Genomic DNA, 144,179 nt, shown 5'->3' on the forward strand with positions numbered 1-144,179 from the left:
GGGTCCACCTCACAGCCGTGAGGCTGTGAGGTGGACCCAACTGCTCCCAGCAAAGGTGACAACCGTGGCAACAACCACTGACCAAGCCAGCAAGCCCTGGCAGAAAGGACCCCCACAAAAAACACTGGGGCTAAAACAATGATAAAATGATAAAATTAAAGGCATAAGATGATATGAAAACTTTAAACTGAGAATAGGATTACATGCATAAAATAGAATTAAATGGATATAATAATATGTATTAAAACTGATACATGGATAGGATTAACTAAAAGTGAAATTAAAATGGTGGGTCTTGAGCTTTTTCTTAAACCTCTAGAACAGGGGTCACCAACCTTTTTAAGACAGAGGGCTATTTCATGGGTACTAAGTGGTATGAAAGGCGCCACTAAAAATCTTCTAGCCCCCCCCCATAAATAGACAAAAAAAAAAAAAAAAATTGGAGGACATCCTTTTGTGTGCCCTGTTTTTATTTGCTCACTTTACACAAAAACATCAATGTATTTTCTAGACTCGTATTACAGGGGGGTCAAACCCAGTTGCAGAGGGGGCCTAAATCCAAAACAAACTTTAGGTTGCAGCCGAACAAGATAAACATTTATTGAACACACTAAAGCTAAACTTTTAAACCTTTAAAACTGTAACTTAATTTTAACTTTTTAAACATAAATGTAAATAAAAACAGACAGGAATATTAATGCAGAATAATAAATATATTCTGTGAAATGATGCAAATATGAACAAACACAGCCAGGAAATATTAATAATTAGAAACAATAAATCAAATTATTTTGTTTTCTTTGCTCTTTTGTCATTTTTTTAGAGCTCAAGAGCCCTGTGTGTGTGTCTTTGGTCCTGTGTGTGTGTGTCTCTGGTCCTGTGTGTGTGTCTTTGGTCCAGTGTGTGTGTCTCTGGTCCTGTGTTTGTGTCTTTGGTCCTGTGTGTGTGTCTTTGGTCCTGTGTGTGTTTCTCTGGGTTGTGTGTGTGTCTCCGGTCCTGTGTGTGTCTTTGTGAAACGTATCAGAGGGATTTGATTATTCAAAAACCTGTTATTGTGAAAATCATGTTTAGGTCTCATAAAACATTAAAAACTAAATCACAGAACTCATCACTGGGATTACTCCTAAAATATTTTGCATTTTTCTAATTTGTGCAACACCAACAGTAAAAATCCTCCAAAATCCACAATACTTTCATAAACAAATGATGTATTGTTTGTTTATGGTCTGAAAAAGGCAGCTGTTTTCCAGCCTGCATTACCTGCTGTCTTTATTTATACGTTACTATCACCAACTAAACAACCGTGAAAAATTAATGTATATGGAAAAAATACAGACAAGTATTAAAAAAGTCTGCAATAGTTAGTGAAGAATGACATTATTAGAATGAGCTGAGTCATTTAAGCCACCCGATGATCCAGGTGTTGCGCAATGGTCTCCATGCGATGTTTCACCTCTTAACCTGCGGCCATTACCCCTCCCTTTCTCCTCCTCACACACACGCGCCTCTTTCTCACCTTAGGGACAACTTAAATTTCAGCACCAGATGACCTCAGGATCTGGCAGGGCTAATACTTTTCATGTTTATGGATGGTGGGAGGAAGCCGGAGTCCCTGGAGCAAACCCACGCACACATGGGGAGAACATGCAAACTCCACACAGAAAGCTCCCCCATTGGGTTCAAATTAAGCAAATTAACTTTAGAACCAACCAAAATTAAAATTAAAATAGAAAAAAAAAATCATCTTTACAGATATATAAGACAACAAAGGCTTGCAAAATGGTCATATCCTGCTTCATCCATGTCAATCTTGCTTTAACAAAAGTGTAGCAAAAAATTTCCTCGCAAAAGTACATTTGTCTTGTTTTTTGTTTCAGGAGAAAAAATGCCAAAAAAGATGATTTTCATGAGATAAACTTGAGCTGAACTTATTTGTAACAGCTTGTTTCAGTCAACATCTGTATGTGGGTGTGTGGCAATGGGTGTTTTGTTGGCTCTAAAGGTCCCGAATGTAATTTATACTTCAATCAAATGAGCTGATTAAAAGTAAAACCCATTTATCTGTACTATTTTTTGTTTCAGATCATTTGTGAAAGAAAAATTAGTTGATTTATTCCTCATTTGACTAACAGCTTTGTTTATTTGTCCAAATGGGAAAGGTTACAGAAATGAAAAAACACTGTAAAATAACTCAATTGGAACCATAAATACTACAACTAGATTTCTTTTAACGCCTTCTCTGTTCTATTGTTTGCAGCGTATATCCAAAGATAATCAATGCATTAAGGACAGATTTTTCTGCAGATTCATGCCCTTTTTCAGCACACACAGTATCACAAGAACATGCAGATGGCTGGATCCAAATGCAGCAGGTTTTTGAGCTAAGCTAAGTCCAAAAAGCTAAAACAGGGTCAGGCAGGCGAGGGTCAGTAGCAGGCATGAGATAATCAGGGGAGAGATGGGGTGATCAAGATCCAGGGAAGAGTCGGGGCAGAGGGCAGGCAAACAGAGTCAAAAACAGGGTCTGGAAACAAAAGCTCAGGCCCAAATATGAGTCAGGTGTGCGGCATCCAGGAAGTGTGTGCTGGGGGTTGCTTCGAGTTGTAGTATGACTTCTGGCGACGACTCTCCATAATAAAAACAACTGTGAAATGAAAACACGCAGACTCATATTTTTTTATGGCCCAGATAAAAAATGTTCTTTGTTCCTCACAGCACTAAACTCACAGAACTTAAAAAATAAGCACTTAAGGTGGAGGCTTTTTGTTATCTTTAGATGACTTGAAGAAATAATTTGAAAAAATAAATCAAACAGAAAAATAATAGACTTTGAATGTTTTATTGAAGGAAATCCTGTTTACCTTACATTTTCTATTGTTTAAAAAAAACATTACAGATAGAAAAGTCATTGAATACCAACACTTCTATTGACATTTTTGGTTTTCCAATAAATTTTTATACTGAAATCTTTCATTGACTCTGGTATCTGCACTTACCGAATTAGTTTTATTATAAGATTAAAAGGGAAAACACAGGTTTTTATTTTTTATTTTGTGTAAAAGCAGCAATGCTGGGTGCAGATTAATGATGATGGAAGCTCAGTAGATCTGAATGCTCCTGATGCTAGCATCACCATCAAAGCAGAAGTAGGAGTATTCATCTGAACAGAAGCGGTTGGGGAAAGTAAATTGAAAGCCATTGGGTAAGGTAATCAAAAATCCTCCACAGGTCAGTTTAATGATGATCTGAAACAGTCAGAAATGACATTTTTATAAAGTTAATCACATGACAATGAGGAAGCTGAGAAATCATATCACAAGAGGAATACAAATGTTTATGCAGACCTTGAAGTTCTGTCCTCTCAAGAAACAAAATCCCCCAGGCCGAACCTCCTGCTCCCACATGCCATGTTTCTTAGAGTTACAGACGATCGTGTCTTTGTCTCCACTGGCATCAAAACGGGGATTCAGGTGCAAGGCAAGTGTCTCATCATTGTGGCCAATATTCACGGAGAAACTAGAAAAGTTAAAAAAGAAAGTTTTTCAGTATTGATGGTAACTGAGAAGGATCCTAAAGGTGAGCATATCATAGAGTTTCTAAGAACTAGGTCTTCCAATAGGTTAGTAGTAATTTATTTACAACAAAAAATGTTTTGTTTTTGCATAAAAAATGCCAAATCAGTTGAAAAGTTAAACCTTTAGAGCAATAGATTAATACGTATCAGTATTACAGCAGCTTTTGCAGATAAAATATTTTTATGGGTCCTATATCAGGAGGAAAAGTTAATGACACCTAGTGATGTAAATATGCATCAAACCACTTCAGATTCAAAATTACATACATTTAGCAAAGACAAAAACACGCATGATTTTTTTGTTTTGTTTTTTCTTTACTGGAAAAAAGGTCAGGCTTCAAGGGGTTAAAGAATTCTAGACATAGAGTTCAAAATAGTAAGAAATACATTTTTAATACTTTGACACACTTACCTGGCTGCATCGGGTGTGTTATAACCCGCAATAGCAACGGTCTGTCCAACTTTAAAGGGCATGTTCTTAATCACCATATTCTGCACAAACAGAAAGAGAAGCAGCTGAAATAAAATGTATTTGAGATGAAGAGACCCAGAGTTTAAATTGTAAACCCGTTTTGGTCCTTTTTGGGATCCCGGGGCTGCCTGAGCCTATCCTGGCCCCCTGTGGGCAATTGCAGGGCCACAAATCACACACACCTAGTGTGGATTTAGAGGAATCAATTAACCTAGGAAGCATGATTTTTGGACAGTGGGAGGAAACGAGTACCCGGAGAAAACCCATGTATGCACGGGGAGAACATGCAAACTCAACACGGAAGGGTCCCCCATTGATGTTCTGGTTCAAGTCCCCCAGCTGGGATTTGGCCTTCTCGCTGTGAGGCAAGAGCGCTAACCACTGCGCTACCGTGCCGCCATTAAGATGAATAAATCAACATAAAAGATTAATAAAGTTTTACTCAGAACATACATTTGTAAACCTATTTGTATTTTTTATCATATACAAATGCAACAGAGTACATTAAATTTGCACTGAAACTTCATATGATTGACTTCCGTTTCATAGAATAGTTTGCTCCACCTCAGTGGAAAACCTCAAACTGCATGTTGTTCAGTGCTGCAGCTAAAACAACATTTAAAATTGACGTCTTTCATTAAAAATAAAACACAAAATAATAGTAATCAGCTGGACAGTTTAAAGATCAAGATTAAATTCTGTTTATCTGAATTCATCTTCAAGACCTTTGTGCTTCTGAGCTTGAAACTTTAAACAGTTTGTCTTAAAAACTTGTATTGAAGTATAAGTAAGAATTTAAAAAGAAACTTGTACTCACAGGGGCCATCTTTACAGGGAGATGTTGCTGGTCGAGTGAAAAAGACAGGAATGAAGCTCTGCAATGCTCTCACAGAGGGATGTTCTCTTTTTATCAGGAAGCTTTTCCCCCTCCTTTTTTCCAAAGAATTTGAATATTGTTTCTAAAGTATGTTGCGTGTGGTGTCTATTTTTTTCACAGCACATTGTGTTCTGCATTCTGATTGGTTGTAGGTTTTGTCTCATGTAATTTAGATTGTATCATTTGTAGAATCTGTGCAGTTTACGCCTGTAGATCTTTGTTTTCATGCTATATTCCTGGACATATTTTTCTAAGAAGCTTTGAGAGTTTCAACAAGAAAGAAAAGTGTCAAAATGTTAGTGTTTGTCTGAGAAAAAAATGTAAAGTGTTTAGTCAGATGTTCAACTGCCTTAAACCATTTTTATAAATAAAATATATTTCTCCTATGAGGGTCATTTTTAGTACCGTTGCCAAAATTACGGACTACACTATTTGTGTTGTCAGAACTTTTTCCATTGGGCTTAATTTTTATCGACAAAAAAACTTTTTTTTAATTTTAGTTTTGTGCTAAGAGCTCCTTCAGTATAAAAGCCCGATTCACATCTAAAACTTGATCAAACTTTTGCTTGTGTTGGCAGAAGTCTGCTCCTTCTCTGGATGTCTCTGTTTCCTCTTTTCAACCATTTTGTTGATTTAATAGTTTTAAGTTCACATATTTACAAAACTAATGGATACCTGTGTGACCTCCTTTTTCCCACAACAGTTAATTTCTGTTTTTAAAATCACATCACTGTCTGATTCAAATAGACAGAGCCACCAAATTGACACATTCATTCTCAAGGACTTTATGTTGTGATCCTTCAGTGCCTGAACCACACCTGCTCCTCACCTGCTCATCATCAGCCGCTCTACTTACTCTTCAGATTGACCTCCGGCCGATGCCAGACTATTTTTCACTTGTGGTAACAATATTGGCAGTTTTATCCCAGCCAAAAGTTATTTATCATGTGTCCTAATCCTCCCTGCCAAGATCCTGCCTTCCTGCCTGCTACACTGCCAGCCCGCCATCCTCACTCTCTGTTCAAAATAAAACTTGTAACCCGGAAAACCGTGTCCGCATATGGATTCCACCTTCCAACAACCTGCCATAAGACTTTGTTTCTTTGATCAGAAAGGACATTGTCCAAACTCTTTGGTCCGTCATCAAAAGTTTCATTATGAGTTTCTATGAGAAACTGATACTTGACAAAGGTTCCTATATATATATATATATATATATATATATATATATATAGAAAGCAGGGCTTTAAAATAACACCTGCCAAATGTGGGTAAAACTTGAATTTGGCAGGTATAAAACAAATTCACTAGCCATTTATATTATTGATTATCATCTCAGACAGGGGGCCCAAACTCACAACCAAGACTTTTCATTGTCTGCCCCACACACACACACATACACACACACACACACACACAGACTTACAGTCCAATCTTGTGTTAACTACTTCAAAGACTTGTAACCTGATCATTGACTTTAGCCAAAGCACAAAAAAACTGCTGTCATCTATGATCCATGAGTATAAATTGTTGAAAAATGTACATTTCTGGGTGTGGCCCTCTCCGACTGTAAAGAATTAGTGAGGACAACCAAAAACCGTCCGAACACCGGAGGAAGTGAGAAAGGATCTTTTCATAACAAATAAACAAGGATTTCCAAAGAAAAAAACTGTTTTCATCTATGATCCATCAGGATAAATTATTGAGAAATTTACATTTTTGTTTGATTTCCACAGTCCCAAGTAAACTGCTGTCACCACCTTTACGTTGAGCAAGTTTGAGTTGATGATGGGAAAATAATTGAGCAAGAAAATGAGTCCAGGCTTGCAGTATGAGATAAATGTTGGTTTAAGGTTTGTCCCCTGGGGGAAGAGGGAACAGCATCCCCAGTGGGATGAGCCCCCTAAGAGGAAATGTTCCACACAGAAAGGTCCTCTTCCATACATTAGGACATGAGCAGTCCAAATAATCCAGAATTCCAAAATCTAAACAAGAAACAAAAATTCTCCTTTTCAGAATCATCCCTTTATAGCCTTTTGTATAATTGGTTTTATCAAGTACAGTACTTTGTATTTACTTATTTATCCTTTTGATCTGTGTTATTTTGTTTCAGCAGGAAAGCCGTTGGGCCCTGGGCTTTGCTATTAGGCATAAGTAACAGAGCTTTATGAAGTTTAGATAATGAGAGAGGTGAGTCGTAATTTGTAATTCTAATGGATTGATCTGTGATGTGTATACATTTTTTATAAAAGTCTTTCAACGCGTTATTAATTTTGATCGGGTGACATTTGACATTTGATCGGGTGACACATGAGTGACATTTCCTCTTTGGTCCATAATATTGATTGTTGATTTTTTCTTTATTATTTTTAAGATGACTAGCTAGAAATTTGCCAGATTCATTTGAGTTTTCAAATCATTCAAGTCATAGTCTTTGTATTTATGTATGTATTCATGGATGTAACCCTAACCCTTTATCAAGAATTCTGGGAGCAGCTGGCACCAACGTTTTAGACTTGCTCAACGTAAAAGTAGTGGCAGCAGTTTACTTGGGACTGTGGAAATCGAACAGAAATGTAAATTTCTCAAGAATTTATCTTCATGTATTACAGATGAAAACAGTTTTTTTCTTTGGAAATCCTTGTTTATTTGTTATGAAAAGATCCTTTCTCACTTCCTCCGGTGTTCGGACGGTTTTTGGTTGTCCTCACTAATTCTTTATAGTCGGAGAGGGCCACACCCTCTAAAATTATCATTTCAAGTAAAATATTTTCAATTGATGATTATATATTTTATGTTATATATAGTTTATAATGTTGAACTGTAACACTTGAGGGTCACTTTACTTTGCTTAACGTCACTTTGCTTCTCCTGCAGACAACAGAATTTCCCCATCGTGTGATAAATAAAGTTTTATCTCATCTTTTCTTTCAAATGAAGAGCTCGAATAATGACTTTGTCTTCAACATGGCTGACTGTGTGTCGGGTGGGACACACTTTTAGCAAGAAATATGTCTGCCAGGAGCATGCACAAACTCTCTCCACATCCTGTGTACAGTAGTGCAGACTAAAAGCTCCACTCTGGGCATAATGAACTGTTCCATGTTCTGACTATCTGACTTATGTTCTTATTATGATTTTATGTTTCACACAAAAACATTAAAAAAAGGAAAAATAAAGAAAAAAACCTCTAAGTCTGCCACTGCCACTCTGTCCCAAGCCCGGATAACAAATGAGGGGGGTAAGTGAGACTTTATAGTGGCTAACCACAAAAATCTCACAAAAAGGAAATAAAAATAGGTAAATATGTATGTTCATAAAAGAAAAGGGGGTCACTAGCATCTGCCAATTGGCTTTATTTTGTGAGTCATGAATGTGTACCCCAAATTAGAAAAAATTTGAAGGAAAAATTTTCAAGATCCACTAACTAAAAGTGAATGTTTAACCTGATGGTGTTACGGCGGGGGGTTAAGGAAAGCACCCAGGCGCAGAGAAGGAGAGGAGGCAGGAGGTTGCAGGGGAACGGGGGCTTTAATAAACAAAACTACAAAACCAAAAACCATTGCTTAAGCAGACTAGAATACTCAAAACTCTGAAAAAACACTAAACTCGAAACCAGGGAACAACACAATATGGACCAGCACAGGAGGAAGGGAATGACAAGACTTAAATACATGCAGAGCAACAAGACACAGGTGGAAACACTCAGGACTGATGGGGACTCAGAGCAAAACTCACTAAAACAACAAAACAGGAAATACTACAAAATAAAACAGGAAATCAAGGAACCAAACACAAAGAGACTGAAACCGTTACAGATGGTAGTGCTACAGCAGAGGTCATATCATCACCAAAACCAATAGGGTTCAAACTCTTGTGGTTATTAATGTTGTCAGTAAATCTAAGATTTATAGGAAATCTTTTCAAGATGCATTAATTCTCAATTAGAAGTTTGACCTGATGGTGGCGCTAGAGAACAGGTCAACCCACTCATCTGTTTGATTATCAAGGTGTTATTTATTTATTCAACCAATAAACAATGTGCCTGACAAAAACGTGGTTAACAATTTTATGCAAATCATTTTCAGATGGCAAATATCCCTCGGGTTCATTTTCACCGTTAAACGGATAACAGTAGGTTTCTGTCTGATCACCTTACAAACAGAATGTTTAACTTAAAAAGTCACGTATGTACGATAGTCAATGTGTAACTAAACTTAACCTTTGTTTTATTGTAAGTCAAAGTTTTAAGAATAAAGGTTTTTCTATTTGTTATTTTCTTGGAATAATTGTAATCGTGTTAGCAAAGTTTGAACAGACCATAGACCTTTTATAAAGGATGTCTAGACATGTCCCTGTCAGAATTTTGTTCCCCCAAAACCAAATGCACATCTTTTGATTAATCAATCAATCAATCAATCAATCAATCAATCAATCAATCAATCAATCAATCAATCAATCAATCAATCAATCAATCAATGACGGGGTGGCCAAGGAAGAAACCCGGGAGCAGGAAGGACATGGCAAAAATCCACAATTTAGCAAGGTTTAATTCCACGAAGAACAGAACCAAAAACACTAGGAAAGTTTGAAGACGCCCAGGCACAGAACACAGAAAAGCAGCTCCATATAAAGGAGCCTAATTAGCAATGGATTGCAGCTGTGGCTCTCACAGAAGACAGGCTACAACACTAAAAAGCAAAATAAGCTTTTCTTGACACAATCAGCCATTTGTAATAGTTTAATCACATTAGAACAACAACTGCAGGGCTCCCCACACAGAAAAAAAAAGACACAGATTAAGAGCATGAATAAGTACATACGAAGTACTTGATAAAACCAATTATACAAAAGGCTTTAAAAGGATGATTTGGAAAAAGAGAATTTTTGTTTCTTGTTTAAATTTTGGAATTCTGGATTATTTGGACTGCTCATGTCCTAATGTATGGAAGAGGACCTTTCCGTGTGGAACATTTCCTCTTAGGGGGCTCATCCCACTGGGGATGCGGTTCCCTCTTCCCCCAGGGGACAAACCTTAAACCAACATTTATCTCATACTGCAAGCCTGGACTCATTTTCTTGCTCAATTATTTTCCCATCATCAACTCAAACTCGCTCAACGTAAAGGTGGTGACAGCAGTTTACTTGGGACTGTGGAAATCAAACAGAAATGTAAATTTCTTAAGAATTTATCCTGATGGATCATAGATGAAAACAGTTTTTTTCTTTGGAAATTCTTGTTTTTTTGTTATGAAAAGATCCTTTCTCACTTCCTCCGGTGTTCGGACGCTGGTTGTCCTCACTAACTTATTTCGTTATAGTCGGAGAGGGCCACACCCAGAAATGTACATTTTTCAACAATTTATACTCATGGATCATAGATGACAGCAGTTTTTTTCTGCTTTGGCTAAAGTCAATGATCAGTTTACAAGTCTTTGAAGTAGTTAACACAAGATTGGACTGTAAGTGTGTGTGTGGGGCAGACAATGAAAAGTCTTGGTTGTGAGTTTGGGCCCCCTGTCTGAGATGATAATCAATAATATAAATGGCTAGTGAATTTGTTTTTTACCTGCCAAATTCAAGTTTTACCCACGTTTGGCAAATTGGCAGGTGTTATTTTAAAGCCCTACTTTCAATATATACATAGGAACCTTTTTCAAGCATCAGTTTCTCATAGAAACTCATAATGAAACTTTTGATGACGGACCAAAGAGTTTGGACAATGTCCTTTCTGATCAAAGAAACAAAGTCTTATGGCAGGTTGTTGGAAGGTGGAATCCATATGCGGACACGGTTTTCCGGGTTACAAGTTTTATTTTGAACAGAGAGTGAGGATGGCGGGCTGGCAGTGTAGCAGGCAGGAAGGCAGGATCTTGGCAGGGAGGATTAGGACACATGATAAATAACTTTTGGCTGGGATAAAACTGCCAATATTGTTACCACAAGTGAAAAATAGTCTGGCATCGGCCGGAGGTCAATCTGAAGAGTAAGTAGAGCGGCTGATGATGAGCAGGTGAGGAGCAGGTGTGGTTCAGGCACTGAAGGATCACAACATAAAGTCATTGAGAATGAATGTGTCAATTTGGTGGCTCTGTCTATTTGAATCAGACAGTGATGTGATTTTAAAAACAGAAATTAACTGTTGTGGGAAAAAGGAGGTCACACAGGTATCCATTAGTTTTGTAAATATGTGAACTTAAAACTATTAAATCAACAAAATGGTTGAAAAGAGGAAACAGAGACATCCAGAGAAGGAGCAGACTTCTGCCAACACAAGCAAAAGTTTGATCAAGTTTTAGATGTGAATCGGGCTTTTATACTGAAGGAGCTCTTAGCACAAACCTAAAATTAAAAAAAAGTATTTTTTTCGATAAAATTTAAGCCCAATGGAAAAAGTTCTGACAACACAAAAAAAAAGTAAATAGTCCGTAATTTTGGCAACGGTACTAAAAATGACCCTCATAGGAGAAATATATTTTATTTATAAAAATGCTTTAAGGCAGTTGAAACACTAACATTTTGACACTTTTCTTTCTTGTTGAAACTCTCAAAGCTTCTTAGAAAAATATGTCCAGGAATATAGCATGAAAACAAAGATCTACAGGCGTAAACTGCACAGATTCTACAAATGATACAATCTAAATTACATGAGACAAAACCTACAACCAATCAGAATGCAGGACACAATGTGCTGTGAAACAAAATAGACACCACACACAAAATACTTTAGAAACAATATTCAAATTCTTTGGAAAAAAGGAGGGGGAAAAGCTTCCTGATAAAAAGAGAACATCCCTCTGTGAGAGCATTGCAGAGCTTCATTCCTGTCTTTTTCACTCGACCAGCAACATCTCCCTGTAAAGATGGCCCCTGTGAGTACAAGTTTCTTTTTAAATTTTTACTTATACTTCAATACAAGTTTTTAAGACAAACTGTTTAAAGTTTCAAGCTCAGAAGCACAAAGGTCTTGAAGATGAATTCAGATAAACAGAATTTAATCTTGATCTTTAAAGTGTCCAGCTGATTACTATTATTTTGTGTTTTATTTTTAATGAAAGACGTCAATTTTAAATGTTGTTTTAGCTGCAGCACTGAACAACATGCAGTTTGAGGTTTTCCACTGAGGTGGAGCAAACTATTCTATGAAACGGAAGTCAATCATATGAAGTTTCAGTGCAAATTTAATGTACTCTGTTGCATTTGTATATGATAAAAAATACAAATAGGTTTACAAATGTATGCTATGAGTAAAACTTTATTAATCTTTTATGTTGATTTATTCATCTTAATGGCGGCACGGTAGCGCAGTGGTTAGCGCTCTTGCCTCACAGCGAGAAGGCCAAATCCCAGCTGGGGGACTTGAACCAGAACATCAATGGGGGACCCTTCCGTGTTGAGTTTGCATGTTCTCCCCGTGCATACATGGGTTTTCTCCGGGTACTCGTTTCCTCCCACTGTCCAAAAATCATGCTTCCTAGGTTAATTGATTCCTCTAAATCCACACTAGGTGTGTGTGATTTGTGGCCCTGCAATTGCCCACAGGGGGCCAGGATAGGCTCAGGCAGCCCCGGGATCCCAAAAAGGACCCAAACGGGTTTACAATTTAAACTCTGGGTCTCTTCATCTCAAATACATTTTATTTCAGCTGCTTCTCTTTCTGTTTGTGCAGAATATGGTGATTAAGAACATGCCCTTTAAAGTTGGATAGACCGTTGCTATTGCGGGAACTAACACACCTGATGCAGCCAGGTAAGTGTGTCAAAGTATTAAAAATGTATTTCTTACTATTTTGAACTCTATGTCTAGAATTCTTTAACCCCTTGAAGCCTGACCTTTTTTCCAGCAAAGAAAAAACAAAACAAAAAAATCATGGGTGTTTTTGTCTTTGCTAAATGTATGTAATTTTGAATCTGAAGTGGTTTGATGCATATTTACATCACTAGGTGTCATTAACTTTTCCTCCTGATATAGGACCCATAAAAATATTTTATCTGCAAAAGCTGCTGTAATACTGATACATATTAATCTATTGCTCTAAAGGTTTAACTTTTCAACTGATTTGGCATTTGTTATGCAAAACCAAAACATTTTTCGTTGTAAATAAATTACTACTAACCTATTGGAAGACCTAGTTCTTAGAAACTCTATGATATGCTCACCTTTAGGATCCTTCTCAGTTACCATCAATACTGAAAAACTTTCTTTTTTATCTTTTCTAGTTTCTCCGTGAATATTGGCCACAATGATGAGACACTTGCCTTGCACCTGAATCCCCGTTTTGATGCCAGTGGAGACAAATACACGATCGTCTGTAATTCTAAGAAACATGGCATGTGGGAGCAGGAGGTTCGGCCTGGGGGCTTTTGTTTCTTCAGAGGACAGAACTTCAAGGTCTGCATAAACATTTGTATTCCTCTTGTGATATGATTTCTCAGCTTCCTCATTGTCATGTGGTTAACTTTATAAAAATGTCATTTCTGACTGTTTCAGATCATCATTAAACTGACCTGTGGAGCATTTTTGATTACCTTACCCAATGGCTTTCAATTTACTTTCCCCAACCGCTTCTGTTCAGATGAATACTCCTACTTCTGCTTTGATGGTGATGCTAGCATCAGGAGCATTCAGATCTACTGAGCTTCCATCATCATTAATCTGCACCCAGCATTGCTGCTTTTACACAAAATAAAAAATAAAAACCTGTGTTTTCTCTTTAATCTTATAATAAAACTAATTCGGTAAGTGCAGATACCAGAGTCAATGAAAGATTTCCGTATAAAAACTTATTAGAAAACCAAAAATGTCAATAGAAGTGTTGGTATTCAATGACTTTTCTATCTGTAATGTTTTTTAAACAATAGAAAATGTAATGTAAACAGGATTTCCTTCAATAAAACATTCAAAGTCTATTATTTTTCTGTTTGATTTATTTTTTTAAATTATTTCTTCAAGTCATCTAAAGAAAAGAAAAAAGCCTCCACCTTAAGTGCTTATTTTTTTAAGTTCTGTGAGTTTAGTGCTGTGAGGAACAAAGAACATTTTTTATCTGGGCCATAAAAAAATATGAGTCTGCATGTTTTCATTTCACAGTTGTTTTTATTATGGAGAGCCGTCGCCAGAAGTTATACTACAACTCCCAGCAACCCCCAGCACACTGACTCATATTAATTCATCAACCACAGCATATTTGAGCTCTGCACTAAGTGAAGCTCAGTGTCACTATATGCCTCACTGAGCATTATATCTGGACCTGGGGGGGTATTCCCGGAAGCATGTTTAAATTACCCTGACCTTTACCCTGAACTCTGGCTGAAATCTGCCTCAACTTGCTTCCTCGGGGTATGTCGGTTCCAAAAGACCAGATATGAGTTAGTTTAATTACGCTCGACTTGGTAACCCTGGGTTAATGAACGTGCACGTCAAGTACATAAAGATGTTCTCAATGGATCGCCGATTTCTGGAGTCACCATGGCAACGCGTGGTGAAAAAAAGAGAGCGCTACACTTCAGTGAGACGGAGTTGGAGATTAATGACGGCATATGACGATTAGAAGACCATCAAAAAAGTAATACGGCTGCATCAGCAAAAGAAAGAGTTTCTGCTTGTAGTAGAAGAACAGGCAAAGTAAACGCACGAGTTTATTTGGGCCCCTGCCCTGCCCTGCTTGCGTGTTCTCCGTTCCTCCTACTCCTCGGCCGGGGTGCTGATGGGTCCTGACCTCCGTCTCCGTTTCTGTGGTGGGAGTCCGGTGAACAGGAGCATTGTTGCTCCTGGATCTTTGTCTGACAGCGAGGCTCTTGGATGCCTGTATTGGCCGGGTTGCTGCGCTGTCTGTCCCCAGCTTTGGGGTGTGGGGTGCCGGGCCCCCTGCCTTTGCTGGAGCATTCAGTGTGATCAGGGTACGCTCTTAGAGGCACACATTTATTCAACCCACCCGCTTATTCACCTTTGCACAAATACGGGCATGGGTATTGTTTTTTTTTATTTAATTTTTCTACACCCCCTGTATGAATATCGGTAACGCGAATATTGTGTGTAACTGTGTCGTAATCTTGGGAGACAAATCTTTGATCATTAATCCGTGATTATACTTTTAACCCATAAAAAGTTGTGTGCAGACTATTTCTTTATTTTTAAAAAAAATGTTTTTATTGCTGTGTGAACTATGTTATGTAATTTAATTACGAAACTTTTATGTTTTAACTTTGTGATATCGACTACCCCCACCCCTTATCACCCATCTCTGACATCCCACTCTGTTTCTTTCTCTCCTATTTTGTTTCCTTTTTTCTGTCTGGAAATGCATACAAATATAATTTTCATGAATAAAGTTTTGCCTCAAATACAATAGGGGTTTATCCAAATATATACCCAGTCTGCCTTAAGATCCACAAACCCCGACTGTAACAATAAAATCTGTCCAATACAAGAGGCACTCAGCTTTGATCTGCTTGGTCAGTTTTTGGACAGGACAAGTTAAAAAAAAATGACAAAGAAAAAAACTAAATATGAGCTCAACACACATTTCCCTCTGTTACATAAGATAAGGTTATTCTTATCCTCAATAGTCCCACTAACCACATGCAGAACAACGCTGGCTGGTTTTATTTTTCCCTTTTTTCCTGACTGCCTTCTTGGTCCTGCACAAAGAGTGCAAGCTGTCCAGCTATTGAGCAGCAGAAATGCACATTGACATGTTCTTTGGGGTTGTGCTTCTTCAGGGACCTGAGGATAAAATCTAATTCAGTCTTTTTACTTTTAAAAGATGACTTTAGTTAAAAACAAAAACGTTACTTACACTCCCAGCTGATTCTTTTGGAAAATAGTTGTAGATTATTCATGCACAGAAGAGAAGCAAAAACTTGGTTTGACTCAGACCAGTCAAAAACATAGAAAAAGAAGCATATGCTACCCTCAAGTGGACAATAGGGTACATTACCGCTATAAGATGGAGAAAATTGTGTGAATAAATAAAATACATTTGATAATTGCAATACTTCAATAATTCATCAGAAACAAATGAGACTTTAACTTGATAAAAAAAATTGCTTTAATGAGTAACGGTTCAAGAAATCAAATATTACAGAGATGGAATGTCAAAGAAAAGACGAAAAATGTAAAGAGATTTGGAAGGCACCTCATCAAATCTGAAGACTATGTTATCCTGCCAAAGGTAACACTGAAACACCTTGATGTTTAACATGTTATTATGTCAATTAACTTGTTAAGTTTTTGGACAGGCTGTAAATGCAAGCAGTACAGACACTAAATTCTAAATCTGTAATTTCTGAATTTGTTAGTACCACAAATACAGCACAATATAACATGCAGTCATTTGGGACCAACTCTGGAAGTTGCAGAAAAAATTTTGAATCCAGAAGAAGTTGCAGATTTATTTGATCTCAATGCTCGTGATGCGAGCTTCGTCTTCAAAGCTGAGGAATGTGTCATGATTTGAAGGCGATACAGACCCAGACGCTGGAACCCGGAAGGAAAACACAGATAAGTAGTATGGTGAGTAAAATGATTTATTTTGATCCGGCGTGGTTAGGAGTCGTGGCGTGACTGGAGGTCTTGATGTTTTTTCAGGATTCGTGGCGTGACTGGAAGTCTTGACGTGGTTTGGTTTTAGTTTCAGGAATGTAGCGGCTGCTTTTGGAGACATCTGACTCAGGAGACACTTGTGGTTTGAAGTCCTGAGGCAGGAGAACAAGGTTAGTGAGGAGCCAAAACATTGGAGCTAGACATGACTCTAAAGATCAGACTAAGCATCATCAGGGGGCAACGAACTGGTGAAAAATGCTGGAGCTGGGTCTCCTTAGGAAGAGCTGGGGTTTGATGAGGTGAGTGGTCACAGCTGGTAGAGTCAGGACAGAGCAGAGAGGGGAGGGGGAGGAGAGCTTATCTTAGCAGTATTGCACAGGTGAAAATAATGCTGTGATATGTGAGCCTTAAATGATAAATCCTGGTCAAATAAAACCTCAAGGTTTCTAACTGTGGAATTGGAAGCTTAACTTACACCGTCCAGTGAGACTAGCTGATCATCTTTACTTAAATTATCAGAAAAGACAGAAAGAAAAAACTTCCTATAGCAGCTGTCTGTTCTATATTTAAAGCCTGCAGTGAAGCTGACCTTGTCAATCAGCAAGTGTAGACAGTAAAAAGTAACTGAAGTACTATCAGTAATACTTACGTTCATTATCTTTACAGATTGTTCCTTCTTGTGCTGCTGAGAAGTGGTTGTGTTGCAGGCCCTCTTCTTTCTGAAGTTTTGATGGTGTATCATGTTTTAATAATGACAAATGCTTTTGTATTTGGCAACTAATTAATAGTCATTTCCCGTTTGTGTTCCCGAATAATGCACCTTTTATGTGTTTTTATGGATTATTTATTATTATTATTATTATTTATTATTAAAGGGTTTTACCATGGGTTGTTTTAATGTATGCCATAATGTATCTATAATATTTAAGGTTAGGAAACAAAAGAAATAGTATGAAGTTTAAAATTTTACATTTTATTAACATATTTTATTAAATGTATATGCCTAAAATGAGTTGATTGTTTTAGCCTTCCGTTAAATGTCTCTACCAGTGGATGGCAGAACTGCACCACAGCTGTAATGTTTCCAAAACACACAAAATTCCTAAAAATGCTAGAGTCTTTCATTCACAAACTTCCACTTTCGTTCATAAAACTTCCACTAGGTGAAAGGGAAGTGCAGAAACCTAAATCTCCTTCTTTATCAATTTATACTTGCTAGATAAAATTTCACCAACTTTTGTCATTTTTTGACATAATTGGACAAACAACAGAGAAAAAGCAGCAATGCTTCAATTCTTTCAATTCATTCAAATTTTACCAAATTCTTGTTTAGATCTATCTAACACTATTGACACGCAGTTTGTTTCAATCGTATTCCTTTTTAGGTCTTCTTATACTTGGAAATCAATCATGTATGGGATTTATAGCAAAGCTAATTCAGTGGAATTGAGAAAAATGTCACCATCAGTCATCAAATCAAACTTTATTTACAAAACAGCGCTTCTCACACATTGCACAACTTGGAGTGCTTTAACATAAAACAAACACACACACACACACACACACACCTACACACACACAGACACACACACACTATTACATTAAAAAAACCAACCCACCATTCATCCTTCCCGCTCCCTTCCATTAACACATATGACCGATGTCCCCACACACAATGAATACTGATAAAAGTAGCTTCTAAAAGAAACTTAATTCCAACTTTAATTCTAAAATTTAATTCTAAATTCATTCCAGGAGCCAGCTTGGCTGAACATCACCACAGTGCCCACCCACACCAGGACAGCAAAGGGGTCCACCTCACAGCCGTGAGGCTGTGAGGTGGACCCAACTGCTCCCAGCAAAGGTGACAACCGTGGCAACAACCACTGACCAAGCCAGCAAGCCCTGGCAGAAAGGACCCCCACAAAAAACACTGGGGCTAAAACAATGATAAAATGATAAAATTAAAGGCATAAGATGATATGAAAACTTTAAACTGAGAATAGGATTACATGCATAAAATAGAATTAAATGGATATAATAATATGTATTAAAACTGATACATGGATAGGATTAACTAAAAGTGAAATTAAAATGGTGGGTCTTGAGCTTTTTCTTAAACCTCTAGAACAGGGGTCACCAACCTTTTTAAGACAGAGGGCTATTTCATGGGTACTAAGTGGTATGAAAGGCGCCACTAAAAATCTTCTAGCCCCCCCCCATAAATAGACAAAAAAAAAAAAAAAAATTGGAGGACATCCTTTTGTGTGCCCTGTTTTTATTTGCTCACTTTACACAAAAACATCAATGTATTTTCTAGACTCGTATTACAGGGGGGTCAAACCCAGTTGCAGAGGGGGCCTAAATCCAAAACAAACTTTAGGTTGCAGCCGAACAAGATAAACATTTATTGAACACACTAAAGCTAAACTTTTAAACCTTTAAAACTGTAACTTAATTTTAACTTTTTAAACATAAATGTAAATAAAAACAGACAGGAATATTAATGCAGAATAATAAATATATTCTGTGAAATGATGCAAATATGAACAAACACAGCCAGGAAATATTAATAATTAGAAACAATAAATCAAATTATTTTGTTTTCTTTGCTCTTTTGTCATTTTTTTAGAGCTCAAGAGCCCTGTGTGTGTGTCTTTGGTCCTGTGTGTGTGTGTCTCTGGTCCTGTGTGTGTGTCTTTGGTCCAGTGTGTGTGTCTCTGGTCCTGTGTTTGTGTCTTTGGTCCTGTGTGTGTGTCTTTGGTCCTGTGTGTGTTTCTCTGGGTTGTGTGTGTGTCTCCGGTCCTGTGTGTGTCTTTGTGAAACGTATCAGAGGGATTTGATTATTCAAAAACCTGTTATTGTGAAAATCATGTTTAGGTCTCATAAAACATTAAAAACTAAATCACAGAACTCATCACTGGGATTACTCCTAAAATATTTTGCATTTTTCTAATTTGTGCAACACCAACAGTAAAAATCCTCCAAAATCCACAATACTTTCATAAACAAATGATGTATTGTTTGTTTATGGTCTGAAAAAGGCAGCTGTTTTCCAGCCTGCATTACCTGCTGTCTTTATTTATACGTTACTATCACCAACTAAACAACCGTGAAAAATTAATGTATATGGAAAAAATACAGACAAGTATTAAAAAAGTCTGCAATAGTTAGTGAAGAATGACATTATTAGAATGAGCTGAGTCATTTAAGCCACCCGATGATCCAGGTGTTGCGCAATGGTCTCCATGCGATGTTTCACCTCTTAACCTGCGGCCATTACCCCTCCCTTTCTCCTCCTCACACACACGCGCCTCTTTCTCACCTTAGGGACAACTTAAATTTCAGCACCAGATGACCTCAGGATCTGGCAGGGCTAATACTTTTCATGTTTATGGATGGTGGGAGGAAGCCGGAGTCCCTGGAGCAAACCCACGCACACATGGGGAGAACATGCAAACTCCACACAGAAAGCTCCCCCATTGGGTTCAAATTAAGCAAATTAACTTTAGAACCAACCAAAATTAAAATTAAAATAGAAAAAAAAAATCATCTTTACAGATATATAAGACAACAAAGGCTTGCAAAATGGTCATATCCTGCTTCATCCATGTCAATCTTGCTTTAACAAAAGTGTAGCAAAAAATTTCCTCGCAAAAGTACATTTGTCTTGTTTTTTGTTTCAGGAGAAAAAATGCCAAAAAAGATGATTTTCATGAGATAAACTTGAGCTGAACTTATTTGTAACAGCTTGTTTCAGTCAACATCTGTATGTGGGTGTGTGGCAATGGGTGTTTTGTTGGCTCTAAAGGTCCCGAATGTAATTTATACTTCAATCAAATGAGCTGATTAAAAGTAAAACCCATTTATCTGTACTATTTTTTGTTTCAGATCATTTGTGAAAGAAAAATTAGTTGATTTATTCCTCATTTGACTAACAGCTTTGTTTATTTGTCCAAATGGGAAAGGTTACAGAAATGAAAAAACACTGTAAAATAACTCAATTGGAACCATTAATGAATTCTCTTCTATATCAGACTATTCCATTAATTGGAATAAATCTGTTTTATTACCACTGAACAGTAATGCGGAGCAAGGACTCACAATACCAGTTAAATCAGGCAATATAAAATATCTAGGTATTTATTTTTCCCCCAAAATATCAGAACTGGTGCTGCTAAACTACACCCCATTACTGAAAAACATACAGGACGACCTAACACGCTGGACCAACCTGCCTTTGTCCCTTATGGGCAAGGTAGCCACGGTTAAAATGAAAATCTTACCCAAAGTTAATTATCTCTTCTCAATGATTCCCACACAACCGCCATTAAAATGGTTCAAAACATTAGACTCATCCATATCAAGCTTTCTATGGAACAATAAACCTGCAAGAATTAGTCTAAAAACTTTAAAATCTGCAAAAAGCTGTGGAGGATTAGAATTACCTAACTTCCACAATTACTTTCTTGCAAATAGATTACAATACATCTTAAAATGGTTAAAAAATAATCCAGAAACCAACTCATGGTTAGACTTGGAACAGGCGTTATGTGGAAAGATCAACCTGTCAGATCTTCCATTTATTAGTCAAATAGTTAAAAAACAGGATTGTTTCAAAAGTATTAATATAAATGCCACTTTAACAGCCTGGTGGGAATTTCTCAAAATATCAAAATCATCAATTCAACCGTGCAAAATGACACCCATCTGGAACAACCCAGACATCCTCATAAACAAAAAAATTATCCACTTCCCAGCTTGGCAAGCAGGGGGCATAAAACAACTAGAGCACATAATTATTGATAGAAGATTCATAACTCCCCAGGAACTTCAAGACAAACATGGAATATATAACTTCTTGGAATATCAGCAACTTAAATCAATTATTACTAAAAAGTTTAAATACAGAGACAACGATTTAAAGCTACCAGATGTAGTTACCACTCTGATCAATTTCTCAATGAATAAAACTCTCTCCAAAATATACAAACTTTTATGTAATTTAGATAACAATATTTCACTTCCGACAACAAAATGGGATGCGGATTTGAGCTTCAGCACAGATGAAAGTTTTTGGTCAGAACTTTGTCTAAACACCTTTAAAATGACAAAAAATCCAAATCTGCAGCTAATCCATTTCAAAACTCTTCACAGAATTTACTACACTGGACAGAGGATGTTCAAGATGGGTCTCAGTAACTCAGACATTTGTCAGCACTGTGACAGTAATCTACCCGACAATTACATGCATGCACTATGGTTCTGCACGCCTGTCCAGGCTCTCTGGCAGCAGGTATGTGCCGATCTATCAGTCTGGCTTAAGGTTTCAATCACAGCTTCACCGTCACTTTGTGTGCTTGGTGACATGAGTGCCATCGATGTAGAAGGAGGATTAGGCTCTATCATTTTCATAACTCTTTGCATTGCTAAAAAAACTATTTTAATAAATTGGAAAAGCAAAAAAAATATAAATATAAGTCAACACAGAAATCTGCTGCTTGATCATATCAGCTTGGAAAAAATGTCAGCCCAAAGTTCAAGTAACTTTGAAAGAATTCGGTCTCTCTGGTCTCCCATAGCTAACTCCGTGACTTAGGGGGTGGGGGGGGCATGGTCGTCGCTGCTCCTTGCCCTTCTGCCGTGGGCCGGGGTGGGGGCTCCGTTGGTCGGGGGGTCGGGTCCGGCGCCTGGGTGGGGCGGCCTGGGGCGCTGCGTGGTCCTCTGGGCTTGGGTGTGGGGGTGCGTGGTGGGGGGGGTGGGGTGGTGGTCTGGCTTGGCTTGGGGGGGTGGTCCCTTTGCCTGTGCTGGGGGGGGTTGGCGGGGGGCGCTGCTCGGGGGGGGGGCCCAGCGGCGCTGGATGGGCTTCCCGTCTACACCTGGGGCTGGGATCGGCCCTTCCCTGGCTCTGGGGCGGGACGGGACAACCCTCTTGGGGCCCCCGGTCGCTCTGGGTGTCATCCGCTTCGGCTGCGGGGTCTGGGGGTGGGGTGGGGTGGGGGTCTTGTCGGCCCTGTCCTGTGGGGGGGCATTCTGGGGGAGGGGGGGGGCCACTATTGGTACGGGGCAGGGGGGGTTGACGGGTCGGGGTCTCCGCTGAGGCCATCGGCGGTTTCCCCGGCCGGTTGGCTGCCTCGGTCCCGTCGAGGCCTGACCAGAGCTCTTCTAGGGCCGGCGTTTGGGGGTGGGGGCCTGGGCTTGCTCCGGGGGGGGCCGGCGCTTTCTGGCTCCCCTCTCTCTGTGTGGGGGTGGTGGTGCTGGGCCTGGGGTGTCTGCGCCTCCGGGGGTGGGGCCCCGGGGCTGGGTGGGCCTGGCCCCCTTGCTGGGGGGGGGGGCGGGGGACGGCTGTTTGACCACCGGGGGACAGTCTATCATCTGTCCCCAACTTACCCCCTTCCTCATATAACCTCATAATAGGGTGAGGGGGTGGGGGGCTTAGCCTGCGATGAGCCTTGGGGGGGGGGTTTACTAGGCAGTGACCCCCCTCCTGTGGTTGCCGTATGGAGTGGGCCCCCCCTCTTTCGGTTTTATTTGCACCTTAGACATGTAGGGCCCTTGGTAGGGGGGGTGCTTGGACATCACTGCCAGCAAGCAGCGGATGTCCTCCTAGCACCCTACCCGCCAATTTTAACCGCACCTTAGACATTTAGGGCCCCTTGGTGGGGAGGGTGAGGGGACGTCACTGTGAGTAATCAGGAGACGTCCCCTTAGTGCCCTACCCGCCAATTTTAACCGCACCCCCCTTAGTACACACACCCCTCCCCCCTCAATATATACATCCCAACATAAACACACACACATGCACACACACACTCTCTCAAACACACATACACGCACACACATTTTGCAAGGAAGGTGGGACCTAGGACCATCTGTCCCCTGCCTCTTCCCTGGTGGGGGGTACGGGCCCCTTTGCAACGGCGGCTGTGTCCCCGGGGTGCTGGCTTCCTGGGCCCGGCGGTGCTCTCTCCGCGCGGTGGGGGGGTTCACATTACATCTGAGCCGGGGGTGTTCGTGTCCCTGGGGGGTGGGTTCTGGTCCTTGCTCCTGAGTGCTGGGCCCCGCCAAATTTCCAACTGTGGCCGAGCCTGGTCGGGCCATATTTACAACACCCCTTGTGGGCCCTCTTTTTTCCCCGGGGTTCCCCCCTCCTGGGCGGGGGCGGCGGGCCCCTGCCTCGCTCCTCCCTGGACCAACCGTTGGCCGGGCGGATGGCTGCCTGGAGTGCGGAGTGGGTCTCCCTTGGGGGGTCCTGGCCCGTACCTAGGGTTGGGGCGGGGGGATGCCCGGAACTCCTGGGTGGTGGTGGGGTGCTCGTCTGGGGCTGTGGGCGTCCTTCTCCGGTGGGGCCCTGCGTTGGGTTCTCCCGGCGCGGCGGGGGGGCTGCTCTCCTGGTTGGGCTGGGGCGGCGCCCTCTTTCCCTCCGTGCCTCCCTGCTCTCTGGCTCTGGGGGCCTTGCGGCGGCCCTGCTGGCCCTGGCCTGGGTGGCGGGCTTGGTCGCCCGGGCGGCGGTTGTTCCCTGCCGGTTCCCGTGTGGTGTTGGGGGGAATCCGGCTGCCGCTGCTGGTGCGGTGGGGGTCTTGGGGTGGGGATGGCTGGGCACTCTCCCTCCTTCTTTTCACGTTCCACCATCCATTTTAGAAGAACATAAACACTCACCTGAGCACAGGTGTCAGCTCAACAGACTGAATGACTGAAATATTTCACACTAGTTGGTTTTAAGGCATAAGTATGCGTGTGAACACTATCTGTTTTGTGTACATGTTGACAGGTGGACATTTTTGCAACTAACAGGTGTGTTTATAACATTTGAGTGTGTGTGTGGACAGGCTCCGCCCTTTTTTTTTTGTTTTTTTTTTACATTTGAACCTTACCATAATGATTAACAACCAGTAAACTTGTTGCTTTATGCTGCTTCATGGTCTTATCCCCCTTCCCCTCCTATTATCACCCCCTACCCCCCCTCTCTCTAACGTCCCTCTTTCTTCTTCCCCTCTTTCCTTTTCCGTCCGGTCCAACACCAAAGATTTTCAGACATGTTTGAAATTAATAAAGTTTGGCCTCAATTACAAAAGGGGTTTATTCAGACATACCTTTGGTTTGTCTGAAGATTAATAACCCCTCTTGTTAAAGTAAAATATGTCCAACCCAAGAGGCCCTCAGCTCTCATCTGTCTGCCTAGCTGTTGGACAGGACAAGTTAAAAAAAAAAAAAAAAAAAAAAAAAAAAAAAAAAAAAAAAAACTCAATTGGAACCATAAATACTACAACTAGATTTCTTTTAACGCCTTCTCTGTTCTATTGTTTGCAGCGTATATCCAAAGATAATCAATGCATTAAGGACAGATTTTTCTGCAGATTCATGCCCTTTTTCAGCACACACAGTATCACAAGAACATGCAGATGGCTGGATCCAAATGCAGCAGGTTTTTGAGCTAAGCTAAGTCCAAAAAGCTAAAACAGGGTCAGGCAGGCGAGGGTCAGTAGCAGGCATGAGATAATCAGGGGAGAGATGGGGTGATCAAGATCCAGGGAAGAGTCGGGGCAGAGGGCAGGCAAACAGAGTCAAAAACAGGGTCTGGAAACAAAAGCTCAGGCCCAAATATGAGTCAGGTGTGCGGCCTCCAGGAAGTGTGTGCTGGGGGTTGCTTCGAGTTGTAGTATGACTTCTGGCGACGACTCTCCATAATAAAAACAACTGTGAAATGAAAACACGCAGACTCATATTTTTTTATGGCCCAGATAAAAAATGTTCTTTGTTCCTCACAGCACTAAACTCACAGAACTTAAAAAATAAGCACTTAAGGTGGAGGCTTTTTGTTATCTTTAGATGACTTGAAGAAATAATTTGAAAAAATAAATCAAACAGAAAAATAATAGACTTTGAATGTTTTATTGAAGGAAATCCTGTTTACCTTACATTTTCTATTGTTTAAAAAAAACATTACAGATAGAAAAGTCATTGAATACCAACACTTCTATTGACATTTTTGGTTTTCCAATAAATTTTTATACTGAAATCTTTCATTGACTCTGGTATCTGCACTTACCGAATTAGTTTTATTATAAGATTAAAAGGGAAAACACAGGTTTTTATTTTTTATTTTGTGTAAAAGCAGCAATGCTGGGTGCAGATTAATGATGATGGAAGCTCAGTAGATCTGAATGCTCCTGATGCTAGCATCACCATCAAAGCAGAAGTAGGAGTATTCATCTGAACAGAAGCGGTTGGGGAAAGTGAATTGAAAGCCATTGGGTAAGGTAATCAAAAATCCTCCACAGGTCAGTTTAATGATGATCTGAAACAGTCAGAAATGACATTTTTATAAAGTTAATCACATGACAATGAGGAAGCTGAGAAATCATATCACAAGAGGAATACAAATGTTTATGCAGACCTTGAAGTTCTGTCCTCTCAAGAAACAAAATCCCCCAGGCCGAACCTCCTGCTCCCACATGCCATGTTTCTTAGAGTTACAGACGATCGTGTCTTTGTCTCCACTGGCATCAAAACGGGGATTCAGGTGCAAGGCAAGTGTCTCATCATTGTGGCCAATATTCACGGAGAAACTAGAAAAGTTAAAAAAGAAAGTTTTTCAGTATTGATGGTAACTGAGAAGGATCCTAAAGGTGAGCATATCATAGAGTTTCTAAGAACTAGGTCTTCCAATAGGTTAGTAGTAATTTATTTACAACAAAAAATGTTTTGTTTTTGCATAAAAAATGCCAAATCAGTTGAAAAGTTAAACCTTTAGAGCAATAGATTAATACGTATCAGTATTACAGCAGCTTTTGCAGATAAAATATTTTTATGGGTCCTATATCAGGAGGAAAAGTTAATGACACCTAGTGATGTAAATATGCATCAAACCACTTCAGATTCAAAATTACATACATTTAGCAAAGACAAAAACACGCATGATTTTTTTGTTTTGTTTTTTCTTTACTGGAAAAAAGGTCAGGCTTCAAGGGGTTAAAGAATTCTAGACATAGAGTTCAAAATAGTAAGAAATACATTTTTAATACTTTGACACACTTACCTGGCTGCATCGGGTGTGTTATAACCCGCAATAGCAACGGTCTGTCCAACTTTAAAGGGCATGTTCTTAATCACCATATTCTGCACAAACAGAAAGAGAAGCAGCTGAAATAAAATGTATTTGAGATGAAGAGACCCAGAGTTTAAATTGTAAACCCGTTTTGGTCCTTTTTGGGATCCCGGGGCTGCCTGAGCCTATCCTGGCCCCCTGTGGGCAATTGCAGGGCCACAAATCACACACACCTAGTGTGGATTTAGAGGAATCAATTAACCTAGGAAGCATGATTTTTGGACAGTGGGAGGAAACGAGTACCCGGAGAAAACCCATGTATGCACGGGGAGAACATGCAAACTCAACACGGAAGGGTCCCCCATTGATGTTCTGGTTCAAGTCCCCCAGCTGGGATTTGGCCTTCTCGCTGTGAGGCAAGAGCGCTAACCACTGCGCTACCGTGCCGCCATTAAGATGAATAAATCAACATAAAAGATTAATAAAGTTTTACTCAGAACATACATTTGTAAACCTATTTGTATTTTTTATCATATACAAATGCAACAGAGTACATTAAATTTGCACTGAAACTTCATATGATTGACTTCCGTTTCATAGAATAGTTTGCTCCACCTCAGTGGAAAACCTCAAACTGCATGTTGTTCAGTGCTGCAGCTAAAACAACATTTAAAATTGACGTCTTTCATTAAAAATAAAACACAAAATAATAGTAATCAGCTGGACAGTTTAAAGATCAAGATTAAATTCTGTTTATCTGAATTCATCTTCAAGACCTTTGTGCTTCTGAGCTTGAAACTTTAAACAGTTTGTCTTAAAAACTTGTATTGAAGTATAAGTAAGAATTTAAAAAGAAACTTGTACTCACAGGGGCCATCTTTACAGGGAGATGTTGCTGGTCGAGTGAAAAAGACAGGAATGAAGCTTTGCAATGCTCTCACAGAGGGATGTTCTCTTTTTATCAGGAAGCTTTTCCCCCTCCTTTTTTCCAAAGAATTTGAATATTGTTTCTAAAGTATGTTGCGTGTGGTGTCTATTTTTTTCACAGCACATTGTGTTCTGCATTCTGATTGGTTGTAGGTTTTGTCTCATGTAATTTAGATTGTATCATTTGTAGAATCTGTGCAGTTTACGCCTGTAGATCTTTGTTTTCATGCTATATTCCTGGACATATTTTTCTAAGAAGCTTTGAGAGTTTCAACAAGAAAGAAAAGTGTCAAAATGTTAGTGTTTGTCTGAGAAAAAAATGTAAAGTGTTTAGTCAGATGTTCAACTGCCTTAAACCATTTTTATAAATAAAATATATTTCTCCTATGAGGGTCATTTTTAGTACCGTTGCCAAAATTACGGACTACACTATTTGTGTTGTCAGAACTTTTTCCATTGGGCTTAATTTTTATCGACAAAAAAACTTTTTTTTAATTTTAGTTTTGTGCTAAGAGCTCCTTCAGTATAAAAGCCCGATTCACATCTAAAACTTGATCAAACTTTTGCTTGTGTTGGCAGAAGTCTGCTCCTTCTCTGGATGTCTCTGTTTCCTCTTTTCAACCATTTTGTTGATTTAATAGTTTTAAGTTCACATATTTACAAAACTAATGGATACCTGTGTGACCTCCTTTTTCCCACAACAGTTAATTTCTGTTTTTAAAATCACATCACTGTCTGATTCAAATAGACAGAGCCACCAAATTGACACATTCATTCTCAAGGACTTTATGTTGTGATCCTTCAGTGCCTGAACCACACCTGCTCCTCACCTGCTCATCATCAGCCGCTCTACTTACTCTTCAGATTGACCTCCGGCCGATGCCAGACTATTTTTCACTTGTGGTAACAATATTGGCAGTTTTATCCCAGCCAAAAGTTATTTATCATGTGTCCTAATCCTCCCTGCCAAGATCCTGCCTTCCTGCCTGCTACACTGCCAGCCCGCCATCCTCACTCTCTGTTCAAAATAAAACTTGTAACCCGGAAAACCGTGTCCGCATATGGATTCCACCTTCCAACAACCTGCCATAAGACTTTGTTTCTTTGATCAGAAAGGACATTGTCCAAACTCTTTGGTCCGTCATCAAAAGTTTCATTATGAGTTTCTATGAGAAACTGATGCTTGAAAAAGGTTCCTATGTATATATTGAAAGTAGGGCTTTAAAATAACACCTGCCAATTTGCCAAACGTGGGTAAAACTTGAATTTGGCAGGTAAAAAACAAATTCACTAGCCATTTATATTATTGATTATCATCTCAGACAGGGGGCCCAAACTCACAACCAAGACTTTTCATTGTCTGCCCCACACACACACTTACAGTCCAATCTTGTGTTAACTACTTCAAAGACTTGTAAACTGATCATTGACTTTAGCCAAAGCAGAAAAAAACTGCTGTCATCTATGATCCATGAGTATAAATTGTTGAAAAATGTACATTTCTGGGTGTGGCCCTCTCCGACTATAACGAAATAAGTTAGTGAGGACAACCAGCGTCCGAACACCGGAGGAAGTGAGAAAGGATCTTTTCATAACAAAAAAACAAGAATTTCCAAAGAAAAAAAACTGTTTTCATCTATGATCCATCAGGATAAATTCTTAAGAAATTTACATTTCTGTTTGATTTCCACAGTCCCAAGTAAACTGCTGTCACCACCTTTACGTTGAGCAAGTTTGAGTTGATGATGGGAAAATAATTGAGCAAGAAAATGAGTCCAGGCTTGCAGTATGAGATAAATGTTGGTTTAAGGTTTGTCCCCTGGGGGAAGAGGGAACAGCATCCCCAGTGGGATGAGCCCCCTAAGAGGAAATGTTCCACACAGAAAGGTCCTCTTCCATACATTAGGACATGAGCAGTCCAAATAATCCAGAATTCCAAAATCTAAACAAGAAACAAAAATTCTCCTTTTCAGAATCATCCCTTTATAGCCTTTTGTATAATTGGTTTTATCAAGTACAGTACTTTGTATTTACTTATTTATCCTTTTGATCTGTGTTATTTTGTTTCAGCAGGAAAGCCGTTGGGCCCTGGGCTTTGCTATTAGGCATAAGTAACAGAGCTTTATGAAGTTTAGATAATGAGAGAGGTGAGTCGTAATTTGTAATTCTAATGGATTGATCTGTGATGTGTATACATTTTTTATAAAAGTCTTTCAACGCGTTATTAATTTTGATCGGGTGACATTTGACATTTGATCGGGTGACACATGAGTGACATTTCCTCTTTGGTCCATAATATTGATTGTTGATTTTTTCTTTATTATTTTTAAGATGACTAGCTAGAAATTTGCCAGATTCATTTGAGTTTTCAAATCATTCAAGTCATAGTCTTTGTATTTATGTATGTATTCATGGATGTAACCCTAACCCTTTATCAAGAATTCTGGGAGCAGCTGGCACCAACGTTTTAGACTTGCTCAACGTAAAAGTAGTGGCAGCAGTTTACTTGGGACTGTGGAAATCGAACAGAAATGTAAATTTCTCAAGAATTTATCTTCATGTATTACAGATGAAAACAGTTTTTTTCTTTGGAAATCCTTGTTTATTTGTTATGAAAAGATCCTTTCTCACTTCCTCCGGTGTTCGGACGGTTTTTGGTTGTCCTCACTAATTCTTTATAGTCGGAGAGGGCCACACCCTCTAAAATTATCATTTCAAGTAAAATATTTTCAATTGATGATTATATATTTTATGTTATATATAGTTTATAATGTTGAACTGTAACACTTGAGGGTCACTTTACTTTGCTTAACGTCACTTTGCTTCTCCTGCAGACAACAGAATTTCCCCATCGTGTGATAAATAAAGTTTTATCTCATCTTTTCTTTCAAATGAAGAGCTCGAATAATGACTTTGTCTTCAACATGGCTGACTGTGTGTCGGGTGGGACACACTTTTAGCAAGAAATATGTCTGCCAGGAGCATGCACAAACTCTCTCCACATCCTGTGTACAGTAGTGCAGACTAAAAGCTCCACTCTGGGCATAATGAACTGTTCCATGTTCTGACTATCTGACTTATGTTCTTATTATGATTTTATGTTTCACACAAAAACATTAAAAAAAGGAAAAATAAAGAAAAAAACCTCTAAGTCTGCCACTGCCACTCTGTCCCAAGCCCGGATAACAAATGAGGGGGGTAAGTGAGACTTTATAGTGGCTAACCACAAAAATCTCACAAAAAGGAAATAAAAATAGGTAAATATGTATGTTCATAAAAGAAAAGGGGGTCACTAGCATCTGCCAATTGGCTTTATTTTGTGAGTCATGAATGTGTACCCCTAATTAGAAAAAATTTGAAGGAAAAATTTTCAAGATCCACTAACTAAAAGTGAATGTTTAACCTGATGGTGTTACGGCGGGGGGTTAAGGAAAGCACCCAGGCGCAGAGAAGGAGAGGAGGCAGGAGGTTGCAGGGGAACGGGGGCTTTAATAAACAAAACTACAAAACCAAAAACCATTGCTTAAGCAGACTAGAATACTCAAAACTCTGAAAAAACACTAAACTCGAAACCAGGGAACAACACAATATGGACCAGCACAGGAGGAAGGGAATGACAAGACTTAAATACATGCAGAGCAACAAGACACAGGTGGAAACACTCAGGACTGATGGGGACTCAGAGCAAAACTCACTAAAACAACAAAACAGGAAATACTACAAAATAAAACAGGAAATCAAGGAACCAAACACAAAGAGACTGAAACCGTTACAGATGGTAGTGCTACAGCAGAGGTCATATCATCACCAAAACCAATAGGGTTCAAACTCTTGTGGTTATTAATGTTGTCAGTAAATCTAAGATTTATAGGAAATCTTTTCAAGATGCATTAATTCTCAATTAGAAGTTTGACCTGATGGTGGCGCTAGAGAACAGGTCAACCCACTCATCTGTTTGATTATCAAGGTGTTATTTATTTATTCAACCAATAAACAATGTGCCTGACAAAAACGTGGTTAACAATTTTATGCAAATCATTTTCAGATGGCAAATATCCCTCGGGTTCATTTTCACCGTTAAACGGATAACAGTAGGTTTCTGTCTGATCACCTTACAAACAGAATGTTTAACTTAAAAAGTCACGTATGTACGATAGTCAATGTGTAACTAAACTTAACCTTTGTTTTATTGTAAGTCAAAGTTTTAAGAATAAAGGTTTTTCTATTTGTTATTTTCTTGGAATAATTGTAATCGTGTTAGCAAAGTTTGAACAGACCATAGACCTTTTATAAAGGATGTCTAGACATGTCCCTGTCAGAATTTTGTTCCCCCAAAACCAAATGCACATCTTTTGATTAATCAATCAATCAATCAATCAATCAATCAATCAATCAATCAATCAATCAATCAATCAATCAATCAATGACGGGGTGGCCAAGGAAGAAACCCGGGAGCAGGAAGGACATGGCAAAAATCCACAATTTAGCAAGGTTTAATTCCACGAAGAACAGAACCAAAAACACTAGGAAAGTTTGAAGACGCCCAGGCACAGAACACAGAAAAGCAGCTCCATATAAAGGAGCCTAATTAGCAATGGATTGCAGCTGTGGCTCTCACAGAAGACAGGCTACAACACTAAAAAGCAAAATAAGCTTTTCTTGACACAATCAGCCATTTGTAATAGTTTAATCACATTAGAACAACAACTGCAGGGCTCCCCACACAGAAAAAAAAAGACACAGATTAAGAGCATGAATAAGTACATACGAAGTACTTGATAAAACCAATTATACAAAAGGCTTTAAAAGGATGATTTGGAAAAAGAGAATTTTTGTTTCTTGTTTAAATTTTGGAATTCTGGATTATTTGGACTGCTCATGTCCTAATGTATGGAAGAGGACCTTTCCGTGTGGAACATTTCCTCTTAGGGGGCTCATCCCACTGGGGATGCGGTTCCCTCTTCCCCCAGGGGGACAAACCTTAAACCAACATTTATCTCATACTGCAAGCCTGGACTCATTTTCTTGCTCAATTATTTTCCCATCATCAACTCAAACTTGCTCAACGTAAAGGTGGTGACAGCAGTTTACTTGGGACTGTGGAAATCAAACAGAAATGTAAATTTCTTAAGAATTTATCCTGATGGATCATAGATGAAAACAGTTTTTTTTCTTTGGAAATTCTTGTTTTTTTGTTATGAAAAGATCCTTTCTCACTTCCTCCGGTGTTCGGACGCTGGTTGTCCTCACTAACTTATTTCGTTATAGTCGGAGAGGGCCACACCCAGAAATGTACATTTTTCAACAATTTATACTCATGGATCATAGATGACAGCAGTTTTTTTCTGCTTTGGCTAAAGTCAATGATCAGTTTACAAGTCTTTGAAGTAGTTAACACAAGATTGGACTGTAAGTGTGTGTGTGGGGCAGACAATGAAAAGTCTTGGTTGTGAGTTTGGGCCCCCTGTCTGAGATGATAATCAATAATATAAATGGCTAGTGAATTTGTTTTTTACCTGCCAAATTCAAGTTTTACCCACGTTTGGCAAATTGGCAGGTGTTATTTTAAAGCCCTACTTTCAATATATACATAGGAACCTTTTTCAAGCATCAGTTTCTCATAGAAACTCATAATGAAACTTTTGATGACGGACCAAAGAGTTTGGACAATGTCCTTTCTGATCAAAGAAACAAAGTCTTATGGCAGGTTGTTGGAAGGTGGAATCCATATGCGGACACGGTTTTCCGGGTTACAAGTTTTATTTTGAACAGAGAGTGAGGATGGCGGGCTGGCAGTGTAGCAGGCAGGAAGGCAGGATCTTGGCAGGGAGGATTAGGACACATGATAAATAACTTTTGGCTGGGATAAAACTGCCAATATTGTTACCACAAGTGAAAAATAGTCTGGCATCGGCCGGAGGTCAATCTGAAGAGTAAGTAGAGCGGCTGATGATGAGCAGGTGAGGAGCAGGTGTGGTTCAGGCACTGAAGGATCACAACATAAAGTCCTTGAGAATGAATGTGTCAATTTGGTGGCTCTGTCTATTTGAATCAGACAGTGATGTGATTTTAAAAACAGAAATTAACTGTTGTGGGAAAAAGGAGGTCACACAGGTATCCATTAGTTTTGTAAATATGTGAACTTAAAACTATTAAATCAACAAAATGGTTGAAAAGAGGAAACAGAGACATCCAGAGAAGGAGCAGACTTCTGCCAACACAAGCAAAAGTTTGATCAAGTTTTAGATGTGAATCGGGCTTTTATACTGAAGGAGCTCTTAGCACAAACCTAAAATTAAAAAAAAGTATTTTTTTCGATAAAATTTAAGCCCAATGGAAAAAGTTCTGACAACACAAAAAAAAGTAAATAGTCCGTAATTTTGGCAACGGTACTAAAAATGACCCTCATAGGAGAAATATATTTTATTTATAAAAATGCTTTAAGGCAGTTGAAACACTAACATTTTGACACTTTTCTTTCTTGTTGAAACTCTCAAAGCTTCTTAGAAAAATATGTCCAGGAATATAGCATGAAAACAAAGATCTACAGGCGTAAACTGCACAGATTCTACAAATGATACAATCTAAATTACATGAGACAAAACCTACAACCAATCAGAATGCAGGACACAATGTGCTGTGAAACAAAATAGACACCACACACAAAATACTTTAGAAACAATATTCAAATTCTTTGGAAAAAAGGAGGGGGAAAAGCTTCCTGATAAAAAGAGAACATCCCTCTGTGAGAGCATTGCAAAGCTTCATTCCTGTCTTTTTCACTCGACCAGCAACATCTCCCTGTAAAGATGGCCCCTGTGAGTACAAGTTTCTTTTTAAATTTTTACTTATACTTCAATACAAGTTTTTAAGACAAACTGTTTAAAGTTTCAAGCTCAGAAGCACAAAGGTCTTGAAGATGAATTCAGATAAACAGAATTTAATCTTGATCTTTAAAGTGTCCAGCTGATTACTATTATTTTGTGTTTTATTTTTAATGAAAGACGTCAATTTTAAATGTTGTTTTAGCTGCAGCACTGAACAACATGCAGTTTGAGGTTTTCCACTGAGGTGGAGCAAACTATTCTATGAAACGGAAGTCAATCATATGAAGTTTCAGTGCAAATTTAATGTACTCTGTTGCATTTGTATATGATAAAAAATACAAATAGGTTTACAAATGTATGCTATGAGTAAAACTTTATTAATCTTTTATGTTGATTTATTCATCTTAATGGCGGCACGGTAGCGCAGTGGTTAGCGCTCTTGCCTCACAGCGAGAAGGCCAAATCCCAGCTGGGGGACTTGAACCAGAACATCAATGGGGGACCCTTCCGTGTTGAGTTTGCATGTTCTCCCCGTGCATACATGGGTTTTCTCCGGGTACTCGTTTCCTCCCACTGTCCAAAAATCATGCTTCCTAGGTTAATTGATTCCTCTAAATCCACACTAGGTGTGTGTGATTTGTGGCCCTGCAATTGCCCACAGGGGGCCAGGATAGGCTCAGGCAGCCCCGGGATCCCAAAAAGGACCAAAACGGGTTTACAATTTAAACTCTGGGTCTCTTCATCTCAAATACATTTTATTTCAGCTGCTTCTCTTTCTGTTTGTGCAGAATATGGTGATTAAGAACATGCCCTTTAAAGTTGGACAGACCGTTGCTATTGCGGGAACTAACACACCTGATGCAGCCAGGTAAGTGTGTCAAAGTATTAAAAATGTATTTCTTACTATTTTGAACTCTATGTCTAGAATTCTTTAACCCCTTGAAGCCTGACCTTTTTTCCAGCAAAGAAAAAACAAAACAAAAAAATCATGGGTGTTTTTGTCTTTGCTAAATGTATGTAATTTTGAATCTGAAGTGGTTTGATGCATATTTACATCACTAGGTGTCATTAACTTTTCCTCCTGATATAGGACCCATAAAAATATTTTATCTGCAAAAGCTGCTGTAATACTGATACGTATTAATCTATTGCTCTAAAGGTTTAACTTTTCAACTGATTTGGCATTTGTTATGCAAAACCAAAACATTTTTCGTTGTAAATAAATTACTACTAACCTATTGGAAGACCTAGTTCTTAGAAACTCTATGATATGCTCACCTTTAGGATCCTTCTCAGTTACCATCAATACTGAAAAACTTTCTTTTTTATCTTTTCTAGTTTCTCCGTGAATATTGGCCACAATGATGAGACACTTGCCTTGCACCTGAATCCCCGTTTTGATGCCAGTGGAGACAAATACACGATCGTCTGTAATTCTAAGAAACATGGCATGTGGGAGCAGGAGGTTCGGCCTGGGGGCTTTTGTTTCTTCAGAGGACAGAACTTCAAGGTCTGCATAAACATTTGTATTCCTCTTGTGATATGATTTCTCAGCTTCCTCATTGTCATGTGATTAACTTTATAAAAATGTCATTTCTGACTGTTTCAGATCATCATTAAACTGACCTGTGGAGCATTTTTGATTACCTTACCCAATGGCTTTCAATTCACTTTCCCCAACCGCTTCTGTTCAGATGAATACTCCTACTTCTGCTTTGATGGTGATGCTAGCATCAGGAGCATTCAGATCTACTGAGCTTCCATCATCATTAATCTGCACCCAGCATTGCTGCTTTTACACAAAATAAAAAATAAAAACCTGTGTTTTCTCTTTAATCTTATAATAAAACTAATTCGGTAAGTGCAGATACCAGAGTCAATGAAAGATTTCCGTATAAAAACTTATTAGAAAACCAAAAATGTCAATAGAAGTGTTGGTATTCAATGACTTTTCTATCTGTAATGTTTTTTAAACAATAGAAAATGTAATGTAAACAGGATTTCCTTCAATAAAACATTCAAAGTCTATTATTTTTCTGTTTGATTTATTTTTTTAAATTATTTCTTCAAGTCATCTAAAGAAAAGAAAAAAGCCTCCACCTTAAGTGCTTATTTTTTTAAGTTCTGTGAGTTTAGTGCTGTGAGGAACAAAGAACATTTTTTATCTGGGCCATAAAAAAATATGAGTCTGCATGTTTTCATTTCACAGTTGTTTTTATTATGGAGAGCCGTCGCCAGAAGTTATACTACAACTCCCAGCAACCCCCAGCACACTGACTCATATTAATTCATCAACCACAGCATATTTGAGCTCTGCACTAAGTGAAGCTCAGTGTCACTATATGCCTCACTGAGCATTATATCTGGACCTGGGGGGGTATTCCCGGAAGCATGTTTAAATTACCCTGACCTTTACCCTGAACTCTGGCTGAAATCTGCCTCAACTTGCTTCCTCGGGGTATGTCGGTTCCAAAAGACCAGATATGAGTTAGTTTAATTACGCTCGACTTGGTAACCCTGGGTTAATGAACGTGCACGTCAAGTACATAAAGATGTTCTCAATGGATCGCCGATTTCTGGAGTCACCATGGCAACGCGTGGTGAAAAAAAGAGAGCGCTACACTTCAGTGAGACGGAGTTGGAGATTAATGACGGCATATGACGATTAGAAGACCATCAAAAAAGTAATACGGCTGCATCAGCAAAAGAAAGAGTTTCTGCTTGTAGTAGAAGAACAGGCAAAGTAAACGCACGAGTTTATTTGGGCCCCTGCCCTGCCCTGCTTGCGTGTTCTCCGTTCCTCCTACTCCTCGGCCGGGGTGCTGATGGGTCCTGACCTCCGTCTCCGTTTCTGTGGTGGGAGTCCGGTGAACAGGAGCATTGTTGCTCCTGGATCTTTGTCTGACAGCGAGGCTCTTGGATGCCTGTATTGGCCGGGTTGCTGCGCTGTCTGTCCCCAGCTTTGGGGTGTGGGGTGCCGGGCCCCCTGCCTTTGCTGGAGCATTCAGTGTGATCAGGGTACGCTCTTAGAGGCACACATTTATTCAACCCACCCGCTTATTCACCTTTGCACAAATACGGGCATGGGTATTGTTTTTTTTTATTTAATTTTTCTACACCCCCTGTATGAATATCGGTAACGCGAATATTGTGTGTAACTGTGTCGTAATCTTGGGAGACAAATCTTTGATCATTAATCCGTGATTATACTTTTAACCCATAAAAAGTTGTGTGCAGACTATTTCTTTATTTTTAAAAAAAATGTTTTTATTGCTGTGTGAACTATGTTATGTAATTTAATTACGAAACTTTTATGTTTTAACTTTGTGATATCGACTACCCCCACCCCTTATCACCCATCTCTGACATCCCACTCTGTTTCTTTCTCTCCTATTTTGTTTCCTTTTTTCTGTCTGGAAATGCATACAAATATAATTTTCATGAATAAAGTTTTGCCTCAAATACAATAGGGGTTTATCCAAATATATACCCAGTCTGCCTTAAGATCCACAAACCCCGACTGTAACAATAAAATCTGTCCAATACAAGAGGCACTCAGCTTTGATCTGCTTGGTCAGTTTTTGGACAGGACAAGTTAAAAAAAAATGACAAAGAAAAAAACTAAATATGAGCTCAACACACATTTCCCTCTGTTACATAAGATAAGGTTATTCTTATCCTCAATAGTCCCACTAACCACATGCAGAACAACGCTGGCTGGTTTTATTTTTCCCTTTTTTCCTGACTCCCTTCTTGGTCCTGCACAAAGAGTGCAAGCTGTCCAGCTATTGAGCAGCAGAAATGCACATTGACATGTTCTTTGGGGTTGTGCTTCTTCAGGGACCTGAGGATAAAATCTAATTCAGTCTTTTTACTTTTAAAAGATGACTTTAGTTAAAAACAAAAACGTTACTTACACTCCCAGCTGATTCTTTTGGAAAATAGTTGTAGATTATTCATGCACAGAAGAGAAGCAAAAACTTGGTTTGACTCAGACCAGTCAAAAACATAGAAAAAGAAGCATCTGCTACCCTCAAGTGGACAATAGGGTACATTACCGCTATAAGATGGAGAAAATTGTGTGAATAAATAAAATACATTTGATAATTGCAATACTTCAATAATTCATCAGAAACAAATGAGACTTTAACTTGATAAAAAAAATTGCTTTAATGAGTAACGGTTCAAGAAATCAAATATTACAGAGATGGAATGTCAAAGAAAAGACGAAAAATGTAAAGAGATTTGGAAGGCACCTCATCAAATCTGAAGACTATGTTATCCTGCCAAAGGTAACACTGAAACACCTTGATGTTTAACATGTTATTATGTCAATTAACTTGTTAAGTTTTTGGACAGGCTGTAAATGCAAGCAGTACAGACACTAAATTCTAAATCTGTAATTTCTGAATTTGTTAGTACCACAAATACAGCACAATATAACATGCAGTCATTTGGGACCAACTCTGGAAGTTGCAGAAAAAATTTTGAATCCAGAAGAAGTTGCAGATTTATTTGATCTCAATGCTCGTGATGCGAGCTTCGTCTTCAAAGCTGAGGAATGTGTCATGATTTGAAGGCGATACAGACCCAGACGCTGGAACCCGGAAGGAAAACACAGATAAGTAGTATGGTGAGTAAAATGATTTATTTTGATCCGGCGTGGTTAGGAGTCGTGGCGTGACTGGAGGTCTTGATGTTTTTTCAGGATTCGTGGCGTGACTGGAAGTCTTGACGTGGTTTGGTTTTAGTTTCAGGAATGTAGCGGCTGCTTTTGGAGACATCTGACTCAGGAGACACTTGTGGTTTGAAGTCCTGAGGCAGGAGAACAAGGTTAGTGAGGAGCCAAAACATTGGAGCTAGACATGACTCTAAAGATCAGACTAAGCATCATCAGGGGGCAACGAACTGGTGAAAAATGCTGGAGCTGGGTCTCCTTAGGAAGAGCTGGGGTTTGATGAGGTGAGTGGTCACAGCTGGTAGAGTCAGGACAGAGCAGAGAGGGGAGGGGGAGGAGAGCTTATCTTAGCAGTATTGCACAGGTGAAAATAATGCTGTGATATGTGAGCCTTAAATGATAAATCCTGGTCAAATAAAACCTCAAGGTTTCTAACTGTGGAATTGGAAGCTTAACTTACACCGTCCAGTGAGACTAGCTGATCATCTTTACTTAAATTATCAGAAAAGACAGAAAGAAAAAACTTCCTATAGCAGCTGTCTGTTCTATATTTAAAGCCTGCAGTGAAGCTGACCTTGTCAATCAGCAAGTGTAGACAGTAAAAAGTAACTGAAGTACTATCAGTAATACTTACGTTCATTATCTTTACAGATTGTTCCTTCTTGTGCTGCTGAGAAGTGGTTGTGTTGCAGGCCCTCTTCTTTCTGAAGTTTTGATGGTGTATCATGTTTTAATAATGACAAATGCTTTTGTATTTGGCAACTAATTAATAGTCATTTCCCGTTTGTGTTCCCGAATAATGCACCTTTTATGTGTTTTTATGGATTATTTATTATTATTATTATTATTTATTATTAAAGGGTTTTACCATGGGTTGTTTTAATGTATGCCATAATGTATCTATAATATTTAAGGTTAGGAAACAAAAGAAATAGTATGAAGTTTAAAATTTTACATTTTATTAACATATTTTATTAAATGTATATGCCTAAAATGAGTTGATTGTTTTAGCCTTCCGTTAAATGTCTCTACCAGTGGATGGCAGAACTGCACCACAGCTGTAATGTTTCCAAAACACACAAAATTCCTAAAAATGCTAGAGTCTTTCATTCACAAACTTCCACTTTCGTTCATAAAACTTCCACTAGGTGAAAGGGAAGTGCAGAAACCTAAATCTCCTTCTTTATCAATTTATACTTGCTAGATAAAATTTCACCAACTTTTGTCATTTTTTGACATAATTGGACAAACAACAGAGAAAAAGCAGCAATGCTTCAATTCTTTCAATTCATTCAAATTTTACCAAATTCTTGTTTAGATCTATCTAACACTATTGACACGCAGTTTGTTTCAATCGTATTCCTTTTTAGGTCTTCTTATACTTGGAAATCAATCATGTATGGGATTTATAGCAAAGCTAATTCAGTGGAATTGAGAAAAATGTCACCATCAGTCATCAAATCAAACTTTATTTACAAAACAGCGCTTCTCACACATTGCACAACTTGGAGTGCTTTAACATAAAACAAACACACACACACACACACACACACCTACACACACACAGACACACACACACTATTACATTAAAAAAACCAACCCACCATTCATCCTTCCCGCTCCCTTCCATTAACACATATGACCGATGTCCCCACACACAATGAATACTGATAAAAGTAGCTTCTAAAAGAAACTTAATTCCAACTTTAATTCTAAAATTTAATTCTAAATTCATTCCAGGAGCCAGCTTGGCTGAACATCACCACAGTGCCCACCCACACCAGGACAGCAAAGGGGTCCACCTCACAGCCGTGAGGCTGTGAGGTGGACCCAACTGCTCCCAGCAAAGGTGACAACCGTGGCAACAACCACTGACCAAGCCAGCAAGCCCTGGCAGAAAGGACCCCCACAAAAAACACTGGGGCTAAAACAATGATAAAATGATAAAATTAAAGGCATAAGATGATATGAAAACTTTAAACTGAGAATAGGATTACATGCATAAAATAGAATTAAATGGATATAATAATATGTATTAAAACTGATACATGGATAGGATTAACTAAAAGTGAAATTAAAATGGTGGGTCTTGAGCTTTTTCTTAAACCTCTAGAACAGGGGTCACCAACCTTTTTAAGACAGAGGGCTATTTCATGGGTACTAAGTGGTATGAAAGGCGCCACTAAAAATCTTCTAGCCCCCCCCCATAAATAGACAAAAAAAAAAAAAAAAATTGGAGGACATCCTTTTGTGTGCCCTGTTTTTATTTGCTCATTTTACACAAAAACATCAATGTATTTTCTAGACTCGTATTACAGGGGGGTCAAACCCAGTTGCAGAGGGGGCCTAAATCCAAAACAAACTTTAGGTTGCAGCCGAACAAGATAAACATTTATTGAACACACTAAAGCTAAACTTTTAAACCTTTAAAACTGTAACTTAATTTTAACTTTTTAAACATAAATGTAAATAAAAACAGACAGGAATATTAATGCAGAATAATAAATATATTCTGTGAAATGATGCAAATATGAACAAACACAGCCAGGAAATATTAATAATTAGAAACAATAAATCAAATTATTTTGTTTTCTTTGCTCTTTTGTCATTTTTTTAGAGCTCAAGAGCCCTGTGTGTGTGTCTTTGGTCCTGTGTGTGTGTGTCTCTGGTCCTGTGTGTGTGTCTTTGGTCCAGTGTGTGTGTCTCTGGTCCTGTGTTTGTGTCTTTGGTCCTGTGTGTGTGTCTTTGGTCCTGTGTGTGTTTCTCTGGGTTGTGTGTGTGTCTCTGGTCCTGTGTGTGTCTTTGTGAAACGTATCAGAGGGATTTGATTATTCAAAAACCTGTTATTGTGAAAATCATGTTTAGGTCTCATAAAACATTAAAAACTAAATCACAGAACTCATCACTGGGATTACTCCTAAAATATTTTGCATTTTTCTAATTTGTGCAACACCAACAGTAAAAATCCTCCAAAATCCACAATACTTTCATAAACAAATGATGTATTGTTTGTTTATGGTCTGAAAAAGGCAGCTGTTTTCCAGCCTGCATTACCTGCTGTCTTTATTTATACGTTACTATCACCAACTAAACAACCGTGAAAAATTAATGTATATGGAAAAAATACAGACAAGTATTAAAAAAGTCTGCAATAGTTAGTGAAGAATGACATTATTAGAATGAGCTGAGTCATTTAAGCCACCCGATGATCCAGGTGTTGCGCAATGGTCTCCATGCGATGTTTCACCTCGCAACCTGCGGCCATTACCCCTCCCTTTCTCCTCCTCACACACACGCGCCTCTTTCTCACCTTAGGGACAACTTAAATTTCAGCACCAGATGACCTCAGGATCTGGCAGGGCTAATACTTTTCATGTTTATGGATGGTGGGAGGAAGCCGGAGTCCCTGGAGCAAACCCACGCACACATGGGGAGAACATGCAAACTCCACACAGAAAGCTCCCCCATTGGGTTCAAATTAAGCAAATTAACTTTAGAACCAACCAAAATTAAAATTAAAATAGAAAAAAAAAATCATCTTTACAGATATATAAGACAACAAAGGCTTGCAAAATGGTCATATCCTGCTTCATCCATGTCAATCTTGCTTTAACAAAAGTGTAGCAAAAAATTTCCTCGCAAAAGTACATTTGTCTTGTTTTTTGTTTCAGGAGAAAAAATGCCAAAAAAGATGATTTTCATGAGATAAACTTGAGCTGAACTTATTTGTAACAGCTTGTTTCAGTCAACATCTGTATGTGGGTGTGTGGCAATGGGTGTTTTGTTGGCTCTAAAGGTCCCGAATGTAATTTATACTTCAATCAAATGAGCTGATTAAAAGTAAAACCCATTTATCTGTACTATTTTTTGTTTCAGATCATTTGTGAAAGAAAAATTAGTTGATTTATTCCTCATTTGACTAACAGCTTTGTTTATTTGTCCAAATGGGAAAGGTTACAGAAATGAAAAAACACTGTAAAATAACTCAATTGGAACCATAAATACTACAACTAGATTTCTTTTAACGCCTTCTCTGTTCTATTGTTTGCAGCGTATATCCAAAGATAATCAATGCATTAAGGACAGATTTTTCTGCAGATTCATGCCCTTTTTCAGCACACACAGTATCACAAGAACATGCAGATGGCTGGATCCAAATGCAGCAGGTTTTTGAGCTAAGCTAAGTCCAAAAAGCTAAAACAGGGTCAGGCAGGCGAGGGTCAGTAGCAGGCATGAGATAATCAGGGGAGAGATGGGGTGATCAAGATCCAGGGAAGAGTCGGGGCAGAGGGCAGGCAAACAGAGTCAAAAACAGGGTCTGGAAACAAAAGCTCAGGCCCAAATATGAGTCAGGTGTGCGGCATCCAGGAAGTGTGTGCTGGGGGTTGCTTCGAGTTGTAGTATGACTTCTGGCGACGACTCTCCATAATAAAAACAACTGTGAAATGAAAACACGCAGACTCATATTTTTTTATGGCCCAGATAAAAAATGTTCTTTGTTCCTCACAGCACTAAACTCACAGAACTTAAAAAATAAGCACTTAAGGTGGAGGCTTTTTGTTATCTTTAGATGACTTGAAGAAATAATTTGAAAAAATAAATCAAACAGAAAAATAATAGACTTTGAATGTTTTATTGAAGGAAATCCTGTTTACCTTACATTTTCTATTGTTTAAAAAACATTACAGATAGAAAAGTCATTGAATACCAACACTTCTATTGACATTTTTGGTTTTCCAATAAATTTTTATACTGAAATCTTTCATTGACTCTGGTATCTGCACTTACCGAATTAGTTTTATTATAAGATTAAAAGGGAAAACACAGGTTTTTATTTTTTATTTTGTGTAAAAGCAGCAATGCTGGGTGCAGATTAATGATGATGGAAGCTCAGTAGATCTGAATGCTCCTGATGCTAGCATCACCATCAAAGCAGAAGTAGGAGTATTCATCTGAACAGAAGCGGTTGGGGAAAGTAAATTGAAAGCCATTGGGTAAGGTAATCAAAAATCCTCCACAGGTCAGTTTAATGATGATCTGAAACAGTCAGAAATGACATTTTTATAAAGTTAATCACATGACAATGAGGAAGCTGAGAAATCATATCACAAGAGGAATACAAATGTTTATGCAGACCTTGAAGTTCTGTCCTCTGAAGAAACAAAAGCCCCCAGGCCGAACCTCCTGCTCCCACATGCCATGTTTCTTAGAGTTACAGACGATCGTGTCTTTGTCTCCACTGGCATCAAAACGGGGATTCAGGTGCAAGGCAAGTGTCTCATCATTGTGGCCAATATTCACGGAGAAACTAGAAAAGTTAAAAAAGAAAGTTTTTCAGTATTGATGGTAACTGAGAAGGATCCTAAAGGTGAGCATATCATAGAGTTTCTAAGAACTAGGTCTTCCAATAGGTTAGTAGTAATTTATTTACAACAAAAAATGTTTTGTTTTTGCATAAAAAATGCCAAATCAGTTGAAAAGTTAAACCTTTAGAGCAATAGATTAATACGTATCAGTATTACAGCAGCTTTTGCAGATAAAATATTTTTATGGGTCCTATATCAGGAGGAAAAGTTAATGACACCTAGTGATGTAAATATGCATCAAACCACTTCAGATTCAAAATTACATACATTTAGCAAAGACAAAAACACGCATGATTTTTTTGTTTTGTTTTTTCTTTACTGGAAAAAAGGTCAGGCTTCAAGGGGTTAAAGAATTCTAGACATAGAGTTCAAAATAGTAAGAAATACATTTTTAATACTTTGACACACTTACCTGGCTGCATCGGGTGTGTTATAACCCGCAATAGCAACGGTCTGTCCAACTTTAAAGGGCATGTTCTTAATCACCATATTCTGCACAAACAGAAAGAGAAGCAGCTGAAATAAAATGTATTTGAGATGAAGAGACCCAGAGTTTAAATTGTAAACCCGTTTTGGTCCTTTTTGGGATCCCGGGGCTGCCTGAGCCTATCCTGGCCCCCTGTGGGCAATTGCAGGGCCACAAATCACACACACCTAGTGTGGATTTAGAGGAATCAATTAACCTAGGAAGCATGATTTTTGGACAGTGGGAGGAAACGAGTACCCGGAGAAAACCCATGTATGCACGGGGAGAACATGCAAACTCAACACGGAAGGGTCCCCCATTGATGTTCTGGTTCAAGTCCCCCAGCTGGGATTTGGCCTTCTCGCTGTGAGGCAAGAGCGCTAACCACTGCGCTACCGTGCCGCCATTAAGATGAATAAATCAACATAAAAGATTAATAAAGTTTTACTCAGAACATACATTTGTAAACCTATTTGTATTTTTTATCATATACAAATGCAACAGAGTACATTAAATTTGCACTGAAACTTCATATGATTGACTTCCGTTTCATAGAATAGTTTGCTCCACCTCAGTGGAAAACCTCAAACTGCATGTTGTTCAGTGCTGCAGCTAAAACAACATTTAAAATTGACGTCTTTCATTAAAAATAAAACACAAAATAATAGTAATCAGCTGGACAGTTTAAAGATCAAGATTAAATTCTGTTTATCTGAATTCATCTTCAAGACCTTTGTGCTTCTGAGCTTGAAACTTTAAACAGTTTGTCTTAAAAACTTGTATTGAAGTATAAGTAAGAATTTAAAAAGAAACTTGTACTCACAGGGGCCATCTTTACAGGGAGATGTTGCTGGTCGAGTGAAAAAGACAGGAATGAAGCTCTGCAATGCTCTCACAGAGGGAAGTTCTCTTTTTATCAGGAAGCTTTTCCCCCTCCTTTTTTCCAAAGAATTTGAATATTGTTTCTAAAGTATGTTGCGTGTGGTGTCTATTTTTTTCACAGCACATTGTGTTCTGCATTCTGATTGGTTGTAGGTTTTGTCTCATGTAATTTAGATTGTATCATTTGTAGAATCTGTGCAGTTTACGCCTGTAGATCTTTGTTTTCATGCTATATTCCTGGACATATTTTTCTAAGAAGCTTTGAGAGTTTCAACAAGAAAGAAAAGTGTCAAAATGTTAGTGTTTGTCTGAGAAAAAAATGTAAAGTGTTTAGTCAGATGTTCAACTGCCTTAAACCATTTTTATAAATAAAATATATTTCTCCTATGAGGGTCATTTTTAGTACCGTTGCCAAAATTACGGACTACACTATTTGTGTTGTCAGAACTTTTTCCATTGGGCTTAATTTTTATCGACAAAAAAACTTTTTTTTAATTTTAGTTTTGTGCTAAGAGCTCCTTCAGTATAAAAGCCCGATTCACATCTAAAACTTGATCAAACTTTTGCTTGTGTTGGCAGAAGTCTGCTCCTTCTCTGGATGTCTCTGTTTCCTCTTTTCAACCATTTTGTTGATTTAATAGTTTTAAGTTCACATATTTACAAAACTAATGGATACCTGTGTGACCTCCTTTTTCCCACAACAGTTAATTTCTGTTTTTAAAATCACATCACTGTCTGATTCAAATAGACAGAGCCACCAAATTGACACATTCATTCTCAATGACTTTATGTTGTGATCCTTCAGTGCCTGAACCACACCTGCTCCTCACCTGCTCATCATCAGCCGCTCTACTTACTCTTCAGATTGACCTCCGGCCGATGCCAGACTATTTTTCACTTGTGGTAACAATATTGGCAGTTTTATCCCAGCCAAAAGTTATTTATCATGTGTCCTAATCCTCCCTGCCAAGATCCTGCCTTCCTGCCTGCTACACTGCCAGCCCGCCATCCTCACTCTCTGTTCAAAATAAAACTTGTAACCCGGAAAACCGTGTCCGCATATGGATTCCACCTTCCAACAACCTGCCATAAGACTTTGTTTCTTTGATCAGAAAGGACATTGTCCAAACTCTTTGGTCCGTCATCAAAAGTTTCATTATGAGTTTCTATGAGAAACTGATACTTGACAAAGGTTCCTATATATATATATATATATATATATATATATAGAAAGCAGGGCTTTAAAATAACACCTGCCAAATGTGGGTAAAACTTGAATTTGGCAGGTATAAAACAAATTCACTAGCCATTTATATTATTGATTATCATCTCAGACAGGGGGCCCAAACTCACAACCAAGACTTTTCATTGTCTGCCCCACACACACACACATACACACACACACACACACACAGACTTACAGTCCAATCTTGTGTTAACTACTTCAAAGACTTGTAACCTGATCATTGACTTTAGCCAAAGCACAAAAAAACTGCTGTCATCTATGATCCATGAGTATAAATTGTTGAAAAATGTACATTTCTGGGTGTGGCCCTCTCCGACTGTAAAGAATTAGTGAGGACAACCAAAAACCGTCCGAACACCGGAGGAAGTGAGAAAGGATCTTTTCATAACAAATAAACAAGGATTTCCAAAGAAAAAAACTGTTTTCATCTATGATCCATCAGGATAAATTATTGAGAAATTTACATTTTTGTTTGATTTCCACAGTCCCAAGTAAACTGCTGTCACCACCTTTACGTTGAGCAAGTTTGAGTTGATGATGGGAAAATAATTGAGCAAGAAAATGAGTCCAGGCTTGCAGTATGAGATAAATGTTGGTTTAAGGTTTGTCCCCTGGGGGAAGAGGGAACAGCATCCCCAGTGGGATGAGCCCCCTAAGAGGAAATGTTCCACACAGAAAGGTCCTCTTCCATACATTAGGACATGAGCAGTCCAAATAATCCAGAATTCCAAAATCTAAACAAGAAACAAAAATTCTCCTTTTCAGAATCATCCCTTTATAGCCTTTTGTATAATTGGTTTTATCAAGTACAGTACTTTGTATTTACTTATTTATCCTTTTGATCTGTGTTATTTTGTTTCAGCAGGAAAGCCGTTGGGCCCTGGGCTTTGCTATTAGGCATAAGTAACAGAGCTTTATGAAGTTTAGATAATGAGAGAGGTGAGTCGTAATTTGTAATTCTAATGGATTGATCTGTGATGTGTATACATTTTTTATAAAAGTCTTTCAACGCGTTATTAATTTTGATCGGGTGACATTTGACATTTGATCGGGTGACACATGAGTGACATTTCCTCTTTGGTCCATAATATTGATTGTTGATTTTTTCTTTATTATTTTTAAGATGACTAGCTAGAAATTTGCCAGATTCATTTGAGTTTTCAAATCATTCAAGTCATAGTCTTTGTATTTATGTATGTATTCATGGATGTAACCCTAACCCTTTATCAAGAATTCTGGGAGCAGCTGGCACCAACGTTTTAGACTTGCTCAACGTAAAAGTAGTGGCAGCAGTTTACTTGGGACTGTGGAAATCGAACAGAAATGTAAATTTCTCAAGAATTTATCTTCATGTATTACAGATGAAAACAGTTTTTTTCTTTGGAAATCCTTGTTTATTTGTTATGAAAAGATCCTTTCTCACTTCCTCCGGTGTTCGGACGGTTTTTGGTTGTCCTCACTAATTCTTTATAGTCGGAGAGGGCCACACCCTCTAAAATTATCATTTCAAGTAAAATATTTTCAATTGATGATTATATATTTTATGTTATATATAGTTTATAATGTTGAACTGTAACACTTGAGGGTCACTTTACTTTGCTTAACGTCACTTTGCTTCTCCTGCAGACAACAGAATTTCCCCATCGTGTGATAAATAAAGTTTTATCTCATCTTTTCTTTCAAATGAAGAGCTCGAATAATGACTTTGTCTTCAACATGGCTGACTGTGTGTCGGGTGGGACACACTTTTAGCAAGAAATATGTTTGCCAGGAGCATGCACAAACTCTCTCCACATCCTGTGTACAGTAGTGCAGACTAAAAGCTCCACTCTGGGCATAATGAACTGTTCCATGTTCTGACTATCTGACTTATGTTCTTATTATGATTTTATGTTTCACACAAAAACATTAAAAAAAGGAAAAATAAAGAAAAAAACCTCTAAGTCTGCCACTGCCACTCTGTCCCAAGCCCGGATAACAAATGAGGGGGGGTAAGTGAGACTTTATAGTGGCTAACCACAAAAATCTCACAAAAAGGAAATAAAAATAGGTAAATATGTATGTTCATAAAAGAAAAGGGGGTCACTAGCATCTGCCAATTGGCTTTATTTTGTGAGTCATGAATGTGCACCCCAAATTAGAAAAAATTTGAAGGAAAAATTTTCAAGATCCACTAACTAAAAGTGAATGTTTAACCTGATGGTGTTACGGCGGGGGGTTAAGGAAAGCACCCAGGCGCAGAGAAGGAGAGGAGGCAGGAGGTTGCAGGGGAACGGGGGCTTTAATAAACAAAACTACAAAACCAAAAACCATTGCTTAAGCAGACTAGAATACTCAAAACTCTGAAAAAACACTAAACTCGAAACCAGGGAACAACACAATATGGACCAGCACAGGAGGAAGGGAATGACAAGACTTAAATACATGCAGAGCAACAAGACACAGGTGGAAACACTCAGGACTGATGGGGACTCAGAGCAAAACTCACTAAAACAACAAAACAGGAAATACTACAAAATAAAACAGGAAATCAAGGAACCAAACACAAAGAGACTGAAACCGTTACAGATGGTAGTGCTACAGCAGAGGTCATATCATCACCAAAACCAATAGGGTTCAAACTCTTGTGGTTATTAATGTTGTCAGTAAATCTAAGATTTATAGGAAATCTTTTCAAGATGCATTAATTCTCAATTAGAAGTTTGACCTGATGGTGGCGCTAGAGAACAGGTCAACCCACTCATCTGTTTGATTATCAAGGTGTTATTTATTTATTCAACCAATAAACAATGTGCCTGACAAAAACGTGGTTAACAATTTTATGCAAATCATTTTCAGATGGCAAATATCCCTCGGGTTCATTTTCACCGTTAAACGGATAACAGTAGGTTTCTGTCTGATCACCTTACAAACAGAATGTTTAACTTAAAAAGTCACGTATGTACGATAGTCAATGTGTAACTAAACTTAACCTTTGTTTTATTGTAAGTCAAAGTTTTAAGAATAAAGGTTTTTCTATTTGTTATTTTCTTGGAATAATTGTAATCGTGTTAGCAAAGTTTGAACAGACCATAGACCTTTTATAAAGGATGTCTAGACATGTCCCTGTCAGAATTTTGTTCCCCCAAAACCAAATGCACATCTTTTGATTAATCAATCAATCAATCAATCAATCAATCAATCAATCAATCAATCAATCAATCAATGACGGGGTGGCCAAGGAAGAAACCCGGGAGCAGGAAAGACATGGCAAAAATCCACAATTTAGCAAGGTTTAATTCCACGAAGAACAGAACCAAAAACACTAGGAAAGTTTGAAGACGCCCAGGCACAGAACACAGAAAAGCAGCTCCATATAAAGGAGCCTAATTAGCAATGGATTGCAGCTGTGGCTCTCACAGAAGACAGGCTACAACACTAAAAAGCAAAATAAGCTTTTCTTGACACAATCAGCCATTTGTAATAGTTTAATCACATTAGAACAACAACTGCAGGGCTCCCCACACAGAAAAAAAAAGACACAGATTAAGAGCATGAATAAGTACATACGAAGTACTTGATAAAACCAATTATACAAAAGGCTTTAAAAGGATGATTTGGAAAAAGAGAATTTTTGTTTCTTGTTTAAATTTTGGAATTCTGGATTATTTGGACTGCTCATGTCCTAATGTATGGAAGAGGACCTTTCCGTGTGGAACATTTCCTCTTAGGGGGCTCATCCCACTGGGGATGCGGTTCCCTCTTCCCCCAGGGGGACAAACCTTAAACCAACATTTATCTCATACTGCAAGCCTGGACTCATTTTCTTGCTCAATTATTTTCCCATCATCAACTCAAACTCGCTCAACGTAAAGGTGGTGACAGCAGTTTACTTGGGACTGTGGAAATCAAACAGAAATGTAAATTTCTTAAGAATTTATCCTGATGGATCATAGATGAAAACAGTTTTTTTTCTTTGGAAATTCTTGTTTTTTTGTTATGAAAAGATCCTTTCTCACTTCCTCCGGTGTTCGGACGCTGGTTGTCCTCACTAACTTATTTCGTTATAGTCGGAGAGGGCCACACCCAGAAATGTACATTTTTCAACAATTTATACTCATGGATCATAGATGACAGCAGTTTTTTTCTGCTTTGGCTAAAGTCAATGATCAGTTTACAAGTCTTTGAAGTAGTTAACACAAGATTGGACTGTAAGTCTGTGTGTGTGGGGCAGACAATGAAAAGTCTTGGTTGTGAGTTTGGGCCCCCTGTCTGAGATGATAATCAATAATATAAATGGCTAGTGAATTTGTTTTTTACCTGCCAAATTCAAGTTTTACCCACGTTTGGCAAATTGGCAGGTGTTATTTTAAAGCCCTACTTTCAATATATACATAGGAACCTTTTTCAAGCATCAGTTTCTCATAGAAACTCATAATGAAACTTTTGATGACGGACCAAAGAGTTTGGACAATGTCCTTTCTGATCAAAGAAACAAAGTCTTATGGCAGGTTGTTGGAAGGTGGAATCCATATGCGGACACGGTTTTCCGGGTTACAAGTTTTATTTTGAACAGAGAGTGAGGATGGCGGGCTGGCAGTGTAGCAGGCAGGAAGGCAGGATCTTGGCAGGGAGGATTAGGACACATGATAAATAACTTTTGGCTGGGATAAAACTGCCAATATTGTTACCACAAGTGAAAAATAGTCTGGCATCGGCCGGAGGTCAATCTGAAGAGTAAGTAGAGCGGCTGATGATGAGCAGGTGAGGAGCAGGTGTGGTTCAGGCACTGAAGGATCACAACATAAAGTCCTTGAGAATGAATGTGTCAATTTGGTGGCTCTGTCTATTTGAATCAGACAGTGATGTGATTTTAAAAACAGAAATTAACTGTTGTGGGAAAAAGGAGGTCACACAGGTATCCATTAGTTTTGTAAATATGTGAACTTAAAACTATTAAATCAACAAAATGGTTGAAAAGAGGAAACAGAGACATCCAGAGAAGGAGCAGACTTCTGCCAACACAAGCAAAAGTTTGATCAAATTTAGATGTGAATCGGGCTTTTATACTGAAGGAGCTCTTAGCACAAAACTAAAATTAAAAAAAAGTATTTTTTTCGATAAAATTTAAGCCCAATGGAAAAAGTTCTGACAACACAAAAAAAAAGTAAATAGTCCGTAATTTTGGCAACGGTACTAAAAATGACCCTCATAGGAGAAATATATTTTATTTATAAAAATGCTTTAAGGCAGTTGAAACACTAACATTTTGACACATTTCTTTCTTGTTGAAACTCTCAAAGCTTCTTAGAAAAATATGTCCAGGAATATAGCATGAAAACAAAGATCTACAGGCGTAAACTGCACAGATTCTACAAATGATACAATCTAAATTACATGAGACAAAACCTACAACCAATCAGAATGCAGGACACAATGTGCTGTGAAACAAAATAGACACCACACACAAAATACTTTAGAAACAATATTCAAATTCTTTGGAAAAAAGGAGGGGGAAAAGCTTCCTGATAAAAAGAGAACATCCCTCTGTGAGAGCATTGCAGAGCTTCATTCCTGCACTCAAAAAACGTTCACTTTGAATGAACGTAAAAAAATTATGGAAAGGATTTCCACATGATTAAATTGCGTTATTTGAACAAAAAGGAATCATATTGGTCCTACTTAATGTATTTAGGTTGGGTCAACTTAATGTATTTAGGTTCAAACTAATAAATTTAAGTTGATTCAATTTAAATACAGCAGTTGCACCCAACTTTAAATTAATATTGTTGCACACTCTAAAAGAACAAAGTTGATCCAACTTAATTGAATCACTTCAACTGGTCACACCTAAGTAAATCAAGTTTATTTAATTTAAATTTCTATTTTTTTCTTTGATTTTATTTATACTTCTTTAATTGAGACGTTGTTCCAAAGTTACAACCAATGGGTCTTTTAATTTTCACATCAAAGACATGAATTACCCAACACAGACCCACATCACAAGACAGGAGCTCAATTACCGCAAACTCTGTGTTAAGTATTGGAACATTAACAATTTTCCACACAAGGGGGTTGGTCATCATCCTCTACCAAACTTTAACTCATGGTGCAAAAAAATAAACATAACAGTTTAAATCACTAGTTAAAACAGAGTAAAAGAGCTAGACAATAAAACACATGGACAAAATCTCACACTTAGACCCTAATCTGCCAAGATAGACAAAGAAAATGGTATCCCACAATTCCTTGCGATTACTAATGTATCCAATTTAATGGTATCATGTTGGATCAACATGATTGAAATTAGTAACTTTTAAATGGATTATTTTTATGTAGAATCGACATGATTCATTCACGTAAGATTTACAAACATAAGATTTTCTGGTTGAAATGACAAGTTACTTTTTCGTAAACTTAATTGGCTGGTAATTTCCTTTTTTTGAGTGTGTCTTTTTCACTCGACCAGCAACATCTCCCTGTAAAGATGGCCCCTGTGAGTACAAGTTTCTTTTTAAATTTTTACTTATACTTCAATACAAGTTTTTAAGACAAACTGTTTAAAGTTTCAAGCTCAGAAGCACAAAGGTCTTGAAGATGAATTCAGATAAACAGAATTTAATCTTGATCTTTAAACTGTCCAGCTGATTACTATTATTTTGTGTTTTATTTTTAATGAAAGACGTCAATTTTAAATGTTGTTTTAGCTGCAGCACTGAACAACATGCAGTTTGAGGTTTTCCACTGAGGTGGAGCAAACTATTCTATGAAACGGAAGTCAATCATATGAAGTTTCAGTGCAAATTTAATGTACTCTGTTGCATTTGTATATGATAAAAAATACAAACAGGTTTACAAATGTATGTTCTGAGTAAAACTTTATTAATCTTTTATGTTGTTTTATTTATATTAATGGCGGCACGATAGGACAGTGGTTAGCGCTCTTGCCTCACAGCGAGAAGGCCAAATCCCAGCTGGGGGACTTGAGACAGAACATCAATGGGGGACCCTTCCGTGTTGAGTTTGCATGTTCTCCCCGTGCATACATGGGTTTTCTCCGGGTACTCGTTTCCTCCCACTGTCCAAAAATCATGCTTCCTAGGTTAATTGATTCCTCTAAATCCACACTAGGTGTGTGTGATTTGTGGCCCTGCAATTGCCCACAGGGGGCCAGGATAGGCTCAGGCAGCCCCGGGATCCCAAAAAGGACCAAAACGGGTTTACAATTTAAACTCTGGGTCTCTTCATCTCAAATACATTTTATTTCAGCTGCTTCTCTTTCTGTTTGTGCAGAATATGGTGATTAAGAACATGCCCTTTAAAGTTGGACAGACCGTTGCTATTGCGGGAACTAACACACCTGATGCAGCCAGGTAAGTGTGTCAAAGTATTAAAAATGTATTTCTTACTATTTTGAACTCTATGTCTAGAATTCTTTAACCCCTTGATGCCTGACCTTTTTTCCAGCAAAGAAAAAACAAAACAAAAAAATCATGCGTGTTTTTGTCTTTGCTAAATGTATGTAATTTTGAATCTGAAGTGGTTTGATGCATATTTACATCACTAGGTGTCATTAACTTTTCCTCCTGATATAGGACCCATAAAAATATTTTATCTGCAAAAGCTGCTGTAATACTGATACGTATTAATCTATTGCTCTAAAGGTTTAACTTTTCAACTGATTTGGCATTTGTTATGCAAAACCAAAACATTTTTTGTTGTAAATAAATTACTACTAACCTATTGGAAGACCTAGTTCTTAGAAACTCTATGATATGCTCACCTTTAGGATCCTTCTCAGTTACCATCAATACTGAAAAACTTTCTTTTTTATCTTTTCTAGTTTCTCCGTGAATATTGGCCACAATGATGAGACACTTGCCTTGCACCTGAATCCCCGTTTTGATGCCAGTGGAGACAAAGACACGATCGTCTGTAATTCTAAGAAACATGGCATGTGGGAGCAGGAGGTTCGGCCTGGGGGCTTTTGTTTCTTCAGAGGACAGAACTTCAAGGTCTGCATAAACATTTGTATTCCTCTTGTGATATGATTTCTCAGCTTCCTCATTGTCATGTGATTAACTTTATAAAAATGTCATTTCTGACTGTTTCAGATCATCATTAAACTGACCTGTGGAGGATTTTTGATTACCTTACCCAATGGCTTTCAATTTACTTTCCCCAACCGCTTCTGTTCAGATGAATACTCCTACTTCTGCTTTGATGGTGATGCTAGCATCAGGAGCATTCAGATCTACTGAGCTTCCATCATCATTAATCTGCACCCAGCATTGCTGCTTTTACACAAAATAAAAAATAAAAACCTGTGTTTTCTCTTTAATCTTATAATAAAACTAATTCGGTAAGTGCAGATACCAGAGTCAATGAAAGATTTCCGTATAAAAACTTATTAGAAAACCAAAAATGTCAATAGAAGTGTTGGTATTCAATGACTTTTCTATCTGTAATGTTTTTTAAACAATAGAAAATGTAATGTAAACAGGATTTCCTTCAATAAAACATTCAAAGTCTATTATTTTTCTGTTTGATTTATTTTTTCAAATTATTTCTTCAAGTCATCTAAAGAAAAGAAAAAAGCCTCCACCTTAAGTGCTTATTTTTTTAAGTTCTGTGAGTTTAGTGCTGTGAGGAACAAAGAACATTTTTTATCTGGGCCATAAAAAAATATGAGTGCGTGTTTTCATTTCACAGTTGTTTTTATTATGGAGAGCCGTCGCCAGAAGTTATACTACAACTCCCAGCAACCCCCAGCACACTGACTCATATTAATCCATCAACCACAGCATATTTGAGCTCTGCACTAAGTGAAGCTCAGTGTCACTATATGCCTCACTGAGCATTATATCTGGACCTGGGGGGGTATTCCCGGAAGCATGTTTAAATTACCCTGACCTTTACCCTGAACTCTGGCTGAAATCCGCCTCAACTTGCTTCCTCGGGGTATGTCGGTTCCAAAAGACCAGATATGAGTTAGTTTAATTACGCTCGACTTGGTAACCCTGGGTTAATGAACGTGCACGTCAAGTACATAAAGATGTTCTCAATGGATCGCCGATTTCTGGAGTCACCATGGCAACGCGTGGTGAAAAAAAGAGAGCGCTACACTTCAGTGAGACGGAGTTGGAGATTAATGACGGCATATGACGATTAGAAGACCATCAAAAAAGTAATACGGCTGCATCAGCAAAAGAAAGAGTTTCTGCTTGTAGTAGAAGAACAGGCAAAGTAAACGCACGAGTTTATTTCCATTTTCCTTGTGACGCATCTGGCAAAATTGGATAAGTTATATATATATTTTTACTTTTTTTATTTACCAAGGCTGTGTCCCACCAAGGTGGGGTAGCCTAGACAAGGCACACAATTTTAGCTCCCTCTGTCTCTTCCCCAAACCCTCCTCCTTCAGTGTGTGAGTGCGTGTGTGCGTATGTGCGTGCGACTGGTCTGAGGTCTGGTCTAAGCCACACCACACTGCACCAGGGTCAGCTGCACAGCCCAGTGTGGGCACCTCCACAGCAGGGCCTCAGCCAAGGCTGGTTTCCCCTTGCCGCTTCATCCCAAGACCAGACCTCTCCCACACCCATCCATTCATCCATACACAAACTCTCTCCACCCATCCCTGTCCTGAGCAGCCTCTCTCCCCTGCACCACAGTCATTCCTCTTGCATTCAACGCTCTTCTTACACCCTCTGCCCATCCCATTCGTGGTCTTCCTCTCATTCTCACTCCACTCACATCAGATTTGTATACCCTTTTCACCAATCGCTCCCTTTCCATTCTTTCAACATGTCCAAACCATCCCAGTGCCTTTTGCTCTGCTCTTTCAGCCAACTCTCGCGTCACACCAGTTCTCTCTCGGATAACTTCATTTCTCACACGATCCATACGCGTCACACCACACATACTCCTCAAAAATCTCATCTCAACTACATTCAGCTTCCTCTTTTCCGCCACTTTCAGACTCCATGTTTCAGCCCCATATAACGCTGCAGGCACCACCACACCCTCATACAATCTCCTTTTTTCATCCTTTCCCAGTGACCTACATTCAAACACTCTCTTCATTACCCCCCATATCTTTCGTACTTCATTCATTCTAAACTCTACCTCTCCCCCCATTCCACCATCCACACAGACACACGACCCCAAATACTGAAAACACTCTACCTCTTCCAACAGCTCCCCATTTAATGCCACATTCAATCTACGTTCACCCTTTAACCTCGTACACCTCATCACCTTACTCTTTTCCACATTCACTCTCAACTTCCTTCTGTCGCACACCCTTCCAAACTCCTCAACCAGACGTGCCAAGCTCTCTTCTAGCCCCAAACAGTTCAAGCGGTTTTTGGGGTTTTCCAATTTTCTACGTAGGTTCATTAGAAATTACAGCTCTGTAGCTGCGCCGCTTACGGGCCTAACCTCCACCTCCTCACATTTTCACTGGACGGTAGCTGCAGATTCTGCTTTCAGGAAGCTCAAGCAGCTCTTTACCTCTGCGCCTGTCCTGGCTCAACTCGACCCTGCCAACCAGTTTATAGTGGAGGTAGATGCTTCTGACAGTGGGGTAGGGGCTGTGTTGTCTCAACGGATGGGTGCAGACCACAAACTGCATCCATGCACATTCTTCTCTGGTCGGCTTACTCCAGCAGAGACTAATTATGATGTGGGGGACAAGGAACTACTGGCCATTGAGCTTGCTTTAGAGGAATGGAGGCACTGGTTGGAGGGGGCGGCTCAGCCGTTTGTGGTCTAAACCGATCATAAGAATCTGTCTTATATCTGGACCGCAAAACGGCTGAATCCTAGGCAGGCGCGGTGGTCATTGTTTTTTAATCGTTTTGACTTTGTGGTGTCCTACCGCCCTGGCTCCAAAAACATCAAGCCAAACGCCCTTTCCCGACAACAGGAACCAGCCGTGGTGGCCCAGCAGTCCGCAACTATACTTCCTACCACCTGTGTTCTGGGCGTGCTCTCATGGCAGCTGGAGAGGGACATCAAGGCTGCACAGACCCTGGAGGGGGCCATTTAGACAGACTTTTCGTCCCTAAGGCTGTAAGAAGTCAGGTCCTCCAGTGGGCTCACGCATCCCGTCTGACCTGTCACCCAGGAGTCCGCAGTCTGACACAGGACACCCAGGAGTTGTTTCTGCCTGCATGGTCTGTGCTCAGAACAAGGTCAGTTATCGCCCACCTGCTGGACTTCTCCGTCCCTTATCTGTTCCGAGCCGCCCATGGTCCCACATTACATTGGACTTTGTAACTGGCCTGCCCCCCTCTGCGGGTAAAACCGTAGTCATGACAGTGGTGGACCGTTTTTCCAAGGCGGCCCACTTTGTAGCCTTAAACAAGCCACAAGCTTGCCGTCTGCTGCAGGGACCGCCAAACTAGTCATGACTCACGTCTTCAGGCTGCATGGCATCCCGGTGGACATGGTCTCGGATCGGGGACCACAGTTTATATCTCGAGTGTGGAAGTGTCTTCTGCGCTGCTTTTAGTGCCACCACCAGCCTCTCCTCTGGCTTTCATCCCCAGTCTAAAGGGCAGGCAGAGAGAACCAACCAAGACCTAGAGGTAGCCCTCCGATGCGTCTGTTCTCGCCACAAGACCTCCTGGAGCTCCTTTCTGCCCTGGGTCAAATATGCCCACAACTCTATGACCTCATCAGCCTCAGGTATGTCCCCCTTCGAATGTTCCCTGGGCTACCCACCCCTGTTGTTTCCTGAGCAGGAGAGAGAAGTTGCGGTTTCATCAGTCCAACACCTATATCGCCGCTGCAGACGCATCTGGAAAGAGGCTCGTGCTGCCCTGCTTCGCTCTTCTGAAACCAACAAGAGACTGGCTGACAGGCATCGTGCTGCTGCACCCGCATACTCACCGGGTCAGTTCGTCCTGCTTTCGACAGCAAACATAAAGCTCCGGACAAAATCGAAGAAACTCTCTCCAAAGTACATCGGACCTATTGAGGTGGTGAAGGTCATTAACCCTGTGGCAGTGAGACTACGCCTACCAAGGACCATTAGGATCCACCCCGTCTTCCATGTTTCCCAAATTAAGCCACATGTCACGAGTCGGCTGCAACAGTCACCCCCTCCACCACCTCCTCCTCGCATCATTGATGGTCACCCTGCCTACGATGTGCGCCACCTGATGGACGTCAGACGGCGAGGAAGGGGCCTTCAGTACCTTGTAGACTGGAAGGGATACGGGCCTGAGGAGAGGTCCTGGGAACCATCCTCCAGGATTCTGTGCAAAACTCTAATTCAGGACTTTCATAGGCGTCATCCGGACGAGCCCGGCGGTGCGCCCAGAGGCGCCCGTTGAGGGGGGGGGTAGTGTGAGGTATTGGAGCCAGGGTGTGAGAGTGTGTTTTGTTTCTGCTTTTATTTTGTTACTTCCTGTATCTCCCATGTCCTCTCATTTCAGTTGTCTTGACCTTCCCTCAGTGTGTTCACCTGCCCTCCTTGGTGTGCGCACCTGTTTGTAATTGTTTAATAAATTCTCATGCTTATAGTCTGCGTCTCCCCTGCACTTGTTGCCAGATTGTTTTGTGCTGTTCACAGAGTTACTGGAATCTTTTGGCTTAAGAGCAACTTAACAATTAAATTCGAGTTTTCATTGGAAAATTCTGCGTCCTGCATTTTGTGTCCACCTCGTATCCTGACAATAATATTTTTTCCATCTTAATGAGTTATAATTCTTGAACTCTCATATGTCTAAGTTTAAATCGGCAGATATACTCAATCAAATCTTTATTTTATTTTATCAAATCTTTATTAATGTAGCACTTTCACATCCACCAGACATCCAAAGTGCTGCTCAAGTATAAAAACACTAAAATTCAAAGAAGCACAGTAAAACGATAATAAAATCATCAATAAAAGAAAACACTAAAAAAGCTGTCTAATAAAAAGATGAGTTTTTAGCAGAAATTTAAAATCATTTAAGGATCTGGCAGATCTCACTGACAGGTGAATGAGATTCCAGAGTTTAGGAGCAGCCACTGAAAATGCTCTGTCCCCCTTGGTCACCAGTCGAGTCCTTCGAACCACTAAGAGCATCTGGTCTACAGATCGCAGAGCCCTACGAGGACGATGGCTCTGCAGGAGCTCAGAAAGATAAGGAGGTGTCAGACCATTTCAACATTTAAAAAACAAAAGTAAGATTTTAAAATCAATTCTAAAAGAAACAGGCAGCCAGTGCAGAGAGCGCAATATTAGTGTGATGTGGTCACGCCGTCTGATCCCCGTTAAAAGTCGGGCAGCGGAGTTCTGGACCAGCTAAAGACGGTGGAGGAGAGACTGGTCGATCCCGGAATAAAGGGAGTGACAATAGTCCAATCTGGAAAAAATGAACGCATGAACAACCCTTTCCAGGGTGTCATGGGGGAGATATGGCTTCACTTTACTTATTAATCTAAGATGATAAAAGCTGGACTGGACCACTGCACTAACTTGTTTGTCAAATTTAAAATGACAATCTAAAGTGACCCCAAGATTCCTAATGAAAGACTGGTTAGAGTCTAATGACCCAATGTTATACTCATTTGTATAACAATAAGAAAAATGAACAACCCAGTCTCATCCTAAAATGTGTAGTAACTACGTTTGTCCACATGGAAATGCGTGAGAGTTTCACAAAAACGCCTCCTAAATTGTGAGAGGGATACACTTCATATTTCTATTCATTTTCCATGAGCCTTTTCAGGAACACGTGACTTTGGAGGTTTTGCCTGCCGTGAACAAAAAACATGGCGGATGATCGTTCATTTTTCGGCGAATTATCCCATAAAATAAGATATTTTGAGGACAAATTTCTATTTTGACAACATTTCTAGTGAGAAATATACAATTTTCTTTTAAAACATGCTTTCATTTTGGACATACAGTTTGTAGTTTGCTTGTTTCATTCAACCTTTTCTCCCAAAGGCTCTGTTACGTTAACTTTCATTATACCATGGTCCGGTTGAATACTGGATTCTGATTGGCTGCTGGGTATGCGTTAAAGCCTGATAACTGCACGGTGAAAAAAGAAGTTCCGGTCGGCTAGCTTAAATGATTTGTATCACTGCGCCGGCTTCTGTAAAACAACCTTTTGCTTCATCATCTGGGCAAAAACAAGCGGTAAGCGATTAACTTTCTCTCTGACTTGATGCTTTATTCAACTCATCGGGACGATCAGCATATATATATCGCCGAATCTTGACTGCAGCGGTGGTGCTGCGCGACATAGTACGCTGTTTATGAGAAAAGTGATCCAAATCGAGAAAAAAAAAACAAGAATTAAGGACTAAAACCTGGTTAATATGTATTGCTTTTGTAAGTGACCATGGTATAAGCGGGTTAATGGCCTTCGAAGTGTGCAGTTACTACTTTTTAACGCACTTCGCGGAAGCAACCGTTCAGGCTTCCACGGCGTGCGTTAAAAAGTAGTAACTGCACACTTCGGCCATTAACCCTTACTTCATATCTGCAGACGTCCATCCTTTGGTTGGATTTTAACTTCAAACAGTATCCCTTGTCAGCTCAGGACAGTGTCGTAAAACCCCCTCATTCTTAGTGGGGATAAGAAGCAGATGGACAAACACACAACTGTTTTCAGAAAAGGTCAATCTGAGTTAACATTTAACCTTCCTATGGTGTTGGGGTCCCTACGGACCCGTTTTGAGTTTTAGCATGCGTAAAAGTACTTCATACATTTGTTTTTTGCGTTGAAACTTTTTGACTTTGCCAGGGACTTCCATTTAAACAAAATAAAAGCTTTTTTTTTTTTTTTTTACTAAATTATAAAGTGGGCTGGTGAAAAAAATGACTTTTGTGGTGTTCGGGTCATTTGACCCGGTAAAAATTTTCGATTATGAAACAATAAAAAATGACAAAAATGAAATCATAAACACACAATCAACAAACACGGTTCAGGGACTAGAGGGTTTAATAAAAAACAAAAGGCGCTGCAGAGCAGGATGACAAAAACCAAAACCAAAAACTCACTGTGGCGTGGCATGAAACAAGGAACATGGCATGGAGACGTGAACACCAAGACAAACGCTAATGGACCAGCACAGGAGGAAGGCAGAGACAAGACTTAAATGCAGACAGGGCAGACAAGACACAGGTGAAAATCAGGGCAGATGGGGACCAAAGGAAGTAAAACTCAAGAAACAAGACAAGACAGAAACCCTTTCAAAATAAATCAGGAAACAGAAACAAACAAGACAGAACAAGAACTAAAACCAAGACACAACAAAACTCAAACCATGACAGTACCCCCCCCTCAAGGAACCGCTCCGAGGTTCCTAAAGTCAACTGAGGGGAGGGCCCCGGAGGACAAACCTCGACGGGCATAAATGTCCAAAAAGTCCGGAGGACGGCCGGGGATCCGTGCCGTCTGGCGAGGCAGGTCCGGAGGACGGCCGGGGTTCCGTGCCGTCCGGCGAGGCAGGTCCGGAGGACGGCCGGGGGGCCGAGCGGTCCGGCGAGGCAGATCAGGCGTGGAGGCGTCGTCAGGCATGGAGTCGTCAGGCATGGAGTCGTCAGGCATGGAGTCGTCAGGCATGGAGTCGTCAGGCATGGAGTCGTCAGGCATGGAGTCGTCAGGCATGGAGTCGTCAGGCATGGAGTCGTCAGGCATGGAGTCAGGCTCTGGCGGGTCGGGCCAGCAGTCAGGCTCTGGCGGGTCGGGCCAGCAGTCAGGCTCTGGCGGGTCAGGCCAGCAGTCAGGCTCTGGCGGGTCGGGCCAGCAGTCAGGCTCTGGCGGGTCGGGCCAGCAGTCAGGCTCTGGCGGGTCGGGCCAGCAGTCAGGCTCTGGCGGGTCGGGCGTGGAGCCGAGCTCAGGCGGGTCAGGCGTGGAGCCGAGCTCAGGCGGGTCAGGCGTGGAGCCGAGCTCAGGCGGGTCAGGCGTGGAGCCGAGCTCAGGCGGGTCAGGCGTGGTCTTGGAAGCGGGGACCGGTCGGGGTTCAGGCGGCACCCCCCTGGGAGCCGGGACGATCATCTGGACTTGGTTTTGGTTTTGTAAATATTTTAAAACAGTCTCCTGAAAGCATTGCTGCTTTTAGACAAAATAAAAAATAGAAACCTGTGCTTACCCTTTAATCTTATAATAAAACTAATTTGATAAGTGCAGATACAGTGCAGTGCAGTGCAGATAAAGAAAAAAAAAAGCCTCCACCTTAAGTGCTTATTTTTTTAAGTTCTGTGAGTTTAGTGCTGTGAGGAACAAAGAACATTTTTTATCTGGGCCATAAAAAAATATGAGTGCGTGTTTTCATTTCACAGTTGTTTTTATTATGGAGAGCCGTCGCCAGAAGTTATACTACAACTCCCAGCAACCCCCAGCACACTGACTCATATTAATCCATCAACCACAGCATATTTGAGCTCTGCACTAAGTGAAGCTCAGTGTCACTATATGCCTCACTGAGCATTATATCTGGACCTGGGGGGTATTCCCGGAAGCATGTTTAAATTACCCTGACCTTAACCCTGAACTCTGGCTGAAATCCGCCTCAACTTGCTTACTCGGGGTATGTTGGTTCCAAAAGACCAGATATGAGTTAGTTTAATTACGCTCGACTTGGTAACCCTGAGTTAATGAACGTGCACGTCAAGTACATAAAGATGTTCTCAATGGATCGCCGATTTCTGGAGTCACCATGGAAACGCGTGGTGAAAAAAAGAGAGCGCTACACTTCAGAGAGACGGAGTTGGAGATTAATGACGGCATATGACGATTAGAAGACCATCAAAAAAGTAATACGGCTGCATCAGCAAAAGAAAGAGTTTCTGCTTGTAGTAGAAGAACAGGCAAAGTAAACGCACGAGTTTCTGATCTTACTTCCATTTTCCTTGTGACGCATATATATATATATATATATATATATATATATATATATATATATATATATATATATATATAAAACTTATCCAATTTTGCCAACTTAACCCTTGTGCTACCTTAGATGACCCCACCATTACATTGACGTGTTCTCCCTACCATGACAAAGGTGGATAAAGGTGGAAAGATTTCATGTAATCCATGGACACCATTGAAGATCACAAATCATTGAAGAAAAAAGGTTCAACGCACTGTCTAGTGGGTCTAGATGACCCAACTCCCAACGTTAAAGTGCCTAGGATAGCACAAGATTAAATGAATTACTTCTATTGGTAACAAGTAATTGAGTAAAATTTATTCAACCTTATTTCTTACGTCTATAAAACTCAATAATTGTTTATACAACTTAAATTTACATATTTATTCAACTGTATGTCACTCCAATTCAAATAATTGTGAGGTATTGGAGCCAGGGTGTGAGAGTGGGTTTTGTTTCTGCTTTTATTTTGTTACTTCCTGTATCTCCCATCTCCTCTCATTTCAGTTGTCTTGACCTTCCCTCAGTGTGTTCACCTGCCCTCCCTGATGTGCGCACCTGTTTGTAATTGTTTAATAAATTCTCATGCTTATAGTCTGCGTCTCCCCTGCACTTGTTGCCAGATTGTTTTGTGCTGTTCACAGAGTTACTAGATCTTTTGGCTTAAGAGCAACTTAACAATTAAATTCGAGTTTTCATTGGAAAATCCTGCGTCCTGCATATTTTGTGTCCACCTCGTAACCTGACATTAAATCTGGCCAAAAATGGACACAGCGGACGCAGACACATCACAAGCGGGACTCACCAGCCAGGAGTGGATGATCCGTCAGCAGGAGGCACAGCTGAGCTTTCTTCGGCGAGGTTCACTGGAGATGTCTGATCGCCATGAGCAACAGCTGACCACAGTCAGTAAGGAGATCGAGCGGCTAGTGGGAGAGATCCAGCACCCCTCCATCATCACATCCACTCCATTCTCCCTCCTCTGTTTCGGTGCATCTGGCTCCAGTCCAGACATCTCTCGCCCCCGCAGCTCAGCTGGCCCGACCGGAGAGATTTTCGGGCGACTCCGGGGACTGTCGGGCGTTCATTACCCAATGTGAGCTCCACTTCGAGTTGCAGGCTGTGAACTACCCCCACGGATCGCTCCATAGTGGCTTTCATCTTATCTCACCTCACCGGGAGAGCCGGAGCGTGGGCCACCGCGGGGTGGCAACGTGGAGCAGCCACCTGCGCATCTCTCCCAGCCTTTCTCGAGGCCTTCACCCAGGTGTTCCAGCACACAAAGCCGGGAAGGGAGGCAGCTCGGGTGCTGATGTGGCTGAGACAGGGGAGACGGCGTGTGGCGGATCACGCCATAGAGTTCTGGACTCTCGCTTCGGAGAGCGAATGGGAACCCCGCTGCACTCACGGACGCCTTCTTAGAGGGACTTTCTGAGGAGATGAAGGACCACCTCGCTCCTTTGGGTCTACCATCATCCCTGGAGCCCCTCGTCGCCCTGGCTATCAGGATTGACAACAGGCTGGATCGCAGGCGGGGACGCCAGCTGGAGACTTTTCAACCCAAGGGGCACTCCAGTGACCATGCCCCACATTACTCACCTCCTTCTGCTGCTCCCACAGAGACTCCAGCTCCGCTGATGGATGAGCCGATGCAGCTGGGTCGTGGTCGTCTGTCTCCCTCAGAGCGTGTGCGGCGGATGACGGTAGGTGAGTGCCTTTACTGTGGACAGCAGGGTCATTTCTGAAGGGATTGCCCAAACGCCGCCGCTCGTCATTAAGAGTGGGCACACTGACGAGTGGTGGCCGAGGGCCCACCAGATCTACTTCCTGTCTCCTGGAGGGTCAAATTATGTTTGAGGGTGGGGGGATTCCTGTTCAGGCTTTGTTAGACTCAGGTGCTGAGCAGAACGTCATGGATGCCGAGCTAACCAAGCAGGCAGGCTTAAAGACTGAGCCACTATCCTGTCCTTTGCAGGTCGTCTCTCTTAATGGTGAGACTGTGGCCACTGTTAACCAGGTCACTGAGCCAGTCCACCTCATAATTTCTGGTAACCATCATGAGCACACCCATTTTTTCCTGTTTCAATCCTCTCACTATCCGGTTGTTTTAGGTTATCTTTGGCTTATTACTCGTAACCCTGTTATTGACTGGTCCACCAACCGGATCACCAGTTGGAGTGACCACTGCCATACTGCCTGCTTGTGTTCAGCTCGGCCTCCGGGAGCTGATCACGCAGTCCCAGTTAGGCAGCCGTCCTCACATGACCACTCCAAAGTACCGTCTGAATATCATGACTTAGGGGAGGTTTTTTCTAAATCTCGAGCACTCTCTATACCTCCTCACAGACCCTACGACTGCTCCTTAGACTTACAGCCCGGTGCTGCTCTGCCTAAGAGTCAGCTTTTCAGCCTGTCAAAACCGGAGAGGGAAGCCATGGAGCAGTATTTCGCTGACTCCCTGAGCCAGTGAATGCTGCTGCTGTGCACCAGCGTTTGGAAGTGATGCGTCGCTTGTAAAGAACAGCAAGAGGTGTGGAAAATATTATTTATTCAAGAATTCCCTCATTGTGCAGTTTATTTCAGTCAGGGCAGTCTTGATTTCGCCCAACTCCTTGGCAAACCTCTCTGAACTAGTGACTTCCTTCTGCATTTCAAGGACTGCATCGGTGAGGACACATCCACTGAGGGTTGAGAGCCGCGTGCCATGGAGACGCTGGGTCCAGACGGCTGCTCAGCTGCAGCATCGTAACCACTGGCCCCGCTGGAACACCCAGCAACTAAATTAAATTTTTTTATATTAATAAACTGTAATTGTGTAGCCTACATACATTCCCTTAATATTTTCATTTTTTTGCATCTGGCGCGTCGGTTTCAGCTCCGGTGTCCCCCCCCCCCCCCCCCCCCCCCCCCCCACGGCAGACACACTCTGGTGATGGAGCGCCAGACGGTTTTTTTTTGCCTCAACTTTGATGTCCGACCATGTCTTTTTTATTTCGGCCACGGTCCGAGGTTGTGAGGCTACAGCATTTACGGCGTCTGCCACAGTTTGCCACTCAAGTGCCTTTTTGGCATTAGTAATGCCCACACTGTGCCCTCCAAACAACAGTATTCTCTTTTCCACCTCGCCAACGATAACTTCTACTTCACATTGAGTGAAGTTACGTTTTTTTGATTTCCCCTCTGTGTTTGCCATTATTTCGCAATCAATGAATATTAATTTGTGGGCGTTTCACGGACTATTTATGGGCAACTATGGGCGTGTCATGAAGCCGCAAAAGCTGCGCTACATTTAGGATTGGTTGTGATTTATTAAGGGAAAGATGCGTAGGATGTGCGAGCGCACGGTTTTATAAATCCGAATATTTCTGTGCGTACGCACGTCCTGTTTCATCCGTACGCCACTTCTGGTGCAAATCCTACGCAAACTTTTATAAATGAAGCCCCAGGGCATGGAACAACGATGGGGGACCTTTCTGTGTGGAGTTTGCATGTTCTCCCCGTGCATGCGTGGGTTTTCCCCAGGGACTCCGGCTTGGTTAAGTTGTCCATAAGAGTGCATGGGTGTGTGATTGTGGCCCTGCGACAGACTGGCGACCTGTCCAGGGTGTCCCCTGCCTTCGCCCACAAGTGGCGGGGCTACAGCAGCCCCGTGACCCCGAAAGGGACAAGATGGGTTTAGAAGATGAATGAATAAAAGAAAAGAAAAGCTCAGGCACCCCTGCTGGCTTTTAGACAGTGATGTGTAATGGGAACATGTAAAATAGCTATGAAATGAAACTACAAGAATTTAAAATATTTGAAAAAAGAAGATGTTGACATATTTGGAATTCTACAGAGCTATTACAACTATTGCATTTGAACTCCAGATGCATTTTTTTAAAGAATAAACTCTAACATTTTTGGCATCTAATAGAGCAATAAAGTACTTTAGTTTCTTTTCTATTGATATTTTAAATACCCACTTCAATAAAAATTGTTGTTTTTAAGATGTTTTTGTAGCTTTTTTTTCTGATGCTGGAGGACATTTGTAAAAGAAGTTAAAGATTAAAACTGTATTTCAATTTCACAATAGAAAAAATGTAAAGTTGGAGTGGGACTTTAATGCACGACTCTTTTGACTCTGAGCTAAACTTTATCCAAAACATTAAAAGTGTTGTTAAGATAGGATATTATCATCTTAAAAACATTGCCAGAGTCCGCCCATTCCTCGCTCTTGCCAGCGCAGAGGTGCTGATGCATGCCTGTATTTTTAGTCGTTTAGATCAGTGGTCCCCAAACCGCAGACCGGTACCGGTCCGTGGGTCATTTGGTACAGAAAAAATAAGATAACTTACATGACTTTTATTTATTTCGGAATCTGAAAGATGTTTTATTTTGAAACATCGACAGATTCTCTGTTACATCTGTCATTGTTACTCTCGACCAATTCGCTCGTCTCGGTCACGTGAGAGGATACCGCTAAAATAAAACCCAGGAATTACCTAAATGAATTAAAAATCAAACGTCTTTGGAAACTTTCTTTGCCAAGGGGAAAAGGCCCAGCCAGGAGACAGAAACGGAGCCTTCGACTTCCAAAAAAAAGCTGCATTTAATAGACAGTATCAGGAGTCCTACTTAAAATACGGATTTATCCCAACGGGAGATTCCCTCGACTCATTCAGCATTGTGGTGAGTTGGATTTTCCATGCACTTATTTTGAAGGCATGTTTAAATGTTATAATAATAGCGACCAGGGAGTGTTGCGGGCAGAGAGGACGTTGCTCATGTCATAATTCGTGTTTATTGTTATGTTTAGAAAATACCACAGTTTTCATGCAAGTCATACTATTTTGTGGCTCAAGACCCACCATTTTAATTTCACTTTTAGTTAATCTTATCCACTTATTAGTTTTAATACATATTGTTATATCCGTTTAATTTTATTTTATGCATTTAATCCTATTCTCAATTTAAAGTTTTTAAATACATCTTACCAGGATTTTAGCCCAGTGTTTTTTGTGGGAGTCTTTTCTGCCAAGGTCTTGCTGGCTTGGTTGGAGGTTTCAATTCATTTCAATTTTATTTTTTATAGCCCAAAATCACAACAACAGTCGTCTCGATGGGCTTCGAAGTAAAACATGAACTCAAAAGGATCACGAATACAAAAAGTTCAATAGGAAAATACTAAAATGAACTAACAAACTGACTAAGCTATGCTGGCATCCCTGCCCTTAGATCCCCCTTCGCGGTAAGGAAAAACTCCCAAAAAAAACGGATTCTGGAAAAAACGAAGAAACCTCAGGGGTGCCCACATGAAGGAGGGATCCTCCCCCAGGACGGACAGGCGATTTAACAGAACTCTTAGAGAAGAATTAACTTATCTAAATCTACAACTACATATATGAAAGTCCAGCAGACGAGCTTCATCCAGCTGTGGTTGGGGGGACAGTCAAAGGCGCGAGTCGAGCCGGAGACAGGAACCACAGCCAGGTGTAGGAGCAGGAGCAGAGGCGAGGTACTCGGTCAGGTACAGAGCAGAGACGAGCCAGAGATGAGCCAGAGGCAGGATCCACAGCCAGGTGTAGGAGCAAGAGCAAAGGCGAGGTAAACGGTCAGGAACTGGAGCACGGATGAGCCAACTGGAGTCTGGAAGCACTCCCACTCCCCAGGAGGGGAGAGGAAAAGAGGGACAATACATGAATCGCACTGCACCAAACAGAGGCATGGAGAACTAAATGATAAATTATGATCAAGAATAGAGGAGAGGAAGGGTAGAAGTAGAAGAGAATAGAGGACAGAACCCCAGTGCACCATAGTTACCCCAGCTTCAACTTCTAGCAGCCTTTTAAAAAGAATTATTATTAAGTTTAATTTAAACACATTAACATTAAGTTAAATAATCTCTGAATACTGACTCGTCTGACAATAAGCCTGTCCAAAGAGGAATGTTTTCAGTCTAACTTTGAATGTAGAAACTGAATCGGCCTCTCTTACATGAGCTGGGAGCTTATTCCATAAGACAGGGGCTTGGTGGCTAAACGCTCTGCCTCCAACCATACTTTTACTAATTCTAGGAACCACAAGCAGTCCTGCATTTTGCGAGCGAAGTGTTCTTATTGGATGGTAAGGGACTATGAGGTCCTTAATATAGGACGGGGCCATTCCATGTAAGGCCTTATAGGTTAACAGGAGGATCTTGAACTTGATTCTAGAATCAACTGGGAGCCAATGGAGCGAAACTAACACAGGAGTGATGTGATCTCTTCTGCTAGTTCCAGCTAACAATCTAGCTGCTGCGTTCTGAACAAGCTGGAGACTTCTTAAGGAACTCTTAGGACACGCTGCTAACAAGGAGTTACAGTAATCCAGCCTCGATGTAACAAATGCATGGATGAGTTTTTCAGCATCACTCTTAGAAAGTATATTTCTTATCTTAGCAATATTCCGCAGGTGAAAAAAGGCAGTTCTACACGCCTGAGATATGTTAGCCTTAAATGATAAATCCTGGTCAAATAAAACCCCAAGGTTTCTAACTGTGGAATTGGGGGCTATACTTATGCCATCCAGGGAGACTATCTGAGCAGACAGAGTATCTCTGAGGTTTTTAGGACCAAGTATAATGACCTCAGTTTTTTCTGGGTTCAAGAGGAGGTAATTAATTGTCATCCAGGTCTTGATGTCACTGATGCAGGCGTTCAGTTTCTCTATCTGGTCATTCTGGTCAGGCTTCATGGATAAATACAACTGCGTTACGTCGGCATAACAATGAAAATTAATGCTGTGTTTCCTGATTACGTTTCCTAGGGGTAGCATATAAAGCGTAAACAGGATCGGTCCCAAGACTGAGCCCTGTGGGACTCCATAGTTGACTCGAGTGCACTGAGAGGAATGGCCATTTACATTAACGAACTGATACCTATCGGACAGATAGGATTTAAACCACTGGAGAGCAGATCCTCTGATCCCTATGTCCTGCTCTAGTCTATGGAGTAAAATACTGTGGTCGATAGTGTCAAAGGCTGCACTGAGGTCCAACAGGACCAGAATAGAAAGTGGTCCCTTTTCTGAGGCCAATAACAAGTCATTAGAGACTCTAACTAGTGCAGTTTCCGTACTGTGGTGGGGTCTAAACCCCAACTGAAAGTCTTCAAAGTGGCTGTTGTCCTGTAGGTGGCAGTAAAGCTGCTTAACTACAACTATTCCTAGGATTTTAGAAATAAAGGGCAGGTTTGATATCGGTCTATAGTTGGCCAAGATGCTAGGATCCAAACTGGGCTTTTTCAGAAGAGGTTTAACAACCGCATATTTAAAAGACTGTGGCACGTAACCGTAACCGTTTCCAGAGAGTCATTTATCATTGTTAATATGGGATCATTAATTAGGGGAAAAGTTTCTTTAAAAGGTCTAGTGGGAATTGGGTCTAACAGACACGTTGAGGATTTGGAGGACGTAATAATTGATGTTATTTCCGCTTGATCCACAGCAGTGAAGCAGTCTAATGTTAAAGCTCTAAAGTTTCTATGGATGCCTCCATTTCTACCACTTCAGCCTGTTCTGGGCTGATAGTAGGAATAACTTGATTTAACTTTTGTCTAATATTTGAGATTTTACTATCGAGGTTGAATAGTACTGGCTTCTTGCTCTACGCAGTGCTTTTTTATAGTTTAATAGGCTATGTTTCCAGATATCCAGAGACTGCTCTGAACCGGAGCGGCGCCATTCTCTTTCCAACTTACGGGTTTCTTGTTTAAGAGAACGAGTTTCGGCGTTAAACCACGGTGCTTCTCGGTTTTGTCTGACGAACTTAGGTTTCAAGGGGGCAACAACATCGAGTGTATTCCTGAGGGCTTGTAAGGCATCATTAACAAAGTGGTCATTTATACTAGGACTGATGCTATGGGAGCTGGACTCAGAGTATTTTCTCAGAATATCACTAAGTACTGGCTGAACTGTGTGTTTAAACTCAGACACAGAACGGTCAGTTAAGGTTCTTCTAAGCTGTTTCTTATTCACTGGGGCAGAAGGATGTTCCAGTGTAAACTGGAAGGTAATCATAAAGTGATCAGAAATTATGGGGTTAAGAGGAAGGACACTCAGGTGGTTGATCTCTATACCATGGGTTAGAACAAGGTCCAGGGTGTGCTTATGACAGTGAGTGGGTTCATTCACACTTTGGGTGAAACCAACATCATCTAATAAAGCTGCAAAAGCATTTCCTAGACAGTAACTGGGGTCATCAACATGAATATTAAAATCCCCTATTATTATAGTTTGATCAGAATCTAAGACAATAGTCGATAGGAAGTCGGAAAACTCAGTTAAAATTTCTGAATATGGGCCGGGGGGGGGCGATAAATAATTATGAGTAAAACAGGTTTTCGAGTTTTCCTGTTTGGGTGATTTATAGACAATATGATGTTTTCAAATGAATTATAAGCATTTTTAACTTTAGGAGTTCAACATTGAGCCCTCACGGCTGTGAAGTGGACCTCTTTGCTGTCCCGGTCTGGGTGGGCACTGTGGCGATGTTCCTACAGCCAAGCTGGTTCCTGGTTCCCAAATACTGTTTCCTCACAGCAGAGGAAAGTTAAGCCTTAAGTTTCTTTTAGAAGCTACTTTTATCAGTATTCATTGTGTGTGAAGTCATGGGTCATATGTGTTAATGGAAGGAAGTGGGAAGGATAAAGGGTAGGTTGGGTTTTTATTGTTATAGTGTGTGTTTTTAACGTTAAAGCACTTTGAGTTGCGCAAGGTATGAGAAGCGCTGTTTTGTAAATAAAGTTTGATTTGATTTAATGACTGATGGTGACATTTTTCTCAATTCCACTAAATTAGCAATAAATCCAAAACGTTATTGATTTCTAACTAAAGGAAGACCTAGAAAGAAAAAACCTTAAAACAAACTGCATGTTGTTTAAAGCATTGACAAAAAAAACTAGATAGATTTAATTATGAATTTGGCAAAATTTTAATGAATTGAAAGAATTGAAGGTGGTTAACATTTATGACTCAAAGTGTCTCTCTGAGATTTAAACATTTTCAGAATCAGATTTTATTTCCACTCACTGCAGCTATTTCTTTTCATACTTCTGACATCATCATAAGTTACTGTATAGTAAATGGACACCAGGGCTGCTTCCTTTTCCATTTTACCATCTGAAAAACATTGCCAAAATCAAAAACATAGTGTCAAAGCCAGACCTGGAGATACTTATTCATGCATTTGTCTCCAGTAGGTTAGACTACTGTAACGGCTTTCTCACCAGCCTCTCCAAACGAGCTGTAAAACAGCTTCAGTACATCCAGAATGCTGCTGCTCGAGTCCTGACCAGAACCAGGAAGTATGATCACATTAGTCCTGTGCTCAGGTCTCTGCACTGGCTCCCTGTACCTCAAAGAATAGACTTCAAAGCAGCTTTGCTTGTGTACAAGTGTCTCCATGGGCGCGCACCAAAGTACATCTCTGACATGTTAGTGCCATATGAACCATCTCGTACTCTGAGGACCTCAGGGGCCGGCCTCCTGTTGATGCCCAGAGTCCGAACTAAACAAAGGGAATCAGCGTTTCAATATTCTGCAGCTAAAATCTGGAACAGCCTCCCTGAAGTCGTAAGACAGGCCTCTTCTGTGTTCATGTTCAAATCTAGACTTAAAACATTTCTGTTTAGCCGTGTATATATCTGAAAGGTCCTATCTGCACTTTTCTTCCCTTGACTTCCTTTATTTTTAAATCAATTTTCAATTATTTTCTTTTCTTTTAAAGTAAATTTTACGTTGATTATTTCTATGATGTATTGTGATTTTAATGCATTTTTCTGTTTTTTGAAGCACCTTGAATTACTTTGTGTACGAATTGTGCTATACAAATAAACTTGCCTTGCCTTGCCTTCCTTTGCTAATGGACAGCCTGGGACTCTCTTTGCACGCCTCATAGGGAGGACATTGACGGCATGACAGACTGCATTACGGAATATATTAAATTCTGTGAGGAGTCCGTTGCGCCTTCTCGAACTGTTTGATGCTTCCTGTAGGAAATAATCTGTTGCTTTGAGATTACTTTCCTTGTTGCATGTTCAAAAAAGTCGAGTAGGAGAAAACCACGGGATTCCACCGGATTAAGTTTAACAAATTTATTCCCTAACAATATTTCTAAAAACAGAGTAAAACAAAATAAAACAGATCATCTGGGTTCTCAAAGTTTCAGAGCTTGCACAGCGCCAAAATTACCAACGTCTTAACATGCCAGCCTGTTGAGAACAAAGGAAGCTTCTCCGTCGGGCTGTTTTATCATGTCGGTTTCAGCCTCCTCCTTCGTAACACAGCATGGTGTCCAGACTCCTCCTCGGGACGCTCGGATTGGCTGGCAGGGAGCCTGCCTACTTCTGTCAGTCCATGTTAGGAGTCAGCATCCGTTTCCCGCGTCGGAAGTCACCTCCCAGACTGACATGGTCCCGCAATCAAATGGCTCCACAGGTGGTCCCCCACATGTGGCCGGATCTTTCTAGCATCCAGTAGACAATACACCTTTGTTCCCCACATGTGAACAGATGCCTGTGGCGGTTCCCAGGGATGGAATCAGTCTCAGAGATGATTGATTTATGATCCAAGTCAGACCTACAACCAAATGGCCTCAGAAGATCAAAGACCGTTTTCTCCTGAAGGGGATGAGTTCGAAGCTGCAGCATCAAAACCTCTTTACATATGCAATTTTCAGGAAGTCCGTTTGAAATTCAAAGGAACCACACACAGTAAACCTGAAGGAAACCTTCAATGAAATAAAGATAAGATAAAAGCCTAGGAGAAATAAGAACCACAAAAATATAAATTCCTTCATTCCCCAACAACAAACCCTGGATCAGCTGTGACCTGAAGAACCTCCAGAACAGAAAGAAGAGAGCCTTCAGGTCTGGAGACCAGGAGGAGCTGAAGAGGGTGCAGCACCAACTACGGGATCAGCTGAGGAACGGGAGGGATTCCTACAGGAGGAAGCTGGAATCCAAACTCCAGCAAGATAACATGAGAGCAGTGTGGTCTGGAATGAAGAAGATCACAGGATGTGGGGGGAGAAGCAGACCCATCACAGGCAGCAAAGAGAGAGCTGACGAGTTTAACACCTTTTTCAAAAGGTTTAGCTCTCTGAATGCCTCGGCCTCCCCCCCCCCCACCTCCACCCTAAGGAAGCTGAGGTCTTTCAATGTGTGCAGCAAGATGCTGGGGATCTTCTACCAGTCTGTGGTAGCCAGCACGTTATTCTCATCTGTGGTCTGCTGGGGAAGCAGCATTGCAGTCAGTGACACCAACAGACTGAACAATCTGATCAGGAAGGCGGGTTCTGTCATTGGCTGCAAACAGGACACATTTGAAGCAGTGATAGAGAGGAGTTCACTGAACAGACTCCTTTTAATCATGGACAACCCAGAGCATCCTCTCCACCCTGCTCTGGACAAACAGCGGAGCTCCTTCTCTAGGGCTACGTTCACACTGCAGGCTGAAACGACCCAATTCCAAATTTTTTGCCCCTAAGCGGCCCAATTCCGATCTTTTCATGACAGTCTGAATGACACAGATCCGATCTTTTCAATTGCGACCCAGGCCCCGTGGGTTTGCCGTCCTGATTCCGAATTGTAGCCGTTCTTTTCAATTGCGACCGCCGTCTGACCGGCCAGGCGACTTGATTCCGAACCGCACGTCATCGACACGCAACAAACGTCATCATTTTGCGTTGAAGTAAGGGGGGAACGAGAACGTACACATCAACCATGGTGGACGATGCTGCTGAGATCAGTCAGTGGAAGAGAAGGGAGGTCACGGATTGGATTAATTTTTGGGGTGATCGCTCTTTTCAGGCCAAACTCCAGGGCTCTGATCGCAACTGGGCGGTTTTTGAAAAAATTTCCAGATAAATGGCCGAGCGTGGTGTTGAACCTTTCCCGCGATAACTTTTTTTTCTTTCTCCCCTTTCCGACCCGAGGCGATCCTCCTCCTCCTCCCTGTTCTGATCCTTAGATTCTCCAGAACGGGTTAATAAAGAGTCCATAGCATTTATTCTGGGGGAAACCGTCTTTTATTACCGTCATCCTTCCTCCGTAACACACAACATGAATGCGCGCCCACACTGCCCCCCCCCACTATTCTCTATCGCGGCACACACACACACGGGGCGCGCGGGCCCAACACATACACATTTCCATTCCACAACAGTGGGTACAGACGATCCCGACTCCATTGCCTTCTTAAAATGAGAAGATTGTAATTGTGCTGCTCCTTCGTGAAAATAAATTTAATATTACAAAAAGAGCTCCGCTGTTGACAACACTGTTGTTGACATCCATTGTTAACGTTTGCTCCGCAAACAACAAGTGACGTCGTTCACCGTTGAGTATTCTTCTGGCTTCTGCGAAAGGGGGGCCTCGTTTGGGTCGTGTCACGGTCACACTGGAGATCACAAAAGTTCGGATTTACTTGGAAATGTGAACGGTCTAGCAAACAAATCAGATTTTTTCAAAAAATCCGAATTGAGCATTAAGCCCTGCAGTGTGAACGTAGCCTAGGAGGCTCAGACAGCTCCGCTCCAAAACTGCCCGGTACCAGAAATCATTCATCCTGTACAACAACTCACTATGCAAACGATAACCTTTGCACATTTTTATCATCTATTTATTTAGTTTTTTTTTTCTATTTTGCACATTTCTTTTGCACTTCATTTTACCTGCACTGTTCTGTAAATAGCTTTTTAAATTATACTACTACTTTGATGTTTGCATTTATGCTACATTTTCTTTATTCTTGTTTTTTTTTTATTTCATTCTAAGTCTTTTTTTCCCTCTGCTGTCAGTTGCTATGGTGACAAACAAATTTCGCAAGTGTGGGATCAATAAAGTATTTCTGATTCTGATTCTGATAAATATTTAGCCGTCTCCTTGGCAACAAACGTCTATTTTGATTAGATGCTGTGGACGGTGATCTTTCTCTGAGCTGACTCATCCCTTTCATGCAGAAAAACGTTAAAACCTGCAAAGTTTCATTAAGGCCCTTCTGATCATTTTGGCTGAACATTCAGCGCCATTGTTACTCACTGGTAGTCTTTTATTGGTTGAGGGGCCTGTCACTCAGAGTGAATGACCCTCTCCTTCTGTCATCTGTTAGACTGGAGTCAGAAAGAAGAGTGCCTGCAACACAACCACTTCTCAGCAGCACAGGAAGAAATCAATCTGCAAAGATGATGAAACTAAGTATTACTGACAGTACTTTAGTTACTTTTTACTGTCTACACTTGCTGATTGACAAGGTCAGCTTCACCCTAAGCTTTAAATATAGAACAGACAACTGCTATAGGAAGTTTTTTTCTTTCTGTCTTTTCTGATAATGTAAGTAAAGATGATCAGATTGTCTCACTGGACGGTGTAAGTATAGTCTCCAATTCCACAGTTAGAAACCTTGGGGTTTTATTTGACCAGGACTTATCATTTAAGGCTCACATATCACAGGCTTGTCAAACTGCATTTTTTCACCTGTGCAATATGGCTAAGATCAGAAATACATTATCTAAAAGGGATGCTGAAAAAGTCATCCACACCTTTGTCACATCCAGACTGGATTACTGTAACTCTTTGTTAACAGCGTGTCCTAAAGGTTCTTCCAAAAGTCTTCAACTTTTTCAAAATGCAGCAGCAATATTGTTAGCAGGAACTAGCAGAAGAGAACCCATCACTCCTGTGTTAGCCTCACTTCATTGGCTCCCAGTTGAATCTAGAATCAAGTTCAAAATCCTCCTTGTAACCTATAACGCCTTATATGGTATGGCCCCATTATATATTAAAGACATCATACTGTTTTATCAACCAAACAGAACCCTTTGCTCACAAAATGCAGGAATGCTTGTGGTTCCTAGAATTTGTTAAAAGCACAGTTGGAGGTAGAGCCTTTAGCCACCAAGCCTGTGTCTTATGGAATGAGCTCCCAGCTCAAGTAAGAGAGGCCAAAACGTTCCTCTTTGGACAGGCTTATTGCCAGACTAACTAGTAATCAGAGAATATTTAACTTACTGTTAACATGTTTGAATTAAACTTAATAACAGTAACAATTATTTGCTCTAAGCTGCTCCAGATTCTGCCTGCATCCTAACACATCTTCGACCTGCCAGAGCAGAGCTGACCTGACCTGACCCTATGGTTTTTCTGCACCCTATGAGTGCAGAGGACTGAGAAATACTCATTCCTCAGCTTTGAAGACAAAGCTCGCATCACAAGCATTGAGATCAAATAATTCTACAACTTCCTCTGGATTCAATTTTTTTTCTCCAACTTCCAGACTTGGTCCAAAATGACTGCACGTTATATTGTGCTGCATTTATGGTACTAACAAATTCAGAAATTACAAATTTATAATGTCAGTCTGTACTGCTCGCATTTACAACCTGTCCAAAAGCTTAACAACTTTGTTGAAATAATAACTTGTTAAACATTAAGGTGTTTCCATGTTACCTTTGGCAGGATAAAATAGTCATCAGATTTGATGAGGTGCCATCCAAATCTGTTTACATTTTTCGTCTTTTCTTTTACATTCCACCATTGTAATGATATATTTTGATTTTTGAACCGTTAATTATCAAAGCAAAAGGTTAAAGTCTCATTAACTTTCTCCAGTTTATAGCAGTAATGTGCCCTGTCGTCCACTAGAGGGCAGTAGATGCTTCTTTTTCTATTTTTTTTACTTGTCTTAGTCAAACCAAGTTTCTGCTTCTCTTCTGTGCATAAATTATCTACAACTATTTTCCAAAAGAATCAACTGTGAGTGTGAGTAACATTTTTTTTAACTAAAGCCATCTTTTGAAAGTAAAAAGACTGAATTAAATTTTATCCTCAAGTCCCTGAAGAAGCACAACCCCAGAGAACATGTCAATGTGCAAGTCTGCTGCTCATTATCCGGCCAGCTTGCACTCTGTGTGCAGGAGCAAGAAGGGAGTCAGGAAAAAAGGGAAAAATAAAACCAGACAGCGTTGTTCTGCATGTGGTTAGTGGGACTCTTGAGGATAAGAATAACCTTATCTGATGAAACGGAGGGAAATGTGTGTTGAGCTCATTTAAAGTGGGACGGATAGATAAGAAGAATTGGGGAACTGTGCTCGTTTGTGAGAACAAGTTCCCATCCTCTAAGGCTGAAGGGATCATCTCTGCGATGATTTCTTCAAACTTGGGATTCAACAAGTGTCTTGTACGCTCACTTTGTCAGTGTCAAATGTTTCCTTTTCCTCGCCGACTTTATTTCTTATTTGATTCGTCTACAACTTCCTCCTTCTTTTCATTCTCAACTCTGCGATTCTTATGCTCAAATATCTACCATCTCAATCGGATGAAAACTCATTTTAACACTTCCTGTCTTCATTGTTTTGTGTCAGACAAAATCCATATTCAGGACTTTGGATAATTCTAGCTCAAACTGATGTCTTCTTCCGTGAGGAACACAATCAGACAGGTGATGATCACCTTTCAATAAGTACAGCTTTAAAAAATGTGAAATTTCAAATACAAGTCTTTCCACAAAGTGGTGTATCATTTTTTATCAACCATGTCCACAACATCACAGAAAGTTCAATTTTCTGAAATTAAGATGTTTTTTAAACCCTTTAATGAAATTCACAAAAATGTGAAACATATCTTTTAGATATAAACAGTATCAGTTATGTTACATTTGGAACATTTTCTTTTTGTGCTCACAACAATCTTAATTTTAAGATGCAAAATTATTGACACAGGTGACCAAAAAAAAAAAAAAAAAACACCACTGTCTCAAATGTGAAATACATTTTTAGAACATAGTGTAACTGTATTAAAAATGACTAATTATCAACCAACTTTGCATTATTTTAATACAACAAATAGTCATTAAAATGGTTTAATAATATATGAATTATCTTCATCAGAAAGTTGTAAAAATTAGCAAAATATTTTCCCGCCAAAAGTGTTTTTTGACATATAATGGAACCAACCATTTTAAAATAAGCAGGAATCTACTGCCCCTAGTGGAATTATAATAAACTACAAGGCAGAAAACATTGACTAAATTATATCCAATGGGGTTTTTTTATGACTTAAACTTTATTTGTTTTTAAAGACAAAAGTACAATTTCCACAAAAACAGAATACAGCACTGAGATGCAGTTCAATGTGGAAAAAAAAAACAGAAAACAAAAACCCCATAACTTCAAAACTCCCAAGTAAAACAAAAAAAATTAGAAAAAATATAACAAAAAAAAAAGAAAGAAAGAAACAAACCAGCAAAAAAAGAAAAAAAAAAAAAAGAAAAAACACACAAATAGATGCCACATCTGACAGTTAGCCCTTATGCATGGGTAAAAGGATATAACATTACATAATAGAGAATTTAAGTCATTTCTAGTTTCTAGAGCTGGAGATGTCGTTGACCTATGTGTTCAAAATAGTGAGACCATTTACTGTTGAAGTCATCCATTCTGTTTAGCAGTCTATATGATAACCTCTCTAGCGCTGCAAGTTGACCCAGAGAGGTTTGCCAGTGAGTAAAGGATGGAGTCGATGGGCCCTTCCATTCTCTCACTAACAGTTTCCGACCCAGCATTACCGTTGTTTGGATCCACTGTGAGAGAGGAGATGATACACGACTGAGAACTGAGGGGTCCCCTAGAACATAGAGTCTACTCTGGAAGGGAACGTCTTGACCAACCACCTTCTCCACCTCCTTATGTATGGATGACCAATAGCTCTAAACTTTGGGGCATTCCCAGAGCATATGTAGAAGGGTGCCTGTAGCATCCTGACACTTCCAACAGGCAGATGTCTTTGATAATCCCACCTTATGCAGCCTGCTGGGTGTCCAGTAAATTCTATGTAGGACCTTAAATTGAACCAATCTTGTTCGTAGTTCCCTTGATAGTTTTTTAATATTTTTAGTTATCCCATTCCATTCTGCCTCTGTAAAATTAATATTTAAATCAGTTTCCCAGGTTGTCTTGAGGGATAATGTATTGGTGTCAGACATTGTCAAAAGCATCCTATAATAAGCTGCAGCTTCATGTCCACGTCTAAATGCCACCTTGATGTCCTCTATAATGTTGCAACTTGATGGGACTGTAGTGACGGAACCGAAAGTTGTTACTAACAAGTGCCGTAACTGCAGATATCTCCAGAAATCTTGGCGAGGTAAATTGAATTCCTGAATTCCTTTTCAAATGATTTGATTGTATTAGTATCATATAAGTCGCTTAATGTAAGTATTCCTTTCTGGAACCAAGACTTCCAGAAAAAGGTTGTTTTGTCTATACAGAGTTTGGGATTATGCCAGATACCTGCAGCCAGATGAAGGTGTGGATCGAATTTAAAGATTTTGGCCGCTTTTTCCCATATACACTTAAGATGTGACAGGATAGGGTGTGACTTTGAGTGGGGAGCCAGATTAGTTGACAGACAGCTCAGTGGTGTCAGCGGGGAATTAGCTGCATTTTCTAGAGGAAACCAAGGGGGAGCTCTCTCAGGTGGTAAGAACCAATGTGCTAGATGCCTAAGAGAGAAGGCATAGTGATAATACAGTAAGTTAGGCATTCCAAGTCCGCCCCTTTCAACACTATTCTGCAGTTTCCTCAGGTGTAGCCTTGGTTTCTTATTGTTCCATATAAATAAATTACAAAGCTTATCAAACTGTTTAAAATATGTAACAGGGATATGAACTGGTAACGCTTGCAATAAATTGTTAAATTTGGGAGTGCAGACCATTTTGATTATATTTACTTTACCCCACATAGAAAGATAAAGCTGAGACCACCGTTCTATGTCAATCTTCATTCTGTCTAGGAGGGGTTCAATGTTAATTTTTACCAAATTGGACAAATATGGTGGGAATGTTATACGTAGGTACTTAATTCCTCTTTCGGGGCATGAAAAAATTCCAGTAGGAAAAAGAGTTTTTGGGCAGTGGCTAGTTAGTGGGAGTGCCTCAGACTTAGTCCAGTTAACCTTGTAACCTGTTAAAACAGAAAACCTGTTTATTATTGGGAGCAGTGAGGAGAGTGAATTACTTGGGTCTGACATTAGAAGGAGGATATCATCTGCATACAACATTAGTTTATGACAGCTTTGTCCTATTACAATCCCTGGAAATCTGGGCTCTTTTCGTATGGCGGCCGCCAGCGGCTCCAAGGCAAGAGCAAAAAGGAGGGGAGAAAGAGGGTCACCTTGTCTGGTACCTCTTCTTAATTCAAACGGTGGCCCAATTATACCATTAGTAAGTATTGAAGCCTTAGGGTGTGTGTATATGAGCCGAATCCATTTTTTTTTTTTTTTTTTTTTTTTTTAACTTGTCCTGTCCAACAGCTGGGCAGACAGATGAGAGCTGAGGGCCTCTTGTGTTGGACATATTTTACTTTAACAGGAGGGGTTATTAATCTTCAGACAAACCAAAGGTATGTCTGAATAAACCCCTTTTGTAATTGAGGCCAAACTTTATTAATTTCAAACATGTTTGAAGATCTTTGGTGTTGGACCGGACGGAAAAGGAAAGAGGGGAAGAAGAGAGAGGGACGTTAGAGAGGGGGGGGGGGAGGAGGGTGATAGTAGGAGGGGAAGGGGGATAAGACCATGAAGCAGCATAAAGCAACAAGTTTACTGGTTGTTAATCACCATGATAAGGCTCAAATGCAGTACAAAAAGGGCGGAGCCTGTCCACACACACACCCAAGTGTCAAACACACCTGCTAGCTGCAAAAATGTCCATCTGTCGACATGTACACAAAAAAATATAGTGCTCACACGCATACTTATGCCTTAAAACCAACTAGTGTGAAACATTTCACTCATTCAGTCACGCAAACCGCCAGTGCAAAGGTGAGCCAACACCCGTGCTCAGGTGAGTGCTCATGTTCTTCTAAAATGGATGGTGGAATGTGTAAAGAAGGAGGGAGAGCGCCCAGCCATCCCCACCCCAAGACCCCCACCGCAGCAGCAGCGGCAGCCGGAAACCCCCCAACGCCACACGGAAACCGGCAGGGAACAACCGCCGCCCGGGCGACCAAGCCCGCCACCCAGGCCAGGGCCAGCAGGACCGCCGCAAGGCCCCCAGAGAGCAGGGAGGCACGGAGGGAAAGAGAGGGCCGCCCCAGCCCAACCAGGAGAACAGCCCCCCCGCCGCGCCGGGAGAACCCAACGCAGGGCCCCACCGGAGAAGGACGCCCACAGCCCCAGACGAGCACCCCACCACCACCCAGGAGTTCTGGGCATCCCCCCGCCCCAACCCCAGGTACGAGCCAGGACCCCCCAAGGGAGACCCGCTCCGCACTCCAGGCAGCCATCCGCCCGGCCCATGGTTGGTCCAGGGAGGAGCAAGGCAGGGGCCCGCCGCCCCCGCCCAGGAGGGGGGAACCCCGGGGAAAAAAAAGAGGGCCCACAAGGGGTGTTGTAAATATGGCCCGACCAGGCTCGGCCACAGTTGGAAATTTGGCGGGGCCCAGCGCTCAGGAGCAAGGACCAGAACCCACCCCCCAGGGACACCAACCCCCCCGGCTCAGATGTAATGTGAACCCCCCCACCGCGCGGAGAGAGCACCGCCGGGCCCAGGAAGCCGGCACCACGGCCGCCGTTGCAAGGGGCCCGTACCCCCCACCAGGGAAGAGGCAGGGGACAGATGGTCCCAGGTCCCACCTTCCTTGCAAAATGTGTGTGCGTGTATGTGTGTTTAAGAGGGTGTGTGTGTGCATGTGTGTGTGTTTATGTAGGGATGTATATATTGAGGGGGGAGGGGTGTGTGTACTAAGGGGGGTGCAGTTAAAATTGGCGGGTAGGGCACTAAGGGGACATCTCCTGATTACTCACAGTGATGTCCCCTCACCCTCCCCACCAAGGGGCCCTAAATGTCTAAGGTGCGGTTAAAATTGGCGGGTAGGGTGCTAGGAGGACATCTGCTGCTTGCTGGCAGTGATGTCCAAGCACCCCCCCTACCAAGGGCCCTACATGTCTAAGGTGCAAATAAAACCGAAAGAGGGGGGGCCCACTCCATACAACAACCATAGGAGGGGGGGGCCACTGCCTAGTAAACCCCCCCCCAAGGCCCATCGCAGGCCAAGCCCCCCACCCCCTCACCCTATTATGAGGTTATATGAGGAAGGGGGTAAGTTGGGGACAGCTGGTAGACTGTCCCCCGGTGGTCTGAGCCGAATCCATTTGATAAACCTTTCACTGAAGCCAAAGCATTCTAAAGTACTAAACAAATACTGCCATTCGACCCTATCGAAAGCCTTTTCAGCATCCAATGAAATAGCTGCCATGGGGGATTTGCTATCCTTCACCGCCCACATAATGTCAATTAATCTTCTGATATTATTGGCAGAAGAACGAGAACGTATAAAACCAACCTGATCTGTGTGAACGAGGGAGGTGATAACTCTGTCTAGCCGATTGGCCAAAATCTTTGATAGGATTTTACTATCATAGGAGGTCAAACTAATAGGCCGGTAGCTTTTGCAGTCAGATGGATCTTTATCTTTTTTTAGAATTAGTGTTATGATTGCTTCAGAGAGTGAGGGCGGAAGTATTTGTTTATCAAAAGATTCATTATAAGTTCTAAGCATTAAAGGTGCAAGTTCTTGTGGGAATTTTTTTAAAAACTCAGCTGTGAAACCATCTAGTCCTGGAGCCTTACTTGTGGGAAGGTGTTTAATAACATCAACTATTTTCTCAATAGTAATAGGTCTATCAAGACCTTCAAGTTGGTCCTTGGTCACTTTAGGAAGGTGTAACTCTAACAGGAAAGCATTAATGTCATTTTTAGTGGCACATGATTCAGGACTGTAAAGCCCCCTGTAGAAATGACTAAATATCTGGTTTATTTTTTGCGGTTCAGAGAAAAGGTGAGCCTTGTCGTCCTGAACTGCTGAAATGGTGCTCATGGCCTCCCTTTGCTTGATATATCTGGATAATAGCCTGCCTGCCTTTTCTCCCTCTTCAAAATATTTTTGTCTGGCACGGAACAAACTAAATTCTGCCTTTTGTGATAGTATTGCATTAAATTCGTATTTTAACATGGTCAATTCGTTCAAATTTGTTGTAGACGAGTCTTTTTTAAAGTTGGACTCTGTGATTTTAATTTGATTTTCAAGTTTTTGTAGCTTGGTAAGGTTTGCTTTCTTTTTTGAAGAAGCGTATTGGATTATGTGGCCTCTCAGGAAGGCCTTTAGGGCCTCCCAAGCAACTCCAGCTGAAGGGGCTGTAGGTATATTGGTTTCTATGTACAAGTTAATTTGGGATCTGATGTATTCGCAAAATGTTTCCTCTAATAAAAGGCTGGAGTTCAGTCTCCATCTAGGCGTTCTAACCGAACAATTAAAGGCCTGCATGCTGAGATATATAGGGCTATGATCTGATAGAACTATGTTGCCAATATTACTAGATGCAACAGCTGGCACTAGGGACTGAGACACCAAGAAGAAATCTATTCTTGAGAATGACCCGTGGGGAGGAGAGTAGAAGGTATAGTCCCTTCCAGATGGATTTTGTAAACGCCAGATATCTACCAAGGAGCATGCGTCAGACATTCCCCTCAGCGCTGTAACTGCCTTTGAGGTGCGTGATAGTCTAGAGCTTCGGTCTAGGATCGGGTCCATTACCTCATTAAAATCTCCGCCCATGATAATTGGATGGTCACCCATCTCCATTAATTTATTTTCCAAAAGCCCAAAAAATGAAGGATCATCCACATTGGGTGCATAGATATTAACCAGAATCACTTTGTTACCCTGTATGTCACATAACATTATTTAACATTCGACCTGCTTCGTCCTTACTCTGCTTTATACATTGAAATTGTAACCGTTTGTTAATTAGGGCCCGAGCACGGAGTGCAAGGACCCTATTGTAATTCGAATGTTTATTATTAGGGCCCGAGCACGGAGTGCAAGGACCCTATTGTATCTGTTAGGTTTATTATTAGGGCCCGAGCACGGAGTGCAAGGACCCTATTGTATCTGTAAGAGTTATTATTAGGGCCCGAGCACGGAGTGCAAGGACCCTATTGTATCTGTTAGGTTTATTAGGGCCCGAGCACGGAGTGCAAGGACCCTATTGTATCTGTTAGGTTTATTAGGGCCCGAGCACGGAGTGCAAGGACCCTATTGTATCTGTTAGGTTTATTAGGGCCTGAGCACGGAGTGCAAGGACCCTATTGTATCTGTTAGGTTTATTAGGGCCCGAGCACGGAGTGCAAGGACCCTATTGTAATTCGAATGTTTATTATTATTAGGGCCCGAGCACGGAGTGCAAGGACCCTATTGTATCTGTTAGGTTTATTAGGGCCCGAGCACGGAGTGCAAGGACCCTATTGTATCTGTTAGAGTTATTAGGGCCCGAGCACGGAGTGCAAGGACCCTATTGTAATTCGAATGTTTATTATTAGGGCCCGAGCACGGAGTGCAAGGACCCTATTGTATCTGTTAGGTTTATTATTAGGGCCCGAGCACGGAGTGCAAGGACCCTATTGTAATTCGAATGTTTATTATTATTATTATTATTAGGGCCCGAGCACGGAGTGCAAGGACCCTATTGTATCTGTTAGGTTTATTAGGGCCCGAGCACGGAGTGCAAGGACCCTATTGTATCTGTTAGAGTTATTATTATTATTATTATTAGGGCCCGAGCACGGAGTGCAAGGACCCTATTGTATCTGTAAGAGTTATTAGGGCCCGAGCACGGAGTGCAAGGACCCTATTGTAATTCGAATGTTTATTATTAGGGCCCGAGCACGGAGTGCAAGGACCCTATTGTATCTGTTAGGTTTATTAGGGCCCGAGCACGGAGTGCAAGGACCCTATTGTATCTGTTAGAGTTATTATTAGGGCCCGAGCACGGAGTGCAAGGACCCTATTGTATCTGTTAGGTTTATTAGGGCCCGAGCACGGAGTGCAAGGACCCTATTGTATCTGTTAGGTTTATTATTAGGGCCCGAGCACGGAGTGCAAGGACCCTATTGTATCTGTAAGAGTTATTATTAGGGCCCGAGCACGGAGTGCAAGGACCCTATTGTATCTGTTAGGTTTATTATTAGGGCCCGAGCACGGAGTGCAAGGACCCTATTGTATCTGTTAGGTTTATTAGGGCCCGAGCACGGAGTGCAAGGACCCTATTGTATCTGTTAGGTTTATTATTATTATTATTATTTTTCTTCTGCCGGAAGAATCGCATTTTTGAGGCCTTTAACATACCCCAAAACTCACCAAATTTGGCACACACATCAGGGGTCGCGAAAAATTTCGTATTTTATGAGAAATTGGCATGGGTGCGCAAAAATGGCTCGACAGCGCCACCTACACTGACTTTTGTCCCGACGCCCCGCATACGCTTTAACGTACAAGCTTGATTTTTTCAGGGCATGTTCATCAGATGGAAACCTACAAAAAAGTCTGTAGGTACCAAGCTGTCAGTCGCACAGGAAGTCTGCTATATTGATGTCAATATGTCATTTTTGCTCTATTTTGGACATTTGCAGGCCTCCTTCTAGAACGAACTCCTCCTAGAGATTTGTGAATAATGACTCCAAACTTTGGTTTTGTAAACTAGACACATGTCCGATGTTAAATTGCAAAGCTTTTAAGTTTTTACAGAAGTTTGTGACCGTGGCGGCGCGTAGAAATTCGACGTTGTTTCGAAAACACGCCATGAAAAGAAAAATGGCCATTACTCAGCCATGCATAATCCAATCTGATCAAAAATTGATATGCATGATTGTAGTCTGACTCTGAACACATCTGCAGTGAAAGAATCTGGAAAAAGTGTAGCGCCACCTGCTGGCAAGAGGAAATGACATGTTTGACTTGGAGCATCACTGCTCCGAGTAGGATGAGCCGACACACCTGAAAATAACGTCCACCTGTTGAAAAGCCATTGAAGTTTACTCTGACAAAAAACCATAACTTTCAATGCGGGGGTGTGGTCGTGACAGAGCGGCAAAGTTGGGCATCTCGCTATGCACACAAAAGTTGCTCTCACGTGCACATTCCTTGTCCAATCTCACTGAAATTCAATGGATATGATGAAGCTTCTATTCTGAACCCATGGATATGACAATCTTGGACGAGCTCTATAGCGCCACCTAGTTATTGCATTGGGCACATTCTGCCCTGTATTTTCTCTTTGCTTTGTCCGATGTGCATGAAATTAAAACTGGAGATACTCAGAAGGGTCCTCTCTCATCATGTAAAGTTTCATGGGTGTACACCTGACGGTGCCTGCGTAACAGGAAGTGGTCGATTATGTGCACCCAAATAATAGAAATTTATTATAAATCAGCCGTTTGTCTCAGGAAGCTGAGATTTCAGAATTAGATGCCTTTAATAACCTCCAGCTTTGATATGTAACACTATAGGGTCTACGAGAAACTTCATCACTTGATTTTTTTAATGAAATTTTGGACTGAACAAAGATTTTTAGCATAAATTCTGTTTAGGTTATCAGCACCAAGAATTCAACTTTCATAGGCATTTATGTGCTACTGCTTCCTAAAAAAATTCAGAATGATTGAAGTTACAGGTGAACTTTTAGAGAACATTTCATCCAAAAAGGTCCGAAAACGTCTTTTTAGGCAAAACTACAAACACCTATTTTTTTTCATAACTTAATCATCATATATCAACACCATTTATTTTTTTAAATGTAGGGATCTGTGTTTGCTGCCTTCCATATTTTTTTCAGAAGTCCAGGTGAAACAGATGATTTTAAAAAAATCCTGATTCATCCCAAAACCTGTGCTTTTTCCGTCTGGACTCCAAACAAGTGTGTTTTAAAATTACTTATGCTTCAAATATCCACACCAAGTTTAACACGCATATAGTTGAACATGTCTAAATGCTTCTTGAATATTCTTTACAGATATAAAATGAACTGGTCAACTGTAGGATGTCATTTCCTCTTACATGGTTCAGTCTTTTTCTCATGCTGCAGCCTGCTCCTCAATCTTTCCTGTTGCTGGAGTCAAATTTCACCCCCCCCCCCCCACACACACACACACACACCAGCTGCCTGTTTATATGCTAACTAACCCAGAAGTGAGGTGACAATAGTTTAGACACAAGAGGGAGGGCAGACTGCTTTTTCATTTGTTTTGTATGTCTTTCATAGATTTTTATGAATAATCATTGCTTTTCTAGTCATGTAAAATGCAATTAACTTAATATTTTATCTTTTTTTTTTTACAAACAAAACATATGAATGTGCTCCAAAACAAAACCCAACTCTCAGTACAGTTCTACAGATGTAACATAAGACTTAGACAGTAAATGTCTCTTTTATCCTTTTTTAATCAATGCTGCAACTTCTTTTCCTTAATATAAATCCAATGAAATTAAACTACAAAACCAAAAAACACAACCTATAGCAAATTTCTCTAAATAAATTATGTGTATATACAATATGTAGCACTTTTAAACAAAATAATAACAAATCCTTCCAATACAAGCACAGAAAAATGGAACACAAAATTTAAAACCCAAATTTGAAATGGCAATTTTAAAAAGATAATTTTTTCAGCCTGCTAAAAGTGCACAATTGTAAAAGCTCTTTTATATAGACAACTGTTTGGTTGCTTAGAGCTCTAAATATAAAAACAATGCCTTTATGGACGTGGCACGGATGGCACGGATGTTCAGCAGGGTAAACCCCAGGAAAGCGGCGGGACCTGATGGAGTTCCCGGAAAGGTTCTGCGGGCCTGCGCCGATCAACTCTCCCAGGTCTTCACAAAAATCTTCAACCTGTCGCTAGCTCAGGCTTTCATCCCTGCTTGCCTGAAGTCATCCACTATCATCCCGATACCCAAAAAGTCCTCATCCACAGCCTTCCTCACGGACTTCCGCCCAGTTGCACTCACTGCTGTAATCACAAAGTGTCTGGAGCGGCTGCTCCTGGGACACATCAAAGACTCCCTCCCTCCAATCTTCGTCCCCCACCAGTTTGCAGAACAGAACAGATCCACCCCCACTCTACATCGATGGAAACTGTGTGGAGAGGGTCCACAGCTTCACCCTCCTGGGCACCACCATCTCTGCTGACCTCACATGGTCTAACAACACCATGACTGTCATCAGGAAGGCCCAGCAACGCCTGCACTTCCTGAGAAAACTTAGGAGGAACGACGTCAGCCAGGAGCTGCTGGTAACGTTCTACCGCTCAACCATTGAGAGCATTCTGTCCTATGGCATCACAGTGTGGTTTTCCCACTGCACTGAAGCAGAACGGCAGAGTCTCCAGAGAGTGGTAAAGACAGCGCAGAGGATCATCGGCTGCCCCCTCCCCTCACTGAAGGACATTTACCAGTCTCGCTGCATCAGCAGTGACTAGCATCACCACTAACTCCACCCATTCTGCTTTCCCTCTGTTTGAACTGCTGCCCTCTGGAAGGAGGTACAGGTCCATCAGAACCAGGACAAACAGACTAAGAAACAGCTTTTTTCCATAGGCAATTATCATACGGAATGCACATACGTCCACCAACCACACCTCACTCTAATTTTACTACAATGCGTGCAATATCCTGACTGTCTAACCGGGTCACTGTGCAATAACTTGATATTTATTAAGCTGTGCTCACAGCAACTCATGTAATTCCTTTCTATTTTATTCACAAATATTTAATATTTAACAGTTTCTGTCCATATTGTTCATTTTTTGTTAAGAGTTGTAAATACAGTATTTCTTTTTCTATTCTATTTTTATTTTTATTTTATGTAACTCCTTCACTCCAAGGCTGCTGCAATTTCATTGTATCCCCATGTACAATGACAATAAACGATTCTGATTCTGATTATATCACTTAGACACAGATGGAGAACCATATCAACTGGATTGGTAACAGCAACAACCACCGACCAAGCCGGCAAGCCCTGGCAGAAAAGATCCCCACAAGAAACACTGCAGGCTGTTCCATAAAAAATATAGTTTTACCATTGCCTTGCAGATCACAGTTGAAGTGGTTTAGTTTTCCTAAAAAAATTCAGAATGATTGAAGTTACAGGTGAACTTTTAGACAACATTTGATCCAAAAAGGTCCGAAAACGTCTTTTTAGGCAAAACTGCAAACACCTATTTTTTTGCATAACTTATCTTTCAAATATCAGCACAAAAAAATTAAAAACGGTAGAGATCTGTGTTTGCTGCCTTCCATATTTTTTTCAGACTTAAAAGTGTAACAGATGATTTATAAAAAATCCTTTTTCATCCAAAAACCTGTGTTAAATCTGTCTAGACTCCAAACAAACATTTTTTTATGGTAACTTATGTTTCAACAATCGACACCAATTTTCACACACCTATAGCTGAACATGTCCCATAGCTCCCTGAATATTTTCATAGATATACAATGAACTGGTCATTCTAACATCTAGCATTCTAACATCTAACATCTTACATGTCAAAGCCTCTCTCAGCCTGGCTCTGCTGAAGGAGTCGTGTTACAACCCCGCCCCCTCCTGCTGGGACCCCTGCTATGTAAATTAGCAAGCAGTGAACAGAGAGATGAGGAGTAAGAATGGCCATTACTCAGGCATGCATAATCCAAAGACAGCCAGTTAAACACTGAAAGACATATTTTTCGGTATGTCTTTCATACATCTTTAGTATTAAAAACTCTCCAAGATGAATGTGCCTGACTCCACCTGCAGGTGGATCACAGACTTCCTGACGGACAGACAGCAGTATGTGAGGCTGGGGAAGCTCGTCTCAGATACTCGGACCACAAGCACCGGATCCCCCCAGGGCTGTGTCCTTTCACCCCTGTTACTCTCCCTGTACACAAACAGCTGCACAGCTGGTCACCTGTCTGTCAAACTCCTGAAGTTTGCTGACGACACCACACTCATCGGCCTCATCTCTGACGGAGATGAGTTGGCCTACAGGAGTGAAATAGCCAGGCTGGTGTCATAGTGCAGCGCTAACAACCTGGAGCTTAATGCTCTGAAGACAGTGGAGATGACAGTGGACTTCAGGAAGGCCCCAGCCCCCCTCCCCCCTGTCATCCTCTGTGACTCCCCGGTGACCTCTGTGGAGTCCTTCTGCTTCCTGGGAACCATCATCAGCCAGGACCTCAAGTGGGAGCAGAACATCAGCTCCATCACTAAGAAGGTCCAGCAGAGGATGTACTTCCTGAGGCAGCTGAAGAAGTTTCACCTCCCTGAAAAGATGCTGGTAGACTTCTACGATGCCATCATCGAATCCACCCTCACGTCCTCCATCACAGTCTGGTTCGCTGCGGCCACGGCCAGAGACAAGGCCAAGCTGCAACGCGTCATCCACTCAGCAGAGAAGGTGATCGGCTGCCACCTCCCGTCTCTCCAGGAGCTGCACATCTCCAGGACCTGGAGGCGGGCAGCCAGGATTGTAGCCAACCCCTCTCATCCAGGACATAATCTCTTTCGGCCCCTCCCTTCTGGCAAGAGGCTCCGGTCCATCAGGACCAGGACCTCGCGCCACAAGAACAGCTTCTTCCCCACTGCAGTCAGCCTGCTGAACAGTACCCCAACTCCCCCAGGTGACCCCCCCTCCCCCCCCGCCCACCAAAGGACTGTCGGTGCCACTTACAGGCCCCACCATCCCAGCCCATCTGTGCTCCCACTTTAAGTCACCTTACTCTACTGTATATAGTGTGTTGTTGTTGTTAACTTAATTTTTAACTTATTCTTAATTGCACTATACACCAAGTCAAATTCCTCGTTTTGTAAAGTGCGCTCTACTGAACCTGGCAATAAAACTTTTTCTGATTTCTGATTCTGATTCTGATTCTATTAATCATTGTTTTTTATTCATTCAAAATGCAATTAAATCAATATTTTATCTTTTTTCTTTTCCTTTTTCTTTTTTTTTATCTCTTATATCCTTTTTTATAATCAATGTTTGAACTTCTTTTCCTTTCTATTGTCATGGTTTCAGTTTGTTGTCTTGTTTTTCGCTTTAGTTCTTGTTTTGTCTTGTTTGGTTCTGTTTCCTGTTTTATTTTGAAAGGTTTCCTGTCTTGTCATGTTTCTTGAGTTTTACTTCCTTTGGTCCCCATCTGCCCTAATCGTGTTCACCTGTGTCTTGTCTGCCCTGTCTGTATATAAGTCTTGTCTCTCCCTTCCTCCTGTGCTGGTCCATTAACTTCTGCTCATGTTGATCACGTCTTCTTGTCTGGCGTCCATGTCCCTTGCCATGCCACAGTAAGTTTTTGTTTTTAGTTTTGTCATCCTGCTCTGCAGCGCTTTTTGTTAGTTAAATAAACCCACTTGCCCTGAACCCGTTTGCCTCCCGTCTCTGCGCCTGGGTCCTACCTGATCTCGAGCCTCCCCCCCACACGACATCTATACATCCAATGAAATTAAACTACAAATCAACAAACACAACTGATAACAAATGTCTCTAAAAAATGATGTGTATATTTGCAGAACCTTAAAAACACCAAACAAATAACAAATGCTTCCCAATTAAAGCACAAAAAATGGAACACAAAATGTAAAACCCAAGTTAGAAATTGCAATTTGAAAAAGATACTTTTTTCAGCAGCTTTTCAAAATCAATCACCAATTCTACTCTTCTGTGGATGAAACAAAGAACTCCAGAACAATGAAGCCATTTCTCTAAGTCTCTCTCACCTTCAGTTTTAAACAAGGTCTGTGAAAATCCACCATACATTGGTCACATGAACTCAGAGACCTGCTAAAAGTGCACAATTGTAAAAGCTCTTTTATATAGACAACTGTTTGTTTGCTTAGAGCTCTAAATATAAAAAAAAATGCTTTTCTATCACCTAGACACAGATGGAGAACCATATCAACTGGATTAATAACAGGGTGGCATGTTTAGGTTTAAACTTACATCAAAAGACAACATGAAGCTGTCCATCACATTTTTGACCTAAACATGTAAACACATCCTTGGCTCTGCGGTTAGGAAATGGTATTTGGGAATCTCTTTATACCAGGAGCCAGCCTGGCCATTGGAACATCGCCACAGTGCCCATCCAGACTGGGACAGCAACGGGGTCCACTTCAGAGCCGTGAGCTGCTGTGTTTAACTCCAGCTGTCCCAGCAAGGGAAACAACTGCAGCAACATCCACTGACCAAGCTGACAAGCCCTGGCAGAAAAGATCCCCACAAGAAAAACACTGGCTCAGGCAGGCTGGTCAAAAAAAAATAGTTTTGCCATTGTCTTGCAGCTCGCAGATCAAGTGGTTTAGTTTTCCAGTAATGTCAGTCAAGAATGCAAGTTCAGATTCACAATGTTCATATTCACCATATTCAACAGACATCTCCTCCAATAGCACCTTAAAAATCCTGTGCTGTTTTGCTTTGCAGCTGAGGTTGTTTACGATTTTCAGAATAAGAGTCATTATATGTCCAGAGCCAATCACTTCTGCACATAAGGCCTGCTGGTGAATGACGCAGCAGTAATGCAGACATTTTGGAAAGTCTGGGTCAGCTTTACAGTGAGTGACGAAACCTGTTTGTCTATTGATCATAGCAGGAGTCCCATCTGCAGTCACTGCTACCAGCTTTTCTAATTGTACCTTTTTCTGCACAAAAACTCCTTCACCGTGTTATACATTTCAACTCCTCTTGTAGTTGTCTGTTAGGGCAGATGTGTCAGGAGTTCTTCTCTTGTGGAAACCAAAAGCTATGCTGTACTGTTGCCGTCCACAGACTCATCACACTGGACGTTAACCACCTGCACTTTGCAAGATCCCGGTCCAGCTAATTGGCCAAGTTATCAGACATAGCTGACACTCATCTAGACATTGTAGTGGAAATTGAATGAGTTCTATTGTTCTCATCCTTAGGGACAGTGATAGCAATTATCATCATTGCTTGAATTTTTTTCATGCTATATGCAAAAGTCTTTGTCCCTTAAGGCAACAGATTACAGCCCCCCCCCCCCCCCCCCCCCCCCCCCAGGCTGCTGTCGTATTAACATTAGCTTGGAGCTCCAGAATGGACAAGAAAAAACGACGAGAATGGCTCGAGCAGGGCGTTGCTCACGGGGCGGTCGCTCGTGCCATGCGGTCGCACGTGCTCGGGCCCGCTAAATGCTACTTGTAGCTTTAATTATTATTATTATTCTTCCGACTTTTCCGTCGCCTTTTTGAGGCCTTTAACATACCCCAAAACTCACCAAATTTTGTATACACATCAGGAGTCGCGAAAAATTTCATATTTTATAGGAGAACGGCATAGGTAAACAAAAATGGCTCAATAGCGCCACCTGCAAAATTTGTTTTCGCGAGCACCTCCATATGCTTTATAGTACAAACCTGATTTTAACAGGGCATGTTCATCGGATAGAAACCTACAAAAAAGTCTCTTGGGACCAAGCTGTCAGTCGCACAGGAAGTCTGATATTTTGATGACAATATGTCATTTTTGCTGTATTTTGGTCATTTGCAGGCCTCGCTCTAGAACGAACTCCTCCTAGAGATTTGAGAGTAATGACTCCAAACTTTGGTTTTGTAAACTAGACACATGTCCGATGTTAAATTGCAAAGCTTTTAAGTTTTTATGGATGTTTGTGACCATGGCGGCGCGTCAAAATTGGAGGTCGTTTCGAAAACACGCCATGAAAAGAAAAATGGCCATTACTCAGCCATGCATAATCCAATCTGATCCAAAATTGTTGTGCATGATTGTAGTCTGACCATGAACACATCTGCAGTGAAAAAATCTGGAAAAAGTGTAGCGCCACCTGCTGGCAAGATGAAATAACATGTTTTACTTGGAGCATCACTGCTCTGAGTAGGATGAGCCGACACACCTGAAAATGACGTCCACCTGTTGAAAAGCCATTGAAGTTTACTCTGACAAAAAACCATAACTTTCAATGCGGGGGTGTGGTCGTGACAGAGCGGCAAAGTTGGGCATCTCGCTATGCACACAAAAGTTGCTCTCACGTGCACATTCCTTGTCCAATCTCACTGAAATTCAATGGATATGATGAAGCTTCTATTCTGAACCCATGGATATGACAATCTTGGACAAGCTCTATAGCGCCACCTAGTTATTGCATTGGGCACATTCTGCCCTGTATTTTCTCTTTGCTTTGTCCGATGTGCATGAAATTAAAACTGGAGATACTCAGAAGGGTCCTCTCTCATCATGTAAAGTTTCATGGGTGTACATCTGACGGTGCCTGCGTAACAGGAAGTGGTCGATTATGTGCACCCAAATAATAGAAATTTATTATAAATCAGCCGTTTGTCTCAGGAAGCTGAGATTTCAGAATTAGATGCCTTTAATAACCTCCAGCTTTGATATGTAACACTATAGGGTCTACGAGAAACTTCATCACTTGATTTTTTTAATGAAATTTTGGACTGAACAAAGATTTTTAGCATAAATTCTGTTTAGGTTATCAGCACCAAGAATTTAACTTTCATAGGCATTTATGTGCTACTGCTTCCTAAAAAAATTCAGAATGATTGAAGTTACAGGTGACATCTTAGAGAGCATTACATCCAAAAAGGTCCGAAAACGTCTTTTTAGGCAAAACTACAAACACCTATTTTTTTTCATAACTTAATCATCATATATCAACACCATTTATTTTTTTAAATGTAGGGATCTGTGTTTGCTGCCTTCCATATTTTTTTCAGAAGTCCAGGTGAAACAGATGATTTTAAAAAAATCCTTATTCATCCCAAAACCTGTGCTTTTTCCGTCTGGACTCCAAACAAGTGTGTTTTAAAATTACTTATGCTTCAAATATCCACACCAAGTTTCACACGCATATAGCTGAACATGTATAAATGCTTCTTGAATATTCTTTACAGATATAAAATGAACTGGTCAACTGTAGGATGTCATTTCCTCTTACATGCTTCAGTCTTTTCCTCATGCTCTGCCTGCTCCTCAATCCGCCCTGTTGCTGGAGTCAAATTTCACCCCCCCCCCCCCCCCCCCCCACACACACACACACACCAGCTGCCTGTTTATATGCTAACTAACCCAGAAGTGAGGTGACAATAGTTTAGACACAAGAGGGAGGGCAGACTGCTTTTTCATTTGTTTTGTATGTCTTTCATAGATTTTTATGAATAATCATTGCTTTTCTAGTCATGTAAAATGCAATTAACTTAATATTTTATCTTTTTTTTTTTACAAACAAAACATATGAATGTGCTCCAAAATTGTGGGGCTGATCTCTGGGGACGACGAGACGGCCTACAGAGACGAAGTCCTGAAACTCTCAAGGTGGTGTCAGGCTAATAACCTCATCCTGAACACCACCAAGACCAAGGAGATCATCCTGGACTTCAGAAAAAACAGAACAGATCCACCCCCACTCTACATCGATGGAAACTGTGTGGAGAGGGTCCACAGCTTCACCCTCCTGGGCACCACCATCTCTGCTGACCTCACATGGTCTAACAACACCATGACTGTCATCAGGAAGGCCCAGCAACGCCTGCACTTCCTGAGAAAACTTAGGAGGAACGACGTCAGCCAGGAGCTGCTGGTAACGTTCTACCGCTCAACCATTGAGAGCATTCTGTCCTATGGCATCACAGTGTGGTTTTCCTACTGCACTGAAGCAGAACGGCAGAGTCTCCAGAGAGTGGTAAAGACAGCGCAGAGGATCATCGGCTGCCCCCTCCCCTCACTGAAGGACATTTACCAGTCTCGCTGCCTCAGCAGAGTGACTAGCATCACCACTAACTCCACCCATTCTGCTTTCCCTCTGTTTGAACTGCTGCCCTCTGGAAGGAGGTACAGGTCCATCAGAACCAGGACAAACAGACTAAGAAACAGCTTTTTTCCATAGGCAATTATCATACGGAATGCACATACGTCCACCAACCACACCTCACTCTAATTTTACTACAATGCGTGCAATATCCTGACTGTCTAACCGGGTCACTGTGCAATAACTTGATATTTATTAAGCTGTGCTCACAGCAACTCATGTAATTCCTTTCTATTTTATTCACAAATATTTAATATTTAACAGTTTCTGTCCATATTGTTCATTTTTTGTTAAGAGTTGTAAATACAGTATTTCTTTTTCTATTCTATTTTTATTTTTATTTTATGTAACTCCTTCACTCCAAGGCTGCTGCAATTTCATTGTATCCCCATGTACAATGACAATAAACGATTCTGATTCTGATTATATCACTTAGACACAGATGGAGAACCATATCAACTGGATTGGTAACAGCAACAACCACCGACCAAGCCGGCAAGCCCTGGCAGAAAAGATCCCCACAAGAAACACTGCAGGCTGTTCCATAAAAAATATAGTTTTACCATTGCCTTGCAGATCACAGTTGAAGTGGTTTAGTTTTCCTAAAAAAATTCAGAATGATTGAAGTTACAGGTGAACTTTTAGACAACATTTGATCCAAAAAGGTCCGAAAACGTCTTTTTAGGCAAAACTGCAAACACCTATTTTTTTGCATAACTTATCTTTCAAATATCAGCACAAAAAAATTAAAAACGGTAGGGATCTGTGTTTGCTGCCTTCCATATTTTTTTCAGACTTAAAAGTGTAACAGATGATTTATAAAAAATCCTTTTTCATCCAAAAACCTGTGTTAAATCTGTCTAGACTCCAAACAAACATTTTTTTATGGTAACTTATGTTTCAACAATCGACACCAATTTTCACACACCTATAGCTGAACATGTCCCATAGCTACCTGAATATTTTCATAGATATAAAATGAACTGGTCATTCTAACATCTGGCATTCTAACATCTAACATCTTACATGTCAAAGCCTCTCTCAGCCTGGCTCTGCTGAAGGAGTCGTGTTACAACCCCGCCCCCTCCTGCTGGGACCCCTGCTATGTAAATTAGCAAGCAGTGAACAGAGAGATGAGGAGTAAGAATGACCATTATTCAGGCATGCATAATCCAAAGACAGCCAGTTAAACACTGAAAGACATATTTTTTCGGTATGTCTTTCATACATCTTTAGTATTAAAAACTCTCCAAGATGAATGTGCCTGACTCCACCTGCAGGTGGATCACAGACTTCCTGACGGACAGACAGCAGTATGTGAGGCTGGGGAAGCTCGTCTCAGATACTCGGACCACAAGCACCGGATCCCCCCAGGGCTGTGTCCTTTCACCCCTGTTACTCTCCCTGTACACAGCTGCACAGCTGGTCACCTGTCTGTCAAACTCCTGAAGTTTGCTGACGACACCACACTCATCGGCCTCATCTCTGACGGAGATGAGTCCGCCTACAGGAGTGAAATAGCCAGGCTGGTGTCATAGTGCAGCGCTAACAACCTGGAGCTTAATGCTCTGAAGACAGTGGAGATGACAGTGGACTTCAGGAAGGCCCCAGCCCCCCTCCCCCCTGTCATCCTCTGTGACTCCCCGGTGACCTCTGTGGAGTCCTTCTGCTTCCTGGGAACCATCATCAGCCAGGACCTCAAGTGGGAGCAGAACATCAGCTCCATCACTAAGAAGGTCCAGCAGAGGATGTACTTCCTGAGGCACCTGAAGAAATTTCACCTCCCTGAAAAGATGCTGGTAGACTTTTACACCGCCATCATCGAATCCACCCTCACGTCCTCCATCACAGTCTGGTTCGCTGCGGCCACGGCCAGAGACAAGGCCAAGCTGCAACGCGTCATCCACTCAGCAGAGAAGGTGATCGGCTGCCACCTCCCGTCTCTCCAGGAGCTGCACATCTCCAGGACCTGGAGGCGGGCAGCCAGGATTGTAGCCAACCCCTCTCATCCAGGACATAATCTCTTTCGGCCCCTCCCTTCTGGCAAGAGGCTCCGGTCCATCAGGACCAGGACCTCGCGCCACAAGAACAGCTTCTTCCCCACTGCAGCCAGCCTGCTGAACAGAACCCCAACTCCCCCAGGTGACCCCCCCGCCCCCCCCCCGCCCACCAAAGGACTGTCGGTGCCACTTACAGGCCCCACCATCCCAGCCCATCTGTGCTCCCACTTTAATTCACCTTACTCTACTGTATATAGTGTGTTGTTGTTGTTAACTTAATTTTTAACTTATTCTTAATTGCACTATACACCAAGTCAAATTCCTCGTTTTGTAAAGTGCGCTCTACTGAACCTGGCAATAAAACTTTTTCTGATTCCTGATTCTGATTCTGATTCTATTAATCATTGTTTTTTATTCATTCAAAATGCAATTAAATCAATATTTTATCTTTTTTCTTTTCCTTTTTCTTTTTTTTTATCTCTTATATCCTTTTTTATAATCAATGTTTGAACTTCTTTTCCTTTCTATTGTCATGGTTTCAGTTTGTTGTCTTGTTTTTCGCTTTAGTTCTTGTTCTGTCTTGTTTGGTTCTGTTTCCTGTTTTATTTTGAAAGGTTTCCTGTCTTGTCATGTTTCTTGAGTTTTACTTCCTTTGGTCCCCATCTGCCCTAATCGTGTTCACCTGTGTCTTGTCTGCCCTGTCTGTATATAAGTCTTGTCTCTGCCTTCCTCCTGTGCTGGTCCATTAACTTCTGCTCATGTTGATCACGTCTTCTTGTCTGGCGTCCATGTCCCTTGCCATGCCACAGTAAGTTTTTGTTTTTAGTTTTGTCATCCTGCTCTGCAGCGCTTTTTGTTAGTTAAATAAACCCACTTGCCCTGAACCCGTTTGCCTCCCGTCTCTGCGCCTGGGTCCTACCTGCTCTCGAGCCTCCCCCCCACACGACATCTATACATCCAATGAAATTAAACTACAAATCAACAAACACAACTGATAACAAATGTCTCTAAAAAATGATGTGTATATTTGCAGAACCTTAAAAACACCAAACAAATAACAAATGCTTCCCAATTAAAGCACAAAAAATGGAACACAAAATGTAAAACCCAAGTTAGAAATTGCAAATTTGAAAAAGATACTTTTTTCAGCAGCTTTTCAAAATCAATCACCAATTCTACTCTTCTGTGGATGAAACAAAGAACTCCAGAACAATGAAGCCATTTCTCTAAGTCTCTCTCACCTTCAGTTTTAAACAAGGTCTGTGAAAATCCACCATACATTGGCCACATGAACTCAGAGACCTGCTAAAAGTGCACAATTGTAAAAGCTCTTTTATATAGACAACTGTTTGTTTGCTTAGAGCTCTAAATATAAAAAAAATGCTTTTCTATCACCTAGACACAGATGGAGAACCATATCAACTGGATTAATAACAGGGTGGCATGTTTAGACAACATGAAGCTGTCCATCACATTTTTGACCTAAACATGTAAACACATCCTTGGCTCTGCGGTTAGGAAATGGTATTTGGGAATCTCTTTATACCAGGAGCCAGCCTGGCCATTGGAACATCGCCACAGTGCCCATCCAGACTGGGACAGCAACGGGGTCCACTTCAGAGCCGTGAGCTGCTGTGTTTAACTCCAGCTGTCCCAGCAAGGTAGACAACTGCAGCAACATCCACTGACCAAGCTGACAAGCCCTGGCAGAAAAGATCCCCACAAGAAAAACACTGGCTCAGGCAGGCTGGTCAAAAAAAAATTGTTTTGCCATTGTCTTGCAGCTCGCAGATCAAGTGGTTTAGTTTTCCAGTAATGTCAGTCAAGAATACAAGTTCAGATTCACAATGTTCATATTCACCATATTCAACAGACATCTCCTCCAATAGCACCTTAAAAATCCTGTGCTGTTTTGCTTTGCAGCTGAGGTTGTTTACGATTTTCAGAATAAGAGTCATTATATGTCCAGAGCCAATCACTTCTGCACATAAGGCCTGCTGGTGAATGACGCAGCAGTAATGCAGACATTTTGGAAAGTCTGGGTCAGCTTTACAGTGAGTGATGAAACCTGTTTGTCTATTGATCATAGCAGGAGTCCCATCTGCAGTCACTGCTACCAGCTTTTCTAATTGTACCTTTTTCTGCACAAAAACTCCTTCACCGTGTTATACATTTCAACTCCTCTTGTAGTTGTCTGTTAGGGCAGATGTGTCAGGAGTTCTTCTCTTGTGGAAACCAAAAGCTATGCTGTACTGTTGCCGTCCACAGACTCATCACACTGGACGTTAACCACCTGCACTTTGCAAGATCCCGGTCCAGCTAATTGGCCAAGTTATCAGACATAGCTGACACTCATCTAGACATTGTAGTGGAAATTGAATGAGTTCTATTGTTCTCATCCTTAGGGACAGTGATAGCAATTATCATCATTGCTTGAATTTTTTTCATGCTACATGCAAAAGTCTTTGTCCCTTAAGGCAACAGATTACAGCCCCCCCCCCCCCCCCCCCAGGCTGCTGTCGTGTTAACAATAGCTTGGAGCTCCAGAATGGACAAGAAAAAACGACGAGAATGGCTCGAGCAGGGCGTTGCTCACGGGGCGGTCGCTCGTGCCATGCGGTCGCACGTGCTCGGGCCCGCTAAATGCTACTTGTAACTTTAATTATTATTATTATTATTCTTCCGACTTTTCCGTCGCCTTTTTGAGGCCTTTAACATACCCCAAAACTCACCAAATTTTGTATACACATCAGGAGTCGCGAAAAATTTCATATTTTATAGGAGAACGGCATAGGTAAACAAAAATGGCTCGATAGCGCCACCTGCAAAATTTGTTTTCGCGAGCACCTCCATATGCTTTATAGTACAAACCTGATTTTAACAGGGCATGTTCATCGGATAGAAACCTACAAAAAAGTCTCTTGGGACCAAGCTGTCAGTCGCACAGGAAGTCTGATATATTGATGACAATATGTCATTTTTGCTGTATTTTGGTCATTCGCAGGCCTCGCTCTAGAACGAACTCCTCCTAGAGATTTGAGAGTAATGACTCCAAACTTTGGTTTTGTAAACTATACACATGTCCGATGTTAAATTGCAAAGCTTTTAAGTTTTTATGGATGTTTGTGACCATGGCGGCGCGTCAAAATTGGAGGTCGTTTCGAAAACACGCCATGAAAAGAAAAATGGCCATTACTCAGCCATGCATAATCCAATCTGATCCAAAATTGATGTGCATGATTGTAGTCTGACTCTGAACACATCTGCAGTGAAAAAATCTGGAAAAAGTGTAGCGCCACCTGCTGGCAAGAGGAAATGACATGTTTTACTTGGAGCATCACTACTCCGAGTAGGATGAGCCGACACACCTGAAAATGACGTCCACCTGTTGAAAAGCCATTGAAGTTTACTCTGACAAAAAACCATAACTTTCAATGCGGGGGTGTGGTCGTGACAGAGCGGCAAAGTTGGGCATCTCGCTATGCACACAAAAGTTGCTCTCACGTGCACATTCCTTGTCCAATCTCACTGAAATTCAATGGATATGATGAAGCTTCTATTCTGAACCCATGGATATGACAATCTTGGACGAGCTCTATAGCGCCACCTAGTTATTGCATTGGGCACATTCTGCCCTGTATTTTCTCTTTGCTTTGTCCGATGTGCATGAAATTAAAACTGGAGATACTCAGAAGGGTCCTCTCTCATCATGTAAAGTTTCATGGGTGTACACCTGACGGTGCCTGCGTAACAGGAAGTGGTCGATTATGTGCACCCAAATAATAGAAATTTATTATAAATCAGCCGTTTGTCTCAGGAAGCTGAGATTTCAGAATTAGATGCCTTTAATAACCTCCAGCTTTGATATGTAACACTATAGGGTCTACGAGAAACTTCATCACTTGATTTTTTTAATGAAATTTTGGACTGAACAAAGATTTTTAGCATAAATTCTGTTTAGGTTATCAGCACCAAGAATTCAACTTTCATAGGCATTTATGTGCTACTGCTTCCTAAAAAAATTCAGAATGATTGAAGTTACAGGTGAACTTTTAGAGAACATTTCATCCAAAAAGGTCCGAAAACGTCTTTTTAGGCAAAACTACAAACACCTATTTTTTTTCATAACTTAATCATCATATATCAACACCATTTATTTTTTTAAATGTAGGGATCTGTGTTTGCTGCCTTCCATATTTTTTTCAGAAGTCCAGGTGAAACAGATGATTTAAAAAAAATCCTTATTCATCCCAAAACCTGTGCTTTTTCCGTCTGGACTCCAAACAAGTGTGTTTTAAAATTACTTATGCTTCAAATATCCACACCAAGTTTAACACGCATATAGTTGAACATGTCTAAATGCTTCTTGAATATTCTTTACAGATATAAAATGAACTGGTCAACTGTAGGATGTCATTTCCTCTTACATGGTTCAGTCTTTTTCTCATGCTGCAGCCTGCTCCTCAATCTTTCCTGTTGCTGGAGTCAAATTTCACCCCCCCCCCCCCACACACACACACACACCAGCTGCCTGTTTATATGCTAACTAACCCAGAAGTGAGGTGACAATAGTTTAGACACAAGAGGGAGGGCAGACTGCTTTTTCATTTGTTTTGTATGTCTTTCATAGATTTTTATGAATAATCATTGCTTTTCTAGTCATGTAAAATGCAATTAACTTAATATTTTATCTTTTTTTTTTTACAAACAAAACATATGAATGTGCTCCAAAACAAAACCCAACTCTCAGTACAGTTCTACAGATGTAACATAAGACTTAGACAGTAAATGTCTCTTTTATCCTTTTTTAATCAATGCTGCAACTTCTTTTCCTTAATATAAATCCAATGAAATTAAACTACAAAACCAAAAAACACAACCTATAGCAAATTTCTCTAAATAAATTATGTGTATATACAATATGTAGCACTTTTAAACAAAATAATAACAAATCCTTCCAATACAAGCACAGAAAAATGGAACACAAAATTTAAAACCCAAATTTGAAATGGCAATTTTAAAAAGATAATTTTTTCAGCCTGCTAAAAGTGCACAATTGTAAAAGCTCTTTTATATAGACAACTGTTTGGTTGCTTAGAGCTCTAAATATAAAAACAATGCCTTTATGGACGTGGCACGGATGGCACGGATGTTCAGCAGGGTAAACCCCAGGAAAGCGGCGGGACCTGATGGAGTTCCCGGAAAGGTTCTGCGGGCCTGCGCCGATCAACTCTCCCAGGTCTTCACAAAAATCTTCAACCTGTCGCTAGCTCAGGCTTTCATCCCTGCTTGCCTGAAGTCATCCACTATCATCCCGATACCCAAAAAGTCCTCATCCACAGCCTTCCTCACGGACTTCCGCCCAGTTGCACTCACTGCTGTAATCACAAAGTGTCTGGAGCGGCTGCTCCTGGGACACATCAAAGACTCCCTCCCTCCAATCTTCGTCCCCCACCAGTTTGCAGAACAGAACAGATCCACCCCCACTCTACATCGATGGAAACTGTGTGGAGAGGGTCCACAGCTTCACCCTCCTGGGCACCACCATCTCTGCTGACCTCACATGGTCTAACAACACCATGACTGTCATCAGGAAGGCCCAGCAACGCCTGCACTTCCTGAGAAAACTTAGGAGGAACGACGTCAGCCAGGAGCTGCTGGTAACGTTCTACCGCTCAACCATTGAGAGCATTCTGTCCTATGGCATCACAGTGTGGTTTTCCCACTGCACTGAAGCAGAACGGCAGAGTCTCCAGAGAGTGGTAAAGACAGCGCAGAGGATCATCGGCTGCCCCCTCCCCTCACTGAAGGACATTTACCAGTCTCGCTGCATCAGCAGAGTGACTAGCATCACCACTAACTCCACCCATTCTGCTTTCCCTCTGTTTGAACTGCTGCCCTCTGGAAGGAGGTACAGGTCCATCAGAACCAGGACAAACAGACTAAGAAACAGCTTTTTTCCATAGGCAATTATCATACGGAATGCACATACGTCCACCAACCACACCTCACTCTAATTTTACTACAATGCGTGCAATATCCTGACTGTCTAACCGGGTCACTGTGCAATAACTTGATATTTATTAAGCTGTGCTCACAGCAACTCATGTAATTCCTTTCTATTTTATTCACAAATATTTAATATTTAACAGTTTCTGTCCATATTGTTCATTTTTTGTTAAGAGTTGTAAATACAGTATTTCTTTTTCTATTCTATTTTTATTTTTATTTTATGTAACTCCTTCACTCCAAGGCTGCTGCAATTTCATTGTATCCCCATGTACAATGACAATAAACGATTCTGATTCTGATTATATCACTTAGACACAGATGGAGAACCATATCAACTGGATTGGTAACAGCAACAACCACCGACCAAGCCGGCAAGCCCTGGCAGAAAAGATCCCCACAAGAAACACTGCAGGCTGTTCCATAAAAAATATAGTTTTACCATTGCCTTGCAGATCACAGTTGAAGTGGTTTAGTTTTCCTAAAAAAATTCAGAATGATTGAAGTTACAGGTGAACTTTTAGACAACATTTGATCCAAAAAGGTCCGAAAACGTCTTTTTAGGCAAAACTGCAAACACCTATTTTTTTGCATAACTTATCTTTCAAATATCAGCACAAACAAATTAAAAACGGTAGAGATCTGTGTTTGCTGCCTTCCATATTTTTTTCAGACTTAAAAGTGTAACAGATGATTTATAAAAAATCCTTTTTCATCCAAAAACCTGTGTTAAATCTGTCTAGACTCCAAACAAACATTTTTTTATGGTAACTTATGTTTCAACAATCGACACCAATTTTCACACACCTATAGCTGAACATGTCCCATAGCTCCCTGAATATTTTCATAGATATACAATGAACTGGTCATTCTAACATCTAGCATTCTAACATCTAACATCTTACATGTCAAAGCCTCTCTCAGCCTGGCTCTGCTGAAGGAGTCGTGTTACAACCCCGCCCCCTCCTGCTGGGACCCCTGCTATGTAAATTAGCAAGCAGTGAACAGAGAGATGAGGAGTAAGAATGGCCATTACTCAGGCATGCATAATCCAAAGACAGCCAGTTAAACACTGAAAGACATATTTTTCGGTATGTCTTTCATACATCTTTAGTATTAAAAACTCTCCAAGATGAATGTGCCTGACTCCACCTGCAGGTGGATCACAGACTTCCTGACGGACAGACAGCAGTATGTGAGGCTGGGGAAGCTCGTCTCAGATACTCGGACCACAAGCACCGGATCCCCCCAGGGCTGTGTCCTTTCACCCCTGTTACTCTCCCTGTACACAAACAGCTGCACAGCTGGTCACCTGTCTGTCAAACTCCTGAAGTTTGCTGACGACACCACACTCATCGGCCTCATCTCTGACGGAGATGAGTTGGCCTACAGGAGTGAAATAGCCAGGCTGGTGTCATAGTGCAGCGCTAACAACCTGGAGCTTAATGCTCTGAAGACAGTGGAGATGACAGTGGACTTCAGGAAGGCCCCAGCCCCCCTCCCCCCTGTCATCCTCTGTGACTCCCCGGTGACCTCTGTGGAGTCCTTCTGCTTCCTGGGAACCATCATCAGCCAGGACCTCAAGTGGGAGCAGAACATCAGCTCCATCACTAAGAAGGTCCAGCAGAGGATGTACTTCCTGAGGCAGCTGAAGAAGTTTCACCTCCCTGAAAAGATGCTGGTAGACTTCTACGATGCCATCATCGAATCCACCCTCACGTCCTCCATCACAGTCTGGTTCGCTGCGGCCACGGCCAGAGACAAGGCCAAGCTGCAACGCGTCATCCACTCAGCAGAGAAGGTGATCGGCTGCCACCTCCCGTCTCTCCAGGAGCTGCACATCTCCAGGACCTGGAGGCGGGCAGCCAGGATTGTAGCCAACCCCTCTCATCCAGGACATAATCTCTTTCGGCCCCTCCCTTCTGGCAAGAGGCTCCGGTCCATCAGGACCAGGACCTCGCGCCACAAGAACAGCTTCTTCCCCACTGCAGTCAGCCTGCTGAACAGTACCCCAACTCCCCCAGGTGACCCCCCCTCCCCCCCCGCCCACCAAAGGACTGTCGGTGCCACTTACAGGCCCCACCATCCCAGCCCATCTGTGCTCCCACTTTAAGTCACCTTACTCTACTGTATATAGTGTGTTGTTGTTGTTAACTTAATTTTTAACTTATTCTTAATTGCACTATACACCAAGTCAAATTCCTCGTTTTGTAAAGTGCGCTCTACTGAACCTGGCAATAAAACTTTTTCTGATTTCTGATTCTGATTCTGATTCTATTAATCATTGTTTTTTATTCATTCAAAATGCAATTAAATCAATATTTTATCTTTTTTCTTTTCCTTTTTCTTTTTTTTTATCTCTTATATCCTTTTTTATAATCAATGTTTGAACTTCTTTTCCTTTCTATTGTCATGGTTTCAGTTTGTTGTCTTGTTTTTCGCTTTAGTTCTTGTTTTGTCTTGTTTGGTTCTGTTTCCTGTTTTATTTTGAAAGGTTTCCTGTCTTGTCATGTTTCTTGAGTTTTACTTCCTTTGGTCCCCATCTGCCCTAATCGTGTTCACCTGTGTCTTGTCTGCCCTGTCTGTATATAAGTCTTGTCTCTGCCTTCCTCCTGTGCTGGTCCATTAACTTCTGCTCATGTTGATCACGTCTTCTTGTCTGGCGTCCATGTCCCTTGCCATGCCACAGTAAGTTTTTGTTTTTAGTTTTGTCATCCTGCTCTGCAGCGCTTTTTGTTAGTTAAATAAACCCACTTGCCCTGAACCCGTTTGCCTCCCGTCTCTGCGCCTGGGTCCTACCTGCTCTCGAGCCTCCCCCCCACACGACATCTATACATCCAATGAAATTAAACTACAAATCAACAAACACAACTGATAACAAATGTCTCTAAAAAATGATGTGTATATTTGCAGAACCTTAAAAACACCAAACAAATAACAAATGCTTCCCAATTAAAGCACAAAAAATGGAACACAAAATGTAAAACCCAAGTTAGAAATTGCAATTTGAAAAAGATACTTTTTTCAGCAGCTTTTCAAAATCAATCACCAATTCTACTCTTCTGTGGATGAAACAAAGAACTCCAGAACAATGAAGCCATTTCTCTAAGTCTCTCTCACCTTCAGTTTTAAACAAGGTCTGTGAAAATCCACCATACATTGGTCACATGAACTCAGAGACCTGCTAAAAGTGCACAATTGTAAAAGCTCTTTTATATAGACAACTGTTTGTTTGCTTAGAGCTCTAAATATAAAAAAAAATGCTTTTCTATCACCTAGACACAGATGGAGAACCATATCAACTGGATTAATAACAGGGTGGCATGTTTAGACAACATGAAGCTGTCCATCACATTTTTGACCTAAACATGTAAACACATCCTTGGCTCTGCGGTTAGGAAATGGTATTTGGGAATCTCTTTATACCAGGAGCCAGCCTGGCCATTGGAACATCGCCACAGTGCCCATCCAGACTGGGACAGCAACGGGGTCCACTTCAGAGCCGTGAGCTGCTGTGTTTAACTCCAGCTGTCCCAGCAAGGGAGACAACTGCAGCAACATCCACTGACCAAGCTGACAAGCCCTGGCAGAAAAGATCCCCACAAGAAAAACACTGGCTCAGGCAGGCTGGTCAAAAAAAAATAGTTTTGCCATTGTCTTGCAGCTCGCAGATCAAGTGGTTTAGTTTTCCAGTAATGTCAGTCAAGAATGCAAGTTCAGATTCACAATGTTCATATTCACCATATTCAACAGACATCTCCTCCAATAGCACCTTAAAAATCCTGTGCTGTTTTGCTTTGCAGCTGAGGTTGTTTACGATTTTCAGAATAAGAGTCATTATATGTCCAGAGCCAATCACTTCTGCACATAAGGCCTGCTGGTGAATGACGCAGCAGTAATGCAGACATTTTGGAAAGTCTGGGTCAGCTTTACAGTGAGTGATGAAACCTGTTTGTCTATTGATCATAGCAGGAGTCCCATCTGCAGTCACTGCTACCAGCTTTTCTAATTGTACCTTTTTCTGCACAAAAACTCCTTCACCGTGTTATACATTTCAACTCCTCTTGTAGTTGTCTGTTAGGGCAGATGTGTCAGGAGTTCTTCTCTTGTGGAAACCAAAAGCTATGCTGTACTGTTGCCGTCCACAGACTCATCACACTGGACGTTAACCACCTGCACTTTGCAAGATCCCGGTCCAGCTAATTGGCCAAGTTATCAGACATAGCTGACACTCATCTAGACATTGTAGTGGAAATTGAATGAGTTCTATTGTTCTCATCCTTAGGGACAGTGATAGCAATTATCATCATTGCTTGAATTTTTTTCATGCTATATGCAAAAGTCTTTGTCCCTTAAGGCAACAGATTACAGCCCCCCCCCCCCCCCCCCCCAGGCTGCTGTCGTATTAACATTAGCTTGGAGCTCCAGAATGGACAAGAAAAAACGACGAGAATGGCTCGAGCAGGGCGTTGCTCACGGGGCGGTCGCTCGTGCCATGCGGTCGCACGTGCTCGGGCCCGCTAAATGCTACTTGTAGCTTTAATTATTATTATTCTTTTTCTTCCGACGGAAGAGTCGCCTTTTTGAGGCCTTTAACATACCCCAAAACTCATCAAATTTGGCACACACATCAGGAGTCGCGAAAAATTTCGTATTTTACAGGAGATTGGCATGGGCGCACAAAAACGGCTCGACAGCGCCACCTACAGTGACATTTGTCCCGAGCCCCCGCATATGCTTTGACATACAAGCTTGATTTTTTCAGGACATGTTCATCAGATGGAAACCTACAAAAAAGTCTCTTGGGACCAAGCTGTCAGTCGCACAGGAAGTCTGATATTTTGATGAAAATATGTCATTTTTGCTGTGTTTTGGTCATTTGCAGGCCTCGTTCTAGAACGAACTCCTCCTAGAGATTTGAGAGTAATGACTCCAAACTTTGGTTTTGTAAACTAGACACATGTCCGATGTTAAATTGCAAAGCTTTTAAGTTTTTATGGATGTTTGTGACCATGGCGGCGCGTCAAAATTGGAGGTCGTTTCGAAAACACGCCATGAAAAGAAAAATGGCCATTACTCAGCCATGCATAATCCAATCTGATCCAAAATTAATGTGCATGATTGTAGTCTGACTCTGAACACATCTGCAGTGAAAAAATCTGGAAAAAGTGTAGCGCCACCTGCTGGCAAGAGGAAATGACATGTTTTACTTGGAGCATCACTACTCCGAGTAGGATGAGCCGACACACCTGAAAATGACGTCCACCTGTTGAAAAGCCATTGAAGTTTACTCTGACAAAAAACCATAACTTTCAATGCGGGGGTGTGGTCGTGACAGAGCGGCAAAGTTGGGCATCTCGCTATGCACACAAAAGTTGCTCTCACGTGCACATTCCTTGTCCAATCTCACTGAAATTCAATGGATATGATGAAGCTTCTATTCTGAACCCATGGATATGACAATCTTGGACGAGCTCTATAGCACCACCTAGTTATTGCATTGGGCACATTCTGCCCTGTATTTTCTCTTTGCTTTGTCCGATGTGCATGAAATTAAAACTGGAGATACTCAGAAGGGTCCTCTCTCATCATGTAAAGTTTCATGGGTGTACACCTGACGGTGCCTGCGTAACAGGAAGTGGTCGATTATGTGCACCCAAATAATAGAAATTTATTATAAATCAGCCGTTTGTCTCAGGAAGCTGAGATTTCAGAATTAAGGCCTGTTCACACCGGGACGAATTTCGCCGGCGATTTTCGCCGACGTTTAACGCCTCGTGACTAAACAAAGGGCACCAACGAGAGTGTGCACACCGACGCGAAAAAACGCGACGCGTTAAAGCGTCAAAAAAAAAAAACGCCTCGGGTTCGTTTTTTTTTTTCGACGCGTCGCGTCGAAATCTACTCGACCAATGAGAATGGCGCTTTTGCTCACGTGTCTGGAGCTTCTGAAGTTACAGTAAAACACAACTTGGGGGCGCTCAAACACAAAACTGCCTTGCTGAGCACACATACCAGCGAAGAAGATAGACGCCAAGTAGCGTCTACACTGCCGCGAAGCAATAATGACGGACATTCTAAAATATCCCCGAACCAAGCACCAGTTGGACCTACTGGTGCTTGAAATATTCATGTTTTCTTTGTTTGATTCTGACAAGCGTGTAAATACTTGCTCTCTTCTTCTGAGTGAAAAGCGACTTTAAGAAGCGTAAAGTTGCGCAGCGCCACCTTGTGTACAGGAGTATTTCTGTTTTACATTAAGCGCCATCTAATGTCAGGGAATGAAATTGCATGTTCACTCCACTCATCGTCAGCGAAAATCGCCTGGGTGTGAACACAAAAAACGTGGCGAAAAACGCTGGCGAATAACGCCTGGCGAATATTCGTCCCGGTGTGTACGGGCCTTTAGATGCCTTTAATAACCTCCAGCTTTGATATGTAACACTATAGGGTCTACGAGAAACTTCATCACTTGATTTTTTTAATGAAATTTTGGACTGAACAAAGATTTTTAGCATAAATTCTGTTTAGGTTATCAGCACCAAGAATTCAACTTTCATAGGCATTTATGTGCTACTGCTTCCTAAAAAAATTCAGAATGATTGAAGTTACAGGTGACATCTTAGAGAGCATTACATCCAAAAAGGTCCGAAAACGTCTTTTTAGGCAAAACTACAAACACCTATTTTTTTTCATAACTTAATCATCATATATCAACACCATTTATTTTTTTAAATGTAGGGATCTGTGTTTGCTGCCTTCCATATTTTTTTCAGAAGTCCAGGTGAAACAGATGATTTTAAAAAAATCCTGATTCATCCCAAAACCTGTGCTTTTTCCGTCTGGACTCCAAACAAGTGTGTTTTAAAATTACTTATGCTTCAAATATCCACACCAAGTTTCACACGCATATAGCTGAACATGTCTAAATGCTTCTTGAATATTCTTTACAGATATAAAATGAACTGGTCAACTGTAGGATGTCATTTCCTCTTACATGCTTAAGTCTTTTCCTCATGCTGCAGCCTGCTCCTCAATCATCCCTGTTGCTGGAGTCAAATTTCACCCCCCCCCCCCCACACACACACACACACACACCAGCTGCCAGTTCATATGCTAACTAACCCAGAAGTGAGGTGACAAGAGTTTAGACACAAGAGGGAGGGCAGACTGCTTTTTCATTTGTTTTGTATGTCTTTCATAGATTTTTATGAATAATCATTGCTTTTCTAGTCATGTAAAATGCAATTAACCTAATATTTTATCTTTTTTTTTTTACAAACAAAACATATGAATGTGCTCCAAAACAAAACCCAACTCTCAGTACAGTTCTACAGATGTAACATAAGACTTAGACAGTAAATGTCTCTTTTATCCTTTTTTAATCAATGCTGCAACTTCTTTTCCTTAATATAAATCCAATGAAATTAAACTACAAAACCAAAAAACACAACCTATAGCAAATTTCTCTAAATAAATTATGTGTATATACAATATGTAGCACTTTTAAACAAAATAATAACAAATCCTTCCAATACAAGCACAGAAAAATGGAACACAAAATTTAAAACCCAAATTTGAAATGGCAATTTTAAAAAGATAATTTTTTCAGCCTGCTAAAAGTGCACAATTGTAAAAGCTCTTTTATATAGACAACTGTTTGGTTGCTTAGAGCTCTAAATATAAAAACAATGCCTTTATGGACGTGGCACGGATGGCACGGATGTTCAGCAGGGTAAACCCCAGGAAAGCGGCGGGACCTGATGGAGTTCCCGGAAAGGTTCTGCGGGCCTGCGCCGATCAACTCTCCCAGGTCTTCACAAAAATCTTCAACCTGTCGCTAGCTCAGGCTTTCATCCCTGCTTGCCTGAAGTCATCCACTATCACCCGATACCCAAAAAGTCCTCATCCACAGCCTTCCTCACGGACTTCCGCCCAGTTGCACTCACTGCTGTCATCACAAAGTGTCTGGAGCGGCTGCTCCTGGGACACATCAAAGGCTCCCTCCCTCCAATCTTCGTCCCCCACCAGTTTGCTTACAAAGCAAACAGATCAACGGATGATGCCATTTCCATCACCCTCCACACTGCGCTGAGCCACCTGGAACACAGAGACACCTACGCCAGGATGCTCTTTGTGGACTATAGCTCAGCCTTTAACACAATCATTCCTGACATTCTGGTCAACAAACTGTCTGAACTAGGACTCCACCCACTCACCTGCTCGTGGATCAAGGACTTCCTGACAAACAGACCACAGACAGTCAAACTTGACCCCTACCTCTCCTCCACCCGGACGCTGAGCACAGGCTCCACACAGGGATGTGTGCTGAGTCCTCTGCTGTATACACTGTACACAGCAGACTGCAGACCAGCCCACACCAGCAACACCGTGGTGAAGTTTGCAGACGACACTACTGTGGTGGGGCTGATCTCTGGGGACGACAAGACGGCCTACAGAGACGAAGTCCTGAAACTCTCAAGGTGGTGTCAGGCTAATAACCTCATCCTGAACACCACCAAGACCAAGGAGATCATCCTGGACTTCAGAAAAAACAGAACAGATCCACCCCCACTCTACATCGATGGAAACTGTGTGGAGAGGGTCCACAGCTTCACCCTCCTGGGCACCACCATCTCTGCTGACCTCACATGGTCTAACAACACCATGACTGTCATCAGGAAGGCCCAGCAACGCCTGCACTTCCTGAGAAAACTTAGGAGGAACGACGTCAGCCAGGAGCTGCTGGTAACGTTCTACCGCTCAACCATTGAGAGCATTCTGTCCTATGGCATCACAGTGTGGTTTTCCCACTGCACTGAGGCAGAACGGCAGAGTCTCCAGAGAGTGGTAAAGACAGCGCAGAGGATCATCGGCTGCCCCCTCCCCTCACTGAAGGACATTTACCAGTCTCGCTGCCTCAGCAGAGTGACTAGCATCACCACTAACTCCACCCATTCTGCTTTCCCTCTGTTTGAACTGCTGCCCTCTGGAAGGAGGTACAGGTCCATCAGAACCAGGACAAACAGACTAAGAAACAGCTTTTTTCCACAGGCAATTATCATACGGAATGCACATACGTCCACCAACCACACCTCACTCTAATTTTACTACAATGCGTGCAATATCCTGACTGTCTAACCGGGTCACTGTGCAATAACTTGATATTTATTAAGCTGTGCTCACAGCAACTCATGTAATTCCATTCTATTTTATTCACAAATATTTAATATTTAACAGTTTCTGTCCATATTGTTCATTTTTTGTTAAGAGTTGTAAATACAGTATTTCTTTTTCTATTCTATTTTTATTTTTATTTTATGTAACTCCTTCACTCCAAGGCTGCTGCAATTTCATTGTATCCCCATGTACAATGACAATAAACGATTCTGATTCTGATTATATCACTTAGACACAGATGGAGAACCATATCAACTGGATTGGTAACAGCAACAACCACCGACCAAGCCGGCAAGCCCTGGCAGAAAAGATCCCCACAAGAAACACTGCAGGCTGTTCCATAAAAAATATAGTTTTACCATTGCCTTGCAGATCACAGTTGAAGTGGTTTAGTTTTCCTAAAAAAATTCAGAATGATTGAAGTTACAGGTGAACTTTTAGACAACATTTGATCCAAAAAGGTCCGAAAACGTCTTTTTAGGCAAAACTGCAAACACCTATTTTTTTGCATAACTTATCTTTCAAATATCAGCACAAAAAAATTAAAAACGGTAGGGATCTGTGTTTGCTGCCTTCCATATTTTTTTCAGACTTAAAAGTGTAACAGATGATTTATAAAAAATCCTTTTTCATCCAAAAACCTGTGTTAAATCTGTCTAGACTTAGTATTAAAAACTCTCCAAGATGAATGTGCCTGACTCCACCTGCAGGTGGATCACAGACTTCCTGACGGACAGACAGCAGTATGTGAGGCTGGGGAAGCTCGTCTCAGATACTCGGACCACAAGCACCGGATCCCCCCAGGGCTGTGTCCTTTCACCCCTGTTACTCTCCCTGTACACAAACAGCTGCACAGCTGGTCACCTGTCTGTCAAACTCCTGAAGTTTGCTGACGACACCACACTCATCGGCCTCATCTCTGACGGAGATGAGTCGGCCTACAGGAGTGAAATAGCCAGGCTGGTGTCATAGTGCAGCGCTAACAACCTGGAGCTTAATGCTCTGAAGACAGTGGAGATGACAGTGGACTTCAGGAAGGCCCCAGCCCCCCTCCCCCCCTGTCATCCTCTGTGACTCCCCGGTGACCTCTGTGGAGTCCTTCTGCTTCCTGGGAACCATCATCAGCCAGGACCTCAAGTGGGAGCAGAACATCAGCTCCATCACTAAGAAGGTCCAGCAGAGGATGTACTTCCTGAGGCAGCTGAAGAAGTTTCACCTCCCTGAAAAGATGCTGGTAGACTTTTACACCGCCATCATCGAATCCACCCTCACGTCCTCCATCACAGTCTGGTTCGCTGCGGCCACGGCCAGAGACAAGGCCAAGCTGCAACGCGTCATCCACTCAGCAGAGAAGGTGATCGGCTGCCACCTCCCGTCTCTCCAGGAGCTGCACATCTCCAGGACCTGGAGGCGGGCAGCCAGGATTGTAGCCAACCCCTCTCATCCAGGACATAATCTCTTTCGGCCCCTCCCTTCTGGCAAGAGGCTCCGGTCCATCAGGACCAGGACCTCGCGCCACAAGAACAGCTTCTTCCCCACTGCAGCCAGCCTGCTGAACAGTACCCCAACTCCCCCAGGTGACCCCCCCCCCCCCCCCGCCCACCAAAGGACTGTCGGTGCCACTTACAGGCCCCACCATCCCAGCCCATCTGTGCTCCCACTTTAATTCACCTTACTCTACTGTATATAGTGTGTTGTTGTTGTTAACTTAATTTTTAACTTATTCTTAATTGCACTATACACCAAGTCAAATTCCTCGTTTTGTAAAGTGCGCTCTACTGAACCTGGCAATAAAACTTTTTCTGATTTCTGATTCTATTAATCATTGTTTTTTATTCATTCAAAATGCAATTAAATCAATATTTTATCTTTTTTCTTTTCCTTTTTCTTTTTTTTTATCTCTTATATCCTTTTTTATAATCAATGTTTGAACTTCTTTTCCTTTCTATTGTCATGGTTTCAGTTTGTTGTCTTTTTTTTCGCTTTAGTTCTTGTTCTGTCTTGTTTGGTTCTGTTTCCTGTTTTATTTTGAAAGGTTTCCTGTCTTGTCATGTTTTTGAGTTTTACTTCCTTTGGTCCCCATCTGCCCTAATCGTGTTCACCTGTGTCTTGTCTGCCCTGTCTGTATATAAGTCTTGTCTCTGCCTTCCTCCTGTGCTGGTCCATTAACTTCTGCTCATGTTGATCACGTCTTCTTGTCTGGCGTCCATGTCCCTTGCCATGCCACAGTAAGTTTTTGTTTTTAGTTTTGTCATCCTGCTCTGCAGCGCTTTTTGTTAGTTAAATAAACCCACTTGCCCTGAACCCGTTTGCCTCCCGTCTCTGCGCCTGGGTCCTACCTGCTGTCGAGCCTCCCCCCCACACGACATCTATACATCCAATGAAATTAAACTACAAATCAACAAACACAACTGATAACAAATGTCTCTAAAAAATGATGTGTATATTTGCAGAACCTTAAAAACACCAAACAAATAACAAATGCTTCCCAAATAAAGCACAAAAAATGGAACACAAAATGTAAAACCCAAGTTAGAAATTGCAATTTGAAAAGATACTTTTTTCAGCAGCTTTTCAAAATCAATCACCAATTCTACTCTTCTGTGGATGAAACAAAGAACTCCAGAACAATGAAGCCATTTCTCTAAGTCTCTCTCACCTTCAGTTTTAAACAAGGTCTGTGAAAATCCACCATACATTGGTCACATGAACTCAGAGACCTGCTAAAAGTGCACAATTGTAAAAGCTCTTTTATATAGACAACTGTTTGTTTGCTTAGAGCTGTAAATATAAAAAAAAATGCTTTTCTATCACCTAGACACAGATGGAGAACCATATCAACTGGATTAATAACAGGGTGGCATGTTTAGACAACATGAAGCTGTCCATCACATTTTTGACCTAAACATGTAAACACATCCTTGGCTCTGCGGTTAGGAAATGGTATTTGGGAATCTCTTTATACCAGGAGCCAGCCTGGCCATTGGAACATCGCCACAGTGCCCATCCAGACTGGGACAGCAACGGGGTCCACTTCAGAGCCGTGAGCTGCTGTGTTTAACTCCAGCTGTCCCAGCAAGGGAGACAACTGCAGCAACATCCACTGACCAAGCTGACAAGCCCTGGCAGAAAAGATCCCCACAAGAAAAACACTGGCTCAGGCAGGCTGGTCAAAAAAAAATAGTTTTGCCATTGTCTTGCAGCTCGCAGATCAAGTGGTTTAGTTTTCCAGTAATGTCAGTCAAGAATGCAAGTTCAGATTCACAATGTTCATATTCACCATATTCAACAGACATCTCCTCCAATAGCACCTTAAAAATCCTGTGCTGTTTTGCTTTGCAGCTGAGGTTGTTTACGATTTTCAGAATAAGAGTCATTATATGTCCAGAGCCAATCACTTCTGCACATAAGGCCTGCTGGTGAATGACGCAGCAGTAATGCAGACATTTTGGAAAGTCTGGGTCAGCTTTACAGTGAATGATGAAACCTGTTTGTCTATTGATCATAGCAGGAGTCCCATCTGCAGTCACTGCTACCAGCTTTTCTAATTGTACCTTTTTCTGCACAAAAACTCCTTCACCGTGTTATACATTTCAACTCCTCTTGTAGTTGTCTGTTAGGGCAGATGTGTCAGGAGTTCTTCTCTTGTGGAAACCAAAAGCTATGCTGTACTGTTGCCGTCCATAGACTCATCACACTGGACGTTAACCACCTGCACTTTGCAAGATCCCGGTCCAGCTAATTGGCCAAGTTATCAGACATAGCTGACACTCATCTAGACATTGTAGTGGAAATTGAATGAGTTCTATTGTTCTCATCCTTAGGGACAGTGATAGCAATTATCATCATTGCTTGAATTTTTTTCATGCTATATGCAAAAGTCTTTGTCCCTTAAGGCAACAGATTACAGCCCCCCCCCCCCCCCCCCCAGGCTGCTGTCGTATTAACAATAGCTTGGAGCTCCAGAATGGACAAGAAAAAACGACGAGAATGGCTCGAGCAGGGCGTTGCTCACGGGGCGGTCGCTCGTGCCATGCGGTCGCACGTGCTCGGGCCCGCTAAATGCTACTTGTAGCTTTAATTATTATTATTATTTTTCTTCTGCCGGAAGAATCGCATTTTTGAGGCCTTTAACATACCCCAAAACTCACCAAATTTGGCACACACATCAGGGGTCGCGAAAAATTTCGTATTTTATGAGAAATTGGCATGGGTGCGCAAAAATGGCTCGACAGCGCCACCTACACTGACTTTTGTCCCGACGCCCCGCATACGCTTTAACGTACAAGCTTGATTTTTTCAGGGCATGTTCATCAGATGGAAACCTACAAAAAAGTCTGTAGGTACCAAGCTGTCAGTCGCACAGGAAGTCTGCTATATTGATGTCAATATGTCATTTTTGCTCTATTTTGGACATTTGCAGGCCTCCTTCTAGAACGAACTCCTCCTAGAGATTTGTGAATAATGACTCCAAACTTTGGTTTTGTAAACTAGACACATGTCCGATGTTAAATTGCAAAGCTTTTAAGTTTTTACAGAAGTTTGTGACCGTGGCGGCGCGTAGAAATTCGACGTTGTTTCGAAAACACGCCATGAAAAGAAAAATGGCCATAACTCAGCCATGCATAATCCAATCTGATCAAAAATTGATATGCATGATTGTAGTCTGACTCTGAACACATCTGCAGTGAAAGAATCTGGAAAAAGTGTAGCGCCACCTGCTGGCAAGAGGAAATGACATGTTTGACTTGGAGCATCACTGCTCCGAGTAGGATGAGCCGACACACCTGAAAATGACGTCCACCTGTTGAAAAGCCATTGAAGTTTACTCTGACAAAAAACCATAACTTTCAATGCGGGGGTGTGGTCGTGACAGAGCGGCAAAGTTGGGCATCTCGCTATGCACACAAAAGTTGCTCTCACGTGCACATTCCTTGTCCAATCTCACTGAAATTCAATGGATATGATGAAGCTTCTATTCTGAACCCATGGATATGACAATCTTGGACGAGCTCTATAGCGCCACCTAGTTATTGCATTGGGCACATTCTGCCCTGTATTTTCTCTTTGCTTTGTCCGATGTGCATGAAATTAAAACTGGAGATACTCAGAAGGGTCCTCTCTCATCATGTAAAGTTTCATGGGTGTACACCTGACGGTGCCTGCGTAACAGGAAGTGGTCGATTATGTGCACCCAAATAATAGAAATTTATTATAAATCAGCCGTTTGTCTCAGGAAGCTGAGATTTCAGAATTAGATGCCTTTAATAACCTCCAGCTTTGATATGTAACACTATAGGGTCTACGAGAAACTTCATCACTTGATTTTTTTAATGAAATTTTGGACTGAACAAAGATTTTTAGCATAAATTCTGTTTAGGTTATCAGCACCAAGAATTCAACTTTCATAGGCATTTATGTGCTACTGCTTCCTAAAAAAATTCAGAATGATTGAAGTTACAGGTGACATCTTAGAGAGCATTACATCCAAAAAGGTCCGAAAACGTCTTTTTAGGCAAAACTACAAACACCTATTTTTTTTACTTAACTTAATCATCATATATCAACACCATTTATTTTTTCAAATGTAGGGATCTGTGTTTGCTGCCTTCCATATTTTTTTCAGAAGTCCAGGTGAAACAGATGATTTTAAAAAAATCCTGATTCATCCCAAAACCTGTGCTTTTTCCGTCTGGACTCCAAACAAGTGTGTTTTAAAATTACTTATGCTTCAAATATCCACACCAAGTTTCACACGCATATAGCTGAACATGTCTAAATGCTTCTTGAATATTCTTTACAGATATAAAATGAACTGGTCAACTGTAGGATGTCATTTCCTCTTACATGCTTAAGTCTTTTCCTCATGCTGCAGCCTGCTCCTCAATCATCCCTGTTGCTGGAGTCAAATTTCACCCCCCCCCCCCCCCCCCACACACACACACACACCAGCTGCCAGTTCATATGCTAACTAACCCAGAAGTGAGGTGACAAGAGTTTAGACACAAGAGGGAGGGCAGACTGCTTTTTCATTTGTTTTGTATGTCTTTCATAGATTTTTATGAATAATCATTGCTTTTCTAGTCATGTAAAATGCAATTAACCTAATATTTTATCTTTTTTTTTTACAAACAAAACATATGAATGTGCTCCAAAACAAAACCCAACTCTCAGTACAGTTCTACAGATGTAACATAAGACTTAGACAGTAAATGTCTCTTTTATCCTTTTTTAATCAATGCTGCAACTTCTTTTCCTTAATATAAATCCAATGAAATTAAACTACAAAACCAAAAAACACAACGTATAGCAAATTTCTCTAAATAAATTATGTGTATATACAATATGTAGCACTTTTAAACAAAATAATAACAAATCCTTCCAATACAAGCACAGAAAAATGGAACACAAAATTTAAAACCCAAATTTGAAATGGCAATTTTAAAAAGATAATTTTTTCAGCCTGCTAAAAGTGCACAATTGTAAAAGCTCTTTTATATAGACAACTGTTTGGTTGCTTAGAGCTCTAAATATAAAAACAATGCCTTTATGGACGTGGCACGGATGGCACGGATGTTCAGCAGGGTAAACCCCAGGAAAGCGGCGGGACCTGATGGAGTTCCCGGAAAGGTTCTGCGGGCCTGCGCCGATCAACTCTCCCAGGTCTTCACAAAAATCTTCAACCTGTCGCTAGCTCAGGCTTTCATCCCTGCTTGCCTGAAGTCATCCACTATCATCCCGATACCCAAAAAGTCCTCATCCACAGCCTTCCTCACGGACTTCCGCCCAGTTGCACTCACTGCTGTCATCACAAAGTGTCTGGAGCGGCTGCTCCTGGGACACATCAAAGACTCCCTCCCTCCAATCTTCGTCCCCCACCAGTTTGCTTACAAAGCAAACAGATCAACGGATGATGCCATTTCCATCACCCTCCACACTGCGCTGAGCCACCTGGAACACAGAGACACCTACGCCAGGATGCTCTTTGTGGACTATAGCTCAGCCTTTAACACAATCATTCCTGACATTCTGGTCAACAAACTGTCTGAACTAGGACTCCACCCACTCACCTGCTCGTGGATCAAGGACTTCCTGACAAACAGACCACAGACAGTCAAACTTGACCCCCACCTCTCCTCCACCCGGACGCTGAGCACAGGCTCCACACAGGGATGTGTGCTGAGTCCTCTGCTGTATACACTGTACACAGCAGACTGCAGACCAGCCCACACCAGCAACACCGTGGTGAAGTTTGCAGACGACACTACTGTGGTGGGGCTGATCTCTGGGGACGACGAGACGGCCTACAGAGACGAAGTCCTGAAACTCTCAAGGTGGTGTCAGGCTAATAACCTCATCCTGAACACCACCAAGACCAAGGAGATCATCCTGGACTTCAGAAAAAACAGAACAGATCCACCCCCACTCTACATCGATGGAAACTGTGTGGAGAGGGTCCACAGCTTCACCCTCCTGGGCACCACCATCTCTGCTGACCTCACATGGTCTAACAACACCATGACTGTCATCAGGAAGGCCCAGCAACGCCTGCACTTCCTGAGAAAACTTAGGAGGAACGACGTCAGCCAGGAGCTGCTGGTAACGTTCTACCGCTCAACCATTGAGAGCATTCTGTCCTATGGCATCAAAGTGTGGTTTTCCCACTGCACTGAAGCAGAACGGCAGAGCCTCCAGAGAGTGGTAAAGACAGCGCAGAGGATCATCGGCTGCCCCCTCCCCTCACTGAAGGACATTTACCAGTCTCGCTGCCTCAGCAGAGTGACTAGCATCACCACTAACTCCACCCATTCTGCTTTCCCTCTGTTTGAACTGCTGCCCTCTGGAAGGAGGTACAGGTCCATCAGAACCAGGACAAACAGACTAAGAAACAGCTTTTTTCCACAGGCAATTATCATACGGAATGCACATACGTCCACCAACCACACCTCACTCTAATTTTACTACAATGCGTGCAATATCCTGACTGTCTAACCGGGTCACTGTGCAATAACTTGATATTTATTAAGCTGTGCTCACAGCAACTCATGTAATTCCATTCTATTTTATTCACAAATATTTAATATTTAACAGTTTCTGTCCATATTGTTCATTTTTTGTTAAGAGTTGTAAATACAGTATTTCTTTTTCTATTCTATTTTTATTTTTATTTTATGTAACTCCTTCACTCCAAGGCTGCTGCAATTTCATTGTATCCCCATGTACAATGACAATAAACGATTCTGATTCTGATTATATCACTTAGACACAGATGGAGAACCATATCAACTGGATTGGTAACAGCAACAACCACCGACCAAGCCGGCAAGCCCTGGCAGAAAAGATCCCCACAAGAAACACTGCAGGCTGTTCCATAAAAAATATAGTTTTACCATTGCCTTGCAGATCACAGTTGAAGTGGTTTAGTTTTCCTAAAAAAATTCAGAATGATTGAAGTTACAGGTGAACTTTTAGACAACATTTGATCCAAAAAGGTCCGAAAACGTCTTTTTAGGCAAAACTGCAAACACCTATTTTTTTGCATAACTTATCTTTCAAATATCAGCACAAAAAAATTAAAAACGGTAGGGATCTGTGTTTGCTGCCTTCCATATTTTTTTCAGACTTAAAAGTGTAACAGATGATTTATAAAAAATCCTTTTTCATCCAAAAACCTGTGTTAAATCTGTCTAGACTTAGTATTAAAAACTCTCCAAGATGAATGTGCCTGACTCCACCTGCAGGTGGATCACAGACTTCCTGACGGACAGACAGCAGTATGTGAGGCTGGGGAAGCTCGTCTCAGATACTCGGACCACAAGCACCGGATCCCCCCAGGGCTGTGTCCTTTCACCCCTGTTACTCTCCCTGTACACAAACAGCTGCACAGCTGGTCACCTGTCTGTCAAACTCCTGAAGTTTGCTGACGACACCACACTCATCGGCCTCATCTCTGACGGAGATGAGTCGGCCTACAGGAGTGAAATAGCCAGGCTGGTGTCATAGTGCAGCGCTAACAACCTGGACCTTAATGCTCTGAAGACAGTGGAGATGACAGTGGACTTCAGGAAGGCCCCAGCCCCCCTCCCCCCTGTCATCCTCTGTGACTCCCCGGTGACCTCTGTGGAGTCCTTCTGCTTCCTGGGAACCATCATCAGCCAGGACCTCAAGTGGGAGCAGAACATCAGCTCCATCACTAAGAAGGTCCAGCAGAGGATGTACTTCCTGAGGCAGCTGAAGAAGTTTCACCTCCCTGAAAAGATGCTGGTAGACTTTTACACCGCCATCATCGAATCCACCCTCACGTCCTCCATCACAGTCTGGTTCGCTGCGGCCACGGCCAGAGACAAGGCCAAGCTGCAACGCGTCATCCACTCAGCAGAGAAGGTGATCGGCTGCCACCTCCCGTCTCTCCAGGAGCTGCACATCTCCAGGACCTGGAGGCGGGCAGCCAGGATTGTAGCCAACCCCTCTCATCCAGGACATAATCTCTTTCGGCCCCTCCCTTCTGGCAAGAGGCTCCGGTCCATCAGGACCAGGACCTCGCGCCACAAGAACAGCTTCTTCCCCACTGCAGCCAGCCTGCTGAACAGAACCCCAACTCCCCCAGGTGACCCCCCTCCCCCCCCCCCCCGCCCACCAAAGGACTGTCGGTGCCACTTACAGGCCCCACCATCCCAGCCCATCTGTGCTCCCACTTTAATTCACCTTACTCTACTGTATATAGTGTGTTGTTGTTGTTAACTTAATTTTTAACTTATTCTTAATTGCACTATACACCAAGTCAAATTCCTCGTTTTGTAAAGTGCGCTCTACTGAACCTGGCAATAAAACTTTTTCTGATTCCTGATTCTGATTCTATTATTTTCATTCATTCATTCATTCATTCATTCATGAATGAATGAATGATTCTATTAATCATTGTTTTTTATTCATTCAAAATGCAATTAAATCAATATTTTATCTTTTTTCTTTTCCTTTTTTTTTTTTTTTATCTCTTATATCCTTTTTTATAATCAATGTTTGAACTTCTTTTCCTTTCTATTGTCATGGTTTCAGTTTGTTGTCTTGTTTTTCGCTTTAGTTCTTGTTCTGTCTTGTTTGGTTCTATTTCCTGTTTTATTTTGAAAGGTTTCCTGTCTTGTCATGTTTCTTGAGTTTTACTTCCTTTGGTCCCCATCTGCCCTAATCGTGTTCACCTGTGTCTTGTCTGCCCTGTCTGTATATAAGTCTTGTCTCTGCCTTCCTCCTGTGCTGGTCCATTAACTTCTGCTCATGTTGATCACGTCTTCTTGTCTGGCGTCCATGTCCCTTGCCATGCCACAGTAAGTTTTTGTTTTTAGTTTTGTCATCCTGCTCTGCAGCGCTTTTTGTTAGTTAAATAAACCCACTTGCCCTGAACCCGTTTGCCTCCCGTCTCTGCGCCTGGGTCCTACCTGCTCTCGAGCCTCCCCCCCACACGACATCTATACATCCAATGAAATTAAACTACAAATCAACAAACACAACTGATAACAAATGTCTCTAAAAAATGATGTGTATATTTGCAGAACCTTAAAAACACCAAACAAATAACAAATGCTTCCCAATTAAAGCACAAAAAATGGAACACAAAATGTAAAACCCAAGTTAGAAATTGCAATTTGAAAAAGATACTTTTTTCAGCAGCTTTTCAAAATCAATCACCAATTCTACTCTTCTGTGGATGAAACAAAGAACTCCAGAACAATGAAGCCATTTCTCTAAGTCTCTCTCACCTTCAGTTTTAAACAAGGTCTGTGATAATCCACCATACATTGGTCACATGAACTCAGAGACCTGCTAAAAGTGCACAATTGTAAAAGCTCTTTTATATAGACAACTGTTTGTTTGCTTAGAGCTCTAAATATAAAAAAAAATGCTTTTCTATCACCTAGACACAGATGGAGAACCATATCAACTGGATTAATAACAGGGTGGCATGTTTAGACAACATGAAGCTGTCCATCACATTTTTGACCTAAACATGTAAACACATCCTTGGCTCTGCGGTTAGGAAATGGTATTTGGGAATCTCTTTATACCAGGAGCCAGCCTGGCCATTGGAACATCGCCACAGTGCCCATCCAGACTGGGACAGCAACGGGGTCCACTTCAGAGCCGTGAGCTGCTGTGTTTAACTCCAGCTGTCCCAGCAAGGTAGACAACTGCAGCAACATCCACTGACCAAGCTGACAAGCCCTGGCAGAAAAGATCCCCACAAGAAAAACACTGGCTCAGGCAGGCTGGTCAAAAAAAATAGTTTTGCCATTGTCTTGCAGCTCGCAGATCAAGTGGTTTAGTTTTCCAGTAATGTCAGTCAAGAATGCAAGTTCAGATTCACAATGTTCATATTCACCATATTCAACAGACATCTCCTCCAATAGCACCTTAAAAATCCTGTGCTGTTTTGCTTTGCAGCTGAGGTTGTTTACGATTTTCAGAATAAGAGTCATTATATGTCCAGAGCCAATCACTTCTGCACATAAGGCCTGCTGGTGAATGACGCAGCAGTAATGCAGACATTTTGGAAAGTCTGGGTCAGCTTTACAGTGAGTGATGAAACCTGTTTGTCTACTGATCATAGCAGGAGTCCCATCTGCAGTCACTGCTACCAGCTTTTCTAATTGTACCTTTTTCTGCACAAAAACTCCTTCACCGTGTTATACATTTCAACTCCTCTTGTAGTTGTCTGTTAGGGCAGATGTGTCAGGAGTTCTTCTCTTGTGGAAACCAAAAGCTATGCTGTACTGTTGCCGTCCACAGACTCATCACACTGGACGTTAACCACCTGCACTTTGCAAGATCCCGGTCCAGCTAATTGGCCAAGTTATCAGACATAGCTGACACTCATCTAGACATTGTAGTGGAAATTGAATGAGTTCTATTGTTCTCATCCTTAGGGACAGTGATAGCAATTATCATCATTGCTTGAATTTTTTTCATGCTATATGCAAAAGTCTTTGTCCCTTAAGGCAACAGATTACAGCCCCCCCCCCCCCCCCCCCCCCCCCAGGCTGCTGTCGTATTAACAATAGCTTGGAGCTCCAGAATGGACAAGAAAAAACGACGAGAATGGCTCGAGCAGGGCGTTGCTCACGGGGCGGTCGCTCGTGCCATGCGGTCGCACGTGCTCGGGCCCGCTAAATGCTACTTGTAGCTTTAATTATTATTATTATTATTATTATTATTATTCTACCGGAAGAGTCGCCTTTTTGAGGCCTTTAACATACCCCAAAACTCACCAAATTTGGCACACACATCAGGAGTCGCGAAAAATTTCGTATTTTATAGGAGATTGGCATGGGCGCAGAAAAACGGCTTGATAGCGCCACCTACAGTGACTTTTGTCCCGACGCCCCGCATACGCTTTAACGTACAAGCTTGATTTTTACAGGGCATGTTCTTCAGATGGAGACCTACAAAAAAGTCTGAAAGGACCCACCTGTCACTCGCACAGGAAGTCTGATATATTGAGGTCAATATGTCATTTTTGCTTCATTTTGGACATTTGCAGGCCTCACTCTAGAGCGAACTCCTCCTAGAGATTTGTGAATAATGACTCCAAACTTTGGTTTTGTAAACTAAACACATGTCCGATGTTAAATTGCGAAGCTTTTACGTTTTTACAGTTGTTTGTGACCGTGGCGGCGCGTCGAAAATGGAGGTCATTTTGAAAACACGCCATGAAAAGAAAAATGGCCATTACTCAGCCATGCAAAATCCAATCTGATCCAAAGTTGATATGCATGATTGTAGTCTGACTTTGAACACATCTGCAGTGGAAGAATCTGGAATAGGTGTAGCGCCACCTGCTGGTAAAAGGAAATGACATGTTTTACTTGGAGCATCACTGCTCCAAGTAGGATGAGCCGACACACCTCAAAATGATGTCCACCTGTTGAAAAGCCATTGATGTTTACTCTGATAAAAAGCCATAACTTTCAATGCGGGGGTGTGGTCGTGACAGAGCGGCGAAGTTGGGCGTCTCGCCATGCACACAAAAGTTGCTCTCACGTGCACATTCCTTGTCCAATCTCACTGAAATTCAATAGAGGTGATGAGGCTTCCATTCCGAACCAATGGATATGACAATCTTGGACGAGCTCCATAGCGCCACCTAGATATTGACAAATACATTTTATGTCACATTCTGACCTATCTTTTCTCTGTGCTTTGTCCGACATTCATAAAATTACAACAGGAGATACTCATAAGGGTCTTCTCTCATCGTCTAAAGTTTCATGGGTGTAAACCTGACGGTGCCTGCGCAAGCCACCACCAAACAGGAAGTGGTTGATTGCGTTGCAGTCAGATAATTAAAAATTCATAAAAAATCAGCCGTTTGTATCACGAGGCTGAGATTTCAGAATGAGAGGCCTCTTACATATCTCCAACTTAGATACACAGCACTTGCATGGGTGAACAAAAAACGGCTCAATAGCGCCACCTACCATGTTTGTTTTTGAGAGCCCCGCCATGTTCTTTAACATACAAGCTTGATATTTACAGGACATGTTCATCAGATGGAAACCTACAAAAAAGTCTCTTGGGACCAAGCTGTCAGTCGCACAGGAAGTCTGCTATATTGATGTCAATATGTCAGTTTTGCTCTATTTTGGTCCTTTGCAGGCCTCGTTCTAGAACGAACTCCTCCTAGAGATTTTTGAACAATGACTCCAAACTTTGGTTTTGTAAACTAAACACATGTCCGATCTTAAATTGCGAAGCTTTTAAGTTTTTACGGTTGTTTGTGACCGTGGCGGCGCGTCAAAATTTGAGGGCGTTTCGAAATCACGCCATGAAAAGAAAAATGGCCATTACTCAGCCATAAATAATCTAATCTGATCCAAATTTGTTGTGCATGATTGTAGTCTGACTTTGAACACATCTGCAGTGGAAAAATCCGAAACAGGTGTAGCGCCACCTGTTGGCAACAGGAAATGACATGTTTTACTTGGAGCATCACTGCTCCAAGTAGGATGAGCAAACACACCTCAAAATGACGTCCACCTGTTGAAAAACCATTGAAGTTTACTCTGATGAAAAACAAATCTTTCAACGCGGGGGTGTGGTCGTGACAGAGCGGCGAAGTTGGGTATCTCGCCATGCACAAATGTTGCTCTCACGTTCACATTCCTTGTCTGATCTCACTGAAATTAAATAAGCGACTCGTCGCATTTCGGGCAGACACTCGGCAGAATTGCAGGTTACTCCCCTAGGGCGGGTCTGTTAATTAACCCACCTGCTTAGCGTCCTATTTAAGTCAGGTGTACAATTGTTCATTCTCTCTTACCTTCAGCGCTCATTCTTCGCCGGTCTCCGAGCCCGCGGGTCTCCTTCTCTTTCGGCGTCTTGCCATGTTCCCCCGTCCTTGGGAAGGATGATCCCCATCTTTCTGATGTGGGGTTTTGGTTTCGCCGCGTCTGCTCTCCTTAATTTCTCCTCCGCTCCGCGGGCGGCTGCCGATCCGCGGGCGGCTGACGGCGCACAGCGCGTTCGTTTCGCCGCGGTCGCGTGCATCTGCAGGGGGTGTGCTTTCCGCAATGTTCGGGATGTCCGTGCCCCCCGATCAGGAGTAGTCGGGTCTTCTCGTCTGCCGTGGTCACCCCAATTATCCACGGTGAGCGTCGTGCGGTACTTTTCCCATGTAGTTTTCTATGGCTGCGTCTCACTTCCTGTTTACTTCGGTGACGTCACGCCCCTAAGGACCCTGGGAATTGTAGTTTTTCCGGGTCCTTTATGATGCACTTCTGATTCTTTTTCTGCTGCGTAGTTCTGCGTCGTCCGGTTGTTTTATTTTTTTTTTTTTTCAGGGGTTGTGGGGTCCTTTCTGTGGTTGTGAAGGCTGGCAGTCCTCGTTTGGACAGGTTTCTCATGCTGGCTGAATTTATCGTGGCTTTTAGCATTTATTTTCTATTGCTGTTTTGTTCTTTGGGAGCTGTGTGTAAATCTTGATTGTCTTTAATTTGATGCTGGCTTTATTATTATGGCGGTTCTTCTGTTTGTTTTCTTCGTTGTTGTAGCTGCTGGTTAGTTGGAATGTGAATCAGTGTCTCTTGGACCCGTCTCTGCGCTATGGACATTTTCCCTTATGATTGGTCTCTCTTATGCAGCGTCTATGGCTCATTTTATTCACTCAGCGATCCTCATTCATTGCCCCGCACGTTCTGCTCCGCCTGTTTTTTCCCTGCTCTGTGTACCCCAGTGGGTCCTGCCCTGTCCTCAGGGACTTGCGTCGGCCGCATTAGTGAGTGTGTCGGTCTCGTCGCGGCCTTGTTTTCTCGGCTGGGGGTAGTTCGATCCTGGGCCGCGTGTTCCTGTTCTGGATTTTCGTGTTTTGCGTTTGATCTTTCCCTCTCTATGCCTGGAGTGGTTTTGTGATGAATGTTGTGTCTTCAGGCTTCCTCCACTTGTTCTCCTGTGTCTGCGCCTTCTGGTTTGGGGGAAAAGGATTTAAGAAGAGTGGTTTGTGTTTGACCGGCCGCCAGAATCTACAGCTCTGATGGTTCTTAAGGGGTCGTCCGGTTATTTCATCCTTGGAGATTATATTAAGGCTGTTTCAATATTGAATGATAGTATTGTGTCATCGGTTGACTTGGTTAATTAACACTTTGAGCAACTTCTACCCTGACCATAGGAAATATATCACTTGCGCTCTCAAGCTTAGTTCAAGAGTTAAATCTTGTGTCCACAAGTCAGTCTTCGGTCTGACTTTTCTAAGCAGATGGCATTCTGCTAGATGCATCCCCATTTGGAGGCTTGTTATACTCCGCCTCTGAATGCTTAAGGTTCAGTCTAGCAAAAATAATATCAAAACCATGATCCCTCATGGCTCTCAAGTTCTCTTTTGCAGTATCCAGTCGCCCTTGGCTAAATAAAAAATTTGAGAACCATTAATATCATATACAAGGCATCAAATCCAGCCGAGCTGTAATCCTCTGCTACGTGGGATGTTGACCTTCCTCATCTACAAATCTCCTTGGCTACTCTTCCCATCTACTACTCCTACTCCTCGATGGCCTCCTGAAGGTGCGTCCCTCTGAAACTGTCAAAGGTTACTTTTATCATTGGAATATATAAAACAAAAAATTGGTGTTAAGATTCCGTGCAGGTCATATATTTCACTATTATTTCACTGTTGGAATTTGTAATTATGGTGGTTTCTAGGGTGCGATAAATCCACAATGGGTCTTTACCTTAACTATCTACTAAATTTCACTTTCTCAGATTTGTTTTTAAAAGCACTGTTATTTAATTTATCTCAATCATTTTGAAACTGATCAGTTTCTGGGTTATTTATATATTCTTGTCAAGACTAATACTGCTTTGTTTTTTATCTATGCATCGCATCCTGAGCCTGCGAACCCTCACGCCCCGATCAGCTTCTCCGTTTCCAGGAAATGATGTCACCCATGCATTCCCTGATCTGGTGCTGCAACGATGACTGCTCAACGTACCTATTGCTGCACTGAAAGTGAAGGGGTGGTGGACCTCCTCTGCGTTCCAAGGACACTTCTGGCTTGAATCAATCTATGTCAGCTGCAGAATGAGTGTGAAATTCTTGGATTATAAATGTTGAAAGAAAATTATTTGTCAGGTGGAAGCCTCAAAATTTAGGTTGCTCTAAGTTGTATCAATTCAATCATTTTAATTGGTATGCCAAATGGGAGAAAACTTTGTGGCCGTTAAGCTCGTTGTGGTATTGTCGTTGGAGTTCGTAATAATGGCAGTTATTAAGCCTGCATTAGTAGCATGCATGATGTGTATATAATGGCGTCGAGCCCGTCATAGTGTGATGGCAGCTTAGAATAATGGATTTTACTAAGCTTGTGTGAATATTATGCCAGATGAAATGTTTATGGCCGTTAACCCCGTCATAGTATGTGATGGAAGCTTCAAATATGGGGTTATTTCATTCATGGCATAGGATGTCATCGGGAGCATTGTATTGGATGTAAGTTTGTGTCATCCTAGGGTCGTCCATGGCGGCTAGAATTATAGTTCCGCCAGCGTTTTGCGGACGTGGGCTTTACGTTCTAAGATCAGGTAGGAGTACTTCTTATGTCGGCTCCCATTTCATTTCTTTCCCTCTCTCTTTGAGGTAGTATGCTCCCCTGGTGAATGGGAGCGGCCCAACGGTCAATGGTGCCGGGGTAAACACATAGCAGATACACTAGATAGCATGTTCCCTTCGTAGAGTGGTTCTCGAACGGGAGCGGCCCAACGGTCAATGGTGCCGGGGTAAACACATAGCGGATACACTAGATAGCATGTTCCCTTCGTAGAGTGGTTCTCGAAGGGAGCGGCCAAACGGTCAATGGTGCCGGGTAAACACATAGCAGGTACACTAGATAGCATGTTCCCTTCGTAGAGTGGTTCTCGAACGGGAGCGGCCAAACGGTCAATGGTGCCGGGTAAACACATAGCAGATACACTAGATAGCATGTTCCCTTCGTAGAGTGGTTCTCGAAGGGAGCGACCCAAACGGTCAATGGTGCCGGGTAAACACATAGCAGATGCACTAGATAGCATGTTCCCTTCGTAGAGTGGTTCTCGAAGGGATCGGCCAAACGGTCAATGGTGCCGGGTAAACACATAGCAGATACACTAGATAGCATGTTCCCTTCGTAGAGTGGTTCTCGAAGGAAGCGGCCCAACGGTCAATGGTACCGGGTAAACACATAGCAGTCATACTGGAAAATGAAATGAAGTGAAGTGAAAATGGAATGCAGCCGAAAACACACCTCATCTTATTTACACACTGATTATACATTCACATTTTCTCTTCTGGATGATCTTGGCGTTGGGGGTTTTTGTTACCCTAAAGCGTAAGGAAAATAATTATCTTAAGAGAAGTCCTCCCTCAAGTAGAAGCCGCGAATGATGAGTATAAAATGCATGGTGTTTAAATTGAATCAGGTTGTGTAATCTTGTTGGCTCCCCTCCAGTCTTCTTTTTCTCTCTCTCTCTTCAGATAGTATGCTCCCCTGGTGAACGGGAGCGGCCCAACGGTCAATGGTGCCGGGTAAACACATAGCAGATACACTAGATAGCATGTTCCCTTCGTAGAGTGGTTCTCGAAGGGAGCGGCCAAACGGTCAATGGTGCCGGGTAAACACATAGCAGATACACTAGATAGCATGTTCCCTTCGTAGAGTGGTTCTCGAAGGGAGCGGCCAAACGGTCAATGGTGCCGGGTAAACACATAGCAGATACACTAGATAGAATGTTCCCTTCGTAGAGTGGTTCTCGAAGGGAGCGGCCAAACGGTCAATGGTGCCGGGTAAACACATAGCAGATACACTAGATAGCATGTTCCCTTCGTAGAGTGGTTCTCGAAGGGAGCGGCCAAACGGTCAATGGTGCCGGGTAAACACATAGCAGATACACTAGATAGCATGTTCCCTTCGTAGAGTGGTTCTCGAAGGGAGCGGCCAAACGGTCAATGGTGCCGGGTAAACACATAGCAGATACACTAGATAGTATGTTCCCTTCGTAGAGTGGTTCTCGAAGGGAGCGGCCAAACGGTTAATGGTGCCGGGTAAACACATAGCAGATACACTAGATAGCATGTTCCCTTCGTAGAGTGGTTCTCGAAGGGAGCGGCCAAACGGTCAATGGTGCCGGGTAAACACATAGCAGTCATACTGGAAAATGAAATGAAATGAAATGAAATGAAGTGAAAATGGAATGCTGCCGAAAACACACCTCATCTTATTTACACACTGATTATACATTATACATTTACATTTTCTTCTTCTTCTGGATGATCTTGGTGTTGGGGGTTGTTACCCGAAAGTGTATGGAAAAATAATTGTCTCAAGGAATTGAACGGAGCCTTATGCCAAAACGAAGTTGTGAATCAAATTGTGAATGTCATCCTAAAGATGTTGTGAAATAAATGTTCTTCTGCAAGAGTTGTCTGACTGAAATAAGCGACTCGTCGCATTTCGGGCAGACACTCGGCAGAATTGCAGGTTACTCCCCTAGGGCGGGTCTGTTAATTAACCCACCTGCTTAGCGTCCTATTTAAGTCAGGTGTACAATTGTTCATTCTCTCTTACCTTCAGCGCTCATTCTTTGCCCCTCCCTCCTCCCCGGCTTCCACCTGTGGGCTCCGTTACGGGGGTTGTTACCCGAAAGTGTATGGAAAAATAATTGTCTCAAGGAATTGAACGGAGCCTTATGCCAAAACGAAGTTGTGAATCAAATTGTGAATGTCATCCTAAAGATGTTGTGAAATAAATGTTCTTCTGCAAGAGTTGTCTGACTGAAATAGATTTGATGAAACTTCCATTCTGAACCCATGGATATGACAATTTTGGACGAGCTATATATGTTCATAAATGATCATGAAGCATGATCATATAATCAAGCTTCATAGGAAATCAGCCGTTTGTCTCAGGAAGCTGAGATTTCAGAATTAGATGCGTCTTACAAAGCTCCACGTTTGAAAAGCAGCACTATACGTACGAGAAACATTTAACCACCTTAATCACCCTATTGTGCTGAAAGCAAATTTTTGGACATTTTGACTCAAGCAAATATTTTTATCATAACTTCTGTTTAGTTTATCAGCACCAAAATAAAAAATATTTACATTTATAAAATGAACTGGTCAACTCTAGGATTTTATTTATTCAATCTTACATCCTCAAGCTTTTCATCAGTCTCCCCTGCTGCAGGAGTGGAGTTAGCCCCCCCCCCCCCCCCCCCCCCCCCCCGGCTGTGTGCTCACATGTAAATCAGCCAGGAGTGGCAGACAGAAAGTAGAACAGTTAGGAAGCCTAGTTCAACACTAAAATACAGCAATTTCCTTTGTTTTGTTTGTCTTTTATACATCCTTAGCACTAATCATTGCTTTTTTATTCATCCAAAATACAATTAACTTTATATTTTATCTTTTTTTTTTTTTTTACAAACAAAATATATGAATGTGCTCCAAAACAAAACCCAGTCTCAGTACACTCCTACAGATGCAACATCAGACAGTAAATGTCTCTTTTATGCTTTTTTAATCAATGCTGCAACTTCTTTTCATTTCCTTTCAATACATCCAAAGAAATTAAACTACAACGACAACAAACACAACATATAGCAAATGTCTCTAAGAAGATTGTGTATATACATTATGTACCACCTTTAAACACCAAATAAATAACAAATCTTTCTAATACAATCACAAAAAATGGAACACAAAATGTAAAACCCAAATTAGAAATTGCAATTTTAAAAAGATACATTTTTCAGCAGCTTTTCAAAATCAATCACATATTTTACTCTTCTGTGGATGAAACAAAGAAGTCCAGAGCAATGTAGCCACTTCTCCAAAGTCTCTGTCACCTTCAGTTTTACACAAAGTCTGTGAAAATCCACCATACATTGGTCACATGTATTCAGAGACCTGCTAAAAGTCCACAATTGTAAAAGCTCTTATATAGACAACTGTTTGTTTGCTTGGAGCTCTAAATATAAAAAAATGCTTTTCTATCACCTAGACACAGATGGAGAACCATATCAACTGGATTAGTAACAGGGAAACATGTTTAGGTTTAAACTTACATCAATAGACAACATGAAGCTGTTCATCACATTTTTGACCTAAACATGTAAACACATCCTTGGCTCTGCGGTTAGGAAATGGTAATTGGGAATCTCTTCATACCAGGAGCCAGCCTGAACATTGGAACATCACCACAGTGCCCATCCAGACTGGGACAGCAACGGGGTCCACTTCACAGCCGTGAGGCTGCTGTGTTTAACTCCAGCTGTCCCAGCAAGGGAGACAACTGCAGCAACATCCACTGACCGAGCTGACAAGCCCTGGCAGAAAAGATCCCCACAAGAAAAACACTGGCTCAGGCAGGCTGGTCAATAAAAAAATATAGTTTTACCAATGTCTTGCAGCTCGCAGATCAAGTGGTTTAGTTTTCCAGTAATGTCAGTCAAGAATACAAGTTCAGATTCACCATATTCATATTCACCATATTCAGCAGATATCTCCACCAATAGCACCTTAAAAATCCTGTTCTGTTTTGCTTTGCAGCTGAGGTTTTTTATGATTTTCACAATAGGAGTCATTATATGTCCAGAGCCAATCACTTCTGCACATAAGGCCTACTGGTGAATGACGCAGCAGTAATGCAGACATTTTGGAAAGTCTGGGTCAGCTTTACAGCTAACAGTGAGTGATGAAACCTGTCTGCAGTCACTGCTACTGGCTTTTCTAATGGTACCTTTTTCTGCACAAAAACTCCTTCACCGTGTTATACATTTCAACTCCTCTTGTAGTTGTCTGTTAGGGCAGATGTGTCAGGAGTTCTTCTCTTGTGGAAACCAAAGGCTATGCTGTACTGTTGTCGTCCACAGACTCATCACACTGGACGTAAACCCTCTGCACTTTGCAAGATCCCGGTCCAGCTAATTGGCCAAGTTATCAGACATAGCTGACACTCATCTAGACATTGTAGTGGAAATTGAATGAGTTCTATTGTTCTCATTCTTAGGAACAGTGATAGCAATTATCATCATTGCTTGTTTCTTAATCTGATAAAAACCTTCTTCTACTTGATGAGAAATTGAGCAGGTCTAAACGAGGCTTAGATTTAAGAATTTTTTTCATGCTATATGCATAAGTCTTTGTCCTTTAAGGAAACAGATTACAGTCCCCCCCCCCCCCCCCCCCCCCCCCCCCCCACAGGCTGCTGTCATATTAACATTATCTTGGAGCTCCAGAATGGACAAGAAAAAACAACGAGAATGGCTCGAGCAGGGCGTTGCTCACGGGGCGGTCGCTCGTGCCAGGCGGTGGCACGTGCTCGGGCCCGCTAAATGCTACTTGTAGCTTTAATTATTATTATTATTCTACCGGAGGAGTCGCCTTTTTGAGGCCTTTAACATACCCCAAAACTCACCAAATTTGGCACACACATCAGGAGTCGCGAAAAATTTCGTATTTTATAGGAGATTGGCATGGGCGCACAAAAACGGCTCGATAGCGCCACCTACAGTGACTTTTGTCCCGACGCCCCGCATACGCTTTAACGTACAAGCTTGATTTTTACAGGACATGTTCTTCAGATGGAGACCTACAAAAAAGTCTGAAAGGACCCACCTGTCACTCGCACAGGAAGTCTGATATATTGAGGTCAATATGTCATTTTTGCTTCATTTTGGACATTTGCAGGCCTCACTCTAGAACGAACTCCTCCTAGAGATTTGGGAGTAATGACTCCAAACTTTGGTTTTGTAAACTAGACACATGTCCGATGTTAAATTGTGAAACTTTTAAGTTTTTACGGATGTTTGTGACCGTGGCGGCGCGTCGAAAATGGAGGTCATTTTGAAAACACGCCATGAAAAGAAAAATGGCCATTACTCAGCCATGCAAAATCCAATCTGATCCAAAATTGATATGCATGATTGTAGTCCAACTCTGAACACATCAGAGGTGGAAAAATCCAGAACATGTGTAGCGCCACCTGCTGGCAACATGAAATGACATGTTTTACTTGGAGCATCACTGCTCCGAGTAGGATGAGCCGACACACCTCAAAATGATGTCCACCTGTTGAAAAGCCATTGAAGTTTACTCTGATAAAAAGCCATAACTTTCAATGCGGGGGTGTGGTCGTGACAGAGCGGCGAAGTTGGGCGTCTCGCCATGCACACAAAAGTTGCTCTCACGTGCACATTCCTTGTCTGATCTCACTGAAATTCGATGGAGGTGATGAGGCTTCCATTTTGAACCCATGGATATGACAATCTTGGACGAGCTCCATAGCGCCACCTAGATATTGACAAATACATTTTATGTCACATTCTGACCTATCTTTTCTCTGTGCTTTGTCCGACAATCATAAAATTACAACAGGAGATACTCATAAGGGTCTTCTCTCATCGTCTAAACTTTCATGGGTGTACACCTGACGGTGCCTGCGCAAGCCACCGCCAAACAGGAAGTGGTTGATTGCGTTGCAGTCAGATAATTATAAATTCATAAAAAATCAGCCGTTTGTATCACGAGGCTGAGATTTCCGAATGAGATGCCTCTTACATATCTCCAACTTATATATACAGCACTCGCATGGGTGCACAAAAACGGCTCAATAGCGCCACCTACAATGTTTGTTTTAGCGAGCCCCGCCATGTTCTTTAACATACAAGCTTGATATTTACAGGATATGTTTATCAGATAAAAACCTACAAAAAAGTCTCTTGGGACCAAGCTGTCAGTTGCACAGGAAGTCTGCTATATTGGTGTCAATATGTCATTTTTGCTTCATTTTGGTCATTTGCAGGCCTCCTTCTAGAACGAACTCCTCCTAGAGATTCATGAATAATGACTCCAAACTTTGGTTTTGTAAACTAGACACATGTTCGATGTTAAATTGCGAAGCTTTTAAGTTTTTACGGTTGTTTGTGACCATGGCGGCACGTCAGAATTGGAGGTCGTTTCGAAAACACGCCATGAAAAGAAAAATGGCCATTACTCAGCCATGCATAATCTAATCTGATCCAAAATTAATATGCATGATTGTAGTCTAACTCTGAACACATCTGCAGTGGAAAAATCTGGAAAAGGTGTAGCGCCACCTGCTGGCAACAGGAAATGACATGTTTTACTTGGAGCATCACTGCTCCAAGTAGGATGAGCAAACACACCTCAAAATGACGTCCACCTGTTGAAAAACCATTGAAGTTTACTCTGATGAAAAACAAATCTTTCAACGCGGGGGTGTGGTCGTGACAGAGCGGCGAAGTTGGGTATCTCGCCATGCACAAATGTTGCTCTCACGTTCACATTCCTTGTCTGATCTCACTGAAATTAAATAGATTTGATGAAACTTCCATTCTGAACCCATGGATATGACAATTTTGGACGAGCTATATATGTTCATAAATGATCATGAAGCATGATCATATAATCAAGCTTCATAGGAAATCAGCCGTTTGTCTCAGGAAGCTGAGATTTCAGAATTAGATGCGTCTTACAAAGCTCCACGTTTGAGAAGCAGCACTATACGTACGAGAAACATTTAACCACCTTAATCACCCTATTGTGCTGAAAGCAAATTTTTGGACATTTTGACTCAAGCAAATATTTTTATCATAACTTCTGTTTAGTTTATCAGCACCAAAATAAAACATTTTTACATTTATAAAATGAACTGGTCAACTCCCCCCCCCCCCCCGGCTGTGTGCTCACATGTAAATTAGCCAGGAGTGGCAGACAGAAAGTAGAACAGTTAGAAAGCCCAGTTCAACACTAAAATACAGCAATTTCCTTTGTTTTGTTTGTCTTTTATACATCCTTAGCACTAATCATTGCTTTTTTATTCATCCAAAATACAATTAACTTTATATTTTATCTTTTTTTTTTTTTTTACAAACAAAATATATGAATGTGCTCCAAAACAAAACCCAGTCTCAGTACACTCCTACAGATGCAACATCAGACAGTAAATGTCTCTTTTATGCTTTTTTAATCAATGCTGCAACTTCTTTTCATTTCCTTTCAATACATCCAAAGAAATTAAACTACAACGACAACAAACACAACATATAGCAAATGTCTCTAAGAAGATTGTGTATATACAATATGTACCACCTTTAAACACCAAATAAATAACAAATCTTTCTAATACAATCACAAAAAATGGAACACAAAATGTAAAACCCAAATTAGAAATTGCAATTTTAAAAAGATACATTTTTCAGCAGCTTTTCAAAATCAATCACATATTTTACTCTTCTGTGGATGAAACAAAGAAGTCCAGAGCAATGTAGCCATTTCTCTAAGTCTCTGTCACCTTCAGTTTTAAACAAAGTCTGTGAAAATCCACCATACATTGGTCACATGTATTCAGAGACCTGCTAAAAGTCCACAATTGTAAAAGCTCTTATATAGACAACTGTTTGTTTGCTTGGAGCTCTAAATATAAAAAAATGCTTTTCTATCACCTAGACACAGATAGAGAACCATATCAACTAGATTAGTAACAGGGAAACATGTTTAGGTTTAAACTTACATCAATAGACAACATGAAGCTGTTCATCACATTTTTGACCTAAACATGTAAACACATCCTTGGCTCTGCGGTTAGGAAATGGTACTTGGGAATCTCTTCATACCAGGAGCCAGCCTGAACATTGGAACATCACCACAGTGCCCATCCAGACTGGGACAGCAACGGGGTCCACTTCACAGCCGTGAGGTTGCTGTGTTTAACTCCAGCTGTCCCAGCAAGGGAGACAACTGCAGCAACATCCACTGACCAAGCTGGCAAGCCCTGGCAGAAAAAATCCCCACAAGAAAAACACTGGCTCAGGCAGGCTGGTCAATAAAAAAATATAGTTTTGCCAATGTCTTGCAGCTCGCAGATCAAGTGGTTTAGTTTTCCAGTAATGTCAGTCAAGAATACAAGTTCAGATTCACCATATTCATATTCACCATATTCAGCAGATATCTCCACCAATAGCACCTTAAAAATCCTGTTCTGTTTTGCTTTGCAGCTGAGGTTTTTATGATTTTCACAATAGGAGTCATTATATGTCCAGAGCCAATCACTTCTGCACATAAGGCCTACTGGTGAAAGAAGCAGCAGTAATGCAGACATTTTGGAAAGTCTTGGTCAGCTTTACAGTGAGTGATGAAACCTGTTTGTCGGTCAATCGTAGCAGGAGCCCCGTCTGCAGGTATGGCTACTAGCTTTTCTAATGGTACCTTTTTCTGCACAAAAACTCCTTCACCGTGTTATACATTTCAACTCTTCTTGTAGTTGTCTGTTAGGGCAGATGTGTCAGGAGTTCTTCTCTTGTGGAAACCAAAAGCTATGCTGTACTGTTGGCGTCCACAGACTCATCACACTGGACGTTAAACCACCTGCACTTTGTAAGATCCCGGTCCAGCTAATTCGCCAAGTTATCAGACATAGCTGACACTCATCTACACATTGTAGTGAAAATTGAATGAGTTCTATTGTTCTCATCCTTAGGGACAGTGATAGCAATTATCATCATTGCTTGAATTTTTTTCATGCTATATGCAAAAGTCTTTGTCCCTTAAGGCAACAGATTACAGCCCCCCCCCCCCCCCCCCCCCCCCCCCCCCCAGGCTGATGTCGTATTAACATTAGCTTGGAGCTCCAGAATGGACAAGAAAAAACGACGAGAATGGCTCGAGCAGGGCGTTGCTCACGGGGCGGTCGCTCGTGCCATGCGGTCGCACGTGCTCGGGCCCGCTAAATGCTACTTGTAGCTTTAATTATTATTATTATTATTATTCTACCGGAAGAGTCGCCTTTTTGAGGCCTTTAACATACCCCAAAACTCACCAAATTTGGCACACACATCAGGAGTCGCGAAAAATTTCGTATTTTATAGGAGATTGGCATGGGCGCACAAAAACGGCTCGATAGCGCCACCTACAGTGACTTTTGTCCCGACGCCCCGCATACGCTTTAACGTACAAGCTTGATTTTTACAGGGCATGTTCTTCAGATGGAGACATACAAAAAAGTCTGAAAGGACCCACCTGTCACTCGCACAGGAAGTCTGATATATTGAGGTCAATATGTCATTTTTGCTACATTTTGGACATTTGCAGGCCTCGCTCTAGAACGAACTCCTCCTAGAGATTTTGGAGTAATGACTTCAAACTTTGGTTTTGTAAACTAGACACATGTCCGATGTTAAATTGTGAAGCTTTTAAGTTTTTACGGATGTTTGTGACCGTGGCAGCGCGTCGAAAATGGAGGTCATTTTGAAAACACGCCATGAAAAGAAAAATGGCCATTACTCAGCCATGCAAAATCCAATCTGATCCAAAATTGATGTGCATGATTGTAGTCCAACTCTGAACACATCAGAGGTGGAAAAATCCAGAACATGTGTAGCGCCACCTGCTGGCAACATGAAATGACATGTTTTACTTGGAGCATCACTGCTCTAAGTAGGATGAGCCGACACACCTCAAAATGATGTCCACCTGTTGAAAAGCCATTGAAGTTTACTCTGATCAAAAGCCATAACTTTCAATGCGGGGGTGTGGTCGTGACAGAGCGGCGAAGTTGGGCGTCTCGCCATGCACACAAAGGTTGCTCTCACGTGCACATTCCTTGTCCAATCTCACTGAAATTCGATGGAGGTGATGAGGCTTCCATTCTGAACCAATGGATATGACAATCTTGGACGAGCTCCATAGCGCCACCTAGATATTGACAAATACATTTTATGTCACATTCTGACCTATGTTCTCTCTTTGCTTTGTCCGACATTCATAAAATTACAACAGGAGATACTCATAAGGGTCTTCTCTCATCGTCTAAAGTTTCATGGGTGTACACCTGACGGTGCCTGCGCAAGCCACCACCAAACAGGAAGTGGTTGATTGCGTTGCAGTCAGATAATTAAAAATTCATAAAAAATCAGCCGTTTGTATCACGAGGCTGAGATTTCAGAATAAGATGCTTCTTACATATCTCCAACTTATATATACAGTACTTGCATGGGTGAACAAAAACGGCTCAATAGCGCCACCTACCATGTTTGTTTTTGAGAGCCCCGCCATGTTCTTTAACATACAAGCTTGATTTCTACAGGACATGTTCATCAGATGAAAACCTACAAAAAAGTCTCTTGGGACCAAGCTGTCAGTTGCACAGGAAGTCTGCTATATTGGTGTCAATATGTCATTTTTGGTGTATCTTGGTCATTTGCAGGCCTCGTTCTAGAACGAACTCCTCCTAGAGATTTTTGAACAATGACTCCAAACTTTGGTTTTGTAAACTAAACACATGTCCAATATTAAATTGCGAAGTTTTAAGTTTTTACGGTTGTTTGTGACCGTGGCGGCGCGTCAAAATTTGAGGTCGTTTCGAAATCACGCCATGAAAAGAAAAATGGCCATTACTCAGCCATGCATAATCCAATCTGATCCAAAATTGATGTTCATAATTGTAGTCTGACCCTGAACACGTCTGCAGTGAAAGAATCCGGAAAAAGTGTAGCGCCACCTGCTGGCAAAAGGAAATGACATGTTTGACTTGGAGCATCACTGCTCCAAGTAGGATGAGCAAACACACCTCAAAATGACGTCCACCTGTTGAAAAACCATTGAAGTTTACTCTGATAAAAAACCATAAATTTCAAAGCGGGGGTGTGGTCGTGACAGAGCGGCAAAGTTGGGCGTCTCGCCATGCACAAATGTTGCTGTCACGTGCACATTCCTTGTCCGATCTCACTGAAAATCAATGGATATGATAAAGCTTCCATTCTGAACCCATGGATATGAAAACTTTGGACGAGCTCTATAGCGCCACCTAGTTATTGCATGGGGCACATTCTGCCCTGTATTTTCTCTGTGCTTTGTCCGATTTTCATAAAATTACAACAGGAGATACTCATAAGGGTCTTCTCTCATCGTTTAAAGTTTCATGGGTGTGCACCTGACGGTGCCTGCGCAAGCCACCGCCAAACATGAAGTCGTTGATGGCGTGTCAGTCAGATAATTAGAAATTCATAAAAAATCAGCCGTTTGTCTCTTTAGGCTGAGATTTCAGAATGAGATGCCTCTTACATATCTCCAACTTATATATACAGCACTTGCATAAGTGCACAAAAACGGCTCAATAGCGCCACCTACCATGTTTGTTTTTGAGAGCCCCGCCATGTTCTTTAACATACAAGCTTGATATTTACAGGACATGTTCATCAGATGGAAACCTACAAAAAAGTCTCATGGGACCAAGCTGTCAGTCGCACAGGAAGTCTGCTATATTGATGTCAATATGTCAGGTTTGCTCTATTTTGGTCCTTTGCAGGCCTCGTTCTAGAACGAACTCCTCCTAGAAATTTGTGAACAATGACTCCAAACTTTGGTTTTGTAAACTAAACACATGTCCAATATTAAATTGCGAAGCTTTTAAGTTTTTACGGTTGTTTGTGACCGTGGCGGCGCGTCAAAATTTGAGGTCGTTTCGAAATCACGCCATGAAAAGAAAAATGGCCATTACTCAGCCATAAATAATCTAATCTGATCCAAATTTGTTGTGCATGATTGTAGTCTGACTCTGAACACATCTGCAGTTGAAATATCCGAAACAGGTGTAGCGCCACCTGTTGGCAACAGGAAATGACATGTTTTACTTGGAGCATCACTGCTCCAAGTAGGATGAGCAAACACACCTCAAAATGACGTCCACCTGTTGAAAAACCATTGAAGTTTACTCTGATGAAAAACAAATCTTTCAACGCGGGGGTGTGGTCATGACAGAGCGGCGAAGTTGGGTATCTCGCCATGCACAAATGTTGCTCTCACGTTCACATTCCTTGTCTGATCTCACTGAAATTAAATAGATTTGATGAAACTTCCATTCTGAACCCATGGATATGACAATTTTGGACGAGCTATATATGTTCATAAATGATCATGAAGCATGATCATATAATCAAGCTTCATAGGAAATCAGCCGTTTGTCTCAGGAAGCTGAGATTTCAGAATTAGATGCG

General features: G+C 41.5%; 5 protein-coding genes and 2 long non-coding RNA genes across 7 annotated transcripts; 4 read left to right on the forward strand and 3 right to left on the reverse strand.

Moving 5' to 3' along the window:
* Window positions 1-2,150: 2,150 nt before the first annotated feature.
* LOC144994118 (beta-galactoside-binding lectin-like) lies at window positions 2,151-5,028 on the reverse strand. The gene is made up of 4 exons (XM_078950811.1): window positions 4,864-5,028; window positions 3,987-4,066; window positions 3,345-3,516; window positions 2,151-3,245 (listed from the first exon to the last, which is right to left on the reverse strand). The coding sequence occupies exons 1-4, from the start codon at window positions 4,870-4,872 to the stop codon at window positions 3,099-3,101; spliced, it is 408 nt and encodes a 135-aa protein (XP_078806937.1). The 5' UTR covers window positions 4,873-5,028; the 3' UTR covers window positions 2,151-3,098.
* A 6,652-nt stretch (window positions 5,029-11,680) lies between these two features.
* LOC144994119 (uncharacterized) lies at window positions 11,681-13,822 on the forward strand. Its single transcript, XR_013657534.1, has 4 exons — window positions 11,681-11,795; window positions 12,593-12,672; window positions 13,143-13,314; window positions 13,414-13,822. It is a non-coding gene; the product is annotated as an uncharacterized LOC144994119 (long non-coding RNA).
* An 11,412-nt stretch (window positions 13,823-25,234) lies between these two features.
* LOC111947757 (beta-galactoside-binding lectin-like) lies at window positions 25,235-27,514 on the reverse strand. Its single transcript, XM_023957621.2, has 4 exons — window positions 27,384-27,514; window positions 26,507-26,586; window positions 25,865-26,036; window positions 25,235-25,765 (listed from the first exon to the last, which is right to left on the reverse strand). Exons 1-4 carry the CDS (start codon window positions 27,390-27,392, stop codon window positions 25,619-25,621), a joined length of 408 nt encoding a protein of 135 aa, XP_023813389.1. The 5' UTR covers window positions 27,393-27,514; the 3' UTR covers window positions 25,235-25,618.
* Window positions 27,515-34,183: 6,669 nt separating this feature from the next.
* On the forward strand, window positions 34,184-36,297 carry LOC111947758 (beta-galactoside-binding lectin-like). The gene is made up of 4 exons (XM_023957622.2): window positions 34,184-34,260; window positions 35,058-35,137; window positions 35,608-35,779; window positions 35,879-36,297. The coding sequence occupies exons 1-4, from the start codon at window positions 34,252-34,254 to the stop codon at window positions 36,023-36,025; spliced, it is 408 nt and encodes a 135-aa protein (XP_023813390.1). The 5' UTR covers window positions 34,184-34,251; the 3' UTR covers window positions 36,026-36,297.
* Window positions 36,298-43,565: 7,268 nt separating this feature from the next.
* On the reverse strand, window positions 43,566-45,690 carry LOC111947756 (beta-galactoside-binding lectin-like). Its single transcript, XM_023957620.2, has 4 exons — window positions 45,603-45,690; window positions 44,726-44,805; window positions 44,084-44,255; window positions 43,566-43,984 (listed from the first exon to the last, which is right to left on the reverse strand). Exons 1-4 carry the CDS (start codon window positions 45,609-45,611, stop codon window positions 43,838-43,840), a joined length of 408 nt encoding a protein of 135 aa, XP_023813388.2. The 5' UTR covers window positions 45,612-45,690; the 3' UTR covers window positions 43,566-43,837.
* A 7,651-nt stretch (window positions 45,691-53,341) lies between these two features.
* LOC144994135 (beta-galactoside-binding lectin-like) lies at window positions 53,342-55,295 on the forward strand. Its single transcript, XM_078950853.1, has 4 exons — window positions 53,342-53,382; window positions 54,180-54,259; window positions 54,730-54,901; window positions 55,001-55,295. Exons 1-4 carry the CDS (start codon window positions 53,374-53,376, stop codon window positions 55,145-55,147), a joined length of 408 nt encoding a protein of 135 aa, XP_078806979.1. The 5' UTR covers window positions 53,342-53,373; the 3' UTR covers window positions 55,148-55,295.
* Window positions 55,296-63,834: 8,539 nt separating this feature from the next.
* Window positions 63,835-66,569, forward strand: LOC144994120 (uncharacterized). The gene is made up of 3 exons (XR_013657535.1): window positions 63,835-65,480; window positions 66,120-66,303; window positions 66,430-66,569. It is a non-coding gene; the product is annotated as an uncharacterized LOC144994120 (long non-coding RNA).
* Window positions 66,570-144,179: the final 77,610 nt, after the last annotated feature.

The sequence above is a fragment of the Oryzias latipes genome, chromosome 8 (genome assembly GCF_053564925.1).
Source record: "Oryzias latipes strain Hd-rR chromosome 8, Olatipes_Hd-rR_3.1".
NCBI lineage: Eukaryota > Metazoa > Chordata > Actinopteri > Beloniformes > Adrianichthyidae > Oryzias > Oryzias latipes.

What these genes read in the sequence shown, in the direction of transcription:
- LOC144994118 (XM_078950811.1), bottom strand. An exon ending in AACACACCCGATGCAGCCAG is followed by an intron (nt 3,517 to 3,986) that starts GTAAGTGTGTCA and finishes TAACTTTTCTAG; the next exon opens with TTTCTCCGTGAATATTGGCC. An exon ending in TGAGAGGACAGAACTTCAAG is followed by an intron (nt 3,246 to 3,344) that starts GTCTGCATAAAC and finishes TGACTGTTTCAG; the next exon opens with ATCATCATTAAACTGACCTG.
- LOC111947757 (XM_023957621.2), bottom strand. An exon ending in AACACACCCGATGCAGCCAG is followed by an intron (nt 26,037 to 26,506) that starts GTAAGTGTGTCA and finishes TAACTTTTCTAG; the next exon opens with TTTCTCCGTGAATATTGGCC. An exon ending in TGAGAGGACAGAACTTCAAG is followed by an intron (nt 25,766 to 25,864) that starts GTCTGCATAAAC and finishes TGACTGTTTCAG; the next exon opens with ATCATCATTAAACTGACCTG.
- LOC111947758 (XM_023957622.2), top strand. An exon ending in AACACACCTGATGCAGCCAG is followed by an intron (nt 35,138 to 35,607) that starts GTAAGTGTGTCA and finishes TATCTTTTCTAG; the next exon opens with TTTCTCCGTGAATATTGGCC. An exon ending in TCAGAGGACAGAACTTCAAG is followed by an intron (nt 35,780 to 35,878) that starts GTCTGCATAAAC and finishes TGACTGTTTCAG; the next exon opens with ATCATCATTAAACTGACCTG.
- LOC111947756 (XM_023957620.2), bottom strand. An exon ending in AACACACCCGATGCAGCCAG is followed by an intron (nt 44,256 to 44,725) that starts GTAAGTGTGTCA and finishes TAACTTTTCTAG; the next exon opens with TTTCTCCGTGAATATTGGCC. An exon ending in TCAGAGGACAGAACTTCAAG is followed by an intron (nt 43,985 to 44,083) that starts GTCTGCATAAAC and finishes TGACTGTTTCAG; the next exon opens with ATCATCATTAAACTGACCTG.
- LOC144994135 (XM_078950853.1), top strand. An exon ending in AACACACCTGATGCAGCCAG is followed by an intron (nt 54,260 to 54,729) that starts GTAAGTGTGTCA and finishes TATCTTTTCTAG; the next exon opens with TTTCTCCGTGAATATTGGCC. An exon ending in TCAGAGGACAGAACTTCAAG is followed by an intron (nt 54,902 to 55,000) that starts GTCTGCATAAAC and finishes TGACTGTTTCAG; the next exon opens with ATCATCATTAAACTGACCTG.